Raw genomic sequence first — 144,179 nt, forward strand, 5'->3', positions numbered from 1 at the left:
TTGAAAAGTCTATGCATAGTGCCTGAATAATTTAACAAATATAACTGTGACACCCAGTGCAAAGTTGTGCTTTGCTGGGTGATATTTAACAATACCAAATCATGTTCATCTTGTTTTTCATAATTCTTTCAGTTTATGAATCCTGAAAACTGTGTAGCCCATAGTTAGTCCAATATTTGCTGTGCTATTGTAAAAAAGCTCACTACCAAATGTAAGGCTTATAACAATAAATATCACCTCATTGATATAAATGCTGCAAGAAAGCCTGCAAGTTTCCCCCTCATCCCAGAATTTTGAGACATCAATTCATTACATTTCAAAAGAAAAACAGATGTAAAAGAAATTATGGCTAATATAAACTTTCACATAAAGCTGATCTGCTCCCCAAATCCCCTCCCCACACTGTCCCTTCAACTATATAGTAAACACTATAATTATCATAATTTTCAAACTTTTTCATATTAAATCACATTTCCAAACTGTGCAGCATAATAGACATATGAGCTACACATTTAGAAAGCTGCCAATAAAATGTTTAGCTTTATGATTGAAAATAATATTCCCAGAATAATTTGGAAAGTTTTTGAAGCACACAATAATTAGGTTGGCATAATAAACATTGTATTTTTTTTTTAAAGATGGTAGAAAAAGTACAGAATTTTTTGCAACACAATTACAGGGCACAGGGTATACAGGATTGTAGATAGGACTGCAAACTTAGTATTCAGTATTGAAAATTGCTAGCATTATTGTTGAAACTGCTATTCACAGATGAATTTCATAATCGATGCAATATTCAGAATAATTAGTGCTAAAGATGGTAAACACAAATCTCAATTTAAATAAAAATGTGTAAAATATGCAGACATTTTGCAAGTCACATAAAGCACAAAATATTCAGTGTATTTGAGTTTTACAGGTTCACTGGTTTTGTTTTTGCAAAAGCTGTAATTGTTAATGCAAAACAAATTAGAGTCTAGAGATTTTTGTTAGTTCTTATGTACCACTCATAACACCTAGACTTTGTGTGTCTGCTGTCAATCATCGTTTCTCTCAAGTAAGATTTAACAAGGTAGTGTAGGGAAAGCTCTATTCACATCCAGCACTTCTAACAGGTATGGTAACTCCATCTCACATTGATGAAACACTTCATGGAAAATTTCTTTCTAGGACAACAGACACTGTGTGAACTAAGGAGAGTTGTACTGGCTTCTCCATGCCATTGGAAACGTTTTGTTCCAGAAAACGTAAAGCTCATGGAAGTTCATGGGAAAGGTCTGCCATGTCAGAATCATGTGCTTTTGGTAATGGCCTGAAAGTATTCAGTCAAGGAATACATGGCTGGTTGAGTTGAGTGCATTAATACCATTCATTATTTTGTAATTTTCTCTTGAGAACAGATGGTTCATTTCACAAATTATGCAATCAAGGACTGCCTAAGATGTGGGCTATGATAGTATCCTTGTTGTTGTCACTTTCCTCCTGTTGTCTCCATAACTACGAGATTCTTTTCACCCCTTCTTGCACACAGATCATTTAATCTGAGCAACATTTTTAGGAGTCATTTGATTACAATAAAGAACAGTTTGTTTTCACTTCAGCCAAAATTCTGATAAATTCATTCTCAGGTTACTAGGGACAAACATATCCCTTTACAATAATAGTGGCTCTTCTCCTCCCACAATATCTCAGAGTTCCATCATAGGAACCAGAAGGTTATTTTCACCTAAAATAGACCAGGAAATGAGTATACTGCCAGTCAGCCCATTGTTATTTCATCTGATTGCACAAGCTAACTGAAGTCAGGCCTCAGATGTAACTGGATGGGAGCCTCCATGGACAACTCAGTAAGCTGCAGGAAGTAGTTTAGAGATGCAGTAGGAGGCACTCTGAAACTGTACTGAATTAATTCCCCCATATGATGTAGCAGATATTGTTTTGCAACTGAGACATCAAGTGAGGTCATTACTTGTGATCATTAAAAATTCCATGGCATTTTTCAGGAGGTAGGAGCACATTCAAGTGAGAGTAATTACATTCTATCTAGTAACATTTCCTTTTGCATATGATTGTTGCATACTGTGGCCATCTACTGTTACAAAATTGTTGTGTCCCAACCCTGCAGTGGCTGTATTTTAGTGGTGATTCCTTCCCTTCATCCTATATAGTTTGTGAAGTGCTCTGGGCGAAGAGAGCTATAGAAATGTAATAAATACAAAACCCTCACAAAAATACTGAGGGCCAGACCTTAGGCCTCTTTTCCAGCTGCTTTGAGCTGCTCAGGTACCACAAAAGCAACTGGAAATGCTGCAGATGGCAATTTCCTTAGCATAGTTGAATTCCTTTGGTGGTAAAAGCTGGTGTGCCCAGCTCCAGGTCACCCATTCCCAGCCCACCCAGGCAAAGGAAGCATGTTAGGGGTATGCTGAGACAGAAGGGGCCTGGCCAGTGCCCCGGCACTCTGGCAATTCCTGATTAGTCCAGGCTCCTCTAACTGACCCCTCCCTGTCCCACCAGGTGCCCCCATCTTGAGGAAGCAGAAAGATGGCATAGGGCCTGTGCTAAACATAGCTTGGCTGGGTCTAAGAATCAGACTCAGGATATTTGTCACAGATCTGGGAATGCAAATCCTGTGTGTCATTAGGGGTTTTTTAATTCATTATCTATAATTATTATTATTATTATTCTGACGGTGTTTCCAGTGGAAAGGGGCGTGGGGGAGCCTCTCTCTAGCACACCAGCGAATACAATATAAACAGGATACTTAACTATTAAACTTGGGACATTTTGGTGGAATGCCACTTGAAATAAACAGACACCAACATCAAAATACAGTAAAAGCTTTGTTATCCAGCATGTTGGGGAAATGGGGGATGCTGGTTAGTCAAAAATTCTGGGTAACTAAGTTATACTTACCAATGGAATACCAATTTTCAAAGAATTAGAATACAATAAAATGAATAAAGTATAAAATAGTATGCAGGTACTCACCAATCCAGTAAAGTACTGCACTGCAGAGTGATTGGTTTCTTGAAGTACTTAGGTGTATACTGGTAAAGTTTTCTATACAGTAGGTTATCTTATGACACTACATATCACTATGGGCAGTGCCTGGCATACACCCAGACCACTAAATATACACTTAAGTCTAAAACTATACTGAACATAATTTAATCTTTCTTTGATGATTCGGAAGACACCTCAGGATCTGGCAGTGCCTCAGTGTCATCATTATCAACATCAATTATCATTGTAGATGTAGAAGGTGTAGAAGATTGGGCTGAATCTGTAATGACCCTATGACACAACCCTAGAAGATGCTTTTTTGAATAAATCCCTGATATCAGCTTGCTTACTTGTCTTCTGCCTCTTTTGCATAAAAGTAGAGTGCACAATGTGCAATTGCATAACCTCCTGGGCAGTATATTAGTCCCAGTTACTAGATTGTATTGGGAGATATCAGAAATGGCCGTTAACAGAGCTTTCCGGTTGATAAAGTGCCAGATAATGCAGGTTTTTGTGCATATAAATGTTGAAATGAATATAAATATACAGCTTTTGGTACTGTAACATCAAGGAATGAAGGTAGTTAGTCAGAACAAGTAAACAAAGACAGCATACTTAGCTGCTGGTGGCTATTAAAGAATGTTTACCACTTGCATCAAAAGCTGCATCAAAGACTTGGCCAACACAATCTTGTGTTTGTTGTACAGGCCAAAACACTTGTAAGCATCTTATTACTACTTCTCTGAGGCTCTCTTCATCCAGTTGTGAAAAGCAAAGAGCTTTTATAAATTGTCCCATTACAGGAGCACCAAAGTCTCTGTAAGATCTTTTCTTTCTAATATTGTTTTATCTACAGCAAAAGAAAACTCCACTTTCCTTTAATGATCTGATCTTGAAGCATCTCTGAAATTGTCTGAAGTATTTCATTTGGCATAGTGTTACTCAGTGGCAATTTCAGAAGAGACAATGCTACTTTGCATTATATCACCTTATATTTTTCCACAGAGACGTAACAGGGCACCCCAAGGACTTCTGGGGACCCTTTGTTAAATTTCCACAGGCAAATTGAAGGGAAGGTTGGGCTGAGTTCCCTGCTTCCAACGGAATTCAGCTCAACTCTGGACTCTGCTAAATAATCCTTGCTAGAGATTAGTTTTATTCCTGGGGTTATAAAAATACTTCAGAAGAACAAAATATTTTCCTTGGGCATACTTGGGCATTTTTGCATTCTTGTGTATTTTCTAAAAGATCTCCAGTCCCTTCCCCCCTGGCCATCCAAGTTCTCCTCACGGAACACCTCACAAATTCACTAGGCTTTTCTGGAACAAAGTAGAAATATTTCCAGCAAATGCACTTAATATAACCTGATTTGCCATTTGGTGCTGCTGCTGCTCCCTTATATTATGGGTATGAGGAAGCATTTTTGTTTCAAGGGAAAACAAAAGAATACATTCCTCTGTCCCTCACTCCTCCACACAACAAGCATGTTCACCCTTACCACAGCCTAAGTGAGGAGAGGGAATTTTTGTGGGACCTACTAGTCCAGATATTGGCATCATATCATTGCCCTCCAGTTCTGAGTGGCCCTTTGTACATATTCATTACTTTTTGTACAGCTCCTTAAGGGCCAAGTGCTTACAAAGACCAATTTATTTTTTCAGATTAATTTAGTACTCGTGAAAGGTACTAGGACTGACAGCTCTGGGTACTGAAACTGTTTATCCCCAGAATGGGTACACCACAGGCAGTGCAACATCCCCCCCACAGCCTACCACTATGCTTGTTTTTTTTGACCTGGCAGGAGTACCTCCAGAGATGAGGAGGTAGTTTTAGACTCCATAGGCCAAATCCAATTGCTACTGAAGTCATAGAGCATTTCCATTTACTTCAAGTAGAGTTGGATCATGCCCCATGTCCATTCAGTTCTCAGTCTTTGTGCTGAGACTTACATCAGTGCTAATTATTGCCAGATGTGGTATTTATTGTGATATGGACACCCATCTTCTAGGAAATGAACTGAGTTCAACCAATGGCCACTGAACAGACATCAACTGGTGATAGCTGGGCTGCCCTGGGTTGGATTTGCACAGGCCATCTAGAGGCAAAAGGTGCTGTATTACTAATTCTCCAGGCCAACCAGTCACCTCACCATTCTGAGAGAATCTGGAAACAATCTGTTGTAGCCTAAATCATAACTGAAGGTGAGGGAACAGGAACCCTTCTGTGCCTACCTCTGCTTCATGGAGTAGTTGCTGCATTCAGAGTTCCTGAGCTTATTCACTCACTTACATTCCTGACACAGCTCTTTAAAAAAAACTTGCCACTTATTGCCTGACAGCAAATATGCCAACAGTTAGCTGATAAATAAGAACTTCTGTGAAGAGTGACAAGACACTAACCCTGTTGCAGATTGTCTGCCTGGCAGACAACAGTGAAGCATGTTTTCAGCCAGAGGAACTGGAAGATTTATTTACTTTTTGAAAATCATTCTTGTCTGGTTACCTCAGTTCTGAACTAGAACACAAATCTGAAGGCTTTTTCCTAGTTAAGATTTTTATTGACAATTATTTTTAAAAGAACGTAAATACATACATGGTACACTGTACTTGGAAGTATAAAATTAAAAAACAAAGAAAGTTTTCTCCCCTGACAAATCCTGTCCCAAATGTCCATTTGGTTAACTAGTACAACAATGGGAATAACTAGATCCTAATTATTTCACTGCATGCAAAAAACCTTTGATCAGTTTGATCAGCAGATATGTATAAGACCATAATTCAGCCAGGTAGTTAAGCATATGCTTAACTGTAAGCATAAGAGTAATGTCATTGACTTCAGTGGGACTCATATGCATGTAAGTACCTTCTTCAATAAAAGTCTGTATTTCTAGGAAGAAAAACTAGATGAAGAGCAGAAAGTTGATAATGGGAGATATGATAATTTTAAAATTGAGACTTGTCTAGTGGCTAGAACAGAAGAGTAGGGGTTACACCAGCTGAAGATCTGACTAAGACTTAGAACTTTTCGTATCTACTTTTGGCTATGTAGCTGGCACACTTTAAAAAAAAAGGTTTCTTAGGAAGAGATGTTTCAAAAGTGTCATCAATTTTGGGGTGTCTAATTTTAGATATTCAGAGCCTGATTTTTCACTTGTAAATCTCATTGACTTTAGTTGAGGTTGTGAGTGTTTAACACCTCTAAAAAACAGGTCCTGGGTATCTAAAGTTGGCCATCCAAATTAGAGGAGACTTAAGCCTGGTCTACACTAGGCGTTTAAACCGGTTTTAGGAGCGTAAAACCGATTTAACGTCCACACTAGGAGGCTTGCTTACTTGTCTTCTGCCTCTTTTGCATAAAAACGTCCACACTAGGAGGCATCATATATCGATTTTAATGGCTCTTTAAACCGGTTTCTGTACTCCTCCCTAACGAGAGGAGTAACGCTAGTATCGGTATTAACATATCGGATTAGGGTTAGTGTGGACGCTGATCGACGGTATTGGCCTCCGGGAGCTATCCCACAGTGCAGCAGTGACCGCTCTGGACTGCAATCTGAACTCGGATGCAGTGGTCAGGTAGACAGGAAAAGCCCTGCGAACTTTTGAATATTTCCTGTTTGCCCAGCGTGGAGCTCCGATCAGCACGGGTGGTGATGCAGTCCGAAATCAAAATAAAGAAAGAGCTCCAGCACGGACCGTGCGGATGTGATCGCTGTAAGGGCAGGCAAATCCATTCTATCAGCGCTCCGTTACAGAAGATGAAATTCAGAATCCTTTTTTAAAAATCTCCAGACAGACGCCATAGCAGGGACTCAGCGCACTGCAGCGTGACAAGCGTAACGGAAAGCCAAAGAATCAAATGGACGGTCATGGACTGGAGGACTGAAGCTATCCCACAGTTCCTGCAGCCTCCGAAAAGTATTTGCATTCTTGGCTGAGCTCCAAATGCTTCTAGGGTCAAACACAGTGTCCGCGGTGGGTCAGGGCATAGCTTGGCAATCTACTCACCCCCCCCCACCCCCACCCCCAGAAGCGAAAGGGAAAACAATCCTCTGACTCTTTTACATGTCACCCTATCTTTACTGAATGCTGCAGATAGACACGATGCTGCATCCGTAAACACCAACATCCTCACTCCCCCGCCTGCCATGGGTGGCTGATGGTACAAAAGGACTGGTATCCGTCCTCGTCATCAGCCTATTGGCACATGGGGCAGTAACCATGCTGATTAGCATCCGTGGGCGCCTGGCCCTAATTTTTTCTGGTGGATGGTGGATGGTGCAGTATGGCTGGTAACCATCGTCATCATAGCAACAGGGGGCTGAGCTCCATCAGCCCCCACCCTTCATGTGTAAAGAACAGATTCAGTTGCCTCTGGACTAGCAGAGGGATGCTGGGCTTCTCTCCTACACACTGCTTAATGTCCTGTCTGGACTATCATAGCAGCTGGAGGCTGCCTTCCACTCATTTCTCACTAACAAGTCACCATGTCTTTTTATTCCTGCATTCTTTATTACTTCATCACACAAGTGGGGGGACAATGCTACGGTAGCCCAGAAAGGCTGGGGGAAGAACGGAATCAACAGGTGGGGTTGTTACAGGAGCACCCCCTGTGAATAGCATACAGATCATAGTTTCTGCAGGATCTGACACAGAGCAGCTGTGCTCTCTGGTTCTATGATACAGTGGTTATCTAGTACACTTGCCTATATTCTAGGCAGGACTGATTCTATTTTTAGATACCAAAAAGGAGGGATTGACTCAGGGAGTCATTCCCAATTTTGGCTTTTGCGCCCCTGGCTAAGAGCAGCCAGGGGCACTTATGACAGCAGCAAATGGTACAAAAGGTCTGGTAGCCATAATCATCCTCAGTTCCAATTTATGGAAGGGTTTGGATGGTGCAGTATGACTGGTAACCATCTCTGCTGTCATGCAAAAGCAAAAGCATGCTTCTGTGTAGCGCTGCTGAATCGCCTCTGTGAGCGGCATCTAGTACACGTACGGTGAGAGTCACAAAAGGCAAAACAAGCTCCATGATTGCCATGCTATGGCATCTGCCAGGGCAATCCAGGGGAAAAAGGCACGAAATGCTTGTCTGCCGTTGCTTTCCCAGAGGAAGGAGTGACTAACGACATTTACCCAGAACCACCCGCGACAATGATTTTTGCCCCATCAGGCACTGGGATCTCAACCCGGAAGTTCCAAGGGGCGGGGGAGGCTGCGGGAACTATGGGATAGCTAGGGAATAGCTACCCACAGTGCAACGCTCCAGAAGCCGACGCTAGCCTCGGACCGCGGACGCACACCACCGAATTAATGTGTTTAGTGTGGCCGCGCGCACTCGATTTTATAAAATCTGTTTTACAAAACCGGTTTATGCAAATTCGGAATAGTCCCGTAGTGTAGACGTACCCTTTGAAAAGTTGTTTTTTTTAAACACCTCCCTGTACTCTCAGTTTATTCATCTGTAGATGAATAAACATTTCCTTTCAGAGATCCATCAGCCGAGGGCTGTTACTGAGATAGGCACCTCAGAGTCCATTGCAGTAACTTGTTGAGTAGAATCTTTAGAATTTAAATTTCTTCCCCCAGCACGTGGCACAGATACAGGTCGCAAAAACTGGATTTGCTTTTTCCTCCAACATGAGTAATAGGATAGACTCAGTCTGGGAAAGAAACTAGGACTCAGCTCAATTGGAGCTAGGTGCCTTAATACCTCTGAGGATCTGAACCTTAGTTCTTATCTCATAATCACCTTTCTTTCCCCTTCCACCTCTTCCGCCCCCCCCCCAAATACTGTTCTTTATATTTGCTCTTTATTTTTTTGCATACTCCATTTCCAAAGTAACCTAGAAAATAATGGTAATTAGCTGTATAACCAAGCCACGGTATTTTATCTGTAGATTCCATTGTTAAATATCTATTAGCTTGGCTCTTCGGATGAGTTATAATGGACCGGTAGGTCTGAAAATAGGTATAAGCTTTTTCAGGGGGTGAGGAATAGAGGGGGACTACTTCTGACTGATGCCACTTTGTAGCCTGATGCCCCATCTCCATGACGTAACGTGAGCAGAGAGTTACTGTACACTGGTAAACAGCTGCTGCATTCACGGCTGTCCTAAAGCGTTGCCAGATCTATATGAAAAGTGAGATCTCTGACATGCTTGTGGATTTCAAGAGAGTCAATCCTGATTTATGCTGATGTAAAGTGAAAGGCGAATCAGACCCATTGTCTTCAATAGATAAGAGAGAAAATATTTTGTTTCAATTCCCATTCTAATACAAAAAATTCACTGCCATGATTAATATAAAAAGAAGTTGTTACAACAATGTGTGTGAAAACAATTTCTGCACCTTTTGCTATAAATATGCTAGTTTATTGCATTTGTTCCTCTCCATATCTTGGATCCTATGGGATTGTGACATCAGTAGGCCCAGTAAATACAAAGATTATTTCCTCACTCCCCGTCCTCTTTGCTCTCATTCTTTGATATCATTGAAAAGTTTTCCTCTCTCCTTCTTTTGCTGCTATTCGTCCATAGCAGTTGCTTCTGCTTTTGCAGGAGGTGCTGATTCTGTTCAATTACTCTGGGTGGGGCTGGCAAGCTAAGGGAAAAGAACAAAAATAAAAGTTGACAATCTTGTGTCCAGGGCCAACATTAGGAGTGAGTTAGCTGCTCTGTGACATACAAACCTTAACCCACAGTTCACAATCTTTTAAAATCAGGTGGGTGGGGGCTGCACGCATGCACTCACACAGGCATGGGGAGTGAGGATCATTAAATAATCTCAACTCCAAAACTGATAGCTTGAGCCTCATACAAGAAGACGTATGCATCATCTGGGCATCACTACTACCACATACATCAGTACTAAGAGACAAAATATTTGTCAGTCTAGTCCTATCTATAAAGGCCACCATGCCACTTTCCTCCAAAAGACTTCTAGAATGAGAAAAAAAAAGTTAAGAGCAGAAAACAGGGGGTAAGTTGCAAAAAAAAAAAACATTGGTTTCTCCTCTCAGATACTAGGAGGGTGGGAAGAGAGAGCTACAATAAAAGGTGAGTTACTTTCCTTGTTGTGCTTCTTCTTTTCCCCATCTGATCTATAGGGAAAGTCAAGGGCAAACAGCAATACCTAGAGAAGGAAATACCTGATTGTACTGGAGAACCTTGCAACTGAAGAAGGCACTTGCCAAATGAGGGGCAGGCCTCAGGGGCATCACTAGATGAAATAGGGGTCTTTCCAACAATAACGAAGGTACCAATCCTGAGAGACTAGCATTTCTGCTGAAAGAAACCAGGAAATGGCAGGAAAGGTAAAGGACACCTATTGTGATGTGGGATACATTGGACAACAGGACAGGGAGAAAAAGACTGTTGATAGGAGAGAAAAGGTTTCCTCTAAGGAAGAGAGAATGCCATCAGGCCAAAAGAAAAAACTTTAGGGGTTCAGAGTGTAGATGGATCTAGAGCTCAAATGACACTGAAAAATTGCTCTGACCCAGTGAAGGGAGGGAGCCGAACCAAAGATGTCTGATAGAGCCTGAAAATTGTCAAGAGAGACAAGGGCCTTTGCCATTCTGGTGTCCAGTATTATCCCCAGGTGTGAAAGGACCTGAAAAGGGAAGTAGATGGGAACTGTCCTGATTGCAAAGGAAATTGGGATGCTTGATACTTCAGGATCTTGTCCTGTAACCATTTCAGCACATATGGATCAGGATGTGGTTGCTTTAAGTAGGTCTACACTTGTGGCAGTGTGTAGAATACAGACACTGCACACCCAGTTAGCATGGGTATAAATAGCAGTGTGGACCATGAGGCATGACTTAGGTGAGTAGAGCACTTTACATGCCTGAACTCTAGGGCATATGCCCTACACAGTTCTCTATACTGCTGTTTTCATTTGTGTAGTGTCCTGCTGCCAGAGCCTTTCCCCACTTCAGTTAAAGGCTCTGGCAGCAGGAAAAAGCTCTGACAGAGGGGAGGCATTGGGGAAAGATTTCTGCAATGGGGACCTGCTGGAGACTCCCCCAACTGGAGCTTTTTGCTGCTGCATGTAGCTACACATTTCAGTGACAAGAGAGGCTAGAGCCTGCTTTTACTATGCCCTGTAGCTACGAATGTAGTTCCTGTACCCTACATGCCACTATTTAAGTGTAAACAAGGTGTTAGGGAAGAGAGATACATTACCCTCCCACACTGATGAAGGTTGGCCACCAGAACCATTAGGACCTTCCTGAAGACAAGAAGGTCAGGCAAAAGATCGAAGGGAGCTATGACAATCTAGTAGTGCTGTTTGGAAAACATGGCAACAGCCAAGTGGATGGGGATGTCCTGAGCTCAGCTGAGGAAAGAAAGTTGCCTCATAAAATGGACAGGAGAATAAGTGTGAGGGATTCCATTTGAAAGCTGCATTTGCAGAAGTTCAGGAAACAGAGTTTGAGGATAGGCAAGTGTGTTATTGGGTATTGTGCCCTTAAGAGCTGAGCTTCCCAAAACAAGAGAATGGGCAGAGCCCTATGAAGCTCATTATGCACAATTAATTGTAACCAGACAGAATAAAGCAGCTCTCTTGGAAGCTCCATCAGTAATCATTGAGTAATCACTACACACTCTGCTGTGCCCAAACTCGCCCTGCTTCAGTACCTTCCTTTCCAAGGGTCTATCATCTTTTCCTGTACTCCACTCTAACCTTCCTGGGTTACTCGTCAGTCTCAGCACACTCAGATGTGATAAGACCCTACTTCAGGAAACAGCAGTATTCCCCTCCAGAAGCTAACTTTCCCCTAACCCCTTGGAACGAGCTGGGTCTGTCTTATACAGACCCCCATGCCCCTCCCACCTCCAGCAGCCTCAGGGGATCATGGTTAATAAGATCCAGCTGGCCTGCCTACAGTTAGTTGAGGCTTTTTGTTTGGTTGGTTGGGGGGGTTTTTTGGTGGTGGGGGGGGAGAGGGAGGAAGGAGTTCCCCAACCCATGTGACAGTTCACTGTCACAGGACATATAACTGCCATTTGTGCCTTTGAAAAATCTCCCCCCTAGTAAAGGATGAAAGTGAGCTGGTACTGGCCCATACGCAGCCCACGTCCCTGCTCCTTTTGCCTCCCACATCGGCGGACCAGCCGGTAGGGTCCGTACTGGCAGGGCCATCGATGGGAGGGTACGGGGGATGAAGGGACGTGGCAAAGGACCCTCCTTAAAGTGTTGCAGTGGCCGGAGCCCCAGGCCCTTTTAAATCACTGCTGGAGCCCTGGGAGGCAGGGGCCAGGCAGCGTGGATGGGCTGGCTGCCCCCAGCCCCACCTCTTCTGCACTAGGCCCCACCCCTTCCAGGGGTCAGAGCCAGCCCCAGTACCAGTAAGATTTTAATATTACGTTCACCCCTTCCCCTAGTTAGTCATTAAATGGCTCAATTTTCAGAAGTACTTAGAACTGGCCATTCCTTTTCACTTCAGTGGAAGCTGGAGGTTCTCAGCATGTCTGAAAATCAGGCCATCAATGCTTTATTTTCTGTATTTTAAAACGGTATAAAAAATACAGTATACAAAATATCTGAGATAATATATTCACTTATTAAGGAATTCCTGATGAGTTCTCTGAAGAGATGACTGCATTAGACTCATAATTATATGAAGAGCTGGGTGAATACTGATGCAAAATTTATGCGAATATTGGTTCAACATTTAATGAACTTTCTTCAGCCATTTTCATGCCCTTTGTGGGAGATTCTGGCCCCACTAAAATAAATGGAGACAGGATTTCATTCCTTGTTTGCTTTCCTTGAATACCCATGCAAAGTGAATTTTAAGTACTCCCCCACAAATATTCACGCAAAGTGAGTTTTAATTCCACTTACCACAAAGCTTCATGCCAGAAATTTGATTATAGTTACATTCATTCACTCAGAATACCATGTGATTTCAAACAGCAATCAGAGTAAATGATACTAATGACAAGCTGTTAGATTTTATTTGTTCAAAATTATTTAAGAAAATTGCAATTTGCAGAAAATAGAAAATTTAGAATAAAATATTTGTTAGGGATATTCCCTCTTCTACTCATGAGTAACATATACATGAATCGTAGTGTTTATGATATACTGTAGATAGGACATAGCTAACACTTCCTTCTGGTTTTGTGGAGAGGCGCTATTTATTTTACAATAGAAAATGTCACAATATCAATATCACCTTTCAACCAGTTCCTCCAATTTTGGCTTGGCTTCCACTCCTTTTCCAGGATGGGCAGCCATTTGCTGTCACCACCAAATGGACTGAAGCATTTTGAGAACTATTTTTATGTCACTTACAAAAAGGCTATAGGGATAGATAGCCAGGAAAAGAGCTATGCACCCAAATCAAATAACTTATGCCAAAATAACACAAGGACAAGCAAGTGATGGAGGAAAGTGGTCAGAGTTTCTAAAGAACATCTGAAATAGAAGATCAATTTAAATTCACCAATTTATGCAATGCAGTGGTGATTTTATATAAAATATGTAAGGACAAGTGACCTCGTGTCCATGTGATTTAGCTGCTGCAAAGACTATGCATACTAAGGGGAGATAGACACTTTCAGGTGCTCTGACTCATTTTAGAGGCACAAACTTTTTCAACATTAGCCAACAAAATGCCTCAAAAAGCTTTTAAAAACATGATAATTAGCTTTTGGAATATCAAAAGCTTTCTCCCTCTCTGAAAGAAGTGAGGAATTGTTTTTAACCTGGCTAAACCCAACAACAAAATTAGGTTGACTTTATGATAGAGTTGGTATTTCCCCTCCCCCTCACCCCAGGTCAGAATGATACCTGTGCATCATGTAGGCACCCTATATAGGTGATGGTCTTGGCAAATGAATCTTATGGGCAGGAACATTCCCAGCCAGTGCATGTAGAGAAGACAAACCTGGGAAGATTAGGAGAGCATTTACAGGTTCTGCATATGACTGTACTAAAAGCTCTGTTGAATTGCTACAGTGCTGTTTGAGTCAGTAACAAATTGAAGCACTTTATAAAATTTGTAGCTCTTCAATAATTTTGAATCACTCTAAAGTGCTCGTGCTGCAACCCATATACTCTTTCTTAACCACTGCAAATATATAAAAGGCACATCATCAAAATGACAGTAATCAGCCCATTCACTCTCAGGTGTGAAATTGTTCTGTATTCCCCCCACACACCTTGTTTTTGTTGTTTACCATGTGCAAAAAATGGTCATAGAGACACAGAGGAAAGAAATCTATTTTTGACATCCCCATGTAAGCAAATTTCTAGAACGTTTTTAGATAAAACCATTCTCAGCTATTTTATGCCAGGCTGGCTAAGCGATCATCTGATGGTCTTTTAAACAGCCATCCCATGAACAAGAAGAGAAACAGGAATGGGGTTAAATGAATCTGCAGGTATATTCCTCTTAATTGTACAAGTGTTTTGTGTTGATAGTGAGGGCAAAAGAAAAGGTATACATGGAACTGTAAAGTGATGTTGTGTGTACTAAGACATACTAGTATATATTAAATTAATCATTTTCCCATTACCCACACCACACAGTGGAGAGCAGTATTGAATTGTCTAGTACAGGTGTTCATAACTGAAATCCATATACATTTCTGCAGGTCTATCCACCTTCTTTTGCATGCACAGTTACTGTGAACATATGTGCAATTCTGTCCTTTATAAATGTAAACGTTTGTTTTAAATGATTTGCATGTGCAGATGTGATGATTGTGCATTACACAAAAACGCTGGTGGACCTCAGGCCTCAGTTTATGAATATCTAATTTTAATACAACTACTTTCCTTACACTGAAAATATATTCCTTTTCAAATTCATCAAAAACACCAGAATATAGGTGGTGCAGTAGGTTAACGCTAGCACATTACTTTGACACCAAAGTTCAAATTCAGATTTCTGTCACCAGTTGTAACAATCTATTCTCTGTGGGCCTGATCCCAAAAGCCATCAGTCTCTCACTGGCACACATTACAAAACCGCAGCACAGTTTGCCATACAAGTTTGTCTTTGCCCAGTAGCACTGAAATAGAGATGGTTACCGAGCTGCCTTGCCAGAATTGCAGAAGAAACTTCTGACACAGTTAAAGTAATCAGATAAACTATGTCAGCAAAAATGAGCAAGGTGAGCCAGTTGAAAACTAAATGGGCAAAACAGCAATAAGAAAGATAGCTTGGAGGGCATATGCACAAGAGTTCAAATCTCTGGGGAACAGCTTCATGCAGCTCTAATCAATTTTTAAATGTGCTTACTTTCATTTTTTTGTAACTGAGTTCAAACTAAGTATTTCACACTAATTTTGTAACTATTTATTTGCATCAAAAGACATGATAAACCTGTCACTAAATTGCCAACACTTCAATTAAGATTTCTCTTCCTTTATTAAAATTAATCAAAATCCTTTCCTTTTGATTCAAATGGGTCTATGCAGTCATGCATTGATGTGCATGCCTGAACTGCCTGTTTACATTACTGGGGTTCTGGGCACACAACAGTAAGAGGAAAAATCTCAAGTGCCAGAGAGATATATGGAGTGAAAACTGGTTTCAGATTGGTGTTCACATTACTATAAATACAAGTAAAAACAGAAAACAGGAGGAAGCAGGACCAGAATAGGTGGTCTGGGAAAGATGCTCTTAAACATGAAGACTGGCAGCACAAGCAAATGACATTCCGCAGGCATCCCCAGACAGTTTAGTAGCATTATGAAAGAGGGGTCTGCATGTGTGTGTGCTCACCCACACTTTCCACAAGATTAAGGAATTGCAGTTCTCTCAAATCTGTGTAAAGAAAATCCTAACAGCATAGGAGAGGAAATGGGCAGAAAGGGGTTACTATGGTATGGAATAGCCATGCCCTCCCAATTCCAATAATTCTTTAACTAACTGGGTTAAGTATGAGCATTGGCCCAATGGAATGCATATATATTTGGAGAATATCTGGGAGAGAGGGGAGTGGTAGACTAGTGGAGAAGTCAACTGAAATTGAAATCAGCGAACATTGCATTTAGAGCATGACTTCTCCTTCAGTCCAAGTCACTGGGGATGTGGCAAGTGAAAAAGAAAAAATTTGGAGGAAGAAAAATGTTCTCTGTTACCTAAAATCAGTAGTTTTAATGCATTTGGAGACCACTGTTTAGAGCACTTCCTATCAAAGGATGCTTCTTCTGTGTTCAGCTTTAGAACATAGTGTTAATGTAAATAAATCCCATGTTAGTCCCAGAGGGACACTTATCTGACTTGAGTTCTGTTTGTGCTAGCTTTTTTTTTTTTTGGTGGGCGGGGCGGGAACATTCATGTGTGTCTGTCTGTCTCCTTCACTTGGAACTCTAACATAAGCACATAAGAACTCTATGGGAGCTGCAACTGATCAGCACCTTTGAAGTTCAGGTTACTTTTATAGATGCCCAAATATGGATTTAAGAGGCTAACTTCAGATATCAAGGTTTGAAAACTTTGGCCTAAACCTCTCTTCATATGTTTCTCCAGCTATAAAATCGGATAATGATATTTACCCACAAACCTGACACTGTTTACATTTCTGATTCACGGCCAGTGCAATTCTGTCAGTTCAGCAGTGGAAACTTAATTTTAAACATTTTTTTTAATTGACAGACCTACTAGAAATACATTGAAGTGATTATTTTAAAACTTCCTGAAGAAAATTCATTTGCATAGTGATAAGCTCTCATATACAACAGCACTAGTCTATTTTCAAAGCATTCACTTTCTACCATATTTTTTCTCCCTCATTCTCTTCCAGTTAACATTTTACACCAGCAATTAGCCAACTATGGCTAGTTATTGTGTGCTCTTCATCTTTAAAGGGACACTGTCAACATGAAATCTAGTCAATTTGTTTGAAACAAAGGTAAAAGGTTTCAGATATTACACATGTCCATGGGTTCCACTGCCAGTCTTTGAGTTAAAAGTTGAGTTTTCCACCTGACATGATAGTAAATAGAGAGACAAGGTAGGTGAGGTAATATTTTTTATTGGAGCAAATCCTTTTGTTGAGAAAACAAACTTTTGAGATTATACAGATCTCTTCTTCAAGTCTGGGAATGGTACTCATTGAAGGAAAAAAAATCAGGAAACCTACCTGAAGATCATGCAAGAAACCCAAAACAACTATCAAAAACCCTAACCACAGCTATCCAACAAAAAACAAAAAGTGGAACCAACTACAGCAACTCCACACCTATAGAACACCTCTGTGGAGAAACCATGACACAAGACCCACCACATGGACACTACATGACACCCTAAAATCATCACTTCATCAAGACTACTCTCCAAGAGACTGAACTTCTGCCCTATCACAGAATCATATACCATACTAACATGTGGAGAACTAGAAGAATTATTTTGCTTACACAAAGAATTTTTTCACAATGATGATGACACCATTCACAGCTACCACATCCCCACTGACAATCATAAGAAAAAAAGAATCCGCTTACTGGACACCCCAGAGTGGACGAAACCACACATTTGATCATTAAATTGATTGATTCTGGAAAAAAAATGGACTGAAATTCTTAAACACACCCACCACAGTCTCTTCACTGCCAAGAAGACAGCTATACAGTCCCTGAAATCCAACCACCAGATAGTGAAGAAACGAGCTGATACCACCTCCTCACCTGTTCGTGCTGCGGACCCTGAGCCCCTAGTGCTTTCGGGTGCAATAACACCAGAAGTTCGCCGTAATCCACCTAGAGACAGAAGGCCTCCTCATCGGCTGGATCTTTAGCTAGGGCAAACCCACGGTTATGGGGCAAAATAATCCCCAGGGTTTAGCCGGGAATGGAGGCAGTCTACCCTCCTTCTCTAGTCTAGTGTGTGTTTTATTTAGGGGATGTTCTTATTAGGGGGGGAGGAATATGTTGTGTATTTGGTTGTCATGGTTTTTGTTGCTATGGCAACTGAGTTAGATTATTATGGGTTAGCTCAGCCGGTTTCAACCGGCTGGGTGAGCTCTCTGTCTCTGTAAATAAAATGGAGGTTTTGGTTAGCTGTCTGCTCTCTGGCCTCAAGTGATTGCTTCCTACACCGGCTGCCCCAAGGATATAACAAATGGGTGCCGTTGTAATCTTCAACCACGATGACTATGTCAATGAGGCCAATCGACGAGATATCTGAGATACAAAGACGATATTTTCATCCTCTGGACAGATGACCTGAACTCCCTCATAGATTTCCACAACTTCAACCACCACTCATACAAACTCTCTAGAACATTCTCCACTAACATCAATTTCCTGGACCCCAGAGTTAGTTTCAGCAATGGAATCTTACAGACAACTATATGCAAGAAACCCTTAGAACATCACATCTACTTTCACAAATCTAATAACCACCCCAAACACACCAAGAAATCTGTTCTTTCCAGCCAGGCACTCAGATAACACAGAATATGCTCCAAGAAGAAAGTCTGGGATATACACCTTAACACACTTAAGATCACCTTCACCAAAAAAAGGACACTGCACCAGAGAAGTAGATTGCATCATGGAATGGGCCACCCAAATACCCTGAGAGAACCTGCTTCAATAGAGAAACTCGCCTCCTCCCCCATAGTTGTCACCTACCAACCCACACTGGAACCCATATGGGGTATCATTAAAGAATTACAAGCCAGACTCAGTGAGAACTATGTCCTGAAATCTTTTTTTCCTGAACCATCTCTTCTGGCCTTCAAACAACCTCCAAGCCTTGCCAAACTCATCAGCAGAATCAAGCTCCCCACAGATGAGGACAAACCAACTCAAAGCATCACCAGACCCTTCCAAAACAACAGATGCAAAAGCCAGCACTCAAAGTCAGTCAAACTGACAGGGCAGGCAGGTCAATGAGGGAGTCAAGAGCCCATCAAGGCCCATCCTCCATGTGAGCGGTGGCTGCCAGGGAAGATTAGAGCTGAGCAAAGGAAAATGCAGCAGGCCAGAGCTAAGCTGGGGGAAGAACAGAGGGCCAGAACCAGAGGTGTCAAAGAAGCAGCTCAGAGGCAGAGCTGAGCTGGAGGCAGAGAAGCTGCCCAGAGCCAGGGAGTTAGAGCCGTGGAGACCAGCAGCATCAATGGTGAGCCAGGACTGAGCTACAGGGGGACCCGTGGGACCAGAGCTGGAATAGCGGGAGGCTGGCCACACCACAATACTAGAGCTAAGTGTGGTGAGCAACTGGGGATCCTGGGCAGAAATGGCCTAGTGCAGGGAGATGTCACCAGACAAGAAAGCCCTGAAGGCCAGACTTGGAGGGGCGGGGGTGCATGAACCTTCTGGGATGGTTGATACTGGGAAAGAGTCCTGCCCCTAGAACCTGGGGGCATGTAGTCACTACCAAAGCAGATGTCTTACCTGCAGTATCACTGCAACACAGCCAGGTCCTGGGGAGGAGGCCTGGTATATATAAGGAATAGACTGTAATTTTCTTAAGTTCCAGAGACTACTGTTCATGGTGTTCCCCATGCCCATAAGGTGGGGTTCCTTCTTCTTTGAATCTTTTCCATTTTTCCTTTGTTGTGTTTGTGTTTTTACAGTCGCTGTTTAATAAATTCTATTTGGTTTAAACTCAATGTAGTGATCACTCGGTCAGGGAAGTGGCCAGTGAGGAATGGGGACACCCTAGCCGCTGTCCTATGTGACCCATGATGAGACCAGGAATCCTGTTCCCAGCCTTATTGGGGTTATGAGGACTCTGCCACAGGAGATTTGAAGAGGAGTCCTGGAGGTGAGCCAGGCATCTGGGTAAAGGGAGCTGGGATGGGGACTCAAATCCTTTTGCTATCTGATTACATCATGGTAATATAGAACCCAAGAAAATTCCCCAATAGTGGGACCATTCTCTCACTTACATACACATGCCTATCACAACATGTGGTATACCTCATCCAGTGCACTAAATGCCCCAATAATAACTATGTGATTGAAACAAGACAATCATGTTCTTGAATGAACTCACACAGAAAAATGATAAAAGACAAAAACACATCACCCATGGGTGAACACATTTCACAAAGTGATCATTCCATATCTGACCTTTCAGTCCTCATCCATAAAGGAAATCTGCACAACACCTTCAAAAGACGAGCTTGGGAGCTTAAATTCATAATTTTGCTAGACTCTAAATATCATGGGCTTAATAAAAACACTGGATTTATGGCTTATTACAGAAACCTGTAACCTACTAACCCCCCTTTTTTGTCCTACAAAGGTGTTAACAGGCCACCTCACTTTGAATGGTCTCTTACAATACATGTTAACTACTTATGCTAAATAATCTGTTACACCCTGTATTTAGCTGTGAAACTGGTTCTCTTTCCCAGAGCTGTGAAAGATCTCCATGTAGCTGGTAAGCTTGTCTATTTATAGGACCAGAAGTTGGTCCTACAAAATAATATTACTTCATCCACCTTGTCTCTCTAATGTCCTGGAACCAGGACAGCTACAAAAACACTGCAAACAACTGTGTGAAATACCCACACAAAATGAAAAATGAATCTGACCAACTATACAGTATCGACCGACTCTACTGGGAGATACAGTGAAATGGACTGTACACTAATTGCTGTCAAATACACACCAAAAAAAAAATCTAACCTTGCAGTTGCAGTATTCTTAAATGTTACTTATTGCAATAACAGTCACTGCACAGAACTAATTCTTTGTCTGACTGTGTCCCTTTAAATATAATATTTGGGTTGTTAAGAACATGATACGTAATTGTGATTTAAGGTACATCAGCTGTATATCACTGTGAAGCTGAGTGAGGCCTAATTAGTGCTTGGATGGAAGAGCTCCAGAAAAGGCCAAGGTGCCAGAGGGAGTAGAGCGTGATATTCAGTAGACAGCACTCTTCCCTTTGGATAGGCTGACCAGACAGCAAGTGTGAAAAATCGGGACAGAAGGTAGAGGGTAATAGGAGCCTGTATAAGAAAAAGACCCAAAAATCAGGACTGTCCCTATAAAATCAGGACATCTGGTCACCCTGCCTTTGGGTTACATTTGATGCTGGGGGAAAGTGTTGCTGCCAGTGCAGGCTTCTAGAGGAGGTGTAAGACAGATCCTAACAACTTAGTCATTAAAAAGCTTTTGTCGCTTCCCATAAAAATATGGGTATTCAGCTAGGATGATGGAGCTAATTTCTATTTAGGCATCTGCATTTTGTTCTTATTCTCCCTGCAGCTTCAATTACCTACATTCTTCTTCTTTACTTCTTGCTCTTCCGGGTTGTGCTACTGTGCATTGTTCCATCCCAAAAACGTATGCATTATCTTGCCGGGGGCATGATTCACATATGCACACACAGGTAACTGTTCTGGGATCTTTTGGGATGAAAGGCACTTTATTAATCCATACTATCAGACAGACTTATACAAGGGACAAAACACACACAGTTTGGAACCAGTTTTCCAGTGATCCTGTTTATAACAGCAGACTTGTGAAGCTGTTATATGTATCCTGATGCTGTTTTATTGACTGTTGGGATGGACACTTAAGTGAAACCTTCTCCATATTATGGGGTTCTTTGTAGAAATAATTTTTTTTTTAAACACATTATAGCTGAAGGTAACGTGTAATAGCCAGTTATACTCCAGGCTCTAATTCAACAAGGTACTTGAGCACCTGACTAATTTTAAGCACATCTTCCATCCTCTCCCCAACTTTATCTGACATTCCTCCCCCCCACCCACCCAACAGTGTTCAGGCTTTTACTACATTTAGCTTACAACAATATTAGAACAATCTTGCTTGCTGCTGCCTCAAATTTTGAGACCGATACTGTAGTTTGGCATTTTTATTTTTGAGTATAGAATATTAAACCTTAAGTGAATAAATGTTTTAAATTTCACCATTCACACTTTCATATACAGCAGACAAGCTTTAAAACAGATAACTGGCAGACAATTTCTTTCAGTATTTTGACAATTCTATTTTTATTAAGTATATGGTAAACCTTTCAAATACAAATGTTTCATAGTTATTTTCTCAGGATTTGATAACCCTATCACATAGAACACAGAAATAAACCTTATACATTTTTTTACACTGTTGATTTAGAAGAATCAGAAGATAGATGAAAATTAGGATTCTTGAAACAAACCATCTATTGTCAAATTGAATTCCATGTAAGCAACACACTAGCATGTAGATGTCCTGACCATTTCAATACTTTTATTTCTCAATATTTCACAACTTCAGAAGCTTAACATGAACTAATTCAGATGTGAAAAGGTAAGAAAAGTAAATGAAAAAGTTCAACATGAAGGAAAGCATGTGTCTGTAACTTTTCCAAAGTACCACTATTCCAAGCCACTTTCAATTTTCATTTTACAGAATCTCGTTACTTGCAGTTTATAATAAATATTTGATATTTTTAAAGAGCTGAGTAATTAAGTGAACACAATAGATTCAGAACATTGCACAAAACAATCCATGCAGGCCAAGAAAACCATCATTCCTAAACTGCAAACTCCACAATCACATCCCAAGTATGAGGGGAAACAGCAGTTGGGGGTCTGATTTTCTTTAATAAATTTTAGTTTAGTTAATAAGAATTGGCTGTAAGCATGTATTTGGGTAAGATATGAAATATTAACCTGGGAGGTAATGTATCCAGTCCTTAGGAATTGGTAGAACTTTTTTAGCTGATGAATAAGATTTTCAGTAATCCTCATCATATTTGACTTGGGTGTCTGGGTGGAGGCCTAAGGCTGGGTTACTTTAAGGGAACTGTGTTGTTGGCTTCTGGGTAACCTGTGAGGTATTATAGAAGCTGTTTTGTGCTGGCTTGGTAAATCCAAGTATTGGAACATTGACCAGCTTTGGGGATTGTCTGACCCATTCTTTGCAGTTCACCCTAAGTGACCTTGGTTGGCTTCCCTGGGACTCTGGTCACACCCCGATACAAACAAATTAGTACTTCCCCTTTCACAGAGTTAGTTACTGCCCCCTAAAATCGCTAGTTATCACCCATCATCTCATACATGTTGGTCCAATCAAAACATCTCTATTACATACTGTCATCCTGACTTTATCTTTTAGGAGCGGTCAGTGTTCTCCTATTATCCTTGGGGAATGGTTTTGTACCATCCTTAATATCAAAATGTTCTGGTACCACTTGATTTCAGGATGTGTTTGTGTGCGTACTTTGTGAGTAGCACTTCTTAGGGATGTGTATTTCTGCAATATCAGCCCTGTTTCTTGCCAGATTCTGTGAGCCTCATAGCAGGCCTCTGATACAAGGGCTTATGTCTCAGGCTCTCTTCCTACGACTTGCATCTGACGAAGTGGGTATTCACCCACAAAAGCTCATGCTCCAAAATGTCTGTTAGTCTATAAGGTGCCACAGGATTCTTTGCTGTTCCTACTACAGTAGCTGTACTGCTTCACAGGGACTGCACCATCAATGAGACAAGATGCCTTTAGTAAAAAGGGGACAAAATCAGGTGCAGGATTTAAGACACCTATTGCATGGACACGTTCCACCATCCAGAAAGGGCTTTGCCTCTGAAAATCCCTTGCCCCAAAATACCACCATGGAAGGCTACAGAGTAACAAAATGGTGGGAAATGCCAATAATTTTGGAGAACCTGGTTCCTTCAGAACATCTTCCTCTAGGCACTGACCTTGAAAGAAAACATTCGTGTACACTAAATCAAACAAGAGCTGAGATGGTAAAATCTGGTAACAATATGATCAAATGAAAGCCAAGGAATGACCCCAACTGTGACTGTGGAAAGTCTAAGCAAACATTCGAACAGTGGGTGATGTAGTGCTCTGTCAACATCCTGTATGCCTAAGCAACTATCTGAGGTAAGTGAAAACAGCAGATCTTGGCTGTGGTTTTGGAGTGATAGCCTATGATGATCTTGAATTGTACAGCCCCCCCCCCCAATTCAGCCAGCTACAGGAGTAGGACATATGTGCAGTGCTACAGTTCCAAGCTTCTCTTCTCCTGCAGCTTCAACTACTGGGCATCAAATTTACGCTCCTTATCCCAAGCAGTATGTAGCCTTCGCAGGAGCAGGAAACAGGCAAAAGAAAAAGAAGTTGAGATGGAAAAAGGATTCTAGAGAAGAGGTAAGATGGACAGAAAAGTGGCAACTGTACCAAAACATGACACGAGAAAGACAGAGGCACGTCTTCCAATCTACCTTTGGGGCCTCCAACTAAAAAAGGCTGAGAAACACTGCACTGGATTATCAGAATCATCTCTGAGCAAGTTGGAATACTTCAAGTGCCATTACCAAAAATCCAGTTTTCAAGTATTGTATTAACAAATACATGGAAGCAGGGACGCCACTTAGGAGACCTAGGGAGTGGCACAGAATTCTCCTAATATATTCTGCAGCCACCAAAAAAACAGCCATCTCTAAAAATCCTGTTGTTTCCTTTCTCACATAAGCCAAGGAGTTAATGTGTAATGAGAATTGAGATTTGTATAAAGAGGGCATGGAAAAAGAAATAAATAAGGGACTAGGAATAATTAAAGACGGTTACTCACCGTAGTAACTGTTGTTCTTCGAGATGTGTTACTCCTATCCATTCCAGTTAGGTGTGCGGGCCGCGCGTGCACGGCTCTCCGGAACATTTTTACACTAGCAACTCCGGCGGGCCGGCTGGGCGCCCCCTGGAGTGGCGCCGCTATGGCGCCGAATATATACCCCAGCCGGCCCGTCCGCTCCTCAGTTCCTTCTTGCCGGCTACTCCGACAGTGGAGAAGGAGGGCGGGTCTGGAATGGATAGGAGCAACACATCTCGAAGAACAACAGTTACTACGGTGAGTAATCGTCTTTTCTTCTTCGAGTGATTGCTCCTATGCATTCCAGTTAGGTGATTCCCAAGCCTTACCTAGGCGGTGGGGTCGGAGTGAGACGTGGCAGAGTGCAAGACTGCGGAGCCGAAGGCTGCATCGTCTCTGGATTGCTGCACCAACGCGTAGTGGGAAGCGAAGGTGTGGACAGAAGACCAGGTGGCCACTCTACAGATGTCCTGGATGGGGACATGGGCCAGGAAGGTGGCCGACGAGGCGTGCGCTCTCGTCGAGTGAGCGGTGAGGCGGCATGGTGGCACGCGAGCAAGCTCGTAGCATGTCCGAATACATGCCGTTACCCAGGAGGAAATCCGCTGGGAGGAGACCGGCTCGCCCTTCATGCGGTCGGCGACTGCTACAAACAGCTGGGTCGAACGCCGGAAGGGTTTCGTCCGCTCGATGTAAAAGGCAAGGGCCCTGCGGACGTCCAGGGTGTGAAGCTGTTGCTCCCGAGGGGAAGCGTGCGGCTTCGGGAAGAAGACCGGGAGGAAGATCTCCTGGTTGAGGTGGAACGCTGACACCACCTTAGGGAGGAAGGCCGGGTGTGGCCGAAGCTGTACCTTGTCTCCGTGGAAGACGGTGTATGGTGGACCAACCGTTAGAGCACGGAGCTCAGAGACTCGTCTCGCTGATGTAATTGCGACGAGGAAGGCTGTCTTCCAGGAGAGGTAGAGCAGACAGCACGTGGCCAGGGGCTCGAAGGGCAGTCCCATAAGCTTGGCCAGAACGAGGTTCAAATCCCAGGTCGGGGCAGGACGCCGCACCGGCGGGTACAAGTGGTCCAGGCCTTTAAGGAAGCGGGAAACCATCTGGTTGGAGAAGATGGACCGACCTCCCACAGATGGACGAAAGGCGGACACTGCTGCCAGGTGTACCCTCAAGGAGGAGACCGCAAGACCTTGCTCCTTAAGGTACCAGAGGTAGTCCAGGATGGTAGGGACAGGGACTACGAAGGGATTGAGGCCTCGTTGATCACCCCAGAGCGCGAATCGCTTCCATTTCACAAGATAGGTGGAGCGAGTGGAAGGCTTTCTGCTCTCTAGCAGGACTTGCTGCACTGCCGCCGAACAGTCCCTCTCTGCGTGGGTCAACCACGCAGGTACCAGGCTGTAAGATGGAGGGACTGCAGGTTCGGATGGCGGAGTCTGCCGAAGTCCTGTGTTATGAGGTCCGGCCATAACGGAAGGGGGATGGGATCCCGAACAGATAGCTCGAGCAGCAGGGTGTACCAGTGCTGCCTCGGCCAGGCCGGAGCTACAAGTATGACGTGGGCTCTGTCCCTCCGAAGCTTCAGTAGCACTCGGTGCACGAGCAGGAACGGAGGGAAGGCGTAGAGGTGGTGATCCATCCAGGAGTAAAGGAATGCGTCCGACAGTGAGCCTGGCGAGTGACCCTGGTACGAGCAAAACAGGTGGCACTTCCTGTTCTCCTTGGAGGCGAATAGGTCTATCTGGGGAAACCCCCACCTCCGGAAGATTGTGTGCACGACATCTGGACGGAGGGACCACTCGTGGGAGAGGAACGACCTGCTGAGATGGTCAGCCAGCGTGTTCTGCACTCCCGGAAGAAAGGACGCTTCCAGGTGAATTGAGTGGGTCACGCAGAAGTCCCACAGGAGCATCGCTTCCTTGCAGAGCAGGAGGAGCAGGCTCCGCCCTGCTTGTTCACATAGAACATCACCGTCGTGTTGTCCGTGAACACCGCTACGCATTGGCCTTGCAGACGGGCGTGTAAGGCGTGGCACGCCAAGCGAATTGCCCACAGCTCCCGGACATTGATGTGGAGAGAGAGCTCCTGGGGCAACCAGAGACCCTGGGTGTGAAGGTTGCCCAGGTGGGCCCCCCATCCCAGCGCCGAGGCATCCGTTGTCAGTGTCACGGACGGACGAGGAGGGCGGAACGGGACTCCTGCACACACGACCTCTGGGTCCAGCCACCAGCTGAGCGAAGCGAAGGTAGGCTTCGTGACCGTGACTACCCTGTCTATGGAGTCGCGGTGCGGGCGGTACACCGACGCCAGCCAGGATTGAAATGGGCGAAGGCGCAGCCTCGCGTAGGCGGTGACAAACGTGCATGATGCCATGTGGCCCAGGAGGCGTAGGCAGGACCGAACTGTCGTAGTGGGAAAAGCGTGCAGGTCTCGGATGATGGAGACCATTGTCTGGTGCCGAGTTCACGGTGGCCAGGGCCTGCCTCCCTCGGAGTCGAGGACTGCTCCCATAAATTCCACTCTCTGTGATGGAGTCAGTGAGGACTTCTCGGCATTGACGAGAAGGCCCAGTACCCGAAACAGGGATAGTATCTCGGAAATTTGGTCTGTTACCAATTGTTGGGATGGCCCGCGAACCAGCCAGTCGTCGAGATAAGGGTAGACGTGAACTCGACGACGGCGGAGGTCTGCAGCAACTACCGCCATGCACTTGGTGAAGACCCTCGGCGCGGTGGATAGGCCGAAGGGTAGTACCGCAAACTGGTAGTGCGCACTGTTGACCATGAAACGTAGATAGCGTCGATGGGGAGGGTAGATCGCGATATGGAAGTACGCGTCCTTCATATCGAGGGCGGCAAACCAGTCTCCCGGATCCAGGGAGGGAATGATGGTCCCCAGGGTTACCATGCGAAATTTGAGCTTGACCATGTACTTGTTGAGCTCCCGGAGGTCCAGTATGGGTCTGAGGCCTCCTTTCGCCTTGGGGATGAGGAAATAACGGGAATAGAATCCCCTGCCCCGCCTGTCTTGCGGCACCTCCTCTATGGCACCCAAACTCAACAGCGTCTCGACCTCTTGTAAGAGGCATTGCTCGTGAGAGGGGTCCCTGAAGAGGGACAGGGAAGGTGGGCGGGAAGGAGGGGGCGAAATAAACTGGAGGCGGTAACCATGCTGGATAGTACGGAGTACCCAGCTGTCCGATGTTATTTGGGACCACGCCGGGAGGAAGCGGGAAAGGCGGTTGCAAAACAAAGGGGTTGGATCCTGGAAAGAGTCTGATGGGCCGTCCTCGGGCGTCCCATCAAAACTGTTGCTTGGGCCCTTGCGGGGCCTTGGACGACGCCTGGGCCTGGTTGCGCCTGCTGCCGGATAGCCTACGGCGGTTTAGACCGTTCCGCCGACTATTATAGGGCCTTGACCTGGCCTGGGTAAAAGCCCGATAGGGTTGTTGCTGCCGGAAAGAGCGCCTCTGGGTAGCTGGTGTATGCATACCCAGAGTGCAGATAGCTATACGACCGTCCTTCAGGGTCTGTATCCTGGAGTCCGTTTTCTCCGAGAACAGACCGTGAGTCTCAAAGGGCAGGTCCTGCAGGGTATACTGCACTTCCGGCGGCAAGGTGGAGGACTGCAGCCAGGAGATGCGCCGCATAGTCACTCCAGAGGCCAAAGTTCTGGCCCCTGAGTCCGCCGAATCCAGAGCAGCCTGGATGGAGGACCGGGAGGCTTTCCTGCCCTCTTCGACCAGAGCCGAGAACTCTTGCCAGGAAGCCGTTGGGATCAGCTCCGAAAATTTAGTGAGGGACACGAAAATGTCAAAGGTGTACCGAGCTTGGAGGGCCAGCTGGTTTGCAATCCGCAGCTGGAGACCCCCCGCCGAATACACCTTCCGGCCCAACAGGTCCATGCACCTGGCGTCCTTCGACTTTGGCGCCGGGGCTGGCTGTCCGTGCCTCTCACGGTCTTTAACAGACTGCACGACGAGTGAGTCTGGAGCGGGGTAGGTGTACAGATACTCGTATCCCATGGGGGGGACCGAGTATTTTCGTTCAACGCCCCTTGCAGTAGGAGGGACGGATGCCGGCGACTGCCAGATGGTAGTGGCATTTTTCTGTATTGTCTTGATAAACGGGAGGGCCACCCGCATCGGGGCCTCAGCGCCGACGACGTTGGTCACCGGGTCTTCGTCTTCCGGGACCTCTGCCACCGGGAGGTCAATAGCTTTCGCCACCCTGCGAAGAAGGTCCTGGTGGGCCCGCAGGTCAATCGGGGGAGGGTCCGCCGTAGCAGCACCCGCCACCGCCTCATCCGGTGAGGAAGACGAAGACAGAGTCTGTACCACCACCTCTGCCGGCGGTTGCTCCGGGGCTTGGGAAGCTGAATCGTGCCCCGGATGCAATGCAGGACCTGACAGCGACAGGGTCTCCCCCGGTGGTGTTGGGGGAGGCCTGCTCACCGTGGCCTCTGGCACCCTGCGTTCAGCACCCGCTGGGCGCTGGGGAAAGGGGAGCCCCTGGGGCTCATGGTAGGCCCAGGGGACCTAAAAACCCCACTGCTGAGGTCCAAGGTCCTGGCTGTGGGTGGCAGCCCGGAGATCTGTCCCGCTGCCCGCCTGGGAGGCGACGGATGGCTGACGCGAAGGCCACGGGGGGGCAGAGGCGCTGATGGAGTGCGCCGTGGAAGGAGGCATCTTGTCCCCGGACGGTGCCGAGGATCGGTGCCGGCCATCACGGTGCCAGGATGGAGATCTGGACCGTCGATCACTTCGGTACCGGGAGCCTGAGCGCGACCTCAATCATCGGTGACGGGAGCGGCTTCGGGAGTCGCGATGTCGAGATCGGTACCGGGAGCCAGACCTCCGACGGTACCGTCGGTCCGGTGACCGGGACCGTGAGCGTCGCCGGGAGTGCGACCGGTACCGCGATACTGAGCGGTACCGGGACTGCGACCGGTGCTGGGACGGGGAGCGGTACCGAGACTGAGATCGGTGCCGGGATCGGGATCGACGAGACGGCGACCGTTGCCTGGAACGGGACCGGGTCCGAGGCTTGGAGCGCCGTCCATCCCATCTGTCGGGGGCCGCATCATTGCCGGCTTGCCCACCGGCTGAACAGCCCGCACCGGCGGTGCCGGGGGCTGGAGGCTCGGTGCCTCTGCGAGCTCAATAAGCTCTCTCGCCGTCGCGAATGTCTCAGGCGTGGACGGGAGATGCAGCTCGACCGCGGTCGGCACCGGGGAGCAGGGAGGTACCGGACTCGACGGCTCTTGAGGTGCCAGAGTCAACGGAACCGTGCACGGCTTGTGCACTACCACAGCCGGTGCCGGAGATGGCTGGGTAAGCTGTCCCGAAGTTGGAGGCTTAGGAGCCGAGTGCGCCATCTTCCGCTTCCTCGGTGGGGAGAGGGAACGGTGCCGGGACTTCAGTGCCGTCTGCGACTCTTTAGCTGCGTCGGTATCGGGGCGGCTCGGTGCCGCTGGTGCGCTGCGCGCCGAGGACGGTTTCGGTGCCGCCAGGGACGGAGCAGGAGGCTGAAGTGCTGACTCCGTAAGGAGCTGTTTGAGGCGCGAGTCTCGCTCCTTTCTCGTGCGCGGCTTAAACGCCGTGCAAATCGGGCACTTATCTGTCCTGTGAGATTCCCCGAGGCAGCGCAGGCAGGAGTCGTGCGGGTCGCCGATGGGCATGTGCCGCTGGCAAGCCGCACAGGGCTTAAACCCCGGTGCCTTGGGCATGAGCCCGCACCGGTTGTGGAAGAAGAGGGGCTAACCCCTCTAATTCCCTTACTATACTATAACTACTAAACTTATTCAACTAATCTAACAACTAAAATAAGTTAACCAACTATATACACTGAAGAGATGGAGAAACGCTAGGGCTGTGGAGGTGAGAGAGCACTCCACTGTTCCAACTGGCCGTCACGGGCGGTAAGAAGGAACTGAGGAGCGGACGGGCCGGCTGGGGTATATATTCGGCGCCATAGCGGCGCCACTCCAGGGGGCGCCCAGCCGGCCCGCCGGAGTTGCTAGGGTAAAAATGTTCCGGAGAGCCGTGCACGCACGGCGCGCACACCTAACTGGAATGCATAGGAGCAATCACTCGAAGAAGAATATCTTAATTCTGAGAACTTCAAAGAAGTCACAGTGGGTAATCTAGGTTCTGAATTTGGAGCTGCCATTCCAGACAATAGTTTGATACAGAGCCAGCACACAGAAAAGCATTCGCTAGAAGCCAGATAGAGACTGATTTCTCATAACTTCAGCAATGTCTCCCTTCCTGTCAAAAACTTCCACTTGTTCTTGAAATGAGAAACTCAACAACAATCTTATGCAACCCAAACTAGGAAAAATGGATCCTTGGCCCTGTGACAGACTAATATCATGGACAAACCTTATGGAATTAAAATACACATAATTCAGTGAAGTTAAAACATATTGAATTTAGTTTAATACCTTTGTGGTACATTGTATTAAAAATGCAATTGTGTATGTGTTGTCATAGAATTGTATGACTGGGGATGCTAATATAATTCTTCTGTTATGAGCCCTTTGAAGCCACCTCCTGGACAGGATCACATATACTAGTTCAAACTGGATTCTCCAGGGACCAACAGGATTTTGGATAAATAGTTTGTTTTTAAAAGGCTCAGGGCCTTCTTCCTGATCACTAAATGGACAGGACCCCTGTCAAGGTTCCTCCCCCACTCTGAACTTTAGGGTACAGATGTGGGGACCTGCATGGACACTTCTAAGTTTAATTACTAGCTTAGATCTGGTAACACTGCCACCATCCAGAAATTTCAGTGTCTGGATCACTTTGTCCCCACAAAACCTTCCCCTCCCTGGGTAGCCTTGAGAGGCTTTTTCACCAAGTTCCTGGTGAACACCGATCCAACCCCTTGGATCTTAACACAAGGAGAATTTAACATCCCCCTCCCTTCCCCCACCAATTCCTGGTGAGTCCAGATCTAATCCCCTTGGATCTTAACAAAAGGAAAAAATCAATCAGGTTCTTAAAAAGAAAGCTTTCAATTAAAGAAAGAAAGGTAAAAATTATCTCTAAAATCAGGATGGAAAATACTTTACAGGGTAATCAGATTCATATAGCCCAGAGGAACCCCCTCTAGTCTTAGGTTCAAAGTTACAGCAAACAGAGGTAAAATCCTCTCAGCAAAAAGGAACATTTACAAGTTGAGAAAACAAAAATAAGACTAACACGCCTTGCCTGGCTATTACTTACAAATTTGAAACATGAGAGACCGATTCAGAAAGATTTGGAGAGCCTGGATTGATGTCTGGTCCCTCTTAGTCCCGAGAGCGAACAACCCCCAAACCAAGAGCACAAACAAAAAAGACTTCCCTCCACCAAGATTTGAAAGCACCTTGTCCCCTTATTGGTCCTCTGGTCAGGTGTCAGCCAGGTTTACTGAGCTTCTTAACCTTTACAGGTAAAAGAGATATTAACCCTTAACTATCTGTTTATGACAACCTCTAGTCCCTAGAGGGCCCCAATCCTTTGGGAAGGGTTGGAAGGACTGGTACTACTGGGCCCCCTTAAGTCATAAAAACAGTCATACTGGGTCAGATCAAAGGTCCATCTATCCCTGTATTCTGTCTTCCGACAATGGCCAATACCAGGTGCCCCAGAGGGAATGAACAGAACAGGTAATCATCCAGTGATCCATGCCCTGTCACCAATTCTCAGCTTCTGGCAAACAGAGGCTAGGGACACCATCCTGGCTAATAGCCATTGATGGACCTATCTTCCATGAATGTATCAAGTTCTTTTTTGAACCCTTTTATAGTCTTGGCCTTCACAACATCCTCTGGCAAAGAGTTCCACAGGTTGACTGTGTGCGGTGTGAAGAAATACTTCCTATTAATTTCATTTGGTGACCCCTAGTTCTTGTGTTATGAGTATAGCACTTCCTTATTTACCTTCTCCACACCAGTAATGATTTTATAGACCTTTATCACATCCCCCCATAGTCGTCTCTTTTCCAAGCTGAAAAGTCCCAGTTTTAGTAATCTCTCCATTCCATACCCATAATCATTTGTTTTCCTTTTCTGAACCTTTTCCAATTCCAGTACATCTTTTTTGAGATGGAGCAACCACATCTGCACGCAGTATTCAAGATGTGGGTCTACCATGCCTATATATAGAGAGGCAATATATTATTTTCAATCTTATCTATCCCTTTCTTAATGATTCCAAACACTCTGTTCACTTTTTTGACTGCCCCTGCACATTGAGTGGATGTTTTCAGAGAACAATTCACTACGCCACGATCTCTTTCCTGGGGTCTAAATTAGCTGTTACCACTCATCATTTTACATCTATAGTTGGGATTATGTTTTCCAATGTGCATTACTTTGCATTTATCAATATTGAATTTCAACTGCCATTTTGTTGCCCAGTCACCCAGTTTTGTGAGATCCTTTTCTAGCTCTACACAATCTGTCTTGGACTTACCTATCTTGAGTAATTTTGTATCAGCTGCAAATTTTACCACCTCACTGTTTATTCCTTTTTCCAGATAATTTATGTATATGTTGAATAGGACTGGTCCCAGTACAGACCCCTGGGGGACACGACTATTCACCTCTCTCCATTTTGAAAACTGACCATTTATTCCTACCCGTTGTTTCCTATCTTTTAACCAGTTATCAATCCATCAGAGGACCTTCACGCTTATCCCTGACAGCTTACTTTGTTTAACAGCCTTTGGTGAGGGCCCTTGCCAAAGGGTTTTATGAAAATTTAAGTACACTATATCCACTGGATCCCCCTTGTCCACAGGCTTGTTGACCCCTCAAAGAATTATAGTAGATTTGTGAGGTATGATTTCCCTTTCCAAAAAGCATATTGCCTTTTCCCCAACAAATTATGTTAATCGATGTATCTGACAATTTTGTTCTTTATGATAGTTTCAACTTGTTTGCCCAGTACTGAAGTCAGGCTTATGGGCTGGTATTTGCCAGGATCACCTTTGGAGCCCTTTTTAAAAATTGGCACCACATTAGCTATCCTCCAGTCACTTGGTACAAAAGCTGATTTAAAGGATAGGTTAAATTGATACCTGAATACTTGGATGCTAATATCTGAACTGTATCAGTATATTTATTCACCTAAATTTAAGTTAGTGCTGATTATGTACTATATGTATTTTATGATCTTTAAACCAACCTTTGTACTTTAAATCTGTCCGAAGTTCCTTTGCTTTCATGCAGCACGGCTGCTGACCCTTGTGGTACCCCTTTACCTGCATCCACCATGCAATTTTTTCATAGATGTCCATGTTTCCACAGCTGATCCGTAGCTGCGGGTGCACAGCCTCTTCTTCCCACAGACCCCGTTGATCCACTGACTGCTGGCTACTCTAGGCAGGAGAGCATCTAGGGTGTACTCAAAGTCTGGGTGCTTGTTCTGATCAGAAGCTGTGGTGAACTTGAAACCCCAAAGAAGCCCCTTGCATGGGTTCTGGAAGGACTGCACCAGCCACAGCCCACACTACAGTTGAGGTGATTTCAGGTAAGTTTATTAGCATGCGTGTAGGCTCTTTTATTGTTTTTATGCTCTCTCTCTAACATTTTTTATCTTAACTGGGTAGTAATTTATAAGTGTGCGCCATCACGCTGTTAACTGATTCAGAAAAGAAAGAAAGCAGTCCTGGTCAGGCAGACTGCCTGTTGCTAGGGATAACACAGTGAAGGCAGGAAAGGAAGAGATGCACGTCTCCACCCATGGGAGGTGAAGACCACAGACACTGGAAGCCTGGAGGTATGTCTACACTATGAAATTAGGTCGAATTTATAGTAGTTTTTTTAGAAATCGTTTTTATACAGTTGATTGTGTGTGTCCCCACGCAAAATGCTCTAAGTGCATTAAGTCGGTGGACTGCGTCCACAGAACTGAGGCTAGCATTGACTTCTGGAGCACTGCACTGTGGGTAGCTAGCCCGCAGTCTCCACTGCCCACTGGAATTCTGGGTTGAGATCTCAATGAATGCCTGATGGGGCAAAAACAGTGTCGCAGGTGGTTCTAGATAAATGTCATCAGGCCCCCTCCTGTGAAAGCAGCATCAATCATTTTGCACCTTTTTTCCTGGGTTACCTGTGCAGACGCCATACCACGGCAAGCACAGAGCCTGCTCAGATCACCGTCACTGTATGTCTCCTGGGTGCTGGCAGATGTGGTACTGCATTGCTACACAGCAGCAGCTCATTGCCTTTTAGCAGCAGACGGTGCATTACAATTGGTAGCCGTCGTCATCATCATACTCCTGGGTGCTCTTTTAGCCGACTTCGGTGAGGTCGGTCAGGGGCGCCTGGGCAGACATGGGAGTGACTCAGGTCATTCCCTTTTCAAGTTTCATCTCATGGAGACTCAGCCCTACTGGCAGTCGTACTGCAGCATCTTCTGGTGAGGAGCCAGGAGATGACAATGGCTAGCAATCGTACTGCACCATCTTCTGGCGAGCACCCAGGAGCTGACGATGGCTAGCAATCGTAATGCACTTTCTGCTGCTAGCCTAAGATGAATAAGATAGATGGAGTGGATCAAAACAAGAAATAGACCAGATTTGTTTTGTATTAATTTGCTCCACCCTCTCTCCCTGCCTCCCTCTGTGAAATCAATGGCCTGCTAAGCCCAGGGTTTTGAGTTCAATCCTTGAGGGGGCCATTCTGTGACAGTTGTTTGTGATTCTCCTTGATGCAAAGCCACCCCCTTTGTTGATTTTAATTCCCTGTAAGCCATGTTGTCAGTCGCTCCACCCTCCCTCAGAGCAATAGCCCAGAGCAATTGTTTCGTGCCTTTTTTCAGCACAGACACCTTAGCACTGGGAACATGGAGCCCGCTCAGATCACTGCGGCAATTATGAGCACTGTAAACACCACACACATTATCCAGCAAGATATGCAGAACCAGAACATGCAAAAGCGAAACCAGGCGAGGAGGTGACTGCAGTAGTGACGAGAGTGATGAGGACATGTACATAGACTTCTCACAAAGTATGGGCCCTGGCAGTGTGCATATCATAAGTGTTAATTGGGCAGGTTCATGGCATGGAACGCTGATTTTGGGCCCGGGACACAAGCACAGACTGGTGGGACTGCATAGTGTTGTGGGTCTGGGACGATTCCCAGTGGCTGTGAAACTTTCGTATGCATAAGGGCACTTCCATGGAACATTGTGACTTGCTTTCCCCTGCCCTGAAGTGCCAGGATACCAAGATGAGAGCAGCCCTCACAGTTAAGAAGTGAGTGGCAATAGCCCTGTAGAAGCTTGCAATGCCAGACAGCTACCGGTCAGTCGAGCATCAATTTGGAGTGGGCAAATCTACTGTGAGGGCTGCTGTGATCCAAGTAGCCAACGCAATCAAAGGGCTGCTGCTATCAAGGGTTTACAGGTTAACGTGCAGCACAAACCCAACCCCCCCCCCCACAATTCTCTTGGATCATAGCCACGCGGTGGGGGGAGGGAGTGAAGCCAACAGCAGGGAACATTTCTGTTCAGCCACAGACAAACAGCCCAGCAGGAATGGGCACCTCTGGATGTCTGCTTAATAAAACCACCCTATTTCAACCAGGTGACTATGAATGACATTACTCTCCTGAGGATAACACATAAAGAACAGATGTTTGAATGCCAGCAAACACCGGGACCATATGCTGCAATGCTTTGTTCTGCAATGATTCCTGACTGTGCTACTGGCCTGGCGTGGTAAAGTGTCCTACCATGGAGGATGGAATAAGACTGCCCTTCCCAGAAACCTTTTTCAAAGGCTTTGGAAGTACATCCAGGAAAGCTTTATGGAGATGTCCCTGGAGGATTTCTGCTCCATCCCCAGTAGCTGTACTGGCCGCGAATGCCAGGGCAAATTAATCATTTAACAATCTTGCTTTTAAACCCTGTATAATATTTACAAAGGTACACTTACCAGAGGTTCCTTCTCCGCCTTCAGGGTCCAGGAGCCCACCTTGGAGGGGTTTGGGGGGGGTACTGGCTCCAGGTCCAGGGTGAGAAAAAGATCCTGGCTGTTGGGGAAACTGGTTTCTCCACTTCCTTGCTGTGAGCTATCTTCGTCTCCAAAACCCGCTTCCGTGTTGCGTTCTACTCCATTGACGGAGTCAAAGCACAGGGTTGGGGTAGTGCTGGCTGCATCCCCTAGAATGGCATGCAGCTCATCATAGAAGCGGCATGTTTGGGGCTGTGACCCGGAGCGGCTGTTTGCCTCTCTGGTTTTTTGGTAGGCTTCCCTGAACTCCTTAATTTTCACGCGGCACTGCTGCGAGTCCCTGTTATAGCCTCTGTCCTTCATGCCCTTGGAGATTTTTTCAAATGTTTTGGCATTTTGTTTACTGGAACGGAGTTCAGCTAGCATGGATTCGTCTCCCCATACAGCAATCAGATCACGCACCTCCCGTTCGGTCCAGGCTGGAGCTCTTTTGTGGTTCTGGGACTCCATGGTCACCTCTGCTGATGAGCTCTGCATGGTCACCTGTGCTGATCAGCTCACCATGCTGGCCAAACAGGAAATGAACATTCAAAAGTTTGCATGACTTTTCCTGTCTACCTGGCCAGTGCATCTGAGTTGAGAGTGCTGTGCAGCTCAGTCACAATGGAGCACTCTGGGATAGCTCCCAGAGGCCAATACCGTCAAATTGTGTCCACACTACCCCAAATTTGACCCAGCAAGGCTGATTTCAGTGCTAATCCCCTCGTCAGGGATGGAATTAAGAAATCGATTTTAAGAGCCCTTTAAGTAAAAAAAAAAAGGGGGGCTTTGTCGTGTGGACGGGTGCAGGGTTAAATCGAGGTAACGCTGCTAAATTACACCTAAAATCGTAGTGTAGACCAGGCCTGAGAGTGGGTGCCTTTGCTTGACCCACGGAGGATGAAGATAGGTGCAGTTGTGTGAACTGTGATGGTCACCCTCCTCTAGTGGCTAGTGAGCTACGAAGTTTGAGTCTGCTATTGTTTCTAATTAATGAGTTCAAGATTAGTAGGAACAGAGTTCCATTTCTACCATTGGCCCAGGGTAGGGGCATTGGTTAGTTATTTATTTTTGTTAACCATAAAGTATTACAAAAAATCATGATTTTAACACAACATAGAAAAAAAGATCAAACCATGCTTAGGCCCCCAAGCCTGTCAAAACAAACTAGTGAATAGATACTGGCAGTCACCCACTGAAGGCATCGAAGGACAGGGACAGAGTCTTGTCCACATTGTTATCCTTGCAGGATAAGGGCCTTTGTTTGTATTCTTATATTTTTAACCCTATACAAGAGAATCTAAAACGGGCTTGGGACCAATGGCTGCAAACAACCAGGTAAAAATCTCTTGTTGGACTGGAAATGTCTTAAATTCCACATACAATGATACAAAGTACCGGTAAACTTTAAAAATAAGAGGAAACTCCAACATTTAAACTGAGAACTTGTTACCAATATTGTTCAAAACCTCACAAGAGCTACAAAGGCAAGCATGGCTAGCGTAGATTTTCTTCTGAAGTGTCATTGTGCCATTGTTTATGACCTCTTATTATAAGAGGGAACAACCCTTTGATTATACCGCTTCCCTAACACCAGCTGTATGGCTGAAGTTGTTCTAGGAGCTCTGGCCCCTTTTATAAGTCTTCAAAGATGTACACACACACAAAAAAAGAATTTATTTACAAAAAGTCTAGGGACAGACAGAAGCTAAAATATTAGTACGCTGAAGTTTCTCCTCTGACTTGTGGGCTGGATAGGAACATGCCAATACAACTACAGCTTATTCCCCACTACTCAAAACTCATGGGCCAAGCCTCAGAAAATTACGAGTTATAATTAAAAAAACAAAAAAACCCAGTGTGTGTTTTACTGTCTTCTGGTTCCTGAGCCTTTAGGTTACACTTTGGATGTTTTAAGCTCTTCTCCACAACCATAAGGGTTAGGAACCTATTTTCTTAAAGTTATCACTGGACAACTGCAGTAGGTGGGGTCTTAAGAACCTCAAACTTCACAAGACCACGGGAGTTGGCAACACTAATTTTTATGGTCTAAAATGAACTAGGAAGCAACCGAATAATAGCCTGGATCCTCTTAGGAGTTAATCTTACCTACATGAAAGATGGACAGTAGTGCCCAAGAAAGCTCTGCCAGCTCCAGCACTCTGTTAGAAGAACTAATAGCAATTAAACGCTTCACTTTGAGGAACCAGCATTCCAGGTGCTCAAGACAACACAAACGAAGTTTGAGCACTGGGGAAGTTCCAGAAGATTGGAAGAAAGTTAATGTTGTGCCAAATCTTTAAAACGGGTAAAAGGGATGACACAAATCATATACGCCTGTCAACCTGACATGAACCCTGGGCAAGATAATGCAGTGACTGATCTGGGACTGATTCAAAAGAATAAAAGGAGGATAATATAATTAATTGCAAATCAACATGGGTTTATGGAAAAATAGATCCTATCAAACTAATTTGATATTTTTTGATATTACAAATTTGGTTGATACAGGTAATAGTATTGGCGGAATATATTTAGACATCTTCTAATGGGTTTGACTTGTTACACCACAACATTTTGATTAAAAAACTGGAACTATATAAAATTAACATGGCGCACATTAAATGGGTTAAAAATTGGTTAGCTGATAGGTCTCAAAATGTAATTATAAATGGGGAATCATAATCAAGCAAGCCTGTTTCCAGTGGGGTCCCACAACTATCTGTTCCTGGCCCTACGCTAACATTTTTATCAATGACATGGAACCAAAAAACACCTCTGATAAAGTGTGCAGATGACAAATTGGGGGAGTGGTAAATAATTAAGAGGAGAAGTTTTTGATTCAAAGTGATCTGGATCACCTGGTAAACTGGGCACAAGCAAACACTCATTTAAATATAGCTAAAAGTAAACTTGTACATCTAAAACCAATTAATGTAGGCCATACTTACAGGATGGGAGACTATCCATCATGACTCCCAAATCTTTCAGAATCATTGCCTCCCAGGATAGTCAGACAAATGTGAGTATCCATTGTGATGTTGTGGCCAAAAGAGTTAATACAATCCTGGGATACATGAACAGGGAAATTTCAAGTAGCAGTACAGAGGTTATTTTACCTCTATATTTAGCACTGGTACAACTGCTGCTTGATTATTATGTCCAGTCTGGTGCCTGCAATTCAAGAAAGATGTTGATAAATTGGAGAGGGTGTCAAGAAGAGCCATGAGAATGATTAAAGGATTAGAAAAACATACTTTATAGAGATAGACTAAGGGCTTATCTATACTTATGACTAAATCAGCACTGCTGCGATCAATGCAACAGTGTCGATTTAGCGGGTCTGGTGAAGATCTGCTAAACCGATTGGAGAGTGCTCTCCCATTGATGTCTGTACTCCAGCTCCCAGACAAGTGTAAGGTAAGTTGGTGGGAGAGTGTCTCCCATCAACACAGCATGGTGTAGATACCACTCCAAGTGGACCTAAGTTACGTCGACTTCACTTATATAAATTACGTAACTGAAGTAGCGTAATTTAGGTCAATTTACAGCTTCAGTGTAGATTAGCCCTAAAGGAGCTCAATCTATTTATTTTAAAGAGAAAGTTAAGAGTGACAATTACAGTCTATAAGTACCTACACAGGGAACAAATATGTAATAATGGGCTCTTCACTCTAGCAGAGAAAGGCATAAACACAATCCAATGGCTGAAAGTTGAATCTACACAAATTCAGACTGGAAATAAGGTGTAAATATTTAACAGCGAGACCAACCAATGGAACAGTTTATCAAGGGTTGTGGTTGATTCTCCATCACTGACAATTTTTAAAACAAATTTTGGTGTTTTCCTGAAAGATATATTCTAGGAATTATTTTGGGGAACTTCTATTGCTTGTGCTATATAGAGGTCAGACTAGATGATCACAATGATCTCCTCCAATCTTAGAAACTACGAAAAAGTCTCTCCATGACCCCGATCCTGCAACTGGCTCTCTGGGGGCAGATCTTTGTAACTGCACAGAGCCAGTTGTAGGACTAGTATCAGAGGCATAGCCGTGTTAGTCTGGATCTGTAAAAAGCAACAAAGAGTCCTGTGGCACCTTATAGACTAACAGACGTATTGGAGCATAAGCTTTCGTGGGTGAATACCCACTTCATCAGACGCATGAGTTGTAGGACTGTTACTCACATGACTAAAGCCTCATCTGCACACAAGAGTTGTATTGCTTTAACTATACCAGCATAAAGCACTACAATCCCAACAGTGTGGTTGCAACTAGGATAGCTCATTCCCAAATAGGAAGTGGAAAAATACTATGCAGGTATAAGCACATTTATTCAGGTACAACTGGACCCACACTAGGTGATGTATCAGTTTAACTATATCGATTTAAAAAAAATTACCCCAACCCTTATACTGGAGCAAAAATTGTGCAGACCAGGCCTATGACGAAATCAAGTCACAGAGTAGTAATTAACCCTCCCTCCCAGGCACAAATTGAACTAAAACATTACAAGTCTGATAAATTTCTTCCTTTAAAGTTTCTAAAATATGTTTTCAAAACACTAACAAAAAATCAAGTTGTTTGTGGGATTTTTTTAAACAAAGCTAAATCAATGAAACATTTTGACTAGCTCTATTCAGTTAATTAGGTTGTCAAATAGTTCCTTGGAAGTCAGAGTTTTGCACAAATTTTCAGAACCAGTAACTAGTATCATTTCAAGATTTATAAATATACAAAAATCAAATTTAAGAACAAAAAACATTTATAGATCTTTGGTTTTAAAAGTTGCCTTATTTCGGATTTGGGCAGCACTGTATAAAATAATGGAAGTTATACTGCAGCCCAGTATGTGTCATATAAAATATGTATATAACAAGTATGTGTCATTTTAAAAAGGTCAGGTTGCACTGCATAAAAGCAAGACATATGCCAACTAAAGATCAGAACACTTCTATTACACTAAGCAAATTCTAAAACACCAGCACTGCATCAAACATTAAATCCCTCATTTGAATTAAAGCTTTAAATAGGCAAGCAGATTAAGAACATAAGAATGACCACAGTGGGTCAGACTAATGGGTCCATCTAGCTCATGATCCTGTCTTCTAACAGTGGCTAGTGCCAGATGCTTCACGGGGAATGAACGTAACAGGGTAATTTATTGCATCCTGTCCCAGTTTCTGGCAAAAAGAACAGGAGTACTTGTGGCACCTTAGAGACTAACAAATGTATTTGAGTATAAGCTTTCATGGGCTACAGCCCACTTCATCGGATTCATAGACTGGAACATACAGCAAGAAGATATTTATACATACAAAGAACATGAAAAGGTGGAAGTACCCATACCAACTGTAAGAGGGCAATCAATTGAGGAGCTGATATCAGCAGGAGGAAAAAAAACCTTTTGAAGTGATAATCGAGATGACCCATAGAAGGTGTGAGGAGACTTAACATGGGGAAATATTCACTTAGTGTAATGGCCCAACCATTCCTAGTCTCTGTTCAAACCTAAGTTTATTTTATCTAATTTGCATATTAATTCAAGTTCAGGAGTTTCTTTGGAGTCTGTTTTTGAATTTTTTGTTGTTGTAAAATTGCCACCTTCAAGTCTGTCACTGAGTGGTTAGAGAGGTTGAAGTGTTCGCCCACTGGTTTTTGAATGTTATGATTCCTGAGGTCAGATGTGGGTCCATTTATTCTTTGGCATAGAGACTGCCGGTTTGGCCAATGTATATGGCAGAGGGGCATTGCTGGCACATGATGGCATAGATCACGTTGGTAGATGTGCAGGTGAACGAGCCCGATGGCATGGCTAATGTGATTAGGTCCTATAATGGTGTCACTTGAATAGATATGTGGACAGAGTTGGCACTGGGCTTTGTTGCAAGGATAGGTTCCTGGGTTAGTGTTTATGTTGTACGGTGTGCGGTTGCTGGTGAATATTTGCTTCAGGTTGGGAGGCTATCTGTAAGCGATGACTGGTCTGTCTCCCAAGATCTGTGAGAGTGAGGGATCATCTTTCAGGATAGGTTGCAGATCTTTGATGATACGCTGGAGAGGTTTTAGTTGGGGGCTGAAGGTGACGACTAGTGGTGTTCTGTTATTTTCTTTGTTGGGCCTGTCCTGTAGTAGACGACTTCTGGGTACTCTTCTGGCTCTGTCAATCTGTTTTTTTCACTTCAGCAGGTGGGTATTGTAGTTTTAGGAATGCTTGATAGAGATCTTGTAGGTGTTTGTCTCTGTCTGAGGGATTGGAGTAAATGCGGTTGTATCTTAGAGCTTGGCTGTAGACAATGGATCATGTGGTGTGTCCTGGATGGAAGCTGGAGGCATGTAGGTAAGTATAGCGGTCAGTAGGTTTCTGATATAGGGTGGTGTTTATGTGATCATCGCTTATTAGCACAGTAGTGTCTAGGAAATGGACCACTTGTGTGGATTGGTCTAGGCTGAGGTTGATGGTGGGATGGAAATTGTTAAAATCCATGGTGGAATTCTTCGAGGGCTCCTTTTCCATGGGTCCAGATGATGATGTCATCAATGTAGTGCAAGTAGAGTAGGGGCATTAGGGGATGAGAGCTAAGGAAGCATTGTTCTAAGTTAGCCATAAAAATGTTGGCACGCTGTGGGGCCATGTGGGTACCCATAGCAGTGCCGCTGACTTGAAGATATATACGGTCCCCGAATGTGCAATAGTTGTGGGTGAGGACAAAGTCAAAGTTCATCCACCAGGTTTGCCGTGATATTATCGGGGATACTATTCCTGATGGCTTGTTATCCATCTTTGTGTGGAATGTTGGTGTAGAGGGCTTCTACATCCATAGTGGCCAGGATGGTGTTTTCTGGAAAAATCACCAATAGATTGTAGTTTCCTCAGGAAGTCAGTGGTGCCTCGAAGACAGCTGGGAGTGCTGGTAGCGTAGGGCCTGGGGAGGGAGTCCACATAGCCAGACAATCCTGCTGTTAGGGTGCCAATGCTTGAGATGATGGGGCGTCCAGGATTTCCAGGTTTATGGATCTTGGGTAGCTAACAGAATACTGCTGGTCGGGGTTCTAGACATGTATCTGTACAGATCTGTTCCTGTGCTTTTTCAGAGCAGATGGTGTAGTTTCTTTTGTTAATCATCAGTGGGATCAGATGATAATGGCCTGTAGAATGTGGAGTTAGAGAGCTGCCTAGCAGCCTCTTGTTCATATTCCAACTTATTCATGACGATGACAGCACCTCCTTTGTCAGCCTTTTTTATTATGATGTCGGAGTTGTTCCTGAGGCTGTTGATGGCATTGTGTTCAGCACAGCTGATGAGGCAAGTGATGCTGCTTTTCCACAATTTCAGCCCATGCACATTGACAGAAGCAATCTATGTAGAAGTCCAATATGTTGTTTCAACCTTCAGGAGGAGTCCACACAGAAGCCTTCTTTATGTAGTGTTTGCAGGAAGGAATGGCAATTTTACAACAAAAAAAACTTTCAAAAACAGGCTGCTGATCTTGAATAAATACGCAAATTAGATACAATTAACTTCGGTTTGAACAGAGACTGGGAATGGTTGGGCTATTACACTAATTGAATATTTCCCCATGTTAAGTCTCCTCACACCTTCTATGGGTCATCTCTATTTTCACTTCAAAAGATTTTTTTGTTTGTTTTTTTTCCCTCCTGCTGATGATAGCTCATCTCAATTGACTGGCCTCTTACAGTTGGTATGGCTACTTCCACCTTTTCATGTTCTCTGTATGTATAAATATCTTCTTGCTGTGTGTTCCAGTCTATGCATCCGATGAAGTGGGCTGTAGCCCACGAAAGCTTATGCTCAATTAAATTTGTTAGTCTCTAAGGTGCCAGAAGTACTCCTGTTCTTTTTGCAGATAAAGACTAACACGGCTGCTACCCTGAAAACAGTTTCTGGCAGTCACACATCCAGAGCATGGGGTTATGTCCCTGACCATTGATAGACCTATCCTCTATGAACTTAAGTACATTTGAAAAAAAATTGGTTAACACTTTTGGCCTTCACAATACCCCTGGCAATGACGATCCAAATAAGATTGATTGAAGTGAGTCTCTGTACAACAATTTATCAACAGCTTTCCCTCCAGTCACTGTGGCAACCCCACTAGTATTTTAACCAGTATACATTCTCTTTTTATACATAATTAAAATAAAATTATGTACTATCAACCACAAACAAATTATAAAATTTTCCACCCAACAATGACTGGGGAGCTCAAAAAGCATAATCTTTGTATTTCACAGAATTTTATTAAATTAACATCAAAACTTACAATGAGCTTTATTACTATGTTCATCAACATCAGGATAATGCTGCCTGACACATGCTAACACTTTTCAAGCAAAACAGAAAATTCTTCTTTAATTCTCCAGATAAACCATTAGCAGCACTAAGCAACAATTTCTTACACACAGTGTAAAAAACTAATGTATAGTAGCTTACAGGAACAAGTTTTCCCCAAACCGTGTGCTATATACATTAAATATACTAATTGCTAAAGCCATTTTTAAGAGCTAAAAGCTCAACGCTCTATAAGGCTTCCTTTAAGGAGTGCTTCCTTTGGTACAAACTTAATTCAATGCAAACAGTTCAATTTACAAGCACTTTACATGTAACATGCAAAATAATTACCTCCAGACTAGGCATCTAATAATGTTTATTTCATCACTTTTTTTTCCTGCTGAATCGGACCAATCACGTTTAATAGATTTTTTTTAAAGCTTAAAATTTAAAGCATGCAAGTTCTTATAAAATATAGTTAAAAGTCAAGCTGGCAGCCCACTGTCCTACCAAAAGCATTCAACAGTACATAAGGCTGCTATTAAAAAATACAAAATTTAAAAAAAACTGTACAACAGTTAACACTGGTCTCCTGTTTTGGATCCATTATGTTCAGCCCCCTACGTCCATGTAATTCCTGCTCTTTTGTATCCTAGATTTGACCTCATTAATGCTCAACTCCTGCAGAAACTTCCACACTTGCTAAACTTTAAACCGATGAATAGTCCCATTGAGATCAAGTTAAATACACAAGTCTTTGCAGGACTGGCGCTTAAACTACAAACCTGGAGCAAAGCAGTTGTTACAAACTTCTTTCGAAGTCAACCATTCCATTGCAGACAGTTCCAACATTATAGAATTGTAATTTCTTTAATCTCAAGTATGAAAAAAGTGTTAAAGTGTAGGAGGAACTGAGGTGTTCTTACAAATACTGTAAAGGGAAGGCAGAATTCTTGGAATATTTATGTGATAAAAGCAAAATCAACTTATTGGAAATTAAAAGATATATATGGTTAAAATATTAGCCATGAGAATTTATTTTTCCACATTAATCATCTATACATATACACATACATACACACACACACACATATAAATGAGTTAAAATTAAATTCCCATGGCAAGTTTTTAAGGACTAGCTGATCTCCTTTTAAGAAAATGCAGGCTCTCTTCTAGGTATGCATGCCTACCAAGAGAAGCACAAAGGCATGTGCACAACTTTAGAAAACGTCTGTTTGAAATGTCATTTCCTAGTATCTGCTCTAGAATGTGCAGGTCCAGGCACTTTAGTAACACCTTGTGTGCACAGAAGATGGAGTTTGTTCTTTGTATAAAAGCTGTTGGTAATATTGTACCCTCATCCTCTTTTAAAAAAATGATGCGGCTTTGCCAATACCAGTTGGGTTCCACTATGTTAGCAACTTTTGGAAGACCTCTGCAGTACACCATAGAAGGTGTGCCTGATTTTAAAGCACTACGCCATGCAACTTTGCTCAGAGCACGTCTAATCAATATGATGTTTTAAAACAGTGATAACTGGTAGACAATCAAATGAAGGTGCTCAATCTTGCCAAGATGGTGGAACTGAAAGTGTTTTTGAAAACCCAACCTAATCTAGAAAGAGGGGCTTGGAAGTTTTCCGTAAGATTTGGCCTTTTCCATTGGCAAATACAGATTTTTCATCTCTTGTTCACAATCTGTTACTATGCCAGCATAGTTCTAAGAACAGGATGTGTGGATCTATGTACCCATTACTAACAAAAGCTATCTCAGTAGCAACAATTGTGAGGTTATACATAACATTAATTTTAAAGTCCTCAGTAACAAGGATAGATTTAAAAAATATTTACAGTCTGGAGACGTGTACAGTTTGCAATAATTTACAGTTGACAAGAATTTTAACTTGAGTGAAATTCTGGGCCTAAACAATTTAATAGTATTTTTAAGTACAAATATTTGCTTATACTTAAAAGGGAATGATACACTAGGATAAAAGCAGGTTTTCCCCCCCTATTTCTGCCACAGATAAATCTTTTCCCACGCTTGTTCTTGAAAATGTTTATCTACTCAAATTATGCAAGATAGTTAACAATGCAAGATAACTAAAGTGGAATATGGGCATGATTTAAGATAGGAAAACCAGAAACAGGAGAAATAAAGATTTTGTTGGCACACCACATTTACACATGTAAGAATCAGATTTACAAAATGGAATTTTTGGTACACTTTCTTTGTTTTACCTTTTATGAAAAATATTGTGAATACCCATCTGCTTTTGAAATACATAAGACAACAGGACATAACAGGTAAACAAAGTTACAGAGAATACTGAAAATTAGGGCAAAGCATCATTTTATAAGCATAAAACATAAATCAGGTTTAAAAAAATACAGCAAAACTATCACACAAAGTAATTGCAAATGGACAACCAGTAGGATTATTCAAAAAGTTGCTTCTTTAAATGCTACAAAGGTTTACTACTTGTGCTCCTGGGGGAATTCTGCAGCACTGTGCACATGTACAATTCATATCCCCTACAAAAATGTTTTGCTTTCCTGCAGAAAAATGACTTTTGACAGGGAACCAAAAGGAAGCTGCAAAAGCAGTCACACGTCCCTCAGGCAGCCTGGGCATGTTGGCTTGGGTGCCTAGAGCAGCCAGTAGAGTAGGGGTGCTGCAAGGGGGTAGGGGGGAGAAGATGGGCTGGGTGTGCAGACATGCAAGCAAAAAAGAATCTGTCCCTCTCACTCCCTATTGTGGTGAATCCCATGTGGAGGGTTAGGGTTTCTGGGGGTTTGGAGGTATGTGTGAGGTAGACTCTGTCCCTTCAGGCAGAGCAGAAGGTAGCAGCCTGCAAGCTAAGTTGTTCCCATAGTTGTTAGTGAACTGTTCCTATTCTTAGTGAATTCCCCCTGGGAACATAAAACAGGCGTAAAAGTTTTAAGGCTCCTTTACATTGCCAGAATGGTTTAAAGGAGCCTTATTGTAAATGACAGTGACCTTATCAATGCTTATAGTGCTTTAGTGATTAGAACTGGTCTAAATTTTTGGACTGAAAAATTTTCCTATCAAAATGTGCTCCAAGAACTGTTTACCGTCGGCCTTTCTGGAAATGGTCAGTAGCAAATATAAATTGTGAGTTTGACTCCCCAGCCTTTACCTGCTCTTCAATTGCCTATGATGAATACTGAGCATATGGATGCATATATTTGTTGACTAATAACTAGAAATAAAGGGTCAAACCTAGCTACATTATAATTAGACAAAGGGAATTTGGGGATTTCCTCCAAAACTCCCCACTCCCATGCTCCATGCATTGCATTGTAGTTTAAATAAATTACCAAAATAATTGAAACTGGCATGGTTATATGGCATTTTTACAAAATATGAGGAATTTTAAAAAATTCTGCACAGAATTTTTAATTTTTTACCGCAGAATTCACCTAGGCGCGTACAAAAGTCATGAACACACTGTGTTAACAGAGATTGCAGATCTCAACTTCTTCCCTTCCCTGATTTTGAATAATGGGAATCTGAACCTAAGGAACTGTTTGGTATTTACAGACTGATACCAAGCTTGTACTTGTTATAAATTATACTTAAGTATATACTTAATATATATTAAGTATATATTTATTATGCGTATTAATTAAGCATATACTTGTTACAAATTCATCAATCTGGGCTTCAAGTTTAAAAAAGAATCAACATGTAGAAACATCTGATCTAATTGGAGGCACTGACATGAATAAACATGAGGACATGTTCCATGGCATCAGCATTACGAAAAAATTTAATTTGCATTAAAAACACTGTTACAACAAAAGGTATAAAAATACATATATACTGGTTCTCAAAACAATGACGAGTACATCATTATTCTCCTGACAACCAATAATGGGAGATTTCCAAAAGGACTTGGGCTGTGGTTTACTTTTCTCTGGGCTTCAGCAAATAGCCTGAAAAGTTACACACTTCGTGGAAAAATGAAACAAACTTCCTTGTAAAAAAAAGTTAAGCAGACTGCAGTAAGGAAGCCTTAGACCAAAATCCTGACTGGTGCAATGTGGGTATGCAAGTGAGTAAGAACCACTTAGGGAGGCTTTTCCCATCCACCCCTCCCATCCCCACAGCAGCAGGAGGGCATTCCAACCTCATGCTGGGAATGACGACTAGGTACCGCACCACAATGTTGCCACTACTGGCGAGCATGCTGGCGCTTTTCAAAGGAGAAGCAACATGCATGTCACTGTACAGCGTGACTGGCTGCCCTGAGCCATCTTGCCCAACAACAAGACAGTGTATCCAATATTTCTGTTAACACTTGTACTCTCCAGAGTAAGTCTTTATCAGAGAGGCCAAGATTTTGCCCTTAATACTTCTTTTGGGGATTTATGCTGTAGATTAAAACAACAGTCTTATCTATTTGTTATTTTACAGTAAATGTTCATCTTAACATTTAGAACACTAGTAATCTGCTGTCTTTCTTTTATTAAGATCCCACTCTGACCTAGGAACATTTCCTTCATATAAAACACTTCAGCTCCTTTTGCCTGAGTATTTTCATTCATGATTTCTATTTTTACTGTGGACATTGTTCTTCAAGCTCAAGTAAAATGTTTAGTAGCTTTGAGGGGGGAAAAACCAATGGCAATAGACTATGTGTAGTAGTAAATTTGGGGGCTATTTGGCTGACATAACACAAAGTTCCTCTATGGAAAGCGAGCTAAGACTTAAAAAGGAAAAGTGTAACACTAAGGTCTTTGAGAACAAAAAAGTATAAAAGCTTCCATTTTACAGCATCACTAACTTCACAATATTGTATCTATGAGGACAAACTATTTTCATGGTCATATAAGTTTACTTTTAAACATATTAAACCTAAGACATCAATTAGCAGTGGTGAATTCTGCACCCATAGGTGGCTGACAAAGAGAGAGAGCTGTTTGGATGAGATTAGCTGGGATTTTCTGTATACAATAACCATACTATATACTCAGAAGTCGAGTGTTGTGGTTTAGACCTCTAACGTATCCTCATGGCATAGTGCTTGCTTCTAGGCAAGTTTGACTTTAAAATTAGAGCATAAGTGGCTCCCTGTTCACAAGTTCGCCATCTCCTTAGAATAAAGAATAGATGTTATGTAACACTGGATTTGAGCAATGAATCTTCCAAGGCAGCTCTTCTTCCATATAATGCTCGTCGTTCTCTCTCTCGGATACCACATGCCTTTTTCCTTTGTTGTACTGGTTGATTCTTATGTAAGAAAGAGGTTTAAAAAAAAAAAGAAGGATACAGAATTTGTGGTTGCAAACAACTGCAAACTTTTAGGCAGCTGGGAAATCCTGAAGACCTCTATAATTACTGAAATATCTACATGCTGATAGTACAGCCCAAAAGGCACTCCAAGGTGCCCTGCAAAGTGAAAAATACTGGTTTATGACCTTTTCTCCTTTCCTATGATGTATAAAAAACATTTGTAAGCTTAAAAAGAGTTCCTATCAGGAATTCATGGCTGGTCTTCCCTACTTTTTGATGACAACTCAGAGGTCTCAAGCCTGGTCTAGACACAGACTCCTACCGATTTAACTAAAAAGATGTTATTTTAAACCAATTTAGTTAAACTGATGCAAGTTCATGGTTTGCTATTCTTATTTCAGTTTAGTTTAATCTTGTTAAAAATAAACAGATCAAGTTAAACTGAAATAAGCCACTCAAATTCAGTTAAAACACAAACTTCAATTTAGGTAAACTAGTGGGTTTAAAAATTACACTCTTTAGTCAAGTCCTTGGGCTCACAAGCCACATCTTCTTAACGGAATGGACAGGGCTGTTGAATCTTTACCAAAGACATCTTATCTCCCAGTTCTTTTTCTCAGAAAGAGACCATTCATGAAGAAGGCCACACAACATTAGCCTGACTAAAAACTGCTTTCCCAGTTAGGTTTCACTTGCTTTATATTTCTGAAACCTATTAGTTTTCTGCAGCTGTCCATATAATCCTCCAAAAAACTAACAAAACCTTATTTTTGTAATGTAAAAAAGGAGAACGCCTGCCAAAGTACATACCTGATAAGCCTTCTGTATACATAATAAAGATGCAACAACTAAAAAAAGAGCACAAACCTACTTTTTCTTTGCAGGTTACTGATGAGAATGGCAGACAGATACATGAGGGTAAAAGATAACTACAGATGACTTAAGATGAAGTACAAGACAGGTTATTCATTTGCTCATGAAGGTGACATTCAGCTGTAAGTCAACAGATGTGTTTTATACCATAATCACTATAGTAATGTCTTTTTTAAAAAAAAAAAAAAAACACTTCTTTGTCCACTTCCCCCCTGTCAGAAAGATTTTCTGACCTACATAGGTTTTGTACAAGAAGTCCTCTAGATTATGCAGGATCTAAGTCAATGAAAGTCACTGAAGGGAGACTATCTTCCACCCATAGCCAACCTGCAGAACCACACAGAGTTGGATGCAACATTCAAGAGGCAATGGCTAGAAATGGTAATCAGAACAAAGATAGAAAGATAATCAAGCTGTTTCTTGATGTATCGATGTCAGTTCTCCAAGTGTATCAGTTTGATCAGTGTTATTTCTGAAGAGTAAGACATCTGACACTTGTTAATAGCTCTATAAAGCCCAACCATATTAATAATTGTCTTGTATAAGACACACGTCTTTTTTATTAAAAAGGTCTTATACAATCACTTAATTTTCAGTTAGGAGCGGTGACAACAAATCTATGGGGATGGAAATTCTATTCATGTATAGAAATGCGGGTCTTCTCATGGATTAAGTATCCTTCAGAATCTAAATTTCATTGCTACTCTTCAAGTTCCAGTGATAAGCTTCTTAAATAGATTGATACAACTTCGAAAGCTGAGTTTGCAGTCAGAATGAAACACTAAGAGAGACTTTCCCCCCCTAAATGGAGCATTAATAGGGTCCTACCAAATTCATGGCCATGAAAAATGCATCACAGATGGTGAAATCTGGTCTCCCCCCGTGAAATCTGGTCTTTTGTATGCTTATACCCTATACTGTACACATTTCACAGGGGAAACCAGCATTTCTCAAATTGGGGGTCCAGACCCAAAAGGGAGTTGCGGGGGAGAGGGGGCCACAAGGTTATTTTAGGAGGGTTGTGGTATTGCCACCCTTACTTCTGCGCTGCCTTCAGATCTGGGCAGCAGCTGTTAGCCAGACACCCAATTCTGAAGGCAGTGCACTGCCAGCAGCAGCACAGAAGTAAAGGTGGCAATACCATACTATGCCATCCTTACTTCTGCGCTACTGCTGGCAGCGGCTCTGCCTTCAGAACTGGGCTCCTGGCCAGCAGCCATCAGTCTCCAACTGCCCAGCTCTGAAAGCAGTGCCACTGCCATCAGCAGCGCAGAAGGGTAGCAGTACTACAACCCCGCCCCACTACTCCTTCATGAGTCAGGGCCCCTACAATTACATCATGAAATTTCAGATTTAAATAACTGAAATAATGAAATTCACGATTTTTAAAATCCTATGACCCTGAGATTGACCAAAATGGACCATGAATTTAGCCCTAAGCAGTAACCTTGGAAATCTAATTGTAACTACTTAAAGGCTACCTTATTCTTTCCATTGCTAATCATATACAACACTCACCCACCAAATGGGACTGTCCAGTATTGCTGGACCTATCAATCATCTGAAAGGGCATTTCTCATAGGAATGTTTCAAGTTTTGAATTTATGAAGTCAAATATTCTTTAGGCCATTCAGGTAGTGGATGCCATTGTCACTTATTAAAAATTAGGGTATAAGTGAAGTTTACAGCACTGTTAGCTATAAAGTACTATACTCCTACAGTAATTGGCAGGATCTTAAGAGGTTTTTTAGGATATTTAAGAGGGTGTGTGCGCACAGCGGGGGATGCAGGTGAGAGGTGGCGGTATATAAAACTTATTAAGGTAACAGCAAATGAGCTAAAATATTTTTGAATGCTTTCAAAGCCATTTGATGGAGAGAGAGGAATTGATAACTATCTCAAATCCTTAATTTTCAGTATTCTTTGATGCTTTGTTTTCTCATACCACAGATTTACAACATTTAAATTAAACATTTTCTAAGTCTTTCCATTTCTGTTTACTATATTCCAAGCTTTACACAAATAATTCAAAGAAACCCAAAAGCGTTACCCATATTTTCTATGTATGGCTAATATTACTTCCTCATACTAAAACATCTTTTTGCAGTACACTTTTTTTTAAAGTAAATTTTTTAAAAAATAATTAATTCTCAATTCCGCATTTCTGATTACAGTATACACAACTGAAAAAAAACCCTGTCATTCTAATTTGTTCTCAAAGTACTCAACTTAGGATCTGTTATTCAAACTAAACAAAACTTGTCAAATTCGTACTTTACTCCTCCTTACTATACATTTTAAAATTAAGGTACAGAAAATATATTTGAGACTAAAATATCTTCAATATTTCTACATCAGCAGGATAACCTCACATTAGACTAACAAATGAAGATCACAGAGAGCAGAAAAGATGAGAGTAACAACTTCTGGGTCAATCTCTTTCAACAAAATTGCAAAGGTTCTTTATTAAAGTTAAGTACCTTTGTAGAGGCACCAAAAATGAATAGCCCTTTCAGCTGAACTTTCAAAAAAAAATTTAATTTTCATTCAAAAAGAGATCTTGAACTCATTAGGTACATACATGTCCCTATCCCACTGCCCTGTAACATACATTCAGCAACTTAAAGAATCAATATTTATTTTTATAGACTCATATATATATATATATATATATATATTACAGATACATACACACTCAGCAGGATTATAGGTATCCTTTTTAAACAGTTTGATCAGTGTTGATAATCTATTCCAATTATTTTGTGAATTGAATGGAATTTATCTATTACCTGGAAAAATGAAATTTTAAAGACCCAAATGGAATTTGTGGATCAATAGTAGCACCAATACTGTACTTGTGAGGGTTTATATGGCCATTACTTTAAAATGACTGCAGGGATTGGGACAATATATATTTTTCTAATATTCTTCTTACAGCATGAGCATTCCTGCACTTCTTAGGCAGCAATACTTGCTGAGTCCATGCATTTGTTCCTACCCTAAATTCAAATATTACATAGCCTTCTTTACTGTAATATACAGTATTTCTTCTGTCCTGTTGGACTTTTTTGCTTTTCACACAGAAAAGTGATCAATATCGTTCCAACAGAAATTATTCTCTCCCCATTGTATGGCTCAGTTTCAAGATTGTTTAACTAGGCAGCCACCGTTAGTGTTACTTGTACCTCAATACCACTAAGAGTCATCAGTCAACGACTGAAGTAATATACAAAGTTTTGAGGGCAGCTTACTGTTAATGGAAAGCAAGGTACTCACAGGCGCTACCCTTTTAACTAGCCCTCCAATATCAGCCACACAAAAAGGTTAGTCACAGTTCCAATACCATAGTTCAGCAGTTAGTTACCTACCATTCGGTAACAAAAGTTAAACCCACTTGTGATTTGAAGCAACAATATTCACCCTGAGAATACAGAGGAAGCATTTAAGAATAAAATCTGATATGTGTTTTTCCTTCACGTATGCATTCTTCCATTTTTTCTTCAGCCCCTCTGGGGTACATGGGTTTGAACCGAGAAGTTAACATCAGATATTTCCTTTGTGAGCTGATTATTCATGCCACAGTCAGATACTGGTGATAGAAAAGCCCAAAAAGGCTTGTGAAGAAGAGGCAAGCAGCAATCCACCAGGTGAGAAAAGACAGGAGTCCTCGGAACAGGAGAGGAGTGAAAATGTTCTTTAGGCTGCCCAATGCCATTGTTATTTGTACTACAGTTACCTTCATCTTCCCATCAGCAGGTGGAGACTCAGAATAAACTGAATTGGGGAGTGGACTGTTCTCCATTGGAAAGTCAGAGCTAGATTCTGGATAGATGCCCCAGGAATAATTACCTGTTAAAAGTAAGATAATAAATGAAGCAACTAGATTCCAACTCCTTTTACTTCAGTCAAGTCTATAAATATAGCAGCAGTATCCATGACATATTAGAAATAGAAAATTCTTTCTAAATAACTTTCTAAATATAAAATTGCAAAATGCCTGATGTCGACTCCCTAATTACACTACAGTAGATCTGGTAAGACAGTGTAAGACATATCCTTCATGATGGTCTGGTGTTGCTCTATTCTTTTATTAATACTAGAAGAAAATCCATGCCTCATTTATAAATAGTGGTCAAGAAGTCCATGCAGTTTTAAGGATAAGACTTGAATTAATATTAGAAAATGTCATTAACAGATTTCCATAAAATGATACATGTAAAAAGCATAATTGATAGTTTTTTACATTTTATAAACAGAAAGATCCATGTTTCAATATACATAAAACATCTCAATTTGTTTGTTATACTAAATAGTTTGCCTGTTGGATTATTAATCACAAATAGGAATTAACATCTGGTTAACAAGTGTCTTAATCGGAAAGAAGACAGAATAGTCTTAAAGCTACTACTTTAAATGACAAGAAAACATCTTTGTATATTATTGGTTACACATGATTTCTTTTAATGGACAGATATAAAATGATAAAAGCCTTTCATAATAGGATCAGAAAATTTTTTAGTAAACATATGCACTGTTTTCCTTTATCAAATTTTGCTTACCTAGTGTTTTCAAAAGCAGAGTTGTATGAAGCAGCATTACCAAAGGTGCCACATACTGCAATGCAATTACACAAAGGTAATAAAATACTCGGGCCACCTGAAACCAACAAAATCCTTATGAGTGACTTAGAATGCAAAAAATCTCAACACAGCTGACATGTTATGAATGATCATAGCAAACATTTAAATACAACTGTCAGGAAAACGGAGCAGCTTAAAGAAATGTGATCCTTATGAGAGAAGCTAAATTCTAAAGATTTTTCCCACCAGATTTTTAGTGTCTAAAAATACTGTCTTCAAAAAGACTTTTCATGAAGAATTTCAGACTTAATAAAAGTTTCATAATACTTAAAGAGCTCATTACTTTACTAGTTATTTCCTTACAAAAGGCAGAGTTAAAAAAAACCCATTCATCTCACTTTTTCTAAAAAAATCCTATCATTCAATGATCTGCATTTCTATACACTAGAAGTTTGTTAAAAAGTAGTCTGAAAGTTAATGTACTTTGGATAAAAATTTTCAAAAGTGCTGGAGTGACTCAGAAGCTTAAGTCTCATTTTCAAAAGTGACTTAGGCAAATGCTTAAGTCCCACTGTCTTTCAATAAGACTTTGGCTCCTAAGGGTCTAAGTCAGGGGTGGGCAAATTTTATGGCCTGAGGGCTGCATCTGGGTATGGTAATTGTATGGCGGGCCATGAATGCCCAGTGGAGGAGTAATGTGGGGGGGCTCTATATGGGATGTTACCGAGGAGCGGAGGGGGGCACTCATGGGGTGTGGAGCCGGGGGGGGAGGGCTCTACTGGGGCAGCACTGGGGACTCCTAGGGGCCCTGCCAGCAGTGACACCAAGACAGCCGTACCAGGCACCATCACAGGCAGAGTCACCCTAGCTGAGATGGTTGTGGCCCCTGGGCGGTTTGAGGCTCCTAAGGGTGGGGCCACGACCGGGAAGGGATCAGGCACGCTGCTGCATAGGGGCAGGGTGAAGACATGCCTGCACAGTGTGGCTCTGCCTGCCGGAGGATGGTGCTCAAGGGAATTGAGAGTCGGGGACTGGAGAGCACCAGGCAGGCGGAGCAGGGCAAGCCCCCGACCCCACTCTCTGGCAGGAGCTAGAGAGCCCAATAAAAATGCCTGATGGGCCGGAAGCTGCCCATGGGCCACAGTTTGCCCACCCCTGGTCTAAGTCCCTTTTGGAAAATGGGACTTAGGTGCTTTTGTTTAACAATGTAAGATATTAGTAAATGAAAATGGTCAGAAAAATGAGAAATACAAATAGAAGCTCCATGGTTAATTTAAGTGGTTAACAGAATTCACTTAAAGAATCTTCACTTCAGATTTAGATTATATTTTATTGGACTCCACTTTTAAATTATTTTATTTCTTCACAAGGAGTGGGTCCTCTTCTCCTAATCACTAATGTTACATTATTTATACACAACTGTTGACCCAAAGGGCTGGAGAAAAAATAAGAGGACAAAGTCAAAAAACAAAATCAGCAATGAAAAAGTCAACTCTTTATCTTAAGTAAGAACAAAATATTGGCCTTGCCTAAAGGATGAAAAGGCATGGAATTCTTTAAAATAGCACTAAAAAGAGGGAAGGGTTTTGAGATGAAAACGTGTCAAAAAGACAGTATGGGGAAGAGTTCCAAAACACTGGGTACTGAAGAGGAAGTATGACAACCATGGAACCAAAGCAAAAGATGATGACTGTTCTCCCCTTTGATAGGGAGAACATGTAGGGTATGTTTGATAGAATATGATCAAACAGAAAAATAGCAACCAATAAAGGAAAAGGATTGGAAGGATCATTTCCTGGTTACAGCAACAGAAGACCAAAAAGAGTGGAGGTGATACATAAACAGTAAGATAAAACAAAAATCGATTTTGTTCAGTGGCTTTGGACTGACTGAAAAGGAGGATTTTGGAAGACTGAAGTAGAGAGCAATGTATGGAACAGGCTTTTGCTATATGAAAATTACAAAACTTAGGGCTTGGCTACACTTACAAATTTGCAGCGCTGCAGCAGGGTGTGAAAACTTACCCTCTCCAGCGCTGCGAATTGCGGCGCTGCAAAGCGCCAGTTTGGTCAAAGCCCCAGCGCTGTCCGTTATTCCTCACAGGGAGGTGGAGTACGGACAGCGCTGGGAGAGCTCTCTCCCAGCGCTGGCGCTTTGACTACACTTAGCGCTTCAAAGCGCTGCCGCGGCAGCGCTACTGCGGCAGCGCTTTGAAGTGCTAAGTGTAGCCACAGCCTTATACACCTCTACCCCGATATAACACTGTCCTTGGGAGCCAAAAAAATCTTACCACGTTATAGGTGAAACCATGTTATATCCAACTTGCTTTGATCCGGAGTGCACAGCCCCACCCCCTGGAGCACTGTTTACCGCGTTATATTCGAATTCGTGTTATATCAGGTCGCCTTATATCAGGTAGAGGTGTAGTTAACTGAGATATTTAGATTTCAGAGGAGCAGCCGTGTTAGTATGGGTACTTCCACCTTTTCATGTTCTCTGTATGTATAAATATCTTCTTACTGTATGTTCCAGTCTATGCATCCGATGAAGTGGGCTGTAGCCCATGAAAGCTTATGCTCAAATAAATTTGTTAGTCACTAAGGTGCCACAAGTACTCCTGTTCTTTGAGATATTTAGAAGATGTTGCATTTTTCAGATAACATGAGAAATATGGGTGCAGAAAGATTCTGATTAAAGAACTCCGAGGCTCCTAGCAGCAACAACTGGACTGATTCTGGTATTGATGATCGTGAGAAGAGCCCTGTGAATAAATCCACCTTAATCCTGAAGTCCCACACTAGTCACCATGCTTCAGACTAAAAACTATGGGCTAGAAATCCCCTTCGAAGCCCTTTTACGGCCATTGCTTAATATTTTGCGGGTGACACAGATACTACACTAATAGTCATAGTGATAAGTACTATTATTGAAAAACCTAAAATAGACAAGCACATTTTTGTGCTATGACACTTTCCAGATCACATCTCCCATGGGACTGACTAACATGTTGCACTCAGTACTTCTCTGCAAAATGAGCCTATCCCTCCCAAATTGTTGCATAGTGGCCTTACAAATTTCTATCCACCCATTTGGCCATAGTAATTTGACTGCTAAAAGAAATAATTATTCAGTGTTATCATAGTAACAAGATGGACAAGTATTTGTACATCCAGGCTAGTACATTTTTGTGACACTTTTACAAAATTGCCCTATCATTCAGTTCTGTATATTAAAAAAAATTCTTCCATTTTATGCTATATATTTGTATATAGTTCCTTTCACAGTTCAAGGATCTTTGCCCATTTAGCACACTATACAGCCATACAACCTTACCTTTGCCTCTGAAAGTGGGAATATAACCACACCCTTGCTTCTCCTAACAAAGCCACCCATTGCCTCTGTGCCCACCATAAGTCTAAATCACCACTCATTCATACACTCCACAGACCTTTGCAGAAGTCTGTGTCCCATTAATCTGGGAAATACAGTAGCTGATTGCCAGAGATGATGCTGGACAAAAAGGTTGCGATAGGTACAGTTCTGTGATTGCCTGTAGGGACTTCTTAGGACATGGAGCAAAGGAAGCAGAGTTTAGCTGTGTGGCTGTGGTGCGTGGAAAATATCAGTTCAACTCTGTATTTTCTGGATTTGAGGGGGTTTCCCCGCAATGGGAGCCTTCTTGTAAAAAACAAAACAAAACAAAACAAAAAAACCACACTCAGGAAACCTCCCAGTTTACAATTTTTGGATGTGAATTCTGAGCCTGTGGAAAAGTACAAGGACAGGGCAATGTGTTGTGCCTAACAAGCTATGTTAAATCACTTCATACATTTACCATTTTTGTTCCATTCTACTTACCATTTTCTGCAGATCAACCGTACTTATTCTGCCAGCCTCCTTTTTCATCTGATCCACACATTTCTGTGCTAAATTAAGGTAGGCTTGCAGGTGTTTGCGCATCATGGCCAACCGTAAAGCGCACAATAGGATAATTATCCACAGTCGTACCGTATCAAATGTTGCTTCTGACATTCTGTGGATCATAACAGCATAGTAATATTCTCCAAATGTCACCCCTATATATACTTAATGCTATGTATCTGTTTACATTATATTATCTGTACAAAAAACTTGACGTCTTGAAGGAAATATTTAATATAATTATTTACATAGCTCATGTTCAAGCAATATACAATTTTCCTTTCTCACTTAATTCCTTACACTTCCCACTCATGCCATAGCATTAGGCCTATATAAATATCCAAGTGACTGCAATGGGAAAACCTGGGAAGTTCTGTCAGTATTGAAGATTTCAAGCAATCTAGAATAATAAATAAGAACTATGCATTCCAACTGCTTTAAGATTTGGAATCTTCACTATACAGCTGTAAAATATCAACGGAAGTAAAGCCTAATTATATCTTTGGCCCTCTAACCAGGTTAAATGCCAAGTCACTGCAATAGTTTTTCTAATTAAAAAAACAAAACACTAAAGTACAAAAACTCAAATTGTAATTATATTGAGTTCACTGCCAATGCAACTTTCTTTGGCATACAAAGTGGTCACAACTATTAGACAGCTTTTATTTCTAGAAACAAAAACAGTAAAAAAAACTTTAAACTTATTTTTACTGTGATAGTTATTTTAATTTTTTCAAAAAAAGAATTACTTAGCTTCAATAAATAAAGTGACACTGCAGCCTCTCTCCAATACACAAATCAGGAAACATGTAGGGTATGTTTACCACGGAGACTATACTAGAATAACCTCCTCTACAAATGAAGTTAGCTACTCTACTGACCACACTGCAAGGTAACACCCCAGCTAGAAAGAGTGATTTGATTAGCAGCACAGCAATTCTATTAGAGTGACTGGATTAGTAGCTGATGAATTATGTTAACTCAGCTGCTGCATCACCACTACATTATTAGCTCTCAGGTATCAGCAGCACTTGAGCTTCAAAACACATCCCGTAATAGGCCAGCTTGTTCAAACTTAAAGCACCACTTAACTCAAGCTAGACACCTGTGTGTGCACAGAGTTGGGAAAACACTAGTTATAGCTTGAGAAATACTGCAGTGAAAAACAAGCCTGGCCTATGCTATAGCAGCTTCCTAGGGATATGGTGGAATCTCTGCAGGGCCTATGCCAAGGATTCCTTCCATGGTCAGAACCAGGGATTTTAAGGTCCCTTTACGTCACTTCAGCCCTTTTACCTGGCATAAATGGAACAGAATGGGGGTGAAGAATCTGATCTTAAGACTTCAGAACAAATGTTAAAAAGGAACCTTACAAAGGTATGCTCTCTTTGCCCAGAGGTGGGTTCATAATGTAGTCCTTGGTGATTGGTTTTACCCACAATAAGACCATAAGTAAAGGTGCCAAGAAGTTTATATGCAGCAATGTTCTGGAAGGAAAGAGAAAAGGAAAATATATTTCATACATACGATCATTACACTGGTAATCCAGATTTTCGTACCTACCAATTGTTGAAAATAATGAGGCTTGGCAGAATTTGTTTTAATATATTTTGACTGATAATATCATTGTTTAATTTTAAGCATTCTTTTCAATTTTTATAGATTTCAATTTTCACAGTGGCAGGAATTTATGAAGCGAGTCAGATAATTATTTAATGCCAGTAGTCATTCAGTGTCAAAAAGTTAAAGTTTGATAACTGTAAAATACAAAGTTGTAAACATCACATGTAAAAATATATAAAGTAAATATCCTTAAATAAAACAAACTTAGGAAGCATTTTTCTGACTTTGCCTATCAGTAAATTTCAAACAATCATTGACAGAAGTATCTTTTCTTCAGTTTGTATGTATGCCGAAATAAATGTTTACTGACATACCATATATACTCGTTCATAAGCTGAATATTTTTGGTAAAAAAATGACGCATCAAAGAGCGGGGGTGTACACCAAAATGTGATGATTTTAAACTCTATGGCAGGGGTTGGCAGTCTATGGCACACATGCCAAAGGTGGCACACGAGGTGATTTACTGTGGCACACTGCTGCCAGCCTGGTGTCCCCACCGCCAGCTCCTGGCTGGCAGGGGCCAGCAGATGGAACCCCAGACTGACAGCGGGCTGAGCGGCTCAGCCCGCTGCCAGCCAGGGTCCCGGCCGCTGGCCCCACTCAGCCTGCTGCCAGTCTGGGGTTCCATCCGCCGGCCCCTGTAAATGTAAAATGTATTACTGGCACATCAAATCTTAAATTACCGCAAATAAATGAAGACTTGGCACACCACTTCTGAAAAGTTGCTGACCTTTGCTCTATGGAATCATTGAATCTAATACACTGTAGTTTTGTTTACCTGGAGCATCTGCAGGCATGGAGCCCCTCAGCTTCCTGTGGCCGCAATTCGCTATTCTCAGCCAATGGGAGCTGCAGGAAGTGGCTCCATGCCTGCAGACACTCCAAGTAAACAAACGTCCCGACCCGCCAGCGGCTTACCCAGGCCAGGAGCCAAAGTTTCCCCTGAAATACAGGGTCAGCTTATGAAAGGGTCATACAGTTTTTGCTATTTTTACCTATCCATTTTGGGGGGTTGGCTTATAAATGAACGGGCTCATGAACGAGTATATACGGTATACCAATAAAAATCAAATCCTTCCAAGACTAAAAATAACGTGGGAGTTTCTCAATAAAACTGTGAGAAAGTGGTGGAAATAGATAATTTTTCTTTTCTTCAGCATGCTTACGGGATTTTAACAACAAAAGAATTAGCCACGCAATTTCATGATAATTAATGATTAGATACTGTGGTGAAAGGTGCGCAACTTTGAATAAACTCCTATTTCAGTGTATTCTAATGAACCATATGTTACACAGCAACATGGTTAGTGACAGCTGTTGTAAATATCTACATTGGTATAATGTATGTTTAATCTAAGAACTCAGTATCTCAAACTGATAATTATGGAAAATATTCAATTCCATTAGTGGAAAGTGAGATAAGTAACACATATGAATAGTTTTGTACTATTGAAAAGATTAGTTTGTTATTCACACAGAATCAGGGAAATATTTATCATTTCTGGCAAGTCAAATTTCCCAATTTTGTATAGATTTTCTTAATTGGGAACCTTGACTAACTCAAAGTGAAATTTGGTACTTGCATACAATTATAGCTGCTCAGAGAGAAAACATTGAAAGATAGTAGATCATTTCTAGAATAGTTACTTTTAAAAGTATTGGATTCACAACAAATTAAACTGGATGGTTAAAATAAAAACCAAGTTGTGGGAATGCAAAACAAGAATGAACTTTTTTTTTTTTTAAATGAACCTATGGCCTGTGAAGATAAAGCCCATGCTCAGTTCCTCTCACAAAGCTAATATCAGTACAACCTCAAAAGGGCTTGATTGTGCACCCATTAAAGTCAATGGAAATTCTATACCCACTGAAGTCAATGGAAATATTAAGTGCTGGTGCCAGAGCAACATTGCAATATTAGCTGAGTCAGACTGCCCATACTCCCATATCTAAAGAAAGTGCTACAATACAATAGGGGAGACAACCAGGTGACTAAAAATTTATCCTAAAAATATCAGATGTCACTCAATTAAAACACTATTAAGACTCTTAAAACCATCTGTATTTGTATTTTCAGAAGCATCTCATCATGCAGTCTGAGTAACCCACTGGTTCAGAAATAAAAAAGCAGTGCTAGCGATGCAGTGTTGCTAGGGAACACTACAGCATCAAGGAGCAGCTCAAAGCAGTTCAGCAGCTTGTGAAAGGCTTTTACCTGCTCTTCTGCTTATTTAAGTCACACCATTAAATTAGTGGACTAGAATGTGTAAAGGGGTGGCAAGAATCCATTTTTGTCCATTGGAGTAGTGTGAAAAAGGCTGAAAGCACTCAAAGCAACCCATGGAAAAGGGGTGGATGGGTAACTACAGAAAACACACACACACACACACACACACACGGTGCTGCTGAAAGAAAATTAAAAGGATTATCAAAATTAAACATTAAAAATAGCCACACCAACAAGATTTTTTATTCTATATAATATGTCACCAAGAACAAGTATAATTAAATATTAGGATATTACAGTCCAGGATTGTCAGTGGGGATTAGGTACTGAGAAAACCCTGAAGGGAAATTTAAAACGTATTAAATAAAACATGTCTGAATTTGGGCCTCTAACTAGGTAAGAAGCTAGATTTGAAAACGTGGCTTTAATCTGGTGTCAACTCCCACGCCCCAATTAAATACCTTTGATTATATAAATAGCATCATAAGTAATAGCCACTTAGCTATTCAACCTTATTGAAAATGACACTTGCATTTTATTCTTTAGCATTTTAAAAGATGCTATTCTATGCCTGCTGCAGTTTGAACTTGCTCTTCCTACATAGTTTCCTAATTGCAATGTATTTAATGTGTAACAAATATAAAATGAAGTTGCCAAGTTTCAGTCAGAGGATTAAGAGAGAAAGACAATTAGGGGTTATTTTTTTCTGCTTAGTTTTGTTTTGCTTTCTTTATTGCCCTCCTGAAACCACTTCTCTCCACACTAGTCTCTTTCTGTTTTCTGCCCCTAATCTTACAAGCAGTCAGGGAACGGTGCACATCTGAAACTGGCAGTGTGACTCTCTCCTTCATCACCATTTCCTAATCTGCCTAAAAATGTGACCAAAGTGGAGAATGAGAGCCAATCAGTGTGAAGCTCCTATACAAGGAGAGAAAAGAACATTCCTTTATCAGCTCTCCAGTCATCTAGCGAAGGATGGTGGTAGGTATGGATGGTGCAAAGGAAACTAGCAGGCCTGTTGGAAGACTAGAGAAAACAGGTGGGAAATGGGGGAGGAAGTCCTAGTGAATCACTAGTTTCTCATTGGAAATGAATTGTATTACTTCTTTGTACATAAAAAAAGATATCAAAAGACTGAACAGCACTTATCTATGTATATATATTTTCTCTTACTGTGTTATTTTTCCTGTTGCTAAATTCAGAGCATCCAGATGCATTTGAGCCAGTCGTAAGCCAGGGAATGTCAAAAAAGCACCAATAAGTGAACAAAAAACAGCCAGGAACAGTTTGAAAGTTAGTTTAGACACGGGACCTCTACAAAAAAAAAAAAAAAAAAAGAGGGGGTGGTTAAATTTTAAAGGTTCCCCCCCCCCCCAACACTTCATCCCATCTCCCCAATAATTAATTAAAAAAGGGCAAACAGCAAAAAGGCATTCATTCATGATTTTGAAGAAAGCAGTTTAACTCCATCTTGCTAGGATGCCAAGACTAGCTGAGCCTACAAATTACTAGCAATAGATTCAGCAACGTAGAATAAAAACTGAGTAAGCCCACGCAGACTGTACATTTTAAAAAAAGGCCAGAAAAAACTTCTATGCAGGAAATAGAAACAATCTTCCAAGAAATATTTTGTACGTTTGGCACTACGTAGAAAATAACCTATAAAAAAAGACATTAACTGTAAAACACAAAAAATAATCCTTCAAATATTGAAGTCTAGTGAAGGTCAAGGAATAAAAACAGCTAGCAGAAATATTTAACAAACAATGTCAACATACTGTGCTTGCATTCAACCTTTACCCACTAAGTAGCTCTCCAGTATCTTAAACTATTGTTACTCTAGTTACCTATCACCATTACATAAGTGGATAATTCTAATTCACTTATCTTCCAAGGTGACGACTTTTTAAATTATTGAACCATTCAATATTTTCATAAATGTAAAATGGATTTAAACAAAAAACTAGAATCAAGTATTTGAACTTTTTGCACCCCCGTCTTCAGGATTATGCAAGAATCAAAGACCTAAATGATGCAATACAAATAGAGATTACTATTAATAGGGGGCAACAAACAATAGAGTCTAGGGACCCATACAAGAGAATTTCAGTAGCTGCATTCATAATCCATCTCATTCAACTCTCAAGAGATGCCATGACCATGCAATCACTGCCTGTAAATTTCCAAGATACTGCAGTGAAGTTCAAAAGGGAATGAGGACAGACAGGCATTAACTGGAAAATTAATTGAAAAGTTAGCAAAGCACGATCAGAATAATTTACAAAGAGGACAGATTGCAGATTAGGAAATGCAAAATGTTCAGTAGAGGTTATTTTTAAGGTTGATTTAGTTAATACCCAGAGTCCTCAGATACCCCTTCCCAAAATTATATTAAATTAATATGGTAGTTTAGAATTAACACCAAAAGAAATTCAGTCATGTTCCCACAGCCATCACAATTCACTTCATACAAGGGTAAGTATTACTGACATCCTCTAAATATTTTAAAGCATAAATTAACAAAACAGATATATTTAAAATATTACTTGCAAAAGGGACTATTTATAGTTATTGTGATAGTGTATGTGAGCAACATCACTTTGATTATAGGATATGCCTCTGTCAGTCACATAAAACTTGGTGGTCCTGAGGCAGATGGATCGTTTTTCCACAAGAGGCAGTATAAAATAACAGCCTGAACACAGAACTAGGAGCCAAAACTGACTTCTACTCTCAACTCTACCACAGGCTCCATCTGTAACCTTTGGCAAAGCATTTCACCTCTCAGTCCTCTTATCTATACAGTGAGGACAATCCTTATCCTCAGAGGTGTGTCGAGGTTTATGTAATATGAAGATGAAGTGGTTATATAAAAAGTAGTAGAAGAAAAATGCTTGTAATTTTGAACTGTATTTAATAATTTAATCTAACATTTGATTTTTTTTTTAAAAACTTAACAAAAAGCATTAGACCAAGCAAGACATGTCAAGTAATTTGAAAGTAGAGCATTGATTCAGCTTTCACACATTAATAAACACAGTACAAGAGCAAAGCACACGAGTGAATAATCAAGAGACAAAGGCTCACTACCAAAAAACAAGTGGTATGGTAAAAAAAAGAAAAATTATATTAATGTAAAGCACACGGGTGTACTTTTCAGAAACTTACTGGGATTCCAAACCTTGCTTTTCAAGAAACTGCACAGCACTTTCTGAAAAATTTGAAAACCCTGCAGAGAGAGAGATTTTATTTTTTTTAAAAATCATAGTGCAAACATGGAATATCTCTTGAAAGAAAATTCTAGGAAACAGAACATCTTTTAAATAAGTTTTCATGTGTCTGATTTAGCTCTTTCATGTGCTAATTAGTATGCCGCAATGCAATAAAACTTGGTTATTAGCAGGAGCAGTCTTTGAAAACATCCCTTTGATATTTGTGCACTCTATGAACATGAATAAAATTTACATTAATTCTTTAAGAATATAAGTAATTTTTCAGTATCAGAGGAGCCTCACTTAACTGTGTGAGGTTAAAAGGGGTTAAAAATAAAAAAGGTCAACAAAGAGTTAACAAAAAAACAAACAACCTACACAGAAAAATACTCTAAAGTAAAGCAAGGCAATTACACAAGATGTACTTTTAATAAAATGTTTGGGAATGCAGATTCAGAAATGTCTCTAAAATAGAATTTGTTTTAAAACAGATACTCTAAAAAAAAAAAGATATCTGAAGGTATAATATTGATACATGACATTAAAGTAAACAGAGCTCATAAATATTGTCATAAAATTACCTGATTCAAGTCCAAATTCTAGATAATTTTCAGTTACAATAAGGATTGCCATGGCTTTGACAAAGAAAAAAAAGCCAAAGGTGACACAGACAGATCTTTCACCTCCATCTTCTACTTTGAAGTAGTGAGTGGTCAATGAGAACAGTATCTTGCTACATAAGAAAAGTCAAGGAAAAGTAATTTGTAGAATAAAAAGAATTATACCTTAAGATGACTAAGAAGCTATTCCATACATTTTGCTCTGTATGTGCAAATTGCAAATAATGCAATATTATTAGACCAAATACAGACAGAATTATGCTTCATAATGTTGGAACATTTATTATGCAACTGACATTACATGACAAAATGGGATTTTGGAAAGATGCCATTTAGAATTTTTTTCTTTTGACTTATGGTCATAAATATCCAAAATATTCAATTATTTTACAAAAATTAGAATATTGTTCTATATTAAAAAACTTGTTACAAGTTAATACTTCTAGGAAAAATGGAAGCTTACAAGCCAATACACATTTTCCAAAAAACAATTGCACAATATTTATCAAATGCTGTAATTCAAGATAATATATTTAACTCTAATATTCAAAATAGCCAAGGTTATATCTATAAAGCAGCAAATGAATACATGCAATTCTAACTCCCAGTGGTAGTTGCACATCTCAGTGTCTTAAAGTTTCTTAATTATGAAAATCTTAAATAGCAAAATCCTGACTACTGAAGTCAACGACAAACTCCCATTGACTTCAACAGGGTCAAGACAATGATTTATGGGAAGGAAATGGATTTGTGCCCACTTTTTGCTGCTTCTTTATATAGGGAAAAAACCTCAAGTTTTACTTATCCCTTGCTTGTTTTTTACTTCAGAGAAATCAAGATGTCTAGTTTAGTCATCCCTCTTTTCCTGAAGGCCTTTTTTTGAGGACTCAGAGGTGTGGATTGGGAGCTCTCCCGATCCTTAACTGAAAAGAGGAACGTTGAATATTTAGCACAAAAGCTTTTCCTCAAATGTTTGTTAAGCCTTTGAGTTACACAAGTGTTAAAAAAAGTTTAAAGGAGTCTTTTTTTTTTTAAACTAAATCATATCCCCTCTCAATCAGGCTTCACTTTCTTGGTACTTATGAGAACAAACCCCACTTATTTCCAATAATTTACTTTACTCATTTCATAAAAATGGAAATTCTATAAAAATGCAGTGACCTATATATAAAAATCAGGGTAAATAAGACAAATATTTCTTGAGAAAACTTTTTGGTATTTTAAAAAACGCTGACCACCTGGACTGTACAGGAGTAAGCATTTTTATTACTATGCAGTTTATTATCATGTGTTTGAGAGTTATCAACTATAGAAGTTAATTATTAGCAAACTAAAAACAAATCAGTAATACCTAGAAAGGAATTTCAAAAGGGAGAGGTAGAGATTCTACATATCTTATGCACTCTGGTAAAGTTCTTTCATATAACCAACCCGCCACAAATATGAACATCTGAGAGGTCGCCTGATCTTTTATCAAACATTTTTTAAACTTTCATTGACTCCTCCTCCTTTTAAATGCATTTCTAAATATAATTAGATCCATAACTGCATAACAAATTAAGATCAATTTTTCACTATATACTTTCAGCTCTTATTACTACAAGCTGCAGTCTGCTGTAATTGAATTTATTTTTAAAGTGCAGGAGATCAAATCCATATTCAAATAAAATAGTTGTGTCAATGAGACCACACTACCCATTTAGAACAGAAAAAGGCCATAGAAAAAACATGAAATAAATGTTAGGTTATGGCATTACACAACACCATAAACATTTATATTAGTACAATATTTTTAAGATTATAAAAGCATTTTAAGAACAATCTATTTTACTTAATTCATTTTAGTGAAAAAACTTTTGAATAGCAAATGCGCTTCTGGACACACTTTTTCATAACAGAATATAGAGGATTCAGTGAGGTGTTGCACTTCACTACTCTTATCTCAGTGCATGTTTCCCTGCATTTCACTAACATGTATATAACTAGAACAATATACCCTTTAACAAGTGGTTTTCTAAGGGATCTTAAAATTTCACCAATAGATAAAATAAACGTTTGGTGAAATTTTAAGATCACTTGCATCTGTGCGCGTGTAAATACCTTATAGGAGAAGTACATAAATAAAAAAATTCTCTTGAAATTTTAAATTTAAAAAAGTCACACCTACTGGATTGGTGGTATTTACCTACCTATATGGTGGTATTTACCTACACATTTTAAAGTGTTTTATGTAGACTGGCAAGCGTCATTGACATTTTATAGACTGGAAAACTGAGGCATAGTGTGATGAAGTAGTAAATGGCAGACTCATGAATCAAACCCAGACCACCTGACTCCGTCTTCCATACTCGTCACTGAATGACAAATGGTGATATCCCACAACGTATCAGTCACTTGTGGTAATTTGCATTTTCTTCATTTTGTGCAGTTTGGATAAGATTTTTTTTAATTACTTAGTTTAGGTCACATGGGGTATTAAAAACTTGTAAAATCTGTGCAAAATACTCTATTAAAGTAATCCTGAAGGGGCTTAAGTAAATAGCAATTCAGGAATTCCTTCACACTAACTTACTACATTGCTATGATACCAAGGTTAATCAATACCTTACACAGAACACAAAAATACATTTATTTTGCTGAAATATCTGCACATGTACTCTAAAAATGAAAAGTAGAAGAGCAAACTAGTCACTGCATCCTATTTCTATTCTGAAATAGCTTCTTGCCAAAAGAGTAAATTTGATGCCAATCACCTCTCATAGGCCTTAATTATGTCAAGTATCAGAGGGGTAGCCGTGTTAGTCTGGATTTGTAAAAGCAGCAAAGAATCCTGTGGCACCTTATAGACTAACAGACGTTTTGCAGCATGAGCTTTCGTGGGTGAATACCCACTTCGTCGGATGCATCATGCTGCAAAACGTCTGTTAGTCTATAAGGTGCCACAGGATTCTTTGCAGCTCTTAATTATGTCTTAACTGAAGTTTACCCATAACACCACCCAGTCAAGTTAAGGAGACAACAGAAGAGAAAAACCATATGAAAAGTAACAAGTCACCTGTCTCGCTCCTGAGTTCTCATAGCATGATAGGCTGCACCCAACAAGACATTTTTGGAAGGGAAATGATTTTTCTTAAAGGATTAGGAAACTTAAGTTACTTAAAAGGCCATGTTTTTATGGTTGTACAGATGAAGACAAGCTGCTTCCAAAATGCAAAATACCTATTTTTGACCACACAGCTAACTACCATTGCAACAGTCAGGATCACGTGTGGGACTCCATTTAAAAGCATGTTCCCCAGGGAAAAACAAAACACATGCGAACATATCTTATGCATATTGTAAAAAACTTCTTTGTCTTAAGATGTCCCAATCAGTTCTTACCATATCAGATTTTTTTTTAGGGAATTTCCTCCTTATTAAATTTTAAATTGAAACACATTCACTGTCCCAATAGATGCTATTGCTGAAAGATCACTTCTCCAATTTTCTTCCTCTCTTGTGCCTCCCAGTGCTAGGGATTCAGTTTTAAGTTTGTAGGATCTGTAAGTATGTTGGCTATTAATTGCTACGTCTAAGTTGTCATCGAGTGTCTAGCCTTGGGTTTGTCTTTTCTTTTTTAAAGGCAGTACGAACAGCAGTCTTCAGAATAATGAAATTTATCACTCTACAAGTAACCGGTTATCCTAACCTACAACCAGTTGTATGCCAAGATTTGAAAACAATACAGTAACAAAAACATACTACTCAAAACATATTGAGTTTTGACAAAGAAAAGTGTTACTGCTTACAATGAATCCTGCATCCTCTCAAAAATATTAAATGCTAGTGTGATACGGGCCAGGTGGTATAGCAGGCCTTCTAACCGCGGCCTCCAAGGTACAGACTGTCATTGAATCTTCCTCAGACTATCTGGAGATTAAAAGCTTCACTGTTCTGTTCAGCTATGAGGCAATAAAAGATCTTCCTGTACTGAAACTCTTAATCTCGGTTGCCAACTGTGTGATAACTTACTGGGGATGTCTGTCATTATACTTTAAAGTTTTGAAATGTATCGTTCATTCAAGACTAAGTTCCCGTTGAGAAACCAAAAGTATACATGGAATAGTTTGCTGTTCAGAACTTCATACTATATATCTATTCCATCAATATATAAAAAGCTACTATTTGCTTGTTGCACTGAATTACAACTCCTATAACAAATAACTGGAAAGCTCTCAGATCAGTCATCACCTCTAATTTCCATAGGATTCTGTTGGCATCGTAAAATACAACAACAAAACAGGGGTAAAAGCATCTATTATCAAAACAAAAGCTGTTCTGGAATTAACCCCTTATTGGCCATGTTGCCTTCTGTTGATGTTATGCAGTTCAGAATATCAATTTTGTGGGCATATTTATAAAACCTGACAACTTAACTCTTTGGGCCAGAGCTGTGTGAGCAATTGACCGTGTGCTCCCTGGTCATGGGGCCATTCTGTGCTGGCACTGGCCCCTCAGGTAAACTGGAGTGGAACTATACTATATTCTGGCTGCCAGAGGCCTTCATGGGCCCTGCTGGCAAGCAGGGATCACTGCTGCAATCTGGCCATGCACCCTCCAGATGCAGAAAGCAGTGGTGGTGCTGATGTGGGAACTTACAGCCCCACCCCACTTAGTGAATACTCCCAATGCATGGGGAACCCTCTTGCTTCAATTAAATCGGATTTAAATTTTCTTTGTGCTACAGTATACTTAAGGTAGGGTAAAGGATTTTAGGGGGTCTAAGGAAGCTTGTTTTAACTGCTTGTTTCCTTTGTACATAAATTATAGTGTTATTAAATGAAGTGGCAACACCCAGTTCTAGGTGCCCAGTATGGTTTACTCATTATTCCTTCTTGCCACAAGACAGACTACATCCAATAAATACATTTGTGGGATTTTTTTAAAAAATTACTATTTATTTTAACAAAACCAGAATTTAGAATTAATCAAGAACTTGAAAATTCATTCAAAACAAGACGTATGGCTATCTGTAAAAGTTTAGATATTTGCTATTATTGGATTACAGAATTTAACAACTTCAATTTCATTTGTGGAGCGTTCGTCTAAGACGAAAGGCCACAGAGTCAGGGTTTTCATGTCAAAATTAGAGCTGTTTTTTTCTTCTACATTATTAATTTCACTAGCCTCATTCTGCAAATTGCACGCTAATGAAGAGGATCTTATTAATAGATTTTCATAAATGCACACACAGAAAAGTACTGATGCAAACAATCATTTTTTCCTCCTCTAATGGGTTTTCCCTTCTCTTAACCCACAGTAGCAGTCAATGCAGACCTCCTGCTGTAAGTGCTAATTCATTTTGTCTTACAGTGCAAACTTTCAAACTCCTGGAACCAAGAAAATATGAGGTCTTAAAAATCCTTTCTGGGGCAAGATTTGTTATTACTCTGATTCACTATTGCTATTTTTGGCAACAAAGTCCCACATATAAATCCGCTAATTACAAGAGACGAAACCTAAAGTCAAATTTTAGTGGACATTTATCTATACAAGTATTTTTGTAGAAATCTTAGCTATTTATCGATGTGAATAAATCTTTTCACTTGGTCAGTAGTTGGTACTTACATGTAACAATGTCCAGTGGAGGGAGAGGTGGGAGACCAGTGAGCTCTTGAAGTTAACCTATACCTGTTGTATACATTACAATATACTCCAATTTGATTTAATATAGCAGCAGGAAGGTCCAATAGCTGACAATTTTGGGTATGAACAAGTGGTTAACTTGAAGTTATTCTATCCATTCATGGTGAACTTCAGAGAGCTCTAAGGTCTCTCTCTCACACACTAATTTATGTAAGGCTGCACGCTTGTATTACAAAGCTTTACCCCTGGGGGAATTCTGCGTCACTGCACATACACAGAATTTATGTCCCTGAAGACTTCTTTGCTTCCTTGCAGAAAAAATGACTTTCTGATAGGAAAGCAAAGGGAAGACACAAAAGCAGTCATGGAACCTTCCCCGGCAGTATGTTTTGGGTGCCCCTGGCAGCCAGCAGAGAGGTATATCACTGTAGGGCAGGGGACGGGACTGGTGGCTCCTACTCTGTGCTGGGCTCAGCGGCTAGTCCCGGCTGGGCTGGGGAGGACGGGACTTCCTCTTCCCCTGCACGACATCCGGGGCTGGGTCAGACCCACCTCCAGATTTCTCCCCCAGCTGCAGGAAGCTCTGCAAACTCTCCCCATAACTCCTCAGCTGCAGAGAGAGGGATCTCTGTACAGGGAGCTGCTCCCCCATCCGCCCAACCCTCGTGCATCCAGACCCACTCATTCTCAGAGCCTCACACCCCCCTGCACCCAGAACCCACCCATTCCCCCTGCACCTGGACCACCCCGCTGAGCCACCCAGATCCCAACCTCACTGAGCCCCAACTAGCTGCCCCTGAGATAAGGGATACATTAAACACACACACTCTTTGGAAAACACAAGAAAGAAGAGTTAAGACAGTAGTTCTCAACCTGCGATTTGTAGCTCGCCTGCGGCCCATGTGACATCCTCATAGCCATCCAGGTAATATATATATTGTGTGGATGGCAGCTCACATGACACACAGGAAGCTGCATATGCAACCCACAAAGGCAAATAGGTTGAGAAACACTGAGTTAAGGTAAAAACTGTTTCTGATCTCACACTATCCATTCACTGGCCATCCAAATTTAAGAGACAGCCTTACTCTTAAACACTACATCTTCAGCAGTGACAGTGAGCCCTCACTAAAATATGTCTACCTGATATATGTACAATCATAAGATATATACACCGCTCTCCAAATTCATCCTAGTTAGAGGCAAGATATTGGTGTTGCTTTCTTGTCTTAGAATTCATTTGCACACCAAACACCTACGCAAAACTCAATCCACCGTCTCAACATATTTCAGAGTGGTAGTCGTGTTAGTCTGTATCAGCAAAAACAATGAGGAATCCCTGTGGCACCTTAGGCCTGGTCTACACTGGGGGGATCGACCTAAGATATGCAACTTCAGCTACGAGAATAGTGTAGCTGAAGTCGATGTATCTTAGGTCATCTTACCTCACGTCCTCACGGCGCGGGGTCGACTGCCGCCGCTTCCCCATTGACTCTGCTTCCACCTCTCGCCACGGTGGAGTACAGGAGTTGACAGCAGAGCAACTGGGGATCGATTTACTGCGTCTACACTAGAGATCCATCACTTTCTGCAGATCTGTCGGATAGTGTAGACATATCCTTAGAGACTAACAAATGTATTTGGGCATAAACTTTCATGGGCTAAAACCCACTCCGTGCATCTGATGAAGTGGGTTTTAGCCCACAAAAGCTTATGAGGTGGCATAGGCTCCTCGTTGTTTTTATTTCTCAACATATTTCCCTTATCAGTGGTTCTCAAACTTATGTGAATGGGCCCCACTTCTTTGTGTCTGTAGTCATTTACATCCCTACAAGTACATATGCTGCTACCCAGCTCCGAAGGCAGCACCGCACCAGCAGCATCACAGAAGTGATATTAGTCACTTAGTGCCCCATTGGCACCCTTACTTCTGTGCTGCTGCTGCTGCCGCCGCCACTCCAGGGCTGACAGCCAGAGTCCCACCACCTCCAGGTGAGGGACTGGGGAAGGGGGAGCCTCCCAGTGGGGGAATGCGGGTGGGGCGGAGGGGGAAGAGAGCCTAAGTGAGGGCTGCCTCCTGGTGAGTGATTGGGGAGGTTGAGGGAGGAAGGGCTATGGCTGTTCCCTTTATCCCCGCCTTCCAGGTGTTTACGGCCCTTCTGCACAAGCCCTAGCCACCCAGGGCTGAGAACCAGAGCTCTTTTAAAAAAGACAAAGCACACAGCTCACACCTCCCTTGGGAGGCTCATCCCACAGTTTGTGAACCGCTGCCTTACATCATATAAACCAGTTACTTTACTATCTCCAGAGGTCAGGTTTCCTGTAGCTACAGAAATTAATCCTTGTAATACCCTTGTGCACTGGATATTTAACATGCTACATAAACTATAGTAGCCATATTTCTATGTCTGCAAGCTGCTGCAGATTTCTTAAGGTGTAGATGCAAACTTCCAGAATAAATGGGATTTAACATGCTTCTATATATCAAGATGGGTGGATGAACTGCCAGACATACTGGCTTAAGATGGACACTTGAAAATACTTTGCACACATAGGCATGCCATACATATTGGAATACATGTTCAATGGTAGGTCAAAGGTAAAATACCACCCCAAGTAACCTTAATGTTTCTATTATTTCCAGTATTTAAACTGTTTCCCCCGATCCCATACAGGATTTGCTTTTGTTTTAAAAGTTTTACCTTAACTTAGAACTTAATCACTTTTTTCTTCTTCTTAGACTACAACATTAAAAATTTTTCTTTATAGCCAATACACAACCACTAAAAAGAAGTGAGCAAATGATAATTTGGGACCATCTATAAAATTATTACAGAAAGCAATCAACAATTTTACATTTTTTCCATCCACTAGTCCAAATAAAAATATTTTTCCAGATTCTCTTTCTGAAAGCAAACTCTGCAGATAAGCAGAGCCATGCACATGCTAAGATCTTTTAAAAAGGAAGAGAAGAGGTAGAGTACTGTATATAGTCTACTCTTCAACTGTAATGGTTGACTGCAGATGTATAATTGTAACAGTGCACACAGGAGCTCCATTTAATGGACTCCAGTCATATGCTGTTTTCTACATTTCAACATTATATTAGAACGTGTAGAGACGACTTATTGCATTCAAAAATATTCATTGCACATAATTTTCTTATGTATCAAAACAGTCCCTTAAAGTGTGTATTACAGTATGTTAAGATGATCACATGTAGATGTATGGTATAAAAAAACTAGATAAAGGGGAAAAGTATAGCTAAACTAAAAAAATTTTAATGCCATACCAACTACAAACTGAACCCCCTAGAGTCAGCAGTTTTGTTTTACAATTTACAATCTTCCTAAAGCACAGCTTGCTTGTATATAACAATGTGGCTTATAAGCAGAATATTATCACCTTCGGAATCTGATATAAGACGACAATCATATTAAATATTTTAAAACTTCATTTGTGTCTTGGAGTTTCATGCAACTGTGGTATAATTATTTCCACCAAATATTCTCTTTTGAAAGCTTGTCACAATATTTTAGAACATCTCACATGGTCAGAGAGGGACTAGAATTTGGCTTTTTTGCCTGGTTAGGTTACTTTTTTTTCCCTCTCTTTTTCTTTTTAAACAGTTGAGCAGCATGGCACCGAGTTATTGCTGGCAAGAATGTCTTCCAGTGTGATGGGGGTGCTTTTCACTGGGTCTGGATATCTGTGATCGGGGAAAAAGCAAGAGCATTAGTACGTGTCGTATTTCCCTAAATTCTGATGTAGGGTCAGGTGGGATTCAGCATGACAATGTCATGGGGAGGATAGTAAAAGAATTATGAGGACAACTTTACCCTGGCCAGGGAAATTTTTTTTTAAAATGTGGATTTCATCAGGAATTAGACTCATAGCTTCAAGGAGGCTTTCAACAGGGTGGGTTTCTGGGTCAATCTAGGGGTGAGGTATTATTTGGTGGACTCTGTTCAGGGTCCAGCATCGGATGGTGATCATTTCCAGTAGCCTTTGTACTCTGCCTCGGAGGTGTTTAGGTGTCCCTAAACCTCTAACTAGCAGAAGCTGGGATTGGACAGTGAGGGATGGATCACTTAAAATTGCTCTTTTCTGTTCATTCCCTCTGAAGCAATTGGCACTAGCTGCTGTCAGAGATAGGAAAGTGGTTTAGATGGACCATTGGTCTGACCCAGAATGGCCGTTCTTATATGCTGGTGTCCAGCAGCATTCCTTCAGTGACTACCATAGACAAGCCAAGAGGGTGGCAATGCTGTCAGATGATGAGAGCTATGGAAGTTTGTAGAAATGGAATTTAATTACAAGGCCTTTAAATCCTTGGTCCCTTTGTTTGTGAGTAAAGGAAAACAAAGTAGGAGAAGATTTAAATCTCCTAGAAGATTAGACATTTCAATCTAGATTTAGTGACATTTGTTTTGTTTTTTATTACTTGGGGTATATAATGAAAGACAGCATTCTTTGTTTCATATTATTGAATGCAGTCTAAGTCAGTGGCGAAGCACTGAAAAAACATGGTATTTTAAGAATAAGAACACAGAGCCTTTCATGTATAACAAACTCGGCTAGATGACAAACGCTGGCCAATTCTGACACAGCTAGCTTCTGCTGGCTAGTCAGTGCAGCATGATCTGAAGGTGGGTAGTTGAGGAGGTTGTGCAGCTCTGCTTTTCACATCCCACCTAAAAATCTAGGGATTCTCCTACTCTAGAGCTAGAGTTGATAGACATACTATTTAGTATGAGAGCTGAGGTAAGTTTATGTTGGGCTAATTGTGTAATCCAATTATCCTAGCAGTGCAAATTCCCTGAGAGGATGATGTTCTTCACTGCTTCAGCAAGGAAGCCTCTATATGCTCAGTGACTAATGATATAGGTGGGTCTTCCAAGTTGGCTGAGAATTTTATATCCATCGATGTGACCACGGGATTGTTTTAGGTGGCTCACCTTTAGGCTCAAATGGGGATCTATTTTTTTTTTTAATATAAAGATTAGACATTGAAGGGCTAGATATTATAGCTATTCCATAGAACAAATAAGGTTGGGGTTCACTGCTCTTGTCAGGGCAAGTGATCCATTTTGGTGGTCCACCCTCACAGACTAATAGCTGTCTCAATTCTATTGCTAATGACAATCTCTCCCAACGCAAGGGAATTTCACGATACTTTTCTGTTAACACCAAATGGATTTGGACCAACCTATCTGCATCCATGGAGGGGAAGGGGCAAATGGCCAGCATTCTCTGGAACCCAGTGGGGAAGTACCGAGTCCTTTATGCTCATTCCCTTTTTGGGAAGCTTGTGTGTAGTTTATACTTTTAAAAAAAAACTTAACACTATCTTCCCAGTTACATATAATCTTTTTGCTTAAGTTTGTAAAAGATGCGTCAACTCACAGTATCTTGATTCCTTGAACTTTGACCTGTGTCAATCTTGATTTGGTTATGGCACAGAGTATGATCAGACAGACCAAAGATCTCCCCTGGGAAGTGGATAAAGACCAGGTGTTAGCGCTGATATTAGATTTATTGTCACCTTCAGTTCCACTAACCCTGAAGTTATCAAATCACTTGCAGATCTTCATGGGACTGGAAGGTGCTGCCTGTTACTGGCTTCACTTTTTCCTCTTAAAGAGAACCCAGAGAGTAATAGCTCTTCTGCCTCATGAGCTTTAGTGTACAGGTCCTGGAAAGTTTCTTCTATACCACACTTCTTTTTGTGTTTGAGGTCTTTTAGGAAGCCTACCGAAGAAATCTGGGCTAAGGCACTCAATATGCTGATGATGCCAGCTCTTCGTTTCCATCTCATCCAATCTGGAGTGCAATTAGAGCACCTCTTTCAGTGCTTGGGTGAGTCTGAGGCGCAATCCAGATAAAACTGAGAAATGTTGCGGTAAATATCCAGCAGCTACAGTAATGGCCATGCATCCGACGAAGTGGGTATTCACCCACGAAAGCTCATGCTCCAATATGTCTGTTAGTCTATAAGGTGCCACAGGACACACTGCTGCTTTTACAGATCCACACTAACATGGCTACCCCTCTGATACTTGAGTAATGGTTGTGTGTACCTTTGAGACTGAAAATATGCATGTCTATCATTTGTTTCCCATAAATGCAACTTGGAGTTTTTGTTGGGTTTACACTTATTCATAGATGGAATGGAAGTTGCAACCAGGTCTGTGTTTTATCACCTGCATCTGAACAGAAGGTTGCAACCACTTATCTCAAATGCCATCATAATCCACACCTCTGTCACCTATGACTTCTCCAATATACATACATGGACTACTCCTTAAAAGTATCAGAGGGGTAGCCGTTCTGTAGTTCTGTAGAAGCAGCAAAGAATCCTGTGGCACCTTATAGACTAACAGACGTTTTGCAGCATGAGCTTTCGTGGGTGAATACCCACTTCTTCGGATGCAAGTGGTGGAAATTTCCTGGGGCAGGTATATATAAGCAAGCAAGAAGCAAGCTAGAGATAACGAGGTTAGATCAATCAGGGTGGATGAGGCCCTGTTCCAGGTCGGCCATAAAAATATGCCAATATTTTTATGGCCGACCTGGAACAACGCTTCCTCAGCTCCTGTCCACTCACGCCCCTTCTCTACCTACGCTACATCAATGACATCTTCATCATCTGGACCCATGGGAAGGAGACTCTGGAAAAATTCCACCACGATTTCAACAGCTTCCACCCCTCCATCAACCTCAGCCTGGACCAATCTACACGGGAGGTCCACTTCCTAGACACCACGGTGCAAATAAGTGATGGTCACATCAACACCACCCTATACCGAAAACCTACCGACCGCTATGCCTACCTTCATGCCTCCAGCTTCCATCCCGGACACACCACAAGATCCATTGTCTACAGCCAAGCACTGAGGTACAACCGTATCTGCTCTAACCCCGCAGACAGAGACCAACACCTAGAAAATCTCCACCAAGCATTCTCAAGACTACAGTACCCACACGAGGAAATAAGGAAACAGATCAACAGAGCCAGACGTGTACCCAGAAGCCTCCTACTGGAAGACAAACCCAAGAAAGAAACCAACAGGACTCCACTGGCCATCACATACAGTCCCCAGCTAAAACCCCTACAACGCATCATCAGGGATCTACAACCCATCCTGGACAATGATCCCACACTTTCACAGGCCTTGGGTGGCAGACCAGTTCTCGCCCACAGACAACCTGCCAACCTGAAGCATATTCTCACCAGCAACTGCACACCGCACCATAGTAACTCTAGCTCAGGAACCAATCCATGCAACAAACCTCGATGCCAACTCTGCCCACATATCTACACCAGCAACACCATCACAGGACCAAACCAGATCAGCCACAACATCACCGGTTCATTCACCTGCACTTCCACCAATGTAATATATGCCATCATATGCCAGCAATGCCCCTCTGCTATGTACATCGGCCAAACGGGACAGTCTCTAAGGAAAAGGATAAATGGACACAAATCAGACATTAGGAATGGCAATATACAAAAACCTGTAGGAGAACACTTCAACCTCCCTGGCCACACAATAGCAGATCTTAAGGTGGCCATCCTGCAGCAAAAAAACTTTAGGACCAGACTTCAAAGAGAAACTGCTGAGCTCCAGTTCATCTGCAAATTTGACACCATCAGCTCAGGACTAAACAAAGACTGTGAATGGCTTGCCAATTACAGAACCAGTTTCTCCTCCCTTGGTTTTCACACCTCAACTGCTAGAACAGGGCCTCATCCACCCTGATTGATCTAACCTCGTTATCTCTAGCTTGCTTCTTGCTTGCTTATATATACCTGCCCCAGGAAATTTCCACCACTTGCATCCGAAGAAGTGGGTATTCACCCACGAAAGCTCATGCTGCAAAACGTCTGTTAGTCTATAAGGTGCCACAGGATTCTTTGCTGCTACTCCTTAAAACTATCTGGAAAAATGAAGCTAGTCCAGAATGCAACCACCTACATGTTAAGGGGTGTATCTTTGCCCAAGCACCTGAAACTTTTTTTTTTTTTAAACACTAACTACATTGGTGTCCAGATACAGTTTAAGGTGTTGATTTTGAACAATAAGGCCCAAAATGGGGAAAGCAGGCAGGGACAGGCAGGCCACACAATACTTCCACAATTATGGTCAGCAGAAAAGTATGAGCTGGTGCTCCCTTTGAAAGAAGGGGAGCTTGTGACAGGACATTCTATGTGAAAGCTCCTCAAGTTTTGAAATCCACTCTCTCCTTCAACTTACAATAGCTCAAATATAACAAGCCTTAGGGGAGTGCTGTAAAAATCTGTGTTTTTGGTTTATGTACTGAGAAGGATGAGATCTTTGGAGCAAAGAGGTCCTTGAAGAATTAGGGATATAATTAGTTTTGTTGCCTTCGCTGGAGAAGGGTTGGGTTACATGTGTAGTGATGTTATTTTTTCTCCATTTTCTTCTATCATGGATTGCTTTGGTTTTTTTTGTTTTGTTTTTAATACTCTCAGGGCACCTACAGCCTGGGATAGGTATCTTCTGTATACTTTAAACAGGGGTTGGCAACCTTTCAGAAGTGGTGTGCCGAGGCTTCATTTATTCACTCTAATTTAAGGTTTTGCGTGCCAGTAATACATTTTAACGTTTTTAGAAGGTCACTTTCTATAAGTCTATAATATGTAACTAAACTATTGTTCTATGCAAAATAAATAAGGTTTTTAAAATGTTTAAGAAGCTTAATTTAAAATTAAATTAAAACGCAGAGGCCCCTGGACCGGTGGCCAGGACCTGGGCAGTGTGAACGCCACTGAAAATCAGCTCGCGTGCCGCCTTCGGCACGCGTGCCATAGGTTGCCTACCCCTGCTTTAAACTGAATCATTAATATAAACAACAGTTATATTAAGATTTACATCCAAATCATTTATAAAAAAATCAAAGTAAAGACTTAATATCCTAGCTACAGCATCATTTAAGTTGCATGACGACTAGACACTGCTTTCCAATTACTTTCTAGTAAGACAGTACCATGCCTTGAACAGTGCGAAAGCCACTAGAGAAAAGTCTTTAAAGTGGACTGCTGCCACTTTCCATTCTTTCATAATGTGATTTAACCACCTGCCCAAATGTACATTATTCTTCCTCACTTCTGCTCTGCTCTCCCAGTTGAGGTAAGGTATATACAACTAGTTTCCCCTCTTCTTCCTTCCCTAAAAACCAGGGAAATGGTTTCATATTTCTAGAGCACATGTTGCCAAGAAACAAGCAAGGTAATTTTGCCTATTTTAAAACCTGCATAAATATGCATTAGACCTAAATTGGATAAGTCAAATATTGATATTTTATGGTACAACAAAATGAGATTACATCATCTTTACATTAATTGAATCCCTGCTTTTCAAGTACCATGCTAACAAAGCAAGCTCCTCCAAGGATGACAATTCAACTAGTAACTGACTGCAAATGTTTTCTGGATCTCATCTGTTTTTCAGGCTATACTGGGTACCTTATCAGTACAATCAAGGCATACATTCTATTAACAGATATAGATAAGCAGAACATATACAGATGCAAAGGTTGTGCCAGCTCATTAACAGGGCTCCAAAGTTTTACTTGACACCTACTAGCAGGATGGGTCACAACAGGAACTCTCATGGAGTATCCATCTGGTATTAATCCTACCATAGCAGCTTTCAATATCTGGCTAGTAGATGTTGGAACAACAAGGAAGTCATTCAGTCTGCCTCCTAACTCACCTCTGCCTCTGCTCCCTTCATAATCAGGCTCTCTCACAAGCCAGTCGCTTCATCACCTCCCATCTCTAAAGTCAACTGTTTCCTCTCCATTCCCTAGAAGTAAAAACCTGGTCATTTCTCATTGCAACTACCTACCTCATGCATTCCTGTCTCTTACATTCACCTGGTCCAGCATAACCAAACAGTTAGCTACCTCTCTAGCTGTTCTGACGTTATATGCCTCTGCATAGTTTTCACTATACTTCTACATTATGTTCAATTCTTCATCTCTGAAATTCTGTACAATACCACCCCCACTGCTCTCATCTGTCTACACCCCTTCTCACTTCCTAATCTGTTACCTCTCAAATGACTCCCTATGACAACTCAAATGACTGATTCCTATTCTCAACATTACATTCTCCTTCAAACCTGCCCCCAGCAACAATTAATAGATTTGTTTATATGGCAGCTGGACATATTGTTCTGTACTGTACTATACTGCTCATATTAACACTAAGATTTTTGCTGCCACCTTTTAATCTTTTTTGTACCTTTTCTCCTTGATTGTATAGTTCAGCAAAACAAAGTTAGTTCAGAAATACTACACCATTGTGACAAGGCTGATATTGCAGGCTTACACATCAGCATTAACATTTCCCTTTTATCGAAAAAAATGAGGTAAAATTCACGCACTCATGAACACAATCTAGTATTAAGACTAAAACTATTGAACGTAGAATGCATAGATAATGTCACTGGCATCCAGGATCCTTTTCCAAATGTTAATTCTGCAATAAACAATCCACTATTACCATCTGCAAATTACAGGGGGATACAAGTTATCATTTGAAAAATAATAAATAAAATGATTTAGGAACACCGCAAAGGATACATGGCAAAAGCCAAAACAAGCAGACACCAAACTATGCTAATATTCATTTCCTGTGAGGGCTTCATCAAACTGTAGTAGGCTTCAGTTACCAAGTACACCACTGTAGCTGAAACTGTGAAATCCACCAACCACTGATATTCAGGAAAATAATGCAATGCTGAAAAATAAAGGTTTTCAGGAACCAAAAGCATTAGTGAAATTTTTTAAGGCAAGCAATGACAAAATGAAAGAGGGAACACGTGATTAAAAGAAAATATTCTTGAAGTCTTTACAACTGCTGCTTCTAGATGTACAGGCAGATCTAAGATAGTCAAGTAGCAGCAGCGGCAAAACAGTGCTTCTGCTCTTGTGTACTTGGTAATTTATCCAGGCCTTTTTCACTTCTGGACCGGATTATTGTAACACAAAGTACAATGAGTGGAATTCATGTGTTAACCCTGAGACTTCATCTAATGCAGAAAGTTCAAGTATTATGAAGTATTTAGTATTCAGGTTTTATGCACTGCTTGCTTAGGGATGCTTTTTGAAAGGAGAGTCCTGCACTTAAATTCCAAATATGAAATGACTTCCAATTTATTTCCAGATGCAATTCGAGACAAAGCACCAAATAGTTTGGGTTCTATCTACATTAAATTTTGTCATCTAAGTGTTTAACAATTTAACTGTAATGTACACTTAACATTGTGTGTGGAATTGCTCCCCCACCCTTCTAAAAATCAGAAGATTTTTTTCTTCTGGATTTTGATGGTCTCTGCTGGTTTGCAAAATAATCTGAAATTATTTGGCTAGAAACCAGGGATATGCCATGCCTCCTACATAATAGGGGGTTTGCACAGAGAAAACTTCTCTCCTGTCAACTTTAGCAACTGCATCGAAGTGAAGCTCCTAACTCTAAAATGTAAGAAAAATGCACACTAATCTTTAACTCTTTCACACCTTACAACTGCAGAGACTAAGTCAAAGGCTTCTGGCAAAGCACTTATCTTAATTTAACTGTAATCAAAACAACTAAACTGGTTGCAATTCAGTTATTTCAATGCATTATAATTGAATTCTTTTTTTAAATGATACAGTCTAAGGTCTGCAGATGTGCTAATCATCATCTTTTTCTAGCAGAACTTTGCTGTCAGGAAGGCTCTTTAGAGTAATAGTCATCTTATTTCGTACTTATTGACATTTGTAAATTCTTTCCTTGCTCACAAGCTAGTTTCAAACATTGTGTCTTTCTGTTTTTGATTAAACATTTTAATCACTGTAATGGCCAACTTAAGCTCTGTGGGGGTTCTCTTTCTCAACACAACATTTGCCTTAATAATAATAATTGCTATGTGTCATGGTCCTGATATTTTAGGGACACAGCCTCCATTTCAGGAACTTGCGTCATTTGCATCTGCTTGTTTCCTCTAGTATCTCCTTGTGGTTTCTAAATATTTTACTTTAGAATGTCAGATATCTGAGATGTTTAGGTTTCCTCACCACCATAGAACCCATGTACTTCTAGTGGTTTTATCTGTAAAGAAAGTTTATTTTCCACATCCACCAATTATCTCATCTTCCTACACTAGCATACGACCATATATTGTCACGTTTTCAAGTACACTGTGTATGATCTGATCCTTTCCAGTGTCCTCTTACATTGCTAGAGATGTTTGTTGTAGCAATATATATCTGTTATGCTGGATTTCTCTCATTCATTCTTCTCTTTAATGCAGATAGTAAGATATCAAGCAAGGAACAAGAGAAGAGTTCTACTTCTTGCTTTTCAGCTAATTTCCTTCTTTGTAATAAGTTGTGTTTTTACGCTCTCATTAGCCATAAAAATATTCCAGTATATATCAAATAATATGTACTTGATGGAAAAAACATATTGTAATCACAGAATATATTTGGGATAACATTCAACCCAATTACAAAAATTTATCTTACCTAAAGTGTCCACTTCAGTAACTGACTTTGTTTCCAGATGAAGATCAATATCCTTAGGAATGGTTAGGGGTTTATTTTCAATATGACCGTTATATTTTCTGTAAAATCCATGCACATAACTAATCAAAAATCTATTCACTATTATAACTTTACTTTGATTTCCATAGTAAGCTCTTTAAAAGTGGTTACATGATGAACATTTTTCATATTTGAAGTTTTTATATATAAAAATGTAATTGAGTTAAATTCTACACACAAAGATAATAACTGAGATGAGGGTGTTTATTAGCTTTACCATGTCAAAGTTTGAAATACTATTCTGATTGTACATGCGCATCTAAATTAACAAGGAATGCCAATCTGAGGCTTTGAAGCTGAGGCTCAGGCATCTCAGCTGGAGACTGACAGAAAGCAAAGTTAAAAATCATGCGGAGAGAATACCACCTGTCATCAGCTGGAGTCTGTAAGTTGCTAAGAAATATTTACTGGAATTAATCATCAGTTATCCAGCTTTGAAGATAACTGGTGTTGTTGGAAGAGAGGGTGGATCAGCAGCACAGGACATAGGGGCTCTAGCTCAATAAGAAAAGGAGGAAACATTTGGTTTCAACAGTCTGTTAATATCTGAACAAAATACAAACACTGACTGGGACCATGGCTCTCTGCAGTCTTGAAGCCTGAGAGGGTATGTCTACACTAGAAAAAAAAAAAACCCTTGCAGCAGCAAATCTCAGAGCCCAGGTCTACAGCACTAAAAACACTACAGCACTAAACAGCAGTGTAGATGTTACCGCTCAAGCTGGAGTTCAGGCTCTAATATCCGGCAAGCAGACTGGGCCTCAGAGCCTGAGTGGGAATGTCTGCCCTGCTATTTTTAGCACCATAACACAAGCTTGAGTCTGTAGACCCAGGCTCTGAGACTCGCTGCCTGGGGTTCCCCCCCCACCCAGCGTAGACATACCCCCCCTTAGAATACAACAGTGTTATGCTGCAATAGTTGGCAAGTACAATCCAGCTCAGGAGTCTCAAACTCGCGGCTCGTGGGCCATCTGCGGCCCACGAACCTCCTCAATGTGGGGCTCCAGCAGTTTTGGGGCTGGGTCTCTCCCTTGGTCCCACCTGACACCCCCAGGTGCTACCCCGACCGCCAGGCGATTTACAATGGCCCGGAATCCCAGCAGCACAGCAGAGCGGAGCAGCGTCTCCCTGCTCACTCCTCGTGTCTGCCAGCCCCTCCCTGCAGCCCCGGGGTGGGGCTGTGCCTCCATGCACTGCCCCTGCCCTGAGCGCCCCTGTGGCCAATGGGAAGCTGCAGGGATGGTGCCTGGGGGCAGCAACATGCGGAGGCCCCCCCAGCCCACCCTGCCTTGGAACCCCAGGTAGGCGCTGCACCCCCCCAACTCCCTCCCAGAGCTTGCACTCCCTCCCCACACACCCCCAGCCCCAAAACTCCCTCCCAGAGCCTGCACCCCCCCACACACATCCCAGCCCCCAAACTTCCCTCCCAGAGCCTGCACCCCTCCCCCTTCCTCCTGCACCCCCAGCCCAGAGCCTGCACCCAGCACCCAAATGCCCTTCCAGAGCCTGCACCCGACCCCCTCCCCCACCCAAGCTCCCTCTCAGAGCCCAATCCCTCATCCCTTTTGCACCCAAACTCTCTCCCAGACCCCAAACCCCTACCCCAGACCTCCTCCCCCGCCCCCCCAAACTACCGCCCAGAGCCTTAGGCAGATGGAGTGTAGAATTTTTTGTGGGGGCAGAGTTTTGGGGGGCGGGTTCTGGGGGGCATGAGTGATATTATTGGCCCTCTGGAAGGATCTGAGGACTGGAACTAGCCCTCTAAGATAAATTGAGTTTGAGACCCCCTGATCCAGCTCATCAGATGATGTAGATCCCTGCCACACCAGTTCTCCTGTTAACCACCAAATAAAAACAAGTTTAAGACATTTTTCTACTCCTCTAAACAACTGTTCTACACTCAGAGTCATACATGCAGCCCAGCATATTTATTGGTTATATATTCATATGTTCTGATGATTATTATAAGGCTGGTGTGACTTTTATAAGTTATACAGTATGTCAATTTTATTAGTGTGTAAATACGATAGGCACATGTCAAATTACAAACGGTGACCGCAAGATGTTTTTTCCATGTTTCAAAAAAGTTTTGAGACTAGGTGAACTATATTACTGAGTGCTACCAAATTTAGTAGCAATTTTTATACAGAAAAAAAACTGAAGTTTGTACATATGCACATAATGGTGTATTATATTTCCTGTCAGAGCTGAAACCGCATGATGACTTCTAAATGAGAGAAATATGCAGGCTGGGGATGGTAGAAGGTAGTTCAGATTGAGAAAGACTACTGATGATTGGACAGTAGTTGGGTATTGCATGACTTAGCTGCTTCTTGTCTTGCTTTTTATGGTTTGCATTGGTGAGATATACAGTTCAGCAATATTAACTCAAACCTTGAAAGTTTTGGTGTAGGAATTTTACAGATTACTAGTAAGTCTGTATCAATGATTGATAGCTATTCATATGAATACCTATCAAGATTGATATATTACTAGTTTCAGGGGCGGCTCTAGACATTTTGCCGCCCCAAGCACGGCGGCATGCCGCGGGGGGCGCTCTGCCGGTCGCCGGTCCCTCAGCTCCGGTGGACCTCCCGCAGACACGCCTGCGAGAGGTCCACTGGAGCTGCGGGACCAGCGGACCCTCCGCAGGCATGCCGCCAAAGGCACCCTGCCTGCCGCCCTCCCGGCGACCAGCAGAGCACCCCCCGCAGCATGCTGCCACAAGCACGCGCTTAGCGTGCTGGGGCCTGGAGTCGCCCTTCACTAGTTTATACGTTTAGTTATTTTTGCTCTAATTTGTTATAACAAAATGAGAGAAAGGCTTATTGATGACAGAAGTTTAAACATTAGAGCTGTAAAAGTTGAAGGAAATATTGTATAAATTCTTAATCTTTATTTTCAAACTTCTGCGTGAGCAACAGATTTTCAAGCTGAATGTCAACACAAGTCAGAAGATTAAGCTAAGCAATAATACAGAAAGACTGCTTTCACATCTGGTGAATAGACCACAGATGTAGTTTGTGAATGATTATAAGATAATAGGTCTCATAACAAAACATTAAAACGAGTTTCCTTTTAGTTACTAGAGAATATCTCAGTCTCCAAATTCAGTACACAGTTGCAGCAAACAAAGTAAACAGAATGTTGAAATGCAACAAGAAATTTGAGACTGATACTATGAGAAAAAGCTGTGTTGACAGAATTCCTTTTAAAAAAGAAGTCAAATTTGAGCTTTTTTTTAAACTAAAGACTGAACCAAACACTTTCAAAAAGTTAATTAAAAATAAATTTCAAGTCGGTTAAAAATAGAAGTAGAGGGCAAATGGCAGCACACCTTGCACTCAAGCTATGCCCTACACATTACAAAATTATAGCCTGGCACGGAAAAGAATGTCTTGGCAAAATCAGGTGGCAAATAAGTCATTGCATGCAGTATATTAAAGTGCTTAAGATTATTAAATAAAACATTTACCTATCTTTTTTGCTTTTCCCCCTTTGTTGCTTCCCTGCAAGAATTCGTAATTCTTCTTCAGTGGGATGTTGATACCATCGTAAACTAAAACGGAAATTTTAAGTTAAAACACAATACAAAGAAGAGCAATTAAACTCTCATATTTAAGTGAGAGTTGTAAATAACAGATTAAAGCATCTGCTACCTACCGTTTTTCAAGGAAATACTTTACCTCTGTGTTTGGGAGAGGGGGAGTGGCAGGAAACGGAACTGTGACATAGCTAAACCTTCATTTCTTTTTGAGGGGAACAGAAAAAACTTTCCAAACAAACACAAGTACTTAAGTTGCTCAGATCCTAGAGTTAGTAAGTGAATGCATTGACAGTCTTAAATTTTACAAGAAAAGCTCCCTTACACATTAAAATACTGGACTGGTTTAAATTGACATTACAAATACAGCAATTAAGGCCTCGTTCTAAATGGAGGAAATTGGAATAGCTATGACTGTCATTACACTGGAATAACTCCCCTGTGTGGACACTATTTTGAAATGATTACTCCTCTCAGAAAATGAGTAATTATTCCAGAATGAAGTCATTTTTACTCCAGACTAAACTGTCCACATGTGGGAGCTACTCTGGAACAGCTATTGCAGAGAGTATGGAGAAGATGGAGCTGGTCAAATCCTCATGTGGCCCTATTTTCTATCCCAGATAGGATTTAACTGCCTACAACCCTGGGTCCTTCAGTTCCAAAAACAAGGAAGTTTACGCAAGAGTTCCTTCTCAGTCAGGTGGGGATCTGATACATCAGCCACATTTTCATTCTGAAATGTTGAGGCTGTAGGGGTAGGAGAGCCAAAGTATTAAAGAAAACACCACAATGGGAAAATGTATCTGCACTTAACTTAAAGTTTCTTTTCTTAAAGTAATAAGATCCACAGATCTGTTACTCCAGACTGACTGTAATTAGGGGCCAGAATCACATCAGTTGGTCAGTGACAGCAAGGGAATAGGCTGTCAATTTCCATCTTTATTCCGGATGATGCAATTTGTCTACAGGGCAGGCCAGATCTGTGGACCTCATTACTTGAAAGAAAAAAAAATGGACAACTTTTCTATTCTTTATTGTGCTCAGGTCCGCAGATCCATTACAATGGGATTTTCATAGCTATGTGCCTGCAGGGTGGGAAGCAGAAACATCCTTTAAATATGGACATCTAAAACAAAATTATATATATTCCATCTTTCCTGGGGCACTACAGTACTGACTTCTGCCAGAAAAAAATGGCCAAGGTTAAAATCACCCATATTTTATATATTGGTTAATGTATATATCAATGCTCATGCAGCTGCCTGGCAAATCTCAATACAAGAAACATGACTTCTCTTCCCTAAGACTGTAAGTGCTCCTCAAGACTGGACTTTGCTGCTTGACAGAAGGAAGGATATTTCTTGAATTTACTTTGGGAATGAATACTATGACAATTAACTGCAGTGTTGTTGTAGCTGTGTTGTTTCTAGGATATTAGAGAAATGAGGTGGGTAAGGAAGTATCTTTTATTGGACCAATCTCTGTTGATGAAAGAGAAATTTTCACGCTACACCATCTGTGAAAGGTACTCATTGTCACAACTAAATGCAAGGTGGAACAGATTGTTTACCATAAGGAGTTAAAATGCTATAAAAGACCATTCAAGATGAAATGGGCAGTTAACACTCATGCAATCATAGGAAAAAGGAGGGTTAGTAGGTTCTAGATTGTTGTATTGAGCCATAAATCCAGTGAGTCTATTGAGTCCATAATTTTTGGTATCTAGCAGTTAATTTATGTTCCCAGGCTCATCTTTTGAAGGTGTTGTACAGGTTTCCTTTGAGGATTAAGACTGAGAAGTCAGATACAGAGTGATCATTTTGTGAAAAGTATTCACTCATGGGTGATAAAGTTTTTTGGTCTTTTTTATCATTTTTCTGTAGGAGTTAATTCAAGAGTGTAGTGATTGTCTGGTTTCATCCAGACAGTTGTTATTGGGGCATTTTGTAAATGCATTTGCTATTGGGGCATTTAGTGCACTGGATGACATACACCCACCAACTCAAAGCGGCACCAGACTGTCATAAATTCAAAAGCTGCACACACATTTCCACTGTGACAGTTATCAATACCCCCCCACCAACAAACCTCTCAAGATCCATGGGTCCTACACATGCCTATCACAACATGTGGTGGGAGCTGGCTTCACACCCATATGTTGCCCTTGGAATTCCATATGGGACTTTTATAACAGTAATTAACTAAAAGCTGAAAAAAATCAATTCCTGTTCAAATATTAAATTAGATCTACAAGAATATTATTTATGTACACTGTTAAGCTTAACTATCTTTTAGTCAGAACTTTTTTCCTGATATTAACCTTGGTATGGAGAACAACTGACGACCATTCTCTTTATGATGACCTTTTATTTATTTGAAGACTTATGTTCTGTCCCCACCTCAGTCTTTTCTTCTCTAGACTAAATATATCCAACTTTTTTCAACCTTTCCTCATAGATCAGGTTCTCTAATCCTCTATTTTTGTTGCTCTCCTCTGGACTCTCTCCAATGTTTCACATCTTTCTTATGGTTTGGTACCCAGTACTGGATAGACACAGACACAGGGTACGTCTTCACTACCCGCCATATTGGCGGGTAGCAACCGATTTCTCGGGGATCGATATAGCGCATCTCATCTAGACGCGATATATCGATCCCCGAACGCACTCATGTTGACTCCGTAACTCCACCAATGCAAACGGCGGTAGCGGAGTCGACATGGGGAGCCACGGACATCGATCCCGCGCCGTGAGGATGGTAAGTAATTCGATATAAGATACTTCGACTTCAGCTACGTTATTCACGTAGCTGAAGTTGCGTATCGTATATCGATTTTCCCCCATAGTGTAGACCTGCCCACAGACAGACACAGACACCTTCTAACACCTCCCAGCATTCAGGAGAGATGAATGGTTATCTCCCAGTTAATATACAACAGGAATGACTTTTGCTTTATTTGCAACAGCACCATATTGACGACTTATTCTCTTTGTGATCCACTATAAATGCCCGGATCCTTTTCTGCAGTACTACTACCTAGCCAGCTATTCCCCATTTTGTACTTGTGTATCAGATTTTTCTTTCCTAAGTGTACTACTTTGCACTTGTCATCACTGAATTTCATCACATTCCTTTCAGACCAACTCTCCAATTTATCAAAATCATTTTGTATTCTAATCCTGTCCTCCAAAGTGCTTGTAACCCATCCCAGCTTCATGCCATCCACAAATTTAATAAGTGTATTCTCCACTCTGCACTTCAAGTGAAATGAAAATACTGAATAGTACCAGACCAATGGCAGTTTTCTGTGGGACTCCCACTTAAAGTGTCCTCCCAGTTTGAAATGAATCACTGATAACCATTCTGTGAGAATGGTTTTTCAGCAGTTATACACCCATCTTATAGCAATTTCATCTAGACCACATTTCCCTAGTTTGCTTATGGGAATGTCATGTGCGACTGCCTCAAAAGCCTTACTAAAATCAATATATCATATCTATAGCTTCCCCCTTATCCAGTAGGCCAGTAACCCTGTCAAAGAAGAAAACTAGGTTGGTTTGGCATGATTTGTTCTTGACAAATCCATGTGGTCTATTAATTATCACCCAATTATCTTCTTGGTACTTACAAATTGACTGTTTAATAATTTGTTCTGGTATCTTTATGGGTATCAGTTTGACTGGTCTATAATTTCCCAGGTCTTCCTCTTTCCCCTTTTTAAAGATAGGTACACGTTTGTCCTTCTCCAATCCTCTGGGACCTCACCCATCTTTCCTGAGCTCTTAAAAATCATCGCTAATGGTTCTTAGATTGCTTATTGTCCTTAAGTACTCTAGGGTGAATTTCATCAAGTGCTGCTGTCCTGAATACATTAATTTATTGAAATATTCTTTAACCTGTTCTTTCCCTAATTTGGCCTATGTTCCTTCCCCTTGGTTAATATTAATTGTGTTAAGCATCTGGTCACAGTTAACCTTTTCAGTGAAGACTGACTCAAAATAGGCATTTAACACTTCAACCTTCTTTGCATCATCCGTTATTAGTCTCTTTCCCCATTAACTAATGGACCTAGACCATCCTTTGCCTTTCCCTTACCTCTAATGTATTTATAGAGCATCTTCTTACTTCCATTTACATCCCTTACTAGTTGAACTCTTTGTGCCTTAGCCTTTCTGATTTTGTCATGCTACTCTTTTATTCTCATCCTTGCCAATTTGTCCTTGTTGCCACTTTTAGATTTTCTGGTCATGACAGAGCTACAGCTATAGTGGTCTCTGAGGCTAGGTCTACACTGGGGGAGGGGGAGAGTCGACCTAAGATACGCAACTTCAGCTATGCAAATAGCGTAGCTGAAGTCGGCGTATTTTAGGTCGATTTACCCGACTGCTGCCACTTCCCCGTCGACACTGCTTCCACCTCTCACCACGGTGGAGTTCCGGAGTCAACGGCAGAGCAATTGGGGATCGATTTATCGCGTCTAGTGTAGATAGACGCGATAAATCGATCCCCAATAGATTGATCACTACCCGCCAGATCAGCAGGTAGTGTAGACATACCCTTACTATTCTTCCTGTCTTTTCTTTGCATTGGTATAGTTTGCTATTGTGCCTTTAATACGGTCTCTCAAATTGTCATCGCTCCTGAACTCCCTTTCTCCTTAGATTTCCTTACTGTGGGACCCATGTCAAAGTCTGATTTTCTGAAGTCCATTGTCTTTATTCTGCTGCTCTCACTCCTTCCTTTACTTAGAATCATGAACTATCATTTTGACATCACTTTCACCCAAGTAGCCTTCCACCCTCAGATTCTCAACCAATTCCTCCCCATTAGTCAAAATCATCTCAAAGCTGACCTCCTGTTATTTTTTCCACCTTCTTAAATAAAATGTTGTCCCAAACACATTCCAACTACACCTCTACCCCGATATAACGTGACCCGATATGACATGAATTCAGATATAACACGGCAAAGCAATGCTCCGGGGGGGGGGACTGGGAGGGAGGGCTGCGCACTCTGGCGGATCAAAGCAAGTTCAATATAACGTGTTTTCACCTATAACGCAGTGAGATTTTTTGGCTCCTGAGGACAGCGTTATATCTAGGTAGAGGTGTACTTGTTGGACAGTGTGTTTTGCACATTACTTTCCAACTAATATATGGATATGGGTAGTTGAAGATCCTCTGTTACTACCAGGTCTTGTGTTTTGGACACTTATTTTGTTCTAGAAATTCCCCACCTATCTCCTCCTGCGTTTGTATTTTGTTTTTTAAGGGAACATAAGAAAGGGAAGAAAAGAATGCCATTTGAAAGTCTCAAAACTCAAAAAACTCAGCACACTGGCAATTCCTTTTTCAAGTGAAGATGAAAGAGTTCATTAATTATTTTTAGAGCACTCAAAACTGTGCTGCTCTAGTGCTTAATATGCTGCAGATAACACCCAGCAGTGAGAGACCTTGCACAGACAAAAGTTTATCAGTTCCATTCAAATTTAGGTTATCTACCTGCAAATTACCATCCTTCCCCTCTCTTCCTTGAAACTCAACAGCTCCCAATATGCATACAAGTTAAACAGGCCATTCTCAAATATCAATATATAAATAGGTACACTTTGGGACCTCTAGTTATTTTTCAAGGACAGGGGTTGGCGCCATCTTATGCTCAAATAACTGCCACCCTTATCAATTCCCACAACTCCACCTTGTAACAGAATGGGAGTGGGGTTTTTTACTGCAGAAGAAAATGGTAGTGGAAAAACACATAGAAATGCTGGTAAGATGCTTGGAGAATGTACACATAATCCAAGTGTACTTCTTCAGAAATCACTGAAAAAAAAGTGATGATTTGGGACTTCACTAATAACTTAGAAGGTTATTGTTAAAAACCTGGAAAATGCCCTCTATGAGAAACAGTATAGCATTTTCTAATGATGTAGAGTTTCTTTGGAAGAATAAGCCAACTACAGTTTTCTAAAATTTAAGATAAAGATTTACATTCACAATAGCTGCTGTTTTTAGTTATTATGGAAACAATCATACTGGGAATGCTCCCTTTGCAACCCATTATGTCTGTTTGATCTATTCTTGCGAGGGAGCAGTATATTGAAATTTACACAAATCTTACCCTATGATGTAGTAAGAAAATAGAATTTTTGGTAAATTTCTAAATACTGCTTATATGAAAGGCAAAGCAAGAGTGGAATCGTTAGGTACACAGAGTCATTGCAGAGAAAAGTTGATCACTGTGGGAGAGCAAGAACTAAGCTATACTTTATTAGAAAGTGTTGTACAGCTCATCTCTCGAAAAAAAATGCCAGCCAACTAACAGCATGCTTAACTGTATAACAACCTTAACATAGTTCCTTTACAATGAGAATTTCATAATATTTTCAGTCTATGGCCTGATGTCACAATATTATAATCTTCTACATCAGGTACAAATGATGCAAGTGGTTGCATTCTGCTGGAAATGGTTGAAACCTTTCCTGATTAGTTTAATTTTCCAATTTCTAGACTCTATAACAAGTGTCACCACATCCATATATACTGTAGCAATTAGTTGTTTCTTATCTTACCTGCCACTACAGAGAAGCCAACGAGCTAGAGAATAGTGAGGTATGATCTTCTGAATGACACTAGCCATCACCATGGTAACCACAAGTTGTACACCTATCACACCCTGTGGAGGAATAAGTGAAGTCAATATATGTAAAAATGCTGAAGTACAGACTTTTTATATTTTAAAAGCAACCTTTCATAGGAAGTCTAATGAAGGTTTTTTTGGTTTGTTTGTTTTTTTAAAACGAGAGCCTTACTACATCAGTTTCATTAAATGCTCTGAGACTTGCCACACTCAGTCCTAGACCTGTTCTAAAAAAGGTACTGCTAGGCCATGGGACCAGTAATAAATGTAACTGTCTGACAGCTCATGAATCCTTAGCAGTGGCGGATTTAGAGTTAGTGAGGCCCTGTGCGCAGCTTAATTTTCAAGCCCCCCTCCCCACCCGCAGGACCCAGACAAGAAAAATAACACTCTCTTATCTCCCCAACTCCCCAGTTTTTCATTCTTTTTTTCCCCCTTCATCCTCCTCCAATATTATAAGTAATAGGAAGTAAATGGCAATACAGTGAGGTACCTTGATTGGGGCGGAGGTTGGGGTGTGGTGGGTTGGGCTCTGAGACGGAGTTTAGGTGTGGGCTCTGGGCTGGGGCAAGGGGTTGCGGTATGGGATGGGATGAGGGGTGCAAGCTCTGGGAGGAAGTTTGGGTGTGGGGTGCAGGCTCTGGGCTGGGGTGCAGGAGGAGTCGGGGGCAGCACTTACCTTGGGTGGCACAGTTCCCAAAACGGCTGGCACACCCCTGTGGCAGCAGCTCCTAGGCAGGGGGAGGGGAGCAGATGGTGTCTGCATATCGCTGCCCGCAGTCACCAGCCCCACGGCTCCCATTGCTGCAGCTCCCGGACAATGGGAGCTGCGGAGTCAGTGCTCGGGGTGGGGGCAATGCGTGGAGACACCCACCCCCCCAGGGGCAGGGGCCGCAGGGACATGCCGGCCACTTCCCTGAGTGGCACAGAGGGAGGGAGGCAATGCGGGCACCTTAGCCTTGCTGCTGGCACATCTCTGCACACCCCTTGGGGGGGAGAGGGGGCAGCAGGTCTCCGTGCGCTGCCTGGGGCGGGGGCAGCACGCAGAGCCACCGCCCCCCAGCCAGGGGGAGTGCAGAGATGTGCCAGCAGCCATTGGCTTCCAGGAGCAGCATGGGGCCACTGGCCACAGAATGCCTGAACCCTGCTGCGCCGCCGGCAGGGACTCATGGGCAGGTCGTCAGATGAGATATGTCCTGCATTTTGGGGGTTCCCCATCATTGGGGGGCCCATGCCACCACACTGTTTCATGGTAAATCCACCTCTGATCCTTAGTGCTAGAAATCCAAGAATCAGGGATTTTTCTGCTTTCTAGGGTACAAGCCATTTATTTCTGACCATGGCATTTCACAAGATATCAGACCTTAAAATTATGTCACAGATTACCATCTTGGTTTTTGTGCTTTCTTCAATTCAGACATGATTTTAACAACTGATAGCTCTAGCAGGTTTGTGAAGTAATTCATAATATCTGTAAGAAAGCTGGAATTCCAGGTTTCAAGCAGCATAAAGCAGTTTTTCCCAACTTTAATGATTCAAGGGATAAAATAAAATCATGTTGGAATTTTGACAATTGACGGTGTAGGCGGAGAAAGGAAAGAAAAAAGCAAGATGATAATCGAGGTGGCACAACTTTAAAGTCTAAAACTTGGACCACATAGCCTGTAACTCTTTGGCAAGATAAATAATGTCTTCTTATCCCTTGTCCTTGACCAAGTTTTGATCCCTTGCTATTTGAACAAAAATTCATATAAGATCACAAAAGCTTTTTTAAATTAAATTTCACTCTATGCAACTTCCATGCTATACAACTTTTCCTTAAAGTTCTACACTAAAAATTTAAATGCTTTACCAATTGTAATTCCAGTTTTGTTCTTGAATATGCAGCAGTACACCCCATAACTTGTAAAATAAAACATTAATGAGTTCAATATTATATGAGTATATCAATTTGCTTATTTAGGATTTGCATATTTGCTGAGCCAAGCAACAGCGTTCTTAGTAGCCAGATGGAACCCTGAGAGACCACGGGCTGAATCTGATTAGCAGGCACTCATCGACAATGTGCATCATGGTTTGATCTGCGCCACAGCTTGGATTCCTCGAAGACCCCAACGGTGCTTGCTGGTACACAGCAGCCTTGCCCAGTCCAGAATTGGCTATAAAGAACCCACTAATGATGTGGCAGGTCAAAGCTGGGCAGGCAAGCAGTAGGGTCTGTGATGAGAAACTGATTGACGGATAATGTTAAGCATCAGTTTTCCCGCCACAAGGACTATGTTGTCACATCATGGTGTGGCAGCCTCAACCACAGTGGGTATTGTGGTGAAAGATATGCAGCTGATGGACCTAAAAGGTCATTGAACAAGGGCAAACTTGGGTTGGCACATACCTTCTCAAGCAGTTTGCCAACTGCAATCTCCCTCATGATGTAAAGGGGAGCAATGAAAGATAGAAGCCATGAAAGATGAGTTGGTTGGAGGGTTCTTGTGATGATGCAGATTGTTGAGTTGAGTTGCACGTCAACAAGTTTGGTGTGTGCCGACTGACTCCATATTGGCGCACAGTACTCGGTTATTGAATTCAAGATGGAAAGGACCGAGGTCCATAGGGTTGGTGCATCCGCTCCCGATGAATGAACCTGCCAGTTTGCTGTAAATATTGTTGCATGTACTGACCTCTGCTTCTGCCTTGTTCAGGTGACTTTTGTAAGTAGTGTTCAGTCAAGGGCCACGCCTAAGTAAACAGGGTACACTTCATGCTTCAGCTTCTGGCCATTCATTATGATGTTTAGTTTCCTCTTAGCAGTGGCTTGGTGGAGGTAGAATGTGCTAAAGACTGTTTTGCTGGTGCTAGGCTGAAGACACCATGTCTTGCAAAAGTTGGCCAGCTTTGCAGCATCATCTCTTGGGGGTTTCTCCAGCGCAGAGAAAGTCTGAGCCTGGTAGCCCACAGCATATGTCGTCTGCATAGATGAGCTTCCGCACCTGAGTTGGTGGCAAGTCACTGATGTATAGATTTAAAAAAGTTGGGGCTAGGACAGATCCCTTGCATAACCCATTCATCCGTTTTCTTCCAAGAACTTGTTTTCTCACCCACATGCACCCTGAACCATCTGTCTCAGAAGAGCAGTTCCCTGGCATCAGTAACCCAGGGTGGGAGGACTCGATGTTTTAACAAACAGACCTGTGTGCCACACCATATCATATGCTGCAGTGAGGTCAAGGAAAATAAATGCCTGTTTTCAGATTTCTTTGAAAACAGTTTTTGATTAATGTGGTTAAAGCAAGTACTCGATTGCACGTGCTTAGACCTTATTGAAAGACTGCTTACTCGACATTCAAGATGCTCTCCACCTCTAGTGTTATTCACTGTAAAATTAGGTTCTCTAGAACCTTGAGAGACAGAGAAAGCAACAATATCAGGAGATAGCTTGATGCCAGGTTTGGGTCTTTAACAGGTTTTGGGAGGTTAACAACTTTTGACATGCACCAGATTTTCAGCAGTCTTCCTTCATTGGTGACCCTTGTGAAGAATTGAGCCAGCCAAGAGCACATGGGCCAAGATGTTTCAGGAACTCTGGAAGGATGTTGTCATAGCCAGCAGTGGTGCCAGATGTTATATAGCCCTCTGGAACTGCAAAAAGTTCAGGGAGAGCTCTGGATTTGTGCTGCTGCGTAAGACCTTTCACTCACTCTGGACTCAACTATTCATTTCTTTTTCCATGTGTGTCTTTCCCCAGGCGAAGCAGGTGAATGGCTACTCTCAGATGATCAGCTTGGTTTTGGTGATTGCTGGGCTACTCCAAGGCGACAAAGTAAAACTCCAGCATTTCTGGCTGGAAGAAGAAAAGTTCAGGTACTTCGTTTTTTCCTTTAATCTGGCTCAGCAAGCACAGCTCAAAGCTTCAAAAAAGTCCAGGTCATCAGTTGATCTGTACTGCTTGAATAGAGTGGCAATGGATCAGTAGTCTCGTCATGCCACCTATCACTACTTGGCACAGTCCGGGAAAGCTAATGATCCTCCTAGAAAACTGAATTCTGCAAGCTTATACTTGAAGAACCCTGGTATCAACACTTCTGCTAACCCTAAGAATGTGCAATCCCGCAGCTTCCACACCATTGAGCCCACACTCCAAGTCTTCCAACTGAACGTTGAGAGTTTATCTACAGCCAAGCGGCACTGAATCAGAGCTCTTGCTCAATATATTAACTGACTATGTTAAGAGAGTCATATATATAAAAAAATATACATTACTTTTAATATGATTTAAGCACCTTAAAACAAATAGGTTAAGATACTATAAAAATATTAGGAGAGATGAAGGGAAGAAATCAGTTTAATAAATGTGGAGCTAAAAAAATTCTACTTCTAACAAAAGAAGGATTGAACAAAATACTTCCTCTGAATACTCAGTGACTGAGGCTCCCTTTAGCTTAGTTGCAAATAAAACCTTCTCTGGAATCAAGTCCCTGCTCTGAACATTTCCTGGTTGGCCTGACAACTTTCCATTGTGCAAAAAATCCCCTATCCCTCATCTGCTTATTAAGTCCCGCGTCCTTTGAATTTGTTACTATCTTGAGGAGAAGTTCCATCAACATTGCCACGAGAGTGTTTTATCAGGATATCATAGAACCATAGGACTGGAAGGGACTTCGAAAGGTCATCTAGTCCAGTCCCTTGCATGCATGGCAGGACTAAGTATTATCAGACCATTCCTGACAGGTGCCAGTCTTCTCCCCCACCCCGTCACAGGCTCAAGGACTCCCTCCCTCAGGGGGTTCCACAGGGAGACAGATCAGCATTGTATATTGCTAACACAGTTGTAAGCATTGCAAGGCTTTTGGGGGTGGAGGTCAAAGGTATACGTGTGGAATGGAATATTCGCTTGAAAGGAGCAAGAGGCCAAGAGGGGGAAGAAGAGCAAAGAGCAAAGAATGGGTTAACTCAATACTCCAGCTTGCTCAGTCAAAAAATAAAGCACCGACTCCAGCCCAAGGCCGCAGCTCACAGCCGACGCGGCTGCCTGACAAGAAAGAGCGGGGCCTGGATTCCCCCGCCTCCTCCCCCAACCAGCCGTAAGAAAGAAGGATCCAGCTGAACAGACCTGCAGAGGCAGCACAAAACAAAACAGCAAAGGCCAACACGGGGGAAAACAAAGTCCCGCCGGTGTGTCTGGAGCCGGTGTGTTTTTAAAAAGTTGAGAAGACGACAGAAAGTCAGTTTGGACTGGTACAAAGAGCATCAGGAGCAGAGATCCCTGAACAAAACACCCCCAAAGGGAACCCAGGACTTAAAACCCTCCTGAGAGCTTGAGCAACTCGGAAATTACAGCAGACCCCGGATGACCTCGGCTCAGGACAGAACTCCCATCCACCCTTTCCCCTTGTCTTCTTACATTACACCCAGGCTTGGCCAGCTGTGGTTAGAGCGTCTGTGAATATGAAAGTGAGTTAGGGCTTGGGGCACGAATGCTTTCTTCCTTCCTCTGAGTGACATGGGGAGCACCCATCACTCTCCGCAGTTATTTTATTAATAAAAGCTTTAAAATTTAAATCCTTGGTGTGTTCGTCATCTCCTCCCCAAATGATCCTGTGGCCTCAGCCTAACCACCTGACACCTCAAGCAGATTGGTAACTGAAATCTGTCACACACACCCGCACCCATTGCCTCCGAGGCCTTTTCCTTACTGGGGAAAAAAGGTAGGTTTTCAATCCAAATTAGCTAACACAAGTTACCTAATATGAGGTGAAATCCTCATGAAAACAAGGTAGTTTGTAGTTTTCACATAACATACCAGGTCCAGTGGGTGGTCTTTGCTGCTTATTAGGTATCTGTATATTTGGGCGTCGGTTCTCACATCCACACAAATTCATCTCCTTAGTCAAGTTATTGTTATAAGACACCATCAAACCTACTAAGGTTATGAGAGTCCATTATGCACATGATCAGGAATTATTGTCCCTGACTGTTCAAATGGAGTTCCTCTTTCCCCAGAACTCAGCAAAACACCTTCAATACCAGATTAATGCTTTGATTCTCAAAATGGAAAAAAACTACAAAGAAACATCCTATATCAAGTCTCACCATTGCATGGTGTGTTTGGGATCATTAAAAGTAACTATGTGGTTCATAGGTTTCAAAGTGGTAGGGTTTCAGGTGTCAGACTCCAAATTTAAATTTTCTTTTATATTCTGGATTATCTGCATAAAATACAGTAAAGCAAAGGCTTGCATAATACCCTCACACAACATGACTAGCAAATAGTTCCTGTATGTGTCACTATTTAGCATGGTATAACATGACTGTCTTGATCTAATTTGTGGACAGTTCGCCTAACTATTTATAAAGCCCCATGGTGTGGTTTGAGAGCCTCCCAAAATGATGTGTATGCATAAAGGTATATATCTGTTTTTCTCTGTTCCTGATTTTTTTCTAGAGAAAGAGGCGTATTTTATTTATTTTGAAAAAAGCTTTGCAGGCAACCTTTGCACATCACAAAACCCAAAAGGGATATACATCCTATTTAAAAACAAACCCTTTACCAGTCACCTTTTAAAGCTTCTTTTTTAAAAAACAGATTGAGAATAGTTATGGCCTTTCAAGTTCCACCTTTGCCAGTTTGGAGTAAGATTGTGTGTGTGTGTATTATATAATACAAAACTATAACTTACATAATTCATTCTTCACTCGGGTTGTTGTATTTGAGCTACGCTTTTTCACAATTGCAATCTTGGTAAAGATATGTAACGTAAAAAGGCTATCGGCAATCAGAGGGTGAATTTCAATCTTGGGCACCATATCATGCCAGACATTTTCCCACGATTTATTATGGGTAAGATGTTATTACTTGCAACCATTTTTTAATCTTAAGATTTCACTCTGCACTACCCAAAAATACAAAGTTTGTGACTTTAATGTCATGCTGCCAGATTGCAGTTTACTTCTCACCATATCACAATACCACTACTAGTGACACTGCATTCAGTGGTTTACTTAAAGATTCATGTTTCAATATGTTGAAACAAATCCTGATATTTCAATAAAGAAGCCATGAGGCCCTTGACAATTACTTGAAAGGCATTCCCCTTGAATCTGTGAAGAAGCATAACACAAGCACATCGGGGAGAACTTATATAGAACTTGCATCTGAAGAAGTGGGTATTCACCCACGAAAGCTCATGCTGCAAAACGTCTGTTAGTCTATAAGGTGCCACAGGATTCTTTGCTGCTTCTACAGAACCAGACTAACACGGCTACCCCTCTGATACTTTATATAGAACATTGTATATCTTACCATTCTACTTTTGCCAATTTTGGGTAAGACCGTAAACCATATTAATTGGTAATTGAAGGTGTTAAAGTAAGCATATAGTGAAATAATCTGAGTAAAAATCCTTTACTCTCGTTTCTTTCACTGACTTGTTTTACTGACTTGTTTTACTAGCTCTCCAGTCATCACAGGATTTATCTTCTAAACCAACAAAATTTGTAAGTCTCTCTTTGCAGGTAAAAGCTATATTGTAGTCAGGATGCTGGCATTTTTAAGCACTGATACAGAAAAAAAATGTACATTTTATCAGAAAAGATGTTCCCTAAAGTCTACTGGGGCAGACAAGGTCTGAATTTCTAATACAAAAAAGCTAAGAAAAATAAAAAAACATTCCAAGTCTCATTTACGGATAAAGAAACAGTATTTTCCCCTTTAAGTCCAATGGGGAAGCTAGCACAGCCATTATGTAGCACTTCACTCTAATCTTTGTGACCTTTTTGCAATATAAAATTGTGGTACATTTTACATACAAGCCAACCACAATAGTTGAAAGACAAGCTATGATGTTATTTACATTTTATTCCATAAATATACATAACCCCCCAATAAACTGCATATGTGCCATACAAGCAAACAAATACAATAAATAAAAATGCTCAAAATTCAGAAGTATCAATTTCTGAAAGGTAAGAACATTTGGCCAGTAAAATTCTATATAAATAGAGACCTTACAGGGAGACCTTACACTGTAATAATCCTTCTTTCAGAAAACTACATGTAGATTCAGAATTGGTCAACAAAAAACACTGCTTCAGTATTAATTTATATCTGAGCTGTTCTCTCTCTCTCTCCTCACTACCCTTTAAAAAAATAATTACAACTCTGTACTCCAAGTGACAGCAGGATATCCAGGAATTTGAACATCATGCCTACAGAGCTTTTCACCTTCAGATCACCGATATAAACCCAGACCAGGTCAATGGTGACAGAACATTGTTAACATATTACAGCTGTTCCGAGGCATATGTTAAATGAGTCAATCAGGTATTCAGCAAACAGAACCCAAATCACAAAACTGCCACTACAATTAACAGGCAGCAGAGAGACTGAAGATTGAACAGGAATGGAAACTGAACTACTCTTTTAGCCATAAAAATGGTCCTTTCAAAATCAGATTTAAGGCACCATGGCAGGGTAGAGTGGGAAAGTTTACAGTCCCACTATGAGTATTGTACTTGTTCTTTAGATCATTCAAGTTTCAGATATTTGGACTATTTTTCATACAAATCATACACCACTTTTCACCTTACTAAATTTGTATTGCTCCCTATTCCCAACTTAGAAAGCCAATATTCTAAAATTAGATGTCATCGACCATTGTGAACCATGTAGCCAAGAACAATGAAGTCTCTGTTGCTTGCACAGGATATAGCACACCTTTCATTAACAGTCCCTTTAATGGAATTTCGCTGGGAAAATGTGTATGTGTTTCAGTGCTAGTGCTGTCACCTATGTTAAGTTGCAGGGTAGACAGGGCATGGGAATTTTTACCACACTGTCTTACATAGAGTTTAAAATGCTAGCAGCTGCCAGTGCATTATTTACACAAGTACTCTTAGCAATGAAGCTGAACTCATGTGGGCAAGAGTGGGATGTTTTAGTAAAACAGTCCTAGGACAGACAAGACGCTTCAAGGTCCCTGATGCAGCCTCCTATCCTTGAAGGACCTCTAAAGTTGAGGGGGGCAGGGGTGGAATGAAAAGGGAAGGTAGAACAAAGTGTATTCCGAGATCATGACTTTCACATCATTACTACTGTAAAAGGTACATAGAACTTTGATAAGTTAAAAACAAAGTGAACAGAAGTAAAGAATGAATAATTCAGATAAAGCTGCAAAACACATGTATCACTTATCTCAGATATGTAATTGTGCTATGTTTACAAATGAAATAAAATAAAATGTTATAGATAAATACTTACCTAACACCCAAATTCTCAAAGTACTTCTCTCAAAAGGACATTTCTATATCCTTATTTTATAGTGTGCGGTTGGATTAAATAAGTAAGTATTAGATAAGAATTAAATCCAAGCATACCAAGTCAAGATCACCAAAGTTAATAGTTGTATGCCAAGGCTCCATTTCAACATCTCTATATTGACTTTGTTCAAGGTCATTTTCAGACACAAGAACAATCTAGGATTTTTTCCTTTTGATCTCAAACATACATGTTTGGCTTTGTACCTAAAGACCAGATCCTGCAAACACTTAACTTTAAACACAGGCAATTCCATTTAAGTCAGTGAACTACTTACATGCTTAAAATTAAGCTCAGACATAATTGTTTGCAAGATCAGGACCATAACTGAGAATTCACATGAATACCCACAGACAGCCAAAGAAGAAGACCTGAGAAACTGGCTAGTGGGATCCATAGCAAACTTACAGTATCATCCCTAGAAATACAACTTCAACAAGAAACTCTTTGTAAATCCACAAGTCTCAGAAATAAGATTCTAAAGCAAATGCACAAAAGTCTTCTTTGAAGTTTAATTCAGAACATACATTTACTTTAACTATACTTGCAAACACACAAAAAAAGCTGAAAAACTTTCAAGTAGTAAAAAACACAAGTATTGTGCTGCATTTTCAAGGTCACCAAGGCTCTTAGTAGAATGTAGTGCAATACCCTATATCTTTTCCAGCCCCAATTATGCAACAATATCTACAGAGGCCAGAAGTTACATGTGATTGGGGGGACAACGACCTGAAATGCCATCTGACCAGGGATAGGACGTTTCCAAATTAAAAATTACTTCCCTTCTGTTCAGTTCAAGGTGGGGAGGAAACAGTGGCAGTATATGGTCATATGTAATACTGACTCAGAAGCATAACCTTTTATGCTGAATAGGATGTACTAGCATTTAACATTTATATTCCAGTAGCTAGAGGCCAACCAGGCTGGGACCCTAGTGTGCTAGGTGTTCTACATAGAAAATGGCAGACCCTTCTGCAAGGAACTTAAAAAAGAGAATATATTCTATGGATGAGACAAAAAGAAGAGCTGATCTACACTAGGAACTTACATTGGTATAGCTACTTCTCTCAGGGCTGTGAATTCTTCTGTTGACCTAGCTACTGCCTCTTACGGAAGTACATTCCCTGAAGTGATAGGAGAACCCTTCCCACCAGCATAGGTCACTACACTGTTGTGTTTTAAGTGTAGAAACACCTTAAGATGTGTACAATTCTTAGTCAATCTGGAACAGTAATTACAACTAGCTATGTGCCCACTGTTACAAAGTCGCACTTTTCTGTATGTACAGTATAACATTAATATGTATACTTGTATGCTGGAGCTCCATCTTGGAAAAGTTCAGAAGGTCTTTTCTTATATTGAAGTATAAATCAATTATTACTCAAGTGTGTAATAGCAACCCAAAACTAATGTGTACATAGGTCACTGAGACACCAGGTAGGAAGGACAAGGAAGATAGAGATAGTGATTATGAGAGAAAACATAATGCCTTTGAGAGGACACTTTCACGTAGACATTAACCTCACAAAACATCTGCAAGACAAAGTCATATGATTTCTATCTAACAAGTAGGTTTAGTAAGAGTGTCTTTAAAGGCAATTTAAGTTCTGTATATATTAAATGTTAATAAATCTAATTTTGAGAAAGGTAACTGCCTCTTAGGGTCCTACAACAGTCTCTTGTTGAACAGTTTTCCTGTTTTTTGTTGCTTTCTTGTCTCTACTGTTGTATAAGACAAAGAACCTGGGAGCACAAATAGACTCAGTAAGGGATGTGCAAGCTCAAAGTTCTCTGATGTGCATGCATACACCACCACCAGACTCACACAGACATTTGAAAATGCTTGCAGCCACTTCCTTTCTGAAGGATGCCACCCCTCTAGAGACCCATAGAAAAGTGCTCGCTGCTTCCCAATGATATCACCACCACCCCCTGCTCCTCCTCTGCACACCACTGTGGAGGTGTTCTATAAAGAGATTTGAGGAAGAAAGGGATTCTGGTGTCCTCTTGCATCTCGTGCAGACACCTTTGTGAATTATTTAATACAGCATTTATCACCAAAGTAAAAAAGCACCACCTTGCTCCCACTCCAAAGTCCTGGGACTCTGGGCACCAGTGTGGATAAAAATAAGATGCTTTTTTTATTTAAATTAAATACAGATTTTTAAAAATGTACCTATTTAAAATTACATTTGAAATTATGACAACCTATGTTGAGGCCTAAATTTACAATAATCTATTAAAATAATTTAAATTATTTTTTAAAAAATAATATTAAGCAGTACAAGTTTGCTGCCAAAGTTTTAATAAGTAAAACTACTGATCTGGTGTAAGTCACTGGCTAAGCACCTGGAACCAGAATCTGGTGAAGCTCTGGAAAGCAGTAACCAGCTTTGGATAGCTGTAGCCTCTTCTGCATATTCTCTTCATTTCAGTTTATTCAACTAGTTCATTTCAATGATGAGTTCATTCAAAGTTAAGAAACCAACTGGGAGCTGAAAAAGCAGAAAAAAGTTTGTTTTCTTCTTCCAATCTATGATAAGAAGTAGGTGTGAGAAGATGAGATCTACTAATTCTAAAGTCCTGAAGGACATGGTGACCAGAAACAATCAGTTCAATTCACTAACTATAGCTAATGCTTCCTTTATTTAATAAATCAGTTTTAAAAGGAAAAGCAAGTCTGATAAGAAAAAAGTTGATCAAAAAGTGTATGTATCCAGGGATTTAAGGTAGTTTTATTAAACTAATAAAGCAATTTTAAATTGATGTTTTATTGCATTTTTAATTGGATTCAGTTTCCATCCAGATAAAGCTTGACACAAATCACAAGAATTAATCATCCAGTAAAGAAGAAATGCATCATTCATCATTTTCTAACATAATAAAAAATGCAAAATTTATGAATCTAAATAAACGCAAGTTAAGCTATATAATTGCTTAAATAAATGTGCATAAGTATAGTGCATGCACCTGGTTAGCAAAAAGAAGCCACAGATTTAGTGTAAAAGCTAAACCGAGTTGCAAATCAACATGTTTTAATGGTTACCAGCGAATGAAAATTAAATATGTCAAAAATGGCATTACCTGTTTCCAAGTCACTGATAACTCGGAAGAAAATTATCTTGAATGCTTATGGATCAATGTCCTAACAGATAAAGCACAAGATGATATATTAAATGGTATCTGCTAGAGACCACCAAATCACAGTGGTGAACAGAATGACCACCTCCTTACAAATCTATCTACAATGCATAGGAAAAAACTGCATAATCATGGGGGACTTCAACTGGAGTGACGTACGCTGGAAGTCTCATGCTGCAAATAGTAAAACATCCTTGGACTTTCTAAACATTATAGAGGACAATTTCCTAATTCAATAAGTGCTGTAGACAACACAGGAGAATTCTTTATTACAGCTAGTCCTAACAGATAAAGAAAAACTGATCACAGAACTAAGCTTTAATGGTAGTTTAGATACAAGCGATCATGACTTGATCACAATGTGTGATCACATTAAAGCACAATAAAGTCTAGAGCAGTAATATATATATATATATACTTGTTGCTTTAACAGGGCCAATTTCACAAAGTTGAAAACAACTATGAGTAAAACCAGCTGGGATGAAAATTTGTATCAGAAAAATCTGAATGATAATTGGTAATCATTTAAGAACACTTCACTAAGTGCCCAAAGAGTCAATCCCACATTTCGGAAAGAAGGTGTTGCTGGTTAAAAAATAAATTAATAAATAAATAAAGCTGAACTAGTTTAGAGGGGAAGTGAAGGCAGCTATAAAAAATAAAAATAATATATAACAAATGGAAGAAAGGGGAAATAGACAGTAATGTTTATAAATCAGAAGTTAGGAACTACAGAAAATTGAAGAGGGAAGCCCAAAGACACAAGGAGAAGTCTACAGCCAACACAGTTAAAGACAATAAAAAGTTTTTAAAATATATTAAAACAAAAAGAATACTAAACAATGGCATTCCATTACTAGATGGAAACGGTAGAATTATCAATGAACTCTTCATTATTCATAAATATTTCAGTTCTGTATTTGAGGAAACAAATGATATAATCTCATCCTATGGTGATAACACACTTTCTATTCCCCTAGTAACTTTGGAGGACATTAAACAGAAGTTACTGCAGTCAGACATTCTTAAATCAGCAAGTCCAGATAATTTGCATCCAAGAGTTTTTGGGTTGAGGAGCTTGCTGGACCATTAATGTTGATTTGCAATAAGTCCTGGAACACAGGCAAAGTTCCACATGATGGAAAGAAAGATGTTGTGCCAAGTTTTAAAAAAAGTAAACAGGATGACCTGGGTAATTATAGGCCTGTCATCAATCCAAGGCAAGATGATGGAGCATCTGATACACGACTTGATTAATAAGGAATTAAAGGGGGGTAATATAATGCCAATCAACATGGGTATATGGAAAATAGATTCTCTCAAACTAACTTGAGACCCTTTTTAGATGAGATTATAAATTTGGTTGATAGAGGTAACAGTATTGATGTAATATACCTAGCTTTCTGTAAGGTGTTTGACTTGGTACCATGCAACATTTGATTAAAAACAAAATATAAAATTAACATGGCAAACATTAAACAGAATAAAAACTGGCTGATTCTTTACAATGATATTTTGAGACCTAACAATCATCATCAAGCAGGTGTTTTTTCAATGGAGTCCCACAAGGATTGGTTCTCAGCCCTATGCTATTCAACATTTTTATAAATGACCTTGAAGAAAACATCATATCTTCACTGATGAAGTCTACAGATGACACCAAAATTGGGGAGTAGTAAATAATGAAGAGTGGACTGGTCACTGATTCAGAGCCATCTGTATTGCTTGGTCAACTGGGCACAAGCAAACAATACGCATTTTAGTAGTACTAAATGGAAACATGCATGTAAGAACAAAAGATGGGGGCCTCTATCCTGGAAAGCAGTGACTGAAAAAGATTTGGTGGTCATGGTGGATAATCAGATGAACATGAGCTCCCACTGTGATGCTATGGCCAAATGAGCTAACACAATCCTGGGATACATCAACAGGGGAAGCCACAGTGGGAGCAGAGAGGCTATTTTACCTCTATATGTGGCATTGGTGCAACCACTGCTTGAGTACTGTGTCCAGTTCTGGTGGCCACAATTAAAGAAAGATGTTGATAATTGCAGATGATTTAGAGAAGAGCCATGAGCATGATTAAAGGGTTAGAAAACATGCCTTACAGTGATAAGCTAAATAGATTGAGCTCTTTTAGTCTAACAAAGAGAAGATTAAGGGGTGACTATTACAGCCTATAAGTATCTACATGGGGAACAAATATTTAATAATGGATTCTTCATTCTATCAGAGAAAGCTATACTACGATCCACAGGCTGGGAATTGAAACTAGACAAATTCAGACTGGAAATAGGGTGCATACTTTTGACAGTGAGGGTAATTAGCCACTGGAACATTTTATCAAGGGTTATGGTGGACTCTCCATCACTAAATTTTTAAAACAAGGTTGGATGTTTTTAAATGATATGCTCTAGGAATTATTTTGGGGAAGTTCTTTGGCCTGTATTATACAGGAAGTCAAATTCTGGCCTTGGAATCTATGAAAAACTTTTATTTGGGAACCAGGGTGGATTTGATTTAAATCAAACTGATTTAAATCACTAGTCAGGAAGACTCTATTTAATCGGTTTTCTACATAAAAGTGCATTCTCGTTGGTTGTTATGACCTTAATACATATTCTTCCAACTCAGAGATAGATGTAGGTTTCATTTTTAGAAGGTACACACTATACATTTTTAAACAGTGATTTATTTTGAAAACTTTTCAGATTAGTTTTACAGCTATATCAGAAAATGAACAATTGTTTGGTTATTTCATTTACCAAAGGTAACTGAAGCAGCTATTTATGAAGTCATTGGGAGGTGAACCATCTCCAATTCAACAGGTTAATCATTAATATTTGGAGGATTTTCTTACTATGCTGTATTAGGAGGAGAAGACATTTAAATTGTTTTATTTAACTAAAACAACAACGTTATATATTCTGGATTTTTTTCTTCAACAGCAAACATATAATATTTTAACAAAACAAGCATATGTCCCTTGCTTCTTACATTTATCTCCAGACTTCTTCTCCTAGTCCAGATCTATTCATTGAACTTTTTAAAACTTCGCACTTTTAGAGAGAGGTAAGGGATTGACTCTGGGTACGCAAATTTGCAGAGGAACAATAGAGTTGAGGTCTGTTATTTCTCACCTCTATATATTATTTATTTTAAAACATTTTTGCTGTTAACAAGCATATTACCTCTGGAGAACAAATCCACAGTCTGAGAACTGCAAAATTAAGCATCTCTGATGGTATCTTCTAGACTGAGCACTGAGTCCCATTGGGTAAATAGAAAGATTAACCTAAATAATCTATACAGAAGCCCCTGGAACGCCATACAATTGGGTCCCTAATCCATGAACTGTTGGAGCTCATCTACAAAACTTTTCTTAAACATTACATGCATATATTACCTCATACTATAGAAACAGAATTTATAATCCCTATTCCATGATGAGATATCTTTGAGCTATAATGTATCTTAATTAAAACTATCTTTAGATTGGATTTTTTTTTATAAAATGCTTTGAGGAAAAAACCTATTTAAATAAAAAAACTTTTTTTTTTTAAATCGTTGATTTTTATCCACCATTAGGAACTCCATGCCCATTCCACCAAGCCACCATTTTTGCCAGACACACACTCCATTGATGGCCATGAGCTCCTCTGAGTATCTGGGAGATGGAGAACAGTTTAATATTCAACCCCAAGGCCTGGTTTACACGAGAAAATTAAGTCGACTTAACTACATCACTCAAGGATATGAAAAATCCATACCCTTGAGCAAAGTAGTTAAGCCGACCTAACCTCCAGGGTAGATAGCACAGGGTCAATGGAAGAATTCTTCCTTTCACCTAGCCACTGCCTCCCAGTGAGGTGGATTACCTATGCCAATGTAAGAACTCTTTCTGTTAGTGAAGGTAGTGTCTACAGTGAAGCATACAGCAGTGCAGCTGTGGCGCTGTAGCATTTTATTGTGTGTAGACATGCCCCAAGTTTATCATACAAATGGCAAGTGATCCTCCCCAACCCACCAAGAGAGGTTATTGTTCTGGACTTTTGTATCAGACCTTGAATGCTTTTATATTCTCCTAGACTCGCAGGTGATTCTTAATTTACTAAGTTTTTCCACAATTCTATTTATAAATAGGCTGTCTATTATAAGAAATAGAGTTTTGCTCTAGATGTAACTCAAGGCCATGTGAGCATACAGACAACCTGACTATTTTGTGAAATGAACGCTCTCTTGCAAAAGCGGATGCTGGCAATTAAGTGGACTCTGTGGTTATCCTCTGGCCAGAGCTAAAGTACTTTCTGTTATACAAGTGGCATCACTGAAGCGACTAACCCAGTGAGCACTGGAAGGACCCTCATAAACACTAACACATAGTACAATGCATTGTGGAATCACCTGCCACAGGGAGAACTAGTCCAGAAAGCCTAACCCAGCTACAATGGAAAGAAACCAGATTAAGTTTTGACATTTAGTAATGAAATCTAAAGTGCCCACTCACTCATGCTAAATGAAAGCAAAAACCCATCCCTAGTGAACATGTGGATGGGGATGGCTGAAGCTATCAATTTCTAAAGTATTTAAAGCTTTCATTTTATTAAAAAGGTAAATGTCTAGTCTTCGTGATTACAAAGATCTCTTTCAAAAGATGAATGGGGCACTATCTTCCCACTTCTGTGGGCAAATCTCTAGTACCTCTGCTATACAGCTCTCAACGCTCTGACTTTGCCTACACTAGGACTTTTGCACAGTCTGTTAAGCACTAGTAGAGGCATTATTAGATAGTCCGGCTCTACACCAGTGCTTTCCACGGTTGCAGCTGCATTTATACTAGACAAACTATGCAAAGAGTTCTTGAGTGGACACACCCTAGAAAAGTAAAGCTAGCAAAAAACTGTTTCACTGATGCTATTCGGAGCCCCAAGAGCAAAAGTGAAACTGTCAAGCATCAAGTAAATTTAACTCTCCTCCTAGACTTTGAAATTCGTAAATACAACCCAAAAAAACAGAGGAAAAAGGTATCACAGCTGAGAAACCCCTCAGGCAGGTGGCTTTGAGGTGCTGGGAAAGTGAGAGAAAGTTGCTCCTCCTCCATTCCAGCAGCTGGGACAGGAAGTGGCTCCCAATCCCCCAAATTACTCAGACATTGAGCAGCTTGGATGATGATATGAAACACTAAGTTTTCAAGCAGAGTCCAAGGACAGCATCCTCTGACCTTTGCAGCTGCTAGGTGTGAAAAATGGGACATACCAGGCTTAACACAACACTGGAGTTCACAGCCAGACCTCCTTCCCCTGCATCTTTCATTGTGGCCTCTGGCTAATAGCTTTAGCTTACTGTTTAACAGACATCTGGTAAAAGTTTTTCAGACTCTGGATTGGGTAACAACCACATGGCCAGGGTTATAAAACCAACAAATTCTTCTTGCCTGTATGGAAAAAAAAATACAACTATATTGGATTCCCTACCAAGTTTCCTTAACATGACTATGGCTATGTCTTTGTGCATTTTTACACTGATAACTAACTCATTTGTGATGAATTTGAACAAAAGATGACAATGATTATGGCACAATGTGTGTTGACCGCACCAGATGTTTTAATAGCTAGCTGCACCACAGTAAAATTCATGCTCAAGTTCTACTATCTAGGATCCATTGTACTGGATAACATATCTAGAGGTCGCATTTAATTCTTGCATCAAAAAGGCAGCCACCACTTTCAACCAACTTATCAAGCATATGTGGGATAAAAGAAAGTCAGCATTGAGCATCAAGATATGGGTGTACCAGACATTCATTTTGAGCACACTGTGGAGAGACTTGGACCACCTACATCCGAGGTAAGAAAAAGCTAGACACCTTCCACACCCGCTGTCTTTGCTGTATTCTAAATGTCATGTGGGAAACCAAAGTTCTAACACTGAAGTATTTAAGAAAGCAAAATTACCAAGTCTCAAACTCAGACAACTCCTTGGCTTGATAATCTGCGCCCGGTGGACACGATGGACACATTCCAAAGGGCTCCAGTATGGAGAACTTGCAGATGCTCCAACGCCACTGGGCCAACCGAGGTTCAGAGTCAAGGATGGTTGCAAGAGAAACTTGAATACCTTCAGTGTCAACACTGCAAGCTAGGAAGATTACTCCTGGGAAAATTCTGTGCTACTGTAGCGCAGCAGAAAAATGCACCCCTCTGCAGATTTTCTTTGCTTCCTTGCTGAAAATGGTTTCTACGGGGAAGCAAAGAGAAGCTGCACCAGTACTCACTCACCCCTTCTCAGCAGCTCAGACATCTGTTCAGGCAGCCGGGGGAAAGGTAAAAAAATCACTGGGGTAAGGAGTCTGGGGATACCCTGGCCACCCAGGGACATTAGTCCCAGCTGGAATGGGGCAGCAAGGGGGGGACGCAGAGGGAAGGGGAGGACAGAGACCGAGTTCCCCTTTCCCTGCACAGAGCAGCCAGGAATCACACCATTTTCAATTATTTTGGTAATGTATTTCAAAATACTTGTCAGCAAATCATTGAAAATGGTGTGATTATATTGTTATAGTGTGTTATTTTGACAATTAAAATATGCAGAATTTTACAGAATTTTAGAATATTGTGCACAGAATTTTTAATTTTTTGGTGCAGAATTACCTGAGAAGTAGAAGATGCAGATAAGCAACAGGCTACAATAGAGGGCTGTACTGCACCAGAAAGTCATATAGGTTGAAGATAGATAGCTGACAGAGAGGAAAATTGAGAGATGAGAAATGTAGCAGGCTTCAAACACTAGTAGCTTACCAGCTTCTTCTGGCCCCAGGTTATGCCTACATTATCTGTGGCAAACTGCTATCACTTCAGAATTGGACTTTTTAAGTGCTTGCGATGCTTACACCATTGTCTTTTAAGATGGACGGTTGCCATTCCATCACAGAGCTAACTCAATGTAAAATCTTAGGGGAGACAAGACCGTAGTTTTTACCTCAGTGTAACTAGCCAAAGTGAACCCTACATATTCCCATCTGGGGTTGATCCTGCCTACCTATATCAAGGTAAAAGTACAGAGTGAGATGGCTAACATTCATTATCTCATTGTAAACACACACTTTCAGCAAGGAAGGCATAGCCTTACATTAGGGGCCTGTCTTCACCAGACTTTTGACTGACAATTAACTCAGGGTACTTAACATTTGTGAAGGCTTAGGTGGACACATCTCCCACATGTGAACTAAGTGATCCAGTCACTCAAGGCACAAAAGTCTAGTGTAAACATACCCCACTCTCTATACAACTGAAAACACTATGTGTGTGGGGGGAAGGAGCGGGGGGGGGGGATTAAGTTTACCTTGAAACACTAAACTGCAATACCCTACAACAAGGATACTCAACTAGTGACTAACTCATGATCCATTTGTTTCTCTTAGTTGCAGCTCTTTTGGGGCTATAAAAAATTTTCAAACTATATCAGATTTTTGAGCTGCTAAAACTATAATGTAGAATATGCATAAAATTGATTATAAAAATTGTTACTCCTCTCTTGGCAATATCAAGATCTCAGCTACCAATCTTGATTCAAAGATCTGAAATCTCAAAGCAAGTATTCCAGAATTATTTCAGAAGTCTCATGTTTAGTAAGTTAACAAACCCACAGGTCTATGTGACCCATAGAATAATGAAAATAGTAATAATAAAGTAAAGATGTTCTTCCACACATCATTTACCAGATTACTCTACAGCAGGGGTTCTCAATATTTTTTTTTCTGAGCCCTCTCCACCTCCGAACATGCTATAAAAACTCCACAGCCCTCCTGTGCCGTAACAACTGCTTTTCTGTATATAAAAGCCAGGGCCTGCATTAGGGGGTAGCAAGCAGGGCAACTGCATGAGGCCCCACAAAGCTAAGCTCTTCAGGCTTTGGCTTCAGCCCTGGGTGGCAGGGCTCAGGGCAGCATGGCTTCCTCTTTCTGCCCTAGGCCCTGATGGGTCTAATGCTGGCCCTGCTTGGCAGACCCCCTGAAATCTGCTTGCAGCCCCACAGGAGGCCTTGGACACCTGGTTGAGAACTACTGCTTTACAGCTCACAACTATTTAATAGAAATCCTTGTGCCTGGGCTCTGTAAGCTGAACGGTTTGAGTCATGCTTACATACCATTGTTTTTTTCTTGAATCTTTACAAATAATAAAAAAAATCAGTTTCTGTATAAAAGATGTTTTAGATTCCTCTCTCTAAACAAATATCAAAATACTTACTGCATTCATTCTCAGCCTTGGTCTTTACATGAGAAGTTGCACTTGTGTAATTCAATTAATTTTAAATACCACTAGTTACACAGGTGCAAACACATAGCATATTCCTTATTTACATTTTAAAAAAGCTTAGCTCAGTTTAAGTTTACTTCTGGGAATGCACTAACAGAACTAGATCAATTTTGAATCAATTTAGTTTGTTTTCAAGCCCCCATGCCTATCCATTATTTTACTCGGCCAGGACTGCTAAGAAACAAAACCTAATGTATTGCATTGAAGTTGAATAAACTTGGGCCCTCCATTAGTTACTTACAGTGGGTGGATGAAGAAAAGTCAGCGAGAACATACGCCAGCTCCCAGCAATTCACTAGCATGTTGGGGTAAATCCTGGCCAACAAGAGTTAATCTGATGCTCTCCCCACGCCGGAGAGTTGCAGGCACAGATGTCGAGACCACGTCCGGGGTAACACCCTCAAACACCAGGAGGCTGCGGGACCCGCACCGGACACAAGCCCCCTTCCCCGCGTACGCCACGAGCCCACCCGCACAAGACACTGCGGCCCCACAGGAGTCACCAGCCGAACCCCCAGCCCCATTGCGCTACCCGAACGCAGCCCCCACGTCCCCTGCACGCCCAGCGGGGACCGGCCTCCCCGTCACTCACCATGTTGCTGCCGCCTCCCGCTGCCACTCCAGCCGCCCGGCCTCTCCCCGCTCCCAGCGCATAAATCCGCGCGTGCCCCGCCCAGGCGGCTGCGGGGGGGGGGGTCTCGGCGCGTAGTTAGCCAAGAACCCCGGCAGACACCGGCCCCGCACCGGCTTCTGACCGGCTCACACCTCACAAAGGTCACGGCAGGACCCACCGCCCAAGGACCTTTAGGGCGGCTAAGCCAATTGCCTGCACAAACTGGAGCCCGCACTGCAGCCCGCACCAGATCCACTGACTTTCTCGCCTCGCCGGGGCGGCTGACAACACGCAGGCAGGCAGGACAGCCGCCTGCCCAGGGCAACAACAGTATCTCTGCCGGCTTCTTTCCGTCAGGCGCGACAGGGGCAGCCTAAACCGCAGAATGCTCAGGAGGCGGCGGCAGGACCCCATTCACGTGACACGGAAGGTCACCACCAGAGACCCCACGCCGCGAGGGACAGAATGATCTAAGGCGCCCACCTGAGTTCCCAACCCCTTCTACCCCGCTCCCCTCCCGCCCCGGCCCGGCGGCCCCGTGTGAGGGGCGGGCCGGGGAGCGCGCGCAGGTGGCTAAGAGGGGCCGGCGGCCCTGGGAGGCCGGATCGGGAGAAGCGGTGTAGGGGGCGGGGCCGCCTGCTCGGATCGTTCTCCGGGGGGAGGGTCGTGACCGAGGCAGGGGCTGCTGAGCCTGACGCGCTGAGGTCACTGGTACAAACAAACCGCCACTCGGAGGGCGGGGGCAGGAAGGTGCCTCTTGTGCGGTTGCGCCGCCATGACTCCCGCCGGCCTTTCCCTTGAGCAGGCGCGCTAAGAGCGGCAGACATCTTGGGAGCGCCGCTGAACCCGGAAGTGGCGCGGGTGGTGTTGGGTGAGAAACGCTTGCGCGGCCCCTGTGGGGCGGGGCTCGGCTCGGGTCCGCTGCGGCGGGGACCTGCAGCTGGTGGACCCAGCGGCTCCTCCCTGCCTCTCGCCGGCTCTCGGGGCTGCAGCCCTGCGCTTGTGGCAGCCTGTGAGCGCTGCTCGGGGCGGGGCGGGGCGGGGGGAGGCAGCTGCAGATTGTTCCCCGGGAGCCAGGGACGCCGGTACAACCGCCCTGCACGTGCCCCTGGGGCGCCACCCTCTGCTCGCGTCCCGCCGCCCTCCCAACCAAGGGGGCTGCTCCCCACGCCAGCCCCAGAGGGACGCGCAGGCCTAACCACGCCACATTTCCCTTGCCCCTCTGTAGCGATCTGCTCCGCCATGCGAACGTGCTAACCTGGGGTGATCCAGCGTCATGCCCATCACCACAGCACCTCCTAATTCTGGCCCTCACAGCTGCTAGGGTCACATTCATCGTCTCCCCGGCATGTACCCACCTCTATTTGTGGCCCCCAAGAATCCATGCTCCTCGTCTTGAAGTCCATCTACTCACCACAAGCGCACACTCCTGTGACTATGTGTGATCTCCTTCTCAGCCATCCTGTATTAGGAGAATCCCCTTGTTGGTCATTGCAGGTGATGCTTCAGAACAGGGAGTTTTTACACCTGTTGACTGGAAGGGGTAGTTTTGGGAGCAGAATATTTTGTGATGGCTAGAAATTGGAGTTAGTGTATATAATACCTTTCCCCAACAGAACTATAAGAGCTTTAGCATCTCACAGTCATCCAGCCTGGAAGCAGGCCTATCTCACACACAAGAGAACATGCACTGTCTGCCATTCAGTCTGGAAGCAATTGTATAGTGCACATGAGAGAATGAACTCACCAACCACCTTCCAGTCTGGAAACAACCCTACTACACAGACACAAGAGTGCATGAGATGCCTACTACTAGCCCCACTCCCACACACATAAGAAGCAAATGTGCCTACCACCACCTGGTCTGGAAATGTCACCCTGACACACATACAAGGCAGCTCACTCCTCCTTGGCCTGGAAGTAGCCCCTTCCACATGTTCCCAATACAAAGTGTTCATGGCCACCACCCTCTGGTCTGGAAATAGCTGCACCAAGATGGCATTCAAGTTCACCGCTAGCACCACCCAGCCTGAAAGCTTTCCACACATACCTGAGAAAGAGAACATGTGCCTATTGTATTGTATCCTGGAGTTTCCTCATCCCACCCCTACACACACAAGAGACTACATACACTCTGCTATCTGCCCTGGAGGCAGCCTACATGCACCAACCTCACTTCTATCTTAAACCAGCCCTAGAAGACAGCATGGGTTCACTTTGTTCTTGTTCACTCAGCTTAGCTCACCAAATCGATGTGTCTCCCTTTGCTTCCATGCTGTCCCAACAGAACATGCCTTCACACCAACACCTGGCTCCAAGAAACCCTTCCCAGGAGAGCACACCCATTTTGACAAACTGTAATTGAAATAATAAGGGGGAAATAATTACCTCTAATCCTGCTTCTTTGATACCATGACACAGGATTCCCACTCTTGAAGCTGAGAATCAAGAATGTGAATTCTGCATGAATGGTGTCTTTAAAGAAAACATCTTCTGTTTATGTACATCTGTCTGTATAAAGACTAACGTAAATTGCAGAGAATCCCAAAAGTGGGGAACAACAGCAAGATATTTCAAAAACTCAAATTCTCACATATATCAGAAAACGTAGTGACATTCTAGCAATCATCATGGAGACTCAAACAGACATTCTGAATTTTTTTTTTAAAACACACACCGACCAAAAAAACCCGAACTCAACATTATGAAAAGATTTCATTGGAATGTCATTCAGATGGTTCTGGCATATTTAAATTCTATGTTAGTAACTTTTGGATAACAAATTTGTTAAAAGTTACTTAAAGTATGTATTGCAACAGACTTAAAATGGTAAAACCACTGACAGTTTTAGAGGTTGTGACATTTTAAAATAATTTAACTCAAAGCATTAATCAAAAAAGGGAGGAGGAAAAAGACCTCAAATTACCAAAATACAAAAGGTATGCACTAACTGAAAAGATACAAATCTCATTCATAATATAAAAACCATTAAATTGAAAAGCAACAAATTTGAAATTGCTAAAGTATTTTTTAACAAAATACATAATTAATTTATGGAACTCTCTGCCACAAGATCTTGCTGGTAAGAGCTTATGATGATTTAAGAAAGGAGTAGGCATTGATAATGAGACCATCCATAGTTACATTAGACAGAATTAAAAATATTTTAGAGGTTTATACTCTAAAACATGAGGATTTATATTCCTTCTAAAATATTTGTATTTCAATTAATGGTGATTAAAGGATGTAGAATAACAGGCAACACACAGACACACAGTTTGACTATAGTCAATGTAAGCACCACATGGAAGTTGTCTTTAAGAGGGACTTAAATATGGACTGAATAGGGACTTTGCAAGTGAGCTCAGGAAGATTGTACCATGGAGTATTAAATTACACTGGTAAAAGCACCTGTGTTCTGTCTATACTAGTATTTTCTCTAGAACCTGTAGAGTTGTCTCACTGGGAAATTTTCAGAATCATGCTAGGGTAGACAAGGCCTAAGTGCCTAGGATTAGGAAATAACATCCTTTAAGGTCACTTATCTTGCACTTTTTTCTGAAATATCTGGTATCAGTCATTACTGGAAACTAGATACCAAATTAGATAAATTACATCTGATCCTGTATGGGAATTTCTGTGTTCCTATTATCCATTTCAAACAATAACGGGTCCTTAGTTTTGCAGAGTATGACTACATATCACAAAAAATTCTAAGGTTTTCTGTGGTGGCTCAGATCCATTCTTACTTCTCAGCCTCTTCTTTCACTTCCTTCAATTCTGTTTCTTCCATAGTGTTAAACTTATTCCTCTAGGTCATCATTGTCTCTTCTTTTCTGGTCTACACAGGAAAAAACAAACCTTGAATAATATGTCTAGGACACAACTGTATTCCAGTGGGGCTGTTCCAATCTAGAACTAGGCCTCAAAGGAACCTTATCATGTACTATGATCCAATTTGGCCTAGAAAGCCTATGACATAACAAAACCATGACATAACATGGTGTGACATTATCTGATTAAAATATGACCATATAGATCATTATTGCAACCACTGTTATATATTTGCAGCAAATTTTGTATAAGGGTTGTCAAATGAGGTGTCTATGAAAAGGTTATGATTTGCTGGTGGTGATTATGCTATCTGTATGCATGAATCATTTTTGTATTTGTAGTAATAAATATTGGCTCTATACCCGGATTTCAAATGTTGGCTGCTGGGGTAGCTAGCCAGCACACATTGGAGGGACTATTCAAATTAAGTGGTTCATCAAGAAACACTTGGTTGATGACAGACCATCGGAGACGCCCATCTACACTGAGTGGACTGTCCTGTAAACATGCTGTCTGGAGTGTAGGTAATGGCTTCCTGCAATGACCAGGGCCGGCTCTAGGCACCAGCATTCCAAGCATGTGCTTGGGGCAGCACTTTTCAAGGTGCAGCACTCCGCCCCCCCCCCTTTTTTTTTTTTTGCTTGGGGCGGCAAAAAACCTGGAGCCAGCCCTGGCAATGACTGAAGGAAATTGGCCATGAACATGCGACTTGCCCATATGACTCCAAACTCTATCTTGTTGCTGTAATTTTCCACAGTAAGAACAATGAGATGCCCTCCACATGGCAAAAGCTATAAAAGGACCTGAAAACTCCTCCATTTTGTCTTCAGTCCTGCTTCATTCATCTGGAGGAACTTTGCTACAAACTGAAGCTCTGAACAAAGGACTGAATGACTCATCCAAGCTGTAGATGTATTCCAGAGACCTGACTTAAGCCAGCAGTTTATTCCATCACTGCTACAAGCGTGAACCAAGAACTTTGCCAATACTGTATGTAAGTGGTTCCTTTAAACAATTTTAACTCTCACCTTTCTTTCATTCTTTTTCTTTCTTTGCATAAATAAACCCAGGGGCGGCTCCAGGCCCCAGCACGCCAAGCGTGTGCTTGGGGCGGCAAGCCACGGGGGGCACTCTGCCAGTGCCGCGAGGGTGGCAGGCAGGCTGCCTCTGGCGGCTTGCCTGCGGAGGGTCCGCTGGTCCCGCGGCTTCGGCACGCCTGCGGGAGGTCCGCCGAAGCCGCGGGACCAGCAGACCCTCCGCAGGCATGCCTGCGGGAGGCAGTCTGCCTGCCATGCTTGGGGCGGCAAAATCCCTAGAGCTGCCCCTGAATAAACCTTTAGATTTTAGATACTAAAAGATTGGCATCAGCGTGATTTTTGAGTAAGATCAAAGTTATATATTGACCTGGATGTGTGGCTGGTCCTTTGGGATCAGAAGAACCTTTTATTTGATTAGACTAGTTGTAAAGAACCACTCATCTCTGAATCCACTGTTTTTGGTGGTGATATAAGAACTGGAATGCCTGAGGAAACTGCCTTTATGTTTTCTTGTTAGCCAGTGTGGTCAAAGGGGAGTTTAATTTTGTGGCTGGTTTGGTATATCTTATAAAAGAATAACCACCAGTTTTGGGTTGTGTTTGACCTGTTTCTCAGCAGTTCATCCTGAATGTGGCATCCTCAGTTGTGACCCACTAAGGCAGGGTTACACATGGTTAGCACATAACTATTTTGTAACTGGGTATTCTGATATGTTTGCTGTGTAGATAGAATATCAATGGTTCAGAAAGGAAGGAAACTGCTTCTAGTAAGAAGACTGTTGTTGCACCAGTTAGCTGCCATGGAAGACAAAATCTCAGCAATATTACAATATTCTTTCTAGAAGCAGTTGGCAGATTTTGGCACATTCCACTCCACTTTCTAGCTGACAAATTTTATAACCTTATTTGGAAGATCCTGTTTATGTTGTCTCCCAAATAACATCAAAATGTCCCAGAAATTTTCAAATGGAAAATTCTAATGAAAATTTGTATGGATAATAGCTTGAGAAATCCAAAGAAGACCACAATATAAGGTTAATATACAGCAATTGAAGCCATTGGAGTAGTGATAGAGAAATATGCATTCTATGACAAACCCACCTATGCTGCTTAGAGCACATGATTGACAAAGGATGTGAGGCAGATCCAGAAAAAGTCAAGGCTATAGTTAAAATGCCACCACTAAAAATAATGTAGTTCCTTGGTATGATAAAACGTTGGGGGAAAATTGCAGGATGACATATTGGAACGAATCTGAGAGATCCCAAGTCTTTCAAAATGCTGGGTGTGAGCCTGGATGTCGATGTAGTAGTCTAGCCTAGGATAAGACCTATCACACAATGTGAGATCATGCAAGTCTTGCAGAATACACAGAAGGACAACTTAAGACCCTCTCATCATGCCCAGAGCTATGTTCATTATGCCTATGAAAAGATAGTACTAGATTTGTGTGAAGAAAAGGTACATATCTCTCTAGTAGTTAGGATTTCTACAAATTTAGAAAAATTATGACTAAGTCTTGCGGGACCTGCACATTATCAGGCATAGAAATTTTTAAAAGATATCTTTTCTTGTTTGGGCATTATAGAATAAATAATTACTGAAATAGATGACAGTTTCTCATATCTGACTCCCAAGTTTTTGCACTTCACGTACATCAATTCCAATCTATCGATAGTACCGATTTAGCCCCTATTATCATAGTATCCGTCCATCTCACAGTCTTTAATGTATTTATCATCACAACACCCATCTAAGGGAAGGCACTACTATTATCTACCTGAGGCACAGGGAGTCTCTGTAACTTGCCCGAAGTTAAACGAGAAATCTAGTGGAGCAGGGCCTGGAATCCAGGTTTCCCAAATCCTACGGTAGTACCTGAACCAGTGGGTCACCCTTTCCCATTATCCATAATGGAATGGATACACAAACCAAACACAGAAAAAATTATTAACATTTGTGAAAATGTCTGTGCATACATAAAATTTATTTTTCTGCGAAAGTTCATTTAATTTTATGTTTACATATAAAACAATGAAAAACAAGTTTATCCTTATATTTTTCTTTGTACATATTTAAAAGTAAATCTGTATCATGATCATATTTATGTGAAAATATATATTGTTTACAACAAGATTAGTTATCACAAGTGGAAATATTTCACTTTTGATACTCCAGTCAAACTGACGAGTTTCTCACTTTTGCTCTTTTCCTTCTTAGTTGTAGGCATCACATGTATATGGTAATATATTACTAATTCTGGTAATACATCATTAATAAAGGATACTTATCTGACAGAATCAAAATATTTATGTTGTCTATGTATTAAATTTAGCAAACAAACTAATGGAAATATTTGCATATATAGCCCTTACAGGATCAGGGTATAAATTAGTAGCAGAATCAAGAATAGAAGCCTGAAATCCATATTTCCATTCTTTTGCTTTAGGAGAATGACTAGAACAAGTTCCATTCCCATATGTGGGATCTCTTTTTAATTCTTTATTTTGTTGGCAGGTTTCCACCCTAACAGCTGGAGAACATAAGAATATTGCTTAAAAGGTGATTGACATGCAAGAAAACATTAAATGAAATGTTTTTTAAATTATTAAAATTTATTCTGTTAAACTATTAAAAGGGGTTGGTTATTGGGTTTTGGGGGGGGGGTGTTTCAGGGGTTGGAAGGTTTGAATTGCTTCTCTTTCAGTGAACCATTTTGAATCCACTGTGTAAAACAGACATTTTTCCAACATTCTTACATGAAAAGTCACATGTACTTGGGCTTAGAGAGTGTTACTTATGTTAAAACACTGCTTCATTGTTGTGTTAAAGAACATAAATAATTTATTTTTACATAGGAAGGTAAGACTTTTTGTTTTGTTTACCTAACTGAGACTATATGCAAAAGCACACTTGTTTTTTTGGTTACCTTGTACTCCCCTCACTGTTCTCCCACCAGTTTGCCTCTTTTATCCATCTGTTTCATCATGTCATAAAGCCAGGATTGTAAGATTGCAAACCCTCTGGGTTCTTTTTCCTGCATGTTTGTGTAACACTTAGCAGAGTAGTATCCAAATTCCTGACTGGCCCTCTTGGATGCTATTGTAAAATAATAATTTTCTATCCTATCTACTTCCAGAGAAAAACAACCTAGTAATTTTGTTAAATCTACATTGGAATTATAAGTTAATATAATGAATCATCTATGAAAATATCCCCTTTCGTATATTAGTTCCTACACATATGACACACACATAAAAATATTACACACTAAGTATATAAAACATATTCTTTTCACATGAGACGACAATGGACACATGATCAAACTGTGGACTCCAGGTTTGCTACTTAAAACAGGGCAGGTAACAGTCCTAACTGTACCCATTGTATGTCCTTTTTCAAATGGCTACTGTTATTTTGTACAAAGAAGCTAACTTGAAATTTACTTCTGATGGTGAAAACGTATTTCCTTTGTGCTCTAAGAATCAAGTTGTTCAGCAGAAAGTGCATTCTTGCTGAGCAGTGTAGGTAGAACTGAAAGGCCTGTGGTGTGTTATGATTTGGCTTAACCACTAAAAACTAAAATGAATTTTAACAATAAATCTCTTCTTATGAGTGTGTCCTTTTAAATAAAACTGCATGGTTCTGATATTTTCTTCAGTTTTCACTTACTTTGTTTTAAGATATATTAAAGTGCTTTAAAACTGGTGTTGAAAGAACAATCAGAATTTAATTACATTAGCCACAGGCGAGCATAGGCTGCAGTTTTACAATGTGGTATTCCTATGTAAAGATCTTATCATGAGTGAGAGGACTACAAATTGGCAAAGTGTTCCAGATACATATAGCACAAAATGTAAAGTTCTTTGCTCTTTCAGTGTGAGAGCTAATAGCATATGGTGAACAATGAACTCATATCTGCAGTGCAAGTGGGGAAAAGAGCTTATGTAGGTTTGCAGGAGCTGGACCATTGAAGGTCTTATAGGTCAGAAACAGAATTTTAAAATCAATCCACTGCTTCACAGGAAACTAGAGTAATGAACAAAGAAACTACAGTACGTTCTGAGGCTTGGGAGCAAGTTAACAACCTGGCAGCAGCATTCTTCAAAAGCTCTGCAAAAGTGCCATAGGCCTAGTCAGTGTTTGCATTCCTGAGGCATCCAAAAATATGTATTCCAAGCACTTGGACATATTATTACTTACCTTCTACTGATTCTCTCTCTATACAACAAAAACAACAGCAACAACAAAGCTTTACTGCCCAAGAATATTCTGTCCCTTCATGTTTATGAATATGCGTAAGTAAGTTCAACAGTAAAGAAATTACATTAAAACCTAATACTAGCAAATAGGAAATCTCTTTCCCATATTTGTAATCCATGCACATGCTTCTGCATTCCACACAAGAATGTGGATTTGTGGTGCTCCTGGGATGAATAACTGTGAGTGGGTGGGGATCAGGCAGTGACTTTCCTCTTGTTCAAGTCCAACAGTGCCAGAGGGGAAGCCTAGGGTTAGGAGAAAAGTTTCCACCCACTCTAGTATCTCTGTCAGAGGGGAAGATCAAGAGCAGGTGGTGAATTTCCTATGCCTCTCTCTCTTCCCATCTGAGGAAGAGATAGGGCTGGCTCATGAACAACAGCACAGAAATGCAGGTGACACCCAAACATGTGGAATCCCAAGCAATCTCTTATTTTTCTTTTGCCTAGGCTGCCCCCAAACCCAATCCAATAGCTTTACCACACCCCATTACTCATGCATGTAAATCACTGTGCATGTAAATCACTGTGACCCAGGGACCCTTTGGTGTCAGTTGACAGATGGAATAAGGGGTGCATAGGGGTTTGATGTCTACATAATAGTTAGCCACAGACTAGCATGTGAAATCTCTACTGAGAACCCATAGCCTGCTTGCCATCATCATCATTGCAAAATGTATGTAAGGATATTATTTAAAAAGTTATGTATCTGTATTGAAAACTGTGTTCTTAAGATATAGAAGTTAAGGCTGGTCGCCAGAAGGTGGTAAACAGATTCCAGTCAGGCAAGAGGTAGTAAACATTTATCTTCCTGGGTGACAGTTACATACTGTGTGTCTTATAATGTAAGTCTATTTGCATATGGAGCTACCGCTAATGAAGATTGTAAAGTTAAAAAGCTTCACCTAGTGGACAAGCCACCAGTATGCTTGTTTTAGGAACTGAGGATTAGAACTGGCCTGGTTGTTAAGTGCTGGGAGAAAGACTTTGGGTGAACTAATCTTTATGAGACAAAGAGAGTGCCTTGCTTCTCAACTCAAGGCTCTGGAAGGTTTATGATTTTATTTTATATGTAACCAATTGTTTCTAATATTTCTACTTACCTGCTATTAAATGAATCTCTGTTCTTTGATAAACTTAAAGCTGATTTCACTATAAACAAATCTGAGCACTGTGAGTTGAGCAGAGCCATGGTCTTGAGGTAAAATTGGTAAGCTGTGGTATACTGTTCCTTTGGGAACAGCAGATATGTGAGTTCTCTGTGTGTCCAGTGGAACAGGAGTGGGCACTCCAGGGCAGGGCCTGCTTTAGGCCAATTCAACCAATTCCCCTGAATCGGGCCCCGCCCCTAAGAGGGCCCCGTGCTCAAGCCTCAGTACGGCGTACCAGCAAGAGCCAGTGCACTGTACCGGGGTGGCCCGGCTTCCCCAGGGGGCAATTTAAAGGGCCTGGGGCTCCCAGCAGGGGCTGGAGCCCCAGGCCCTTTAAATTGCCACCAAAGCCCCACTGCTGGAGCCCTGGGGTAGGTCTGCGGGGTTATGGGGGCTATTTAAAAACTCTGGGGCTCCCGTTGCTTCTACCGCCCCAGCCCTTTAAATAGCCGCTGAAGCCCCGCCACTTCCCCCGGCTCCCACAGCTGTTTAAAAGGCCAGGGCGGTGGAAGCAGGGGAGCCCTGGGCCCTTAAAATAGCCCCCAGAGCCCTAGGGTAGTGGGGGGCTCCAGCTGCCTCTGCCGCACCGGTTCTTTAAATAGCCCCCAGAGCTCCACCGCTTCCCCTGGGCTCCCGCGGCTATTTAAAGGGCTAGGGTGGTAGAAGCAGGGGAGCCCCAGGTCCTTTAAATAGCCCCCAGAGCCCTGGGGTAGCGGGGGACTCTGGGGGCTATTTAAAGGGCTGGGGCTCCAGCTGCCTCTGCCACCCTGGTCCTTTAAATAGCTGCGGGAGCTCCACCACTTCCCCAGGGCTCCCGTGGGTATTTACAGGGCTGGGGCGGTGGAAGCAGGGGAGCCCTAGGCCCTTTAAACAGCCCCCGAGCCCTGGGCTGCTGCTGCTACCCTGGTGGGGGAGGGAGAAGGAGGGGGCACTCACCGTACAGGATGGACTGTACCCGCACCCCTTGCCCACAGCCAGCCCTTGCTGCACCCCCTGCCCACACTGGCCCCTGCCTGCAGCCAACCCCGCACCCTCTTCCTGCAGTCAGCCCCTGTCTCCAGCCAGCCCCGCACCCTCTGCCCTGCCTCCAGCCCCGCACTAGCCCCTGTCTCCAGCCAACCCCGCACCCCTTGTCCTGCCTGCAGCCAGACCCTACCTCCAGTCAGCCTCTGCCCTGCCTCCAGCCAGCCCCTGTCCACTGGTGCCCTGCAGTTCCCAGGGCAGTAACCCTGCACACCTGCTTCAATGAGGGGGGCAGGGAGCAGCTGGGACCCACACATGTGCACACACCCCCAGGGAGTGGTGGGGACCCACACATGTGAAACAGAGCTCATTTCTAGTTCAGGCCCATCTTTTTTAAAAACAACTTTAGGTAGGGTTAACATACATCCGTATTTTCCCAGATATGTCAGGCTTTTTTATTCTTAAATCACCATCCGGAAAATACGGATGTATGGTAACCCTATTGGTACAAAAAAATACATACTGTGGCACATCCCATAAATCAGAACTTTTTATAGGGAACCGGTTGCGAAGAAATGAAAGCCTTTTTTTTTACGTTTTTTTTTTTTAGTCATCCCTGCTGGGGCCCCGCCAAAAATGTTCAAATTGGGCCCCGCACTTCCTAAAGCCGGCCCTGCTCCAGGGGGATGCTTGGACAGTTTGGGGGTTGGAGTGTGCCTATTGCCTACCTGAAGAGGTGCAGTGGTGCATAAGTAGGCTGAAAGGGGAGTGCTTGTGTTGCCTGTGGCTGGTGGAGTCCATGAAGTTGTCCTTGCGGGCACAACCAAGGCTTCCTCATGCTAAGGGCTGGTGGTAATCAGATGCTTTACAACCCTGGGTACCCCCAGGAAGCATCACAATCACATGTGAAATCCTCCCCTCAGAAAAATCCCCTTTTGCTTTGGAATCTAAAAAAGTTAACAATTGTTGCAGCTGAGGATACAGTTGCTATCTAATCAGTAAGAGTTAATAAACTGAAGTGGTAAACCAACATGTGAATTATGAAGGTCTTCCCTCACTAATGGGAATTATTCAGTGTCCCTCAGATGCTCATTATGTATTGTTTATACCCAGTAGTAAAGGCTGTCATTGCTTCAGTGGCATTAGCTGGAAATGATATTCTGTGATCATACAATAAAAGCTATTGAGGAGTTTTGTTGTTTGTACTTATTAATCTATCGCTCTGTATGTGCATGTGTGCACACTTGCTATTTATATGAGTAACTATTCACCCTATTTAAAGTAGAGAAAACCCTGAAAACATCTTGATGCAGACTGATTATGAAGAAACAGGGATGTTGACACAAAGGACCAAATTTGCTTCAATGTTAATTCACTGACTTCAACAGAGTTACATTAGAGATTAATATAGGTCAGAAGTATCTAAAATAAATGTAGTCAAGGTACAAGGTTCAAATTAAAAAGTAAAGCATAACAAGGCATCTGTTGAGTGCTTTTAATGATGCCCTGGTGCACCTTTTTGTGATGCCAGAGTAACCCTAAGGTAAAAATAAGAAGAACTATACCATCCTCGTATAATAAGAAGTGTCATAGAGGCAGAGTTAGCATTAGTTTTCTGGTATGTAAAGAAGAGATCAATGAATCTGGCTTCCGGTAAATGATGCAAAACAGTCATTGTTTTGGTGTTAACTAGGAATACACAATGCAGGATAACAGAACGCTTGAGTTTTGAATGCTTTCAATCACACCCTTTTGTCTCATTGAGATTAAAAGGAACTCTAATGTAAAATTTAAGGAAATATATTTGACAGATTTTAAAAAATATTCCTGCTAGTATATTTTCCACCATACAAACAGTTCTTCTAAGTTCATTTTAGCAATAGGTTTTAATATACAGAGCAGACAAACAATTAGTATATATTCTAAATAGCATTTTTATTCTTAAACATTTTTATCAAATATATTTTAAGCCTGTTATTAAATAGTACACTGATAAATTAACACTATCCTACTTAATCTTATAAGAATAATCATAAATCATTAGAAATTATGTAGCACCTTCAATCCAATAATCTTAATAGGCTTTGCAAATGGTAAGGGCAAGTCCATGTCTGGTCTTACACAGATTTGCAACTGGGTAAGATGGCACAAGGAACTTTCCTCCTCCTCCTCCTGTGCATAGACTGAGCAAGCTGCAGTTCTTGAATGCCTGGCCAAAAGTTTCAAAAATGGGCACCTAAAGTTAGGTTTCTATCTCCATATTTAGACATCAAGTTAATGCAGCTGGGTGCTCAGCACTTTTGAAAATCTGGCCACTTATTTAGGTGCCTAGATATGGATTTAGCAGCATGACATTAGGCACCTGCTTTGGTCCCTGAGTAAAAGAGATGTACCAAGCTAGCACCACTACAGACACCAGCCTCTCCAAAAGGATCAAACCTTTGGCTTATACCTTGTACCAGCAAGCTGAGCTGGCTCTATGGAGAGGGCAGAAAACATATTATAGCCATTCAAAGGGTGACATAGCCATCTACACTAAGGGGCACTATTTAAAGCAGGAGTCCCTATATGGCAGAGTGCCTCCATCTATCTATGGTTGTGACTTAAAGCCATGGTTAAGCCTAGGTATAAGAATATTATTTTATCCACTGTACAGATTGGACAACCGAGGCACAGAGTTATTAAATGATTTGTTCAAAGTCACGCGGGAAGCCAGCGTTAGAGCCAGAATTAGAACCCCAGTCTCCTGATTTAACTTCAAGGCAGCACTGTTTTCTGTGACCTGGTCTACACCCACAATTTGCACTAGTTTAATTCAATAGATTTTAAAATGGATTTGTTTAAACCAGTGTAAAATTGTGTGTTGACACACACACATTGGTGTACAACTGACCTATATTAGTTTAGCTTACATCAGTACATTTACTTAAAGAGGAAGATTAAGGAAACACTAGTTTCTCTCAGACCCAGAAAATGGAAGTTGATCTAAGCCATAAGACCAAGATTTTCAGAAGTGATTAGTGATTTGGGTTACCTCCATTTTGTCAACCCAGCTTGAGATATCTTGAAGGGGCTTGATGTTAAAGGAAGGGTTCTCAATACTTTCTGACAATCTGTCCCCTTTAAAATGTCTCAAGTTGGACATTCCAAAAATGGAGACACCCCAAATCACTATTCACTTCTGAAACTCTTGGCCTAAATACGTTTTTTCCCCTTTTTTACCTATAGTATTAATTTCATAAATAAATCAAACCTATTATTCTGAGTTGTTTGAAATAAATGTAGATTGTTGTGGGTGTTGTTTTTTTAAATCATACATTTCCCCAGAATGATAGTTAAAATCTCACTCTCTTGAGGTGCAGTTATTAGGAAAGTGACTGTAAAAATGGCATTGTGTGGACCCACATTTGTTGTCTCTTACTGATTTCCATATTAATTGTGCAGGGACCATCATTTTGGTCTGTGTTTGTACAGCACCTAGTACAATGGGGTCCTAGACCATTAACAGGGCTCCTACCTGAGGCTGTTCCCATAAATACTTAGTAAATAAATAATAATAACATAATTATAATATATTGTTTTTCTCTACTTCCCAACCCTGAATACCTGGGCTCTAAGAGTCAAACTGGGTTCTTTCCTTCACCAATAATAAAGGATCTGCTAGTCATGTTATACCCTCAGCTGTATCTGTGCCACCCCATCTTCCAATTATGTCCTGACTGATATCTATTCAGTCTCATTTTCTTCAGTGGGTTTGCACAAGTGTAACTCATAGCAATTTAGTAAACAATTCTGTTGCTATATGAGAAGGAATAGAATCCAGCTAATTCTCCCACAATTGTGTTGGCTCAACCTTGCTGCTGTGTTAAAACCCCAACATATTTTAAGATTTCAACAAAAGTTTATTTTAATCTATAAACATGGTACATTGTGTCCTCTGCTTTTTACACAACTTACTGTATATGAAGAAACCGCAGGGGCACAGGGTGTCCAAATTACTGTGTTTAACAAATATATATAACATGTAAGGGCTAACTACGGTATATACAGTGCTGCTCTGGCAAGATTCTGGAGGCTTCTGAAACACACAACACAGTCAGGGCCACTAGATGACTCATAGACTATTTAAAGGGATCCTACCCCATTCCTATACACTACAATGCATAAAATTGTTATTAAAGAAGTGTAAGAGGGAGTTAAATAAATGTGTGATTATGTATTTTAGACCTAGAAATGGGCTTATTTGGAAATTTTCTAGGATCCTGATCAAATCGGTAACTATTATACAACCCATTTGGAAGGTTCTTTAGAATTCTCACAAAGACATTATCTGCATTTATAGTAACCATACATTTACTTTGGTTGGATATTTTTAACAAGGCACTGTTCTTTGGACTTTGGGATTTGGGCAGAACAGACTCTTTCAGTGAAAAAGGATGCCTTTCAGCACTGGGGTCAAAAAGACCAACTTTTCCTGACTGACTCACCAGGCTAAAGAAAGAAGGACTAGAATTAGCCAACCAGTTTGTCCCATGGTACCTCATTAATAGCACCTGTTCCTGTCCCCTGTAAAAGTTCAACCCTATTTACTGTGCATCCCTCTTTCTTTTCTTTTTACCATTTCTGTCCTATCATTTTTACTTCTTCAGGACTTCAAGTCCGATATACTATTCCAACTGACTAGAGGGCTGTATTCTGGCTGTAAGAAATGAACTCAACCTGATCCTGGTATAGGAAAACTGGTGAGAGAAAGGAGAAAAGGCTTTGGTTTCACAGCCACAACCCAAACAATATGACCAGTCATGCCAATTGCTGACCTGGTGAAAAGAGAAAGAGAGCAGCTAAGTGTCAGACTGCAGAATCCTGAGCCTTCTGCTGTCAAAAAGCTAATCATGAAAGGGACTTTTTCTTCCTAGTTTTCTATTCCCCCAGGCTTATGTATGTTTAAATGGAACTGGATCCACCCTTTTGTAGATGTTTAATAAATATTTCAAATATGGATATAGAAGAAAAGCAAAACCAAGTCCCTTGTGCAAACCTGTGTACCCAAGTTAGCTGCCAATTATGGAATATAAGTTCAAAAAAGCCTTGAAAATCCTGGTATTAGATAAATACAACAATGTGAACAGGAACAAACAGTAATAAAAATGTATTTTAATCTCTAATGAAAGAAGATATAATTGTGAATGCATATTGTACTACAGCCTATCTACCCACATAAAGGCCAGGGAATTGGGCTGTAGGCTGATGAATTGTGGAAGAACTAGGGAAATGAAATCCCTTCCCCAGCTGACAACCAGGGAGTGGGGTTAATGTGCAGAACTCCCAGGTGGCTATTCCAGCCTCTGGATGGGAATAGTAGCCACCAGTCCCTTCACATCACATAACCAGTGGTTTGTGTCCACTGCCCATTTTCCTGCATGCAGCTCCTGTTGGAGTCTTAAAGGATGCACAGGCCCTCGCTACTGCAGTGGAATTTCATCTGCAGAACAGACCTGTAGTTACAGTGATGCCATTTTTATACAATGTTGCCACTTTTAAAAACATTGTAAATCATATTGGGTGCCTTGGTAAATGGTATCTGATTTACATACCCCAGGCTCAGTGTAACAAACTTACAGGAGTGAGAAGATGCTTTGTTTGAAAATTATTGGACACACACACAGCCGAGACAGTTATCTCACAGCATTTTAAAATTCTGTTTTCTTCTTTTTGTCCACCTCTCCGGAGTATTTTTGATCTTTACATCTGCATGAATGCTTATGTAACACTTATTAATAGTGCATCACTTAAAAAACTCATGTAAGTTTTTCAGCAACAGCACTTTCCTGATGCTTCCATTATGCTCTAAGATTACAATAGCACTAGACCTCATTCCTCCATTTATCTTTCATTCTAATGTCCTGAAAAAAGCAAGAAGAGACCTAATAATTAAGCACTAATTATTGTAACAAATCAAACAGTAGTCCTGGGAATTCAGTCACAATCTCTTATGGGCACTGAGCTCTTAAAACTCTCTCTTTCTCTCTTCTTCTGTCATGTTCAATCATCATTGCCGGATACTTTTTAAAAATTAATTTTCTATAAGAAAATGAATCTAAACAGAGCAAACAATGGCCTTCTTCTGAATGTTAAACTTAACATGGGAGTAAAATGACATGTTGCCTTTTGATATGTCTGATCCATATTTACTGTTAACTTCAAGTCACATTTATATATGAATATTTTAAAACAAAGTCATTACTATAGCTGAGTACTTACTTGAGTAAATATTTTACCACCCTCTCCCCCACCATATTCTTTTAAATGTATATGTTTGCTGATTAGCCATCTGCCCATACAGTGGATGAGCAGAAAATCAGATAATAATGGGAAACTAAAGTGATTAGATGGCTTTGTTTTGGATATTACCGATTCTGTAGCAAGAAAGATTCTTCTGAGTTTATTAGCATAGCATTGGTAAGAGCTGGTATTTTAAAATTGGGATGATCACCTTCCCATTTTTACATTAAAGTCAGCCAAGGTGTCTTTTGCCTTACAATTGGGTTAAGTACAAGACAAAAGATACCTTGTTATAGAACAAGGTAAAGATCTGGGGAAATGCTGAAACATATGAGGTCATTTTTGGAGCTTTAAAATGAAGTTAGATATACAAATGAAAGCTACAATTACAAATGTTAAAGTAAAACTGATGGTTCACACTTAAAATTATCTCATATTTATGTTTCCCTCGTTTCCTATTGTAGTTGCCTAGGGCTGTATTACTGGGTATGTCAAAAAGGGACTGCAGTACATGTACTACTAGGCAGTCAGTCAGTTATGGTCACTGAATTTCATATCAAATACCACGTGGCTCTCCCTATTGGCCCTAAAAGGGGAGTTCACTTTAGTTTGTTGGTGCTGGATCAGCACCTTTGAGTAGGTAGAGCAGCATGAGACCAGATGCTGTCCTCTACCTCCCACTAGCAACAAATTGTTGGTACCTCCACCCTACCATGCCACTTCTGACCTGCTCAGAGCTCCTTACCCATGTTCTGGAATAACCCATTGGTCAGTGCATGTTTCATGTCCCCTTTTGTTTTTGAATATGAGTCTGTTACAGCTACCAGCTAAAGAGCCTGACTTTTTAATTCAAAGCTGTAAAGGCTCATGTTTTTAGCTCGAGGTCCCCGGTTCTATTCCCAGTGTGTTAGCCAAGATGACTGCCACACTGGTGTGACATATTGTTAGCAAGAAACTGCCATCAGGTGGTGGAAGGACATCTACATAGACCACATCACTGGACATCGGCAATACCAGGAGGGATGAGCTGGAGCGCAGATGAGAAGGGCAGTCAGGAAAGTAACAAATACTTGGATTGTATTTTCAAAATGGACAACCAACCTAATTCTCAATTACTGAGGGACAGTCTCCACTGATTGATATATTTTGCTTTCCACAAACAAAACTCTGTACAACTGTTCATGAGTCATGTACCCGAGTATTCAGATTCTAATATCTAAGCTGTATTGTTAAATCTATTCACCTAAATTTGAGTTATTGCTGATTATGTACTCTATGTATCATATGACTTTTAAAAACTAACTTTGTGGCTAATCTAAGAATGATACCCAGATGTACAGACACTCTTTTCCCAACCTATATATTATATATATTTTTTATAAATTAACTTTAATAAACATTTTAAATATGTCACTGAGTTTGCACCATTTCACCATTATGTTGTCATTTTATATTTATTTATTAGCACATGTTGTTCTTTCTGTTTATTTACCATTGTGTGCTGGATTATTGTTCATCTGTTCTTGGAGCTTGGAATGCTAATGCTCCCTGCACCCGCCATGGAATCCAAGAGCAGCCAAAGTGGCTTGCTGTTCTGAGCACAGTTTGGCTGGACTGGAGAATCTGGGCTTTAAGGCTGAGCCTGGGTAAGAACTGCAGGATTAGCCTGACATCTCTATAGAGAGAAAATGTTTCTTTGTGAAATATTTACTATTCCAGTCCTGAGAATAACACTAATGCTTGATGAAACTCTGATTCAGCTAAGAGCCTCTGCTGCTGACATCATAAACTGTTTTCCCAAGAAAAGAGGGGTGTGAGAGCTTCAATGGAATAATGCAATGGCAGTGGAATTCTGAGATCCATTTATTTCTTGGGTGTTTAATCTTAGATGAACTATCATTGCTTGGAAGATCGTCCCCAGCTGTACAGTAAGAATGGCAGACTCATGAAACCACTGGGGAAGAACAGTTTTCCTTGTAGATGCTGAGGCAGGAGAAGAAAGCTTATTGGAACATGAAGGCTAGAGGAGGGTTTGGTGGAGTTTTTCTTACTAATGGTGATGGCTGTGACTCAGGGAGGAGGGCAGGGATGGGCTATTGAATGTGGAGGGAAGGGCTACTGAATTTACAATTCAAAAAAAATCCTGTTGCCTGTGTAGGGGAGAGGAGATTACAGAGCACCTGACGCAGGGGGAGCAGGAGGAGGATTTTCTTTGGATATGACGTACCAAAAGGATTATTGGACCTGTGACATAGTAGAAAGCAGATTACAAGGAACATTAAGAAGCCTTTCATGGCAGTAATACAATATAGGCATTGCATCATCAGGATCCTGGAGACCTTAGGTCTCCAGTGATCTCAGTCTGCTAAAACGTGTTTAAAAAAAATATAAAGAATTAAGGAGAGTGACAGTGCTTTAACAAGACAAATGTTTGCCTCGCAGATGCCCCGCATCAGCCAAGATTAAACTGTGTAAGGATGGTGCTGTGTCAGTACCGGAAGAATGTGGAGATGAGCAAATCGACTGTCACAGATGATTTGACAAATTCTGATTTGCTTGTAGGGAAATGTCTGTTAATCCTATTAGGGAGGGAGAGACAGAGCGAGTGAAAGTCAGTTACTTGGAGCAGCTAGAAAAGTTCGGATCACAGGTGGATCTGATTTCTTTTCACGCGTGTGGTTTTTGTTCTTCCGATGCTATTCATCAAAGTCCCTGTAATTTCAGATGTCCGGTCAAAGAATCGGTTCCTCTGAACTTGTCCAGCAGGTGCAGGAGTTGTGTACAGCCAGCCACTCACTCAGGAGATGTCCGCTCTAGCTGAAGAGGAATAGCATTCTTCCATTCTTCACGTTCTCAGCCTAGGGAGGGAGAGGGAAAGCGGACCTCTTTCCCTTTAGAACCCCTGCTATGGCCCGAGATGGAGACACATTAGTTCTAATGTACATGCTTATTTCTATACGCACGGGGGGTGGGTGCATTTTACCATATTTAAGGCTAGTTTTCAGCATCAGATGTTATCTACATCTGACTTTCAACGTGGGAGTCAACACGTCTGGGGTTGCAGGCTGGAGCTTTGCCCTGTCTGTGATGATTTATAAGATCTTACTGGGGAGGCTAATATTCCCCTTGCATTAGTCCGTTTGGTATTTATGTGTGTTGAGTCTGATAGAGCAGTGAGGCCTTTAGGTTTTTACATGTCTCCTGCCCCCTTAATGCCTTAGCCAACGTGTTGTTTGTCTTTGGGGCTTTGTCGGGAGATGGTTACGGGCAATCTTCAAAGTTGTTGTTTTGTTTTGCAGGATTGGACTAAATAATAAAAGGAGCAAAACAGCCGGATGTTTCTTTGTAAACGTTCTGATTTCGGCTCGATGTTTAAAGAGCGGTCAAGTACATGCCACCAGCCTGCCATTTCAGCGTGGGCTATACTGTACAAACGCTGTACATTTAAAAATAAAATCCAGGCCAATAAGGACAATGTAGACTCCTCCAGCGTGTAATATGCAAGTTAGTGCACCATTAGGTAGCCTCACACACAGCTCTTGGAAGTGGTGCTATAACTCATTTTCGAGGTTAAGGCAAAGAGAGAAAAGGAGAGAGGGACCAGGGTGTTTCATTTTAAAACCCAATCCGCTGATCTTTTTGAAAATTGAAGTTAGAGATTAAGGACCCGACACTCTCCAGCACCCCATATTTGCCCAATTGTCCCGATGCCATCAGTGCGGCTATGTACAGAGTAAAGCGATACTCAGTGGCAGAATCTGGCCTTACATTTTCGCACAAGAACGCGTGCCAGCGTTCGCTCTTTGGGAACTGAGTGGGTAGTTTGTGTGCGTTTGGGTTTTTATTTTTTTCTCCCCTTTGGGTCTGCCTGGCATTTTGCCTGTTATGGAGCAGAGTAATCCCATAACTTTTAAAGCTGTGCATTCAGAGTCTGGACCAAAGAGAAATCGCCCATTACAGTGAAGTCGTTTGTTCCATGCTTTCACTCTGCGTGAGTATTTACACCTACACATATCTATAGATATGGACACACACTTTGACTAGTCTCTATAAGAAAGTTTCTGGAAAAATAGGCAGCAACTGTTCTGTTTATAACATTTTGCTGCCTGTTCTCTTGCTAGGCATTCAAATATTACATTAATTATTGCTACTGCCTGTAACAATGTGGACTTCATTACAGTTCAGGGGATTTTTACCCACCTTCAGCTAACATTCATAGAAAAACTAGCTGCATTTTGTACACACATAAATTGATGGATCTCTTTTTTGTTTTGTTTGATAAAGGCTGATTTTGAACTGGAGGGACATTACAGTTGTCTTGTCAGTTAGTATGATTTGAAAGTGAGTCTGTGTAGTGCTTTAGCATGCCCTCAGCAATCAGGCTTTAGACTCACGAGGCTTTGATTGTAGGAGTTGCCTTATTTGCATTGATGAGGATGAGCCAGCTGCTGGAGCATACAGAACTGCACCTGACACAATCACTGAGTTCAGGATTAGCACAGGGAATCAGGAATCCACTACGCTATATGGCAATCTCAGCCCTACATTAGAGTCACTCATGCAAAATGACCCAAATTTGCAATGAACACAATTAGCAATCCAAAAATGCATGTTAATTTAGGGGCTGACATTTTCTTGCGTTTTACTTATTAAATATAACGATTATATGCAGTTTAGTATGCAAGGCTAGGAAAGAATATTAAGCTTCCACCCCCCATCCCCGAACCCTAATAAACATTTGAACTGTTAGATTCCCCCTTATATTTGGGAAGGCATTAAATTTTGTATTCTGCAATACTAAGGGTCTTTTTCTGCTATTTGCTTGCAATAATAAAATAAGGAACAACCGGTTTTTAAAGGATCATTTCAGATTTATAGGATAAAAATCCTTCTGTACAATTTTCCTCCTGTGTTCAAAACCCACACACACTTAAATCACTCACTACTCTTCTTCATAACAGGAAGATGTTTCATCAAAGTTAAAGTGAATGTGTTAGATTCTAACAAAGTAGGGTTTTCTTCCCCACAAGATTGTTGAGTGTACATATAAAGAAAAACCTGAGGTATGTTTCCCCAGGAATTTAGTGTAGGTAGGTATTGAAATTCTCACCTATGCTTTGAAAAAACATTTTGCAAAAATTGAATAAGTGATAATTCGGAGCAAAAGCTTGCAGTTCAAAAGCTAAAGCTCCCATTGGAGAACAGAAAATTTAATGAGCTTTTAATGGAATGCAATGCTCAGAGTAGTAAATTATTTGTTAGTTGACGATGCAATCAGCATGCTGATTAAGGTTGCTTGGTTTTTTACTAAACATTAACTGAATGAAAACGGTTAGTCCTTGTTGTTCTGCTTGGGGGGCTTTGGTGAAGCAAATGGACTTTCAGAACAGAGATTGTCAATAAAGGTGAGTGCACTCCAGGTGTCATTTGAATATGGTGATAAAATACTTCTGATAAATATTTAAAAGCATTTTAAATCCACAATGTTCGCCTAGTGTATTGTGAACTCTGTTTAAAGAAACAGTGGGCCTAGAAAGGCCTATCCTGTTTCTTTCTCTAGATATATAGATACATTTTATATTTCATTGCTAATTTAAAAAAATGTTACCTTCAAAATGCAAGTTTAAACATAAATGTATCTAAATCATAGATTTTTGTAGACGTGAGCCTGCAATAGGAAACAAAAATTACTAGGACACTAAAGAAAGAATGACTATTCTCTGGCAAGATTAGAAGAAAAAGTATAAATAAGCAATTTTAAATTTACCTGAATTTTATATGTAATAAAATAAATAATTGTTCAAATATTTAAAATGTTTGCTAAAAAGATGTTATTCTGAAGGAAACTCCATTTTTATATTTCAATTATATGTCTTCTTTTAGTGAAGGGGAGGAGTGGCATTAACACCACAGTAGAGAGGCTGTTTATTGTTCTCATATAACAATATTTACTCCATTGAATCTTTAGACAAGTCTTGGATAGCATAGATCATTTCATGTATTGACTGTGCTTCTGTTTTGAAACAAGGTTTATCCTTTTGGTCATCTGTTTGCTTTGGTCTATAGATTTATGAAAGACAAAGGGCAATTAAAAAAAAGAATTATAGATGAGGGGCTTTCCATTTTATTGTTAACGATTACAAAGTTCTTCTATAAATCCCAATTAGCTTAATCATCGCGTTGTTCACTAATAATGATCAGGTACGCTTAAAATCCAATAAATAACTATCTATGTGTTTTAACTATTCCTGTTTATGACCCAAGAGGTTAAAAGCCTTTGACTGGCATTTGACTTCTGACCTCATATAAATGTTATCTTATCAGTTCCTGCTTGTTAGCTTGTATTGAGTGCTTGTCCCTTATGGCTTTTAGATAAAGGGGGTTTTATTATATTTCCTACTGAAACTGAACCATTTGCTTTGTTCTTAGTCTGTAGTTTCAGCCCACATAGTAACCTTGTAACCTAACAGTTTTGCTGAATGGGCTGAAACCCAACTATTTACAGTTTATATTCAGTCTTATTTTTATCTTAGCTCACTGGGATGAATCTAATGATATTGTCATGTGGCCGTTTTGTTTTTATTAATAATCTTAAATTTAGATCCTACCTACAAACTAAGCTCTGAATATCAGAGATTTTTAATAGAGAATTTAAAATAATTGTAGGTTTGGTCAAGGTGAGATGAGTTAACTATGTCTGGAAACCCAAATCTCAGCAGCTTAATGAAAGAGCCATTCGATATATTTTTAAATTCTCAGATATATTATTTTAACACTCTATTTCATAAGCTTTTAAGAGAAAAGAATGGTGTAATGTTGCCCACGTCTTTCCTTGTGTACTGCATAATAAAGCCAGGATCTCTTTTTCTTGGCGTGTTTTTTTGTTGAACTGTGTGTGACACACGTACACACGTATAGACTTGTATATATCGCTATGATGACTAAAAGTACAGTAGGCATTGCTACTGTTATACACATATGTAATGTGCACTTGATTTATATATACCGAAATGTATCTAATGCTTTTTATTATCATTACTTGCAGGGATTTGGGGGGACGGCTGAGGGCGGGGGGCGAGGCGGAAGGAGAACAGCTCTAGTTCCTCTATCTGGTTTGCAAAAGAATAATGTGTTGCTAAAGAATAGTTTAGATTGATTTTCCTGTAGAAATTGGACTATAATCATAGGAAAAGAATGAAAAGGCAGCCATCTTGTGGGTGTCATCTTGTACTTTTTATCCTTAATTCTTTTCCAGTCAGCCTTTCTTTGGCTGTGATATTGCCTTTCACATTAATTAGTCTCGAAGATAATACATGATATATAAAAATATATTTACATCATTCCTTATGCTAGAGGAAAAGTTGCATTCCCCTTTGGCACTTCAAGCAATCACTGTCTAGCGGTTACAAGAAAACTACGTCTGCCTTGATATTTACTCATACATATGAATGAAACATCATTTTTGCATTGTAACGATGTGTTGAAACGGATTTACAAAAAGCAAATATGTAAGCAAAATTTTATTCTTAGGAACAAGATTAATTTGTCTGCAAACTAATATGCAGATATACCACTCAAGAAATAGGAAATCTGCAGCATGCTCCCATTTCCAAATTAACTTTGGGGTTTCTGATTTTATGATACCTATTGCTGGATTAATTAGTTATTGTTTTAATTGGTAATACGTCCTGCGTTGGCACTGATCAGCATGAATGCTGTCAGTGTAGACTGTATTGAGATCATATTTTAGTAAAAAGTATACTTACTCCCAATTCCAACTTTATATTTCAACTATTATATTTTTAATTTTGGACATAGGTTAAATATATCAACTGCAAAAAGAAAAATATTCAAAAGAATACTGGTTCCTATGTAAATTAAGATATGATCAAATGTTACCTTCTGCCTTCATAAACAAAAATTCTGCATTCACTGATACGTTTTTTGTTAAAGACGAAAACCAGAAATACTAGCTCAAAGTTATACCAGTAAATATGTGAGAAATAACAGGTGGAGATATTCATCAATGGAAAAAACGTAGTCAGTGCTACACTCATTTAACATGCAGACACTTTGGTTCAGTATAAATAGCCATAGAACGTATTGATTACTGGCAATTTATAAATAAACTGTAATAAGTAGCATGAAAAGTATCTGTGGGTTGTTTGGAGACCTGCAAAAATATATTGTGGATTAATTTTTAATTCTTCTTTCTAAAAACAGGCTTGAAAAGCAAAACAAAATAGCAGCACTAATTAGTGTTTGTTCAGCCCTTTGTAAATGCAAAGCTCTGTCGAAGTGCTAAGTGTTATTAATAACTCTGAGAACACAGATAATTCGTGACTTTTGAGTTTTCGGAGTAATAATATACACACAGAGTCTACTTTCCATCCTCCGGGGAACATAAACCAAACTTTTGTTCCTTCTATTTCGGGGGGATTTTTAGAAAGGTTTTGCAGACAGTAATTGCAGAGATCTATTTCCAGGAGGAAAAATAAATGCGGATTAGGAGGGAAACAGTGATACTTCCCCCAAGAACCACTTTCGTGTGTGTTAATAGTGTAATAGACAAAAGTGACTTTTTACACTCTTTTACTTTTCAGATAGTCCCTCTGAGTATGCTTTGATATGGACCATATTCTGATGACACTTAACCATGGGGAAATGGTTTGTTTAATTTCTAGTGAATGTGGAATTATAATAAATACATTTCACATATATATTTCATTTTATTTTGTTATGCCACTAAAAAGTCACTCTACTTCAACAGTACCAAAAACTGAGGAAGTGTGGGTCTAGACAGAACTCTTTAATTACTGCTCTTACTGTGTTCTATTATATCCTCTATCATAGTACGAATATACAAAGAGAAATCCTTCAACTCTTTTTGTCTTCAGACACTAAACTTACTGTTGTTCTAGAGATTGTTGTGCGGTGTTCTTGTAAACGTGTCAAACTTTGCAGTACCTTATGCGCTTGCTTTTTATTCATCAGCTATAGTATTAATTCATGTGGCAGGCTCTGCTCCTTTCTTTCTTGAATAGGAACAGAACACCCTACAACGGATTAATTTCCTTGTATGTATAAGGATAATTAACTCATTCTCTTCCTTTTAAGGGTATTAGTATTAATGTTCTGTAGAATGCATGCGCATATTTCTCTGAATCTGTTCATATTGCGACTCCACGCCCAAGAAAGTCTCAACTAAGTTCAGATCACTTATCTGATTGTCTCACTACTTACAAAAAAAAAGGCAATTATTTTCAGGTGATGCACCTTCCCCACCAAAGAGCCCCAGTTGCAATGCAGAGAGCTAACAAAACAGGTTTGTTTGTAAGATGATCGTGCTGAACTTTCGAAAGCTGTAAAAAGCCGTTTGGCATAAAGTCCCCTAAATCAGACCTAAATAATTTTTCCGGCTAAGAGAGAGGAAAGTAGCTAGAGCGTCTGGTGAGACACGTAAATCTTGTCCTGGGCTTTGTTCGGGCTAGGGGCGAGGGGTTGCTTCTCAGTAACTCCCAGTGTATATAGCCAGTTATTTATGTCCTGGGCCCCCTGCAGTGGGTGCTACCTTGTTGTGTATGCGAGTTGCTGCCACCCTTCCAAAACATCGCGCAGCTCGGGAAAAGTCAAGCACGGAAAAGTCCTGATTTTCATTTAAATAGTCAAAACCATGATGCATTTGGGCTATTATGATAG

The 144,179-nt window shown here is 41.2% G+C and overlaps 1 protein-coding gene and 2 long non-coding RNA genes across 6 annotated transcripts in view; 1 reads left to right on the forward strand and 2 right to left on the reverse strand.

Annotated features, from left to right (window-relative positions):
* Positions 1 to 9,445: 9,445 nt before the first annotated feature.
* TMEM161B (transmembrane protein 161B) lies at positions 9,446 to 117,785 on the reverse strand. 4 transcript variants are annotated; one of them, XM_045021051.1, is made up of 16 exons: positions 113,985 to 114,089; positions 113,287 to 113,464; positions 107,974 to 108,034; positions 107,239 to 107,384; positions 95,512 to 95,615; positions 88,869 to 88,952; positions 85,316 to 85,413; positions 83,390 to 83,546; positions 67,109 to 67,260; positions 66,484 to 66,544; positions 64,489 to 64,629; positions 60,836 to 60,949; positions 59,400 to 59,574; positions 55,521 to 55,617; positions 54,698 to 54,810; positions 9,446 to 9,611 (listed from the first exon to the last, which is right to left on the reverse strand). In XM_045021051.1, the coding sequence occupies exons 4-16, from the start codon at positions 107,317 to 107,319 to the stop codon at positions 9,585 to 9,587; spliced, it is 1,404 nt and encodes a 467-aa protein (XP_044876986.1). In that variant the 5' UTR covers positions 107,320 to 107,384; positions 107,974 to 108,034; positions 113,287 to 113,464; positions 113,985 to 114,089; the 3' UTR covers positions 9,446 to 9,584. The 4 variants fall into 4 exon arrangements, with proteins under 4 accessions (XP_044876986.1, XP_044876983.1, XP_044876985.1 ...); XM_045021048.1 differs by lacking the exons at positions 9,446 to 9,611; positions 107,239 to 107,384; positions 107,974 to 108,034; positions 113,287 to 113,464; positions 113,985 to 114,089 and adding an exon at positions 117,679 to 117,785 and having other exon boundaries at positions 52,592 to 54,810; XM_045021050.1 differs by lacking the exons at positions 9,446 to 9,611; positions 107,239 to 107,384; positions 107,974 to 108,034; positions 113,287 to 113,464; positions 113,985 to 114,089 and adding an exon at positions 116,935 to 117,408 and having other exon boundaries at positions 52,592 to 54,810.
* On the reverse strand, positions 76,444 to 83,128 carry LOC123372707. The gene is made up of 3 exons (XR_006580413.1): positions 82,516 to 83,128; positions 78,179 to 78,264; positions 76,444 to 76,481 (listed from the first exon to the last, which is right to left on the reverse strand). It is a non-coding gene; the product is annotated as an uncharacterized LOC123372707 (long non-coding RNA).
* A 21,964-nt stretch (positions 117,786 to 139,749) lies between the features above and the next one.
* Positions 139,750 to 144,179, forward strand: part of LOC123372350 — a 9,861-nt gene continuing 5,431 nt past the window's right edge. The window contains exon 1 of the long non-coding RNA XR_006580231.1: positions 139,750 to 139,885. This is a non-coding gene — a long non-coding RNA (uncharacterized LOC123372350). The remainder of the gene's footprint in view (positions 139,886 to 144,179) is intronic.

This window comes from Mauremys mutica, chromosome 6, assembly GCF_020497125.1.
Source record: "Mauremys mutica isolate MM-2020 ecotype Southern chromosome 6, ASM2049712v1, whole genome shotgun sequence".
In the NCBI taxonomy this organism is placed as follows: Eukaryota; Metazoa; Chordata; order Testudines; family Geoemydidae; genus Mauremys; species Mauremys mutica.

Bases quoted from the DNA above. Each gene is read 5' to 3' on its own strand.
- TMEM161B (XM_045021048.1), bottom strand. From the start codon at position 117,732: ATGGCGGCGCAACCGCACAAGAGGCACCTTCCTGCCCCCGCCCTCCGA. The intron at 67,261-83,389 runs GTATCCTTTGCG...TTTCTTATGTAG, and splicing joins CTTGTTTTGGCTTTTGCCAT to CAAGATACTGTTCTCATTGA. The intron at 54,811-55,520 runs GTAAGCAAAATT...TACTTTTAACAG, and splicing joins TCTGCTTTTGAAAACACTAG to GTAATTATTCCTGGGGCATC.